General features: G+C 44.8%; 1 protein-coding gene across 3 annotated transcripts; it reads left to right on the top strand.

Moving 5' to 3' along the window:
* The first annotated feature begins 26,298 nt into the window (after positions 1–26,298).
* Positions 26,299–136,388, top strand: LLGL1 (LLGL scribble cell polarity complex component 1). Of its 3 annotated transcripts, none has more exons than XM_033914126.1 (23): positions 26,299–26,563; positions 46,625–46,722; positions 78,795–78,876; positions 78,982–79,112; positions 90,445–90,603; positions 100,068–100,230; positions 102,740–102,875; positions 104,655–104,709; positions 105,126–105,280; positions 105,380–105,597; positions 107,418–107,503; positions 111,723–111,873; positions 112,499–112,603; positions 113,333–113,625; positions 116,165–116,318; positions 117,130–117,283; positions 117,699–117,979; positions 119,564–119,828; positions 121,419–121,530; positions 122,454–122,545; positions 125,591–125,705; positions 126,062–126,135; positions 134,934–136,388. In XM_033914126.1, the coding sequence occupies exons 1-22, from the start codon at positions 26,483–26,485 to the stop codon at positions 126,132–126,134; spliced, it is 3,159 nt and encodes a 1,052-aa protein (XP_033770017.1). In that variant the 5' UTR covers positions 26,299–26,482; the 3' UTR covers position 126,135; positions 134,934–136,388. The 3 variants fall into 3 exon arrangements, with proteins under 3 accessions (XP_033770017.1, XP_033770018.1, XP_033770016.1); XM_033914127.1 differs by having other exon boundaries at positions 26,301–26,563; positions 78,982–79,097; positions 117,696–117,979; XM_033914125.1 differs by having other exon boundaries at positions 26,304–26,563; positions 117,696–117,979.
* The last annotated feature ends 7,791 nt before the right edge of the window (positions 136,389–144,179 follow it).

Genomic DNA, 144,179 nt, shown 5'->3' with positions numbered 1-144,179 from the left:
CGCCGGCGCCTCTCCCCAGTGTACCACGGCACACCTGAAATCTCAGGAGGCACATTAGTGTAGAGAATGACACGGTGACAAAATTCATCACCGTTCCCGTCCCCGCAGATAACCGCGGGAAATAATCTCATGTCATTTTCTAGTGTCTATTTCAACCTCAGTCCTTCTACACCAGCATTCTTCAGAGCAAAGCTTGCGGGTCAGTGGTTGTGGCCATTTATACTCTGATTCTTATGGGAGCCAAGGATAATGAAGCCATTGTGACATCACTGATGTGATTGGCTCTTAGGCACTGGTGGAATGAGGCATTATGACATCACAATATCTGCTCTGAATACCAGAGACTGTCATTCTGTAGTGTCTGTTTCAACCTCAGTCCTTCTACACCAGCATTCTTCAAAGCAAAGCTTGCGGGTCAGTGGCTGTGGCCATTCATACTCTGATTCCTCCCTCTCTCCTTAAAGAATGACATGAAGATGGTTTCCCGTGGGGACGGGAACGGTGATGAATTTTGTCACCGTGTCATTCTCTAATACACTGGTCTATACTGTTCTCCCAGGGGAGCTCAGAACAGTTTATATCAGGGGTGTCCAACCTGCGGCCCCGTGAAGTATTTTGTGCGGCCCCGGTCGAGGGTGATGCAGTGTTCTCCTCCGCTGCCCCCGGGTGTTTACCGTCTTGCCGGCTCCCTCCTGTGTCTTGCTGCAGCGTTTGCGCATTTGTGCGGCCCCAGAAACATTTTTTTTGGCCAATGCGGCCCAGGGAAGCCAAAAGGTTGGACACCCCTGGTTTACATTAATTTATTCAGGTACTCAAGCATTTTTTCCCTGTTTCAAGTTTATTTAAAATCTGATTGATCGCCTAATCATACATTCAAGGTGATGAATAATTCTAAAATAATTTAGAACGTAAAGGGGAACAGCGTTCAAATTCCAAAGACATGACTAACCGGACAGACAGAACCAATAAGAAAAGCAGAGGAAGAAATACAATAATTGAGAGAAAATGAGACCATTAAGGGAAACTACAAAAGAAAGTGTTTGAAAGAAATCATCAGCCGGGTTGAGAGAAATCAAAAGTCTGAACTAATGTGTGCGGTCCTGATATGAGATGTCTAGCAGTCAAAAGCATCTTTATAAAGAAAGCACTCTAGCTCTCCCTATAAGTATTTTCAACTGGGTCTATACAATTGTCTTCTCCCTTTATATGTATTACCTGCAGCATGCTTTTAGTTCATTTAATTGATAGTCTGGTTTCCTTATTTTTAATCATATCTATATTTTATATTATATTTCTATTACATACTTTTTGTTATACTTAAGTTCAATTACTACTCTTTTTCCTGTTATGTATGTTTCCTTAATGTCTCGCCTCCCCTTGCTTCCCCCAGGCTCTCCTGCTCTCAATGAAGACCGATGCTGACGACCACACCCACAACTCTGCTCCGGTAGCCTCCTCCTTAAAACTGCCACTCTTGCGGCTCACAGTCTATCTAATGTACCTGGGACAACGGGGGGATTAAGTGAGTTGCACAGAGTCTCAAGGAGCAGCGTGGGTTTGAACCCCTCAGGGTGCTGAGGCTGTAGCTTTAACCACTGTGCCACATTCTTATTTGCTGTAGCTGAAACTGCCCGCTGCTACCCTAAGCAGCTGCCTAATGGCTGGACTGGCCCTGACCATGAATTTTTATTTTTAACCATCTGGGGGACTTTCCAAGTTCAAATTTATTTTATAAACTTCACTAATAGGTTTCCAATAAAATTGTAAAAAAAATAATAATAATTTTTTTTTGGGGGGGGGGACAGACGAACTAAATATAACACAACTATAAACAAAGAAACAAGAATAATGAACATGCTTATACAATAGGTACGGTAGGGAAGGTTACAATCGCAACACATGGAAAAAAGGAAGGAGAATGAGACAGGGAGGGGAGGGTTAACAGTGAATCGTCAGCAGGAGAAACAGCTGGATCATTACTCATAAAGATGCTAGTCAGAGCAAGTATTAGAAAACCCAAGAGAATAAGAATGCGTCTTAAGAAGAGACTTATATAGTTCCAAAGACTTATGTAATCTAAGGTGAGAGGGAAGATTTATTCTGGGATGGGGGTGGTGGGCCACCCAGTAACAACCTGAAGTTCTGATGAAATGAAGGATCTGTAAGAGCTGAGCAAAGTTTCCTGGCAGAGACGCAGGGAATAAGAGCGTCAGCTAGGAATGAGGGGAGACCAGAGGCCTTGATTTGGTGACAAAGGAAATTAAGTTCATATGAGATTCTGTAAGATATTGTGAGCCAAGCTCACATTCCAACCCAAGTCTAGTCACTGCAGTGAAGATCTTTGGTTGATCTTTTGGAGCCCCGACATCTTGGTCTCTAAATTCAGCCACTGCTATTGGCCAATGATTGTGACGCCTTCTCAAGAGGATGTGAGTGAACGTTCCCTCCGCGGCACCTCCAACTCCGCTGACTCGGGGAGTAAAAGACCTGAGCTGGGAATTGATCGGGACCATCTGTATGGTAGCGGGCAGTGCTGACACCAAGCTACCATTGTAGAGATAGATTTGAAATCAGTTACCGAAACTCTCCCCTGGTTCTCTCTGACGATTCTGTTGGGTAAATATTTCACATGCAGAGAAATAAAGAGTTTTGCCCCACGATCTTCATTCCAAATAGTCAGGATCTCAGTATCCTTTGCCATTATGTATACTTACTGAACAGGCCTTTGCATTTTATTTACTACCATTTAGAAAAAATTCCTCCAAGGCTGTGCACAGCAAGAATAAGCCAAACATCAGCAATGGACAATTACAACAGAAGAAAATGTTCAACTCTACCTACACAACTAAAACCTAGCTATATATACCGGGTCTTCAGCCAAAAAGGAGCTCGACTCGGTTAACAGTAAGTAAACAAATACTGAAAAAAGTAAATCAGAAAATATTAATATGACTGGTTTGGCAAATAAAATAGTTTTTAATGATAAATGAAAAAGTTGAAAAGGACCAAGACCCCTTAAAATGAGAGGAAGTTCGTTCCATAGTTGAGAAAATGTGAAAACCAAGGATTGACTGAAATTCTTGACTCCTTTGATTCCTTTCACTGAAGGAAGGGAGAGTTTGACTTGTTGGGTGCCTCTGGCATAGGAGAATCTATAAGCATTTCATAATAAAGGGACAAGAGGGATGAGGGTCAATTTTCATGTGACATCCAAATCTGAGTTTGGACATTTTGTGGAACTCGTGCAAAAATCCAGTAGCGAAAGTGACCATTATTGAAATAGAAAAACATCTCTCTGTTTGTTTTGAAAACAGTAATTTCTCTGATGTGCTTGTCAGTACAAAGAAAACAAAACAAAACAAAAACTCTGTGGAATGACGATGTTCCAGAGAAAACCCCAAAAAAAACTCTGTGGAGTGATGATGTTCCAGAGAAAACCCCCAAAAAAACTCTGTGGAGTGATGATGTTCCAGAGAAAACCCAAAAAAAAACTCTGTGGAGTGACGATGTTCCAGAGAAAACCCAAAAAAAAACTCTGTGGAGTGACGATGTTCCAGAGAAAACCCAAAAAAAACCTCTGTGGAGTGACGATGTTCCAGAGAAAACCCCAAAAAAACTCTGTGGAGTGACGATGTTCCAGAGAAAACCCCAAAAAAACTCTGTGGAGTGACGATGTTCCAGAGAAAACCCAAAAAAAAACTCTGTGGAGTGACGATGTTCCAGAGAAAACCCAAAAAAAAACTCTGTGGAGTGACGATGTTCCAGAGAAAACCCAAAAAAAACTCTGTGGAGTGACGATGTTCCAGAGAAAACCCAAAAAAAACTCTGTGGAGTGACGATGTTCCAGAGAAAACCCAAAAAAAACTCTGTGGAGTGACGATGTTCCAGAGAAAACCCAAAAAAAACTCTGTGGAGTGACGATGTTCCAGAGAAAACCCAAAAAAAACTCTGTGGAGTGACGATGTTCCAGAGAAAACCCCAAAAAACTCTGTGGAGTGACGATGTTCCAGAGAAAACCCCAAAAAACTCTGTGGAGTGACGATGTTCCAGAGAAAACCCAAAAAAAACTCTGTGGAGTGACGATGTTCCAGAGAAAACCCCAAAAAACTCTGTGGAGTGACGATGTTCCAGAGAAAACCCAAAAAAAACTCTGTGGAGTGACGATGTTCCAGAGAAAACCCCAAAAAACTCTGTGGAGTGACGATGTGCTTGTCAGTACGTCCATCTCAACCATTTTCAGATTTTAAAAAAAAGTCTGAAAGAAAAATGCACAAAACAAGCCATTTGAGATGTAGCATTTTTAGTAGACTGGCCATACAGACCTTCCCACAGTGCAGTGGGGCTTCTTAGGGGGCACTGCAGTGAACCTCGCATAAAAGCTCCCAGGTACGCACCATAACTAGGGTTACCAGATTTTCCCCGAAGGAAAATCCAAACCCATGGCCATGCCTCCCAGGCCTTCCCAGTTCTGCCCCAGACATGACGCAATGACATCGCACGCACACATGATGTCATCGCGTTATGTCTACACATGCACGGATGCCCCTTCCTGATGTAATTTTGACGGACAAAGGGCTGGGTTTTGAAAAGCCGTCTGGACCCCCGGACATGTCCTCGGAAAGGAGGACTTGTCCAGGGAAATCCAGACATTTGGTAACCCTAACCATAACCCCCTTACAGTGTATTGGGAACCCTCCAAAACCTACTGGACCCAACTTTACATACTAATAACCCTTATACCTGTAGGTACATAGGGATTTGGGTAGGTTTTGGAAGACTCGCATAGTCCACCATAAATGGAGTCGTTAAAGTGGGATATGGGCCCGAGCCCCCATCTCTATGGTTGACTACACCACCCACTAGGCTACTCCAGGAATGAATGGCCATAACATTTGAAGCGATTGTACAGGCAGGTATGTCATTTTATTTATTTTTAAAATTTTTATACCGTTTAAAACTAAACGGTTTACAAGATTTACATACACAATATATAAAAATAAACACATTGGGCTCTTTTTACTAAAGTGCGTTAGCATTTTTAGCACGCACACAAAATTACTGCGCGCTGAACCGCACGGTACACTTCTAGAATAACGCTAACTCAATGCTGGCATTAAGGTCTAGCGCGCTATTCCAGGCGTTAAGGGCCTAACGCACCTTTGTAAAAGGAGCCCATAGTAAAACAAACGAATAGTCGAAAACATATGGTAAAATATACATAAACACAATCTTCAAAAGATACCACAATGTGGGTGAAAAGATCATGGTCAATTCATCAACTTTGACAGAAATAACTGTGTCTTTAGTAATTTTCTAAAGCTCCCCTTTTCACAGCAATTTCGTATCTGTCCCACTAAAGAGCTCCATAACTTAACTCCTGTGCAGTAGAAGGTCATTTTGGTCGTCTCAACAAGTCTTGAGTTCAAAGACGTCTTCAGTAATGCTAAGTTCTCAGAACATAAAGATCTTTTTGGTGTATAACTAAGAAAATTGGGGAGACCCAATGATCCACAGTGAAAACAATCCACCGATGAAAACAAAAACTGTGGATACAGATGTTCTGGAGATAATTTATTAACCACTGACATATAAAACCATGAAAATTCAATTCAAAAAGTACAATGATAAAAAATACAGTGATAAAAATCCAATCGGAACCTACACGGTTCGTGTTTCGGCAAACACGCCTTCCTCAGGGGTCCAAAGGTTTGCAAACTTAGCATTTTATTGCTACTTCAGCTTGTCTGCGGTGTTTTTTGCTCACATATTTAAACACAATAGACTGTTTTCAGTCCAATTCTTTATATGTGAGGTTGCAAACCATTGGACCCCTGAGGAAGGCGTGTTCGCCGAAACACGGACCGTGTAGGTTCCGGTTGGATTTTTATCACTGTATTTTTTATCATTGTACTTTTTTTAAATTGAATTTTCATGTTTTTATATGTCAGTGGTTAATAAATTATCTCCAGAACATCTGTGTCCACAGTTTTTGTTTTCATCTAAGTATATTACTTTTGAGCAATTCTGGAATGTTACCATACATTAGTTGATGGCAAATCATCACAACTGCAGTCAAATTGCAAAAACAAAACCAAAAAAGAGCTGCAGGAAATGTACAAGGTACAGGAATTTTATTCACATCAATAAAAAGTTTTGTATCCAAAATTAGTCCTTGATGTTACATAGTACGGACCCAAATGTATATAATGTTCCATTCTCATCTTGGGGGGGGGGGGGGGTCATGCCTTCATCTCTCCAGTGGTCATCTGATGAGTTTGGCCTCCTTTTTCATACTTATTTGTAGTTAAAACAGTTTTAGTCCCAAATGTCCAAATTTGTGCCCTGATGTTTTCGAAAATCTCCGATGATTGCAGAAAACTGTCCAAATCATAAGCCTGCCCTAGAGCAACCCAAAACCGTGCCTCTGACACATCCTCTTCAGGCTTAGGTGCACTGCAGAGAACCACCATAGAAATCCGTCTAGAAAATGGGTTTTGAAAATAGCAAATTGGAAAGATTGGGCAAGAAAAATGTCCCCCTGCCCCTTTATGTCACTTTATGGACGTTTTTTTCTTTTTCAAAAATGAGCCCCTAAATCATCAGGGTGGAAAATATAGACAGATAAAGCAGAGTAACAGGAGTTAGATAGAAAATAAGGGTGACTAAGAAGGAAAAATTGCACATGAAGTCTGAAAATGACTTAATCGAGGGAACGAGGAGATAAGCAAGTCCTGCGACAGCCAGTATTCGTCCTTGGGTGTGTGACAAACCAATTAGTTGTTCCTTCCATTTTCAGATTTGCAGTTCTTTTTTTTTTTTCTAAACAAAAAAGCAGATTTGCAAAATGAAAGAGTTGCGGAATGAGAATGATTAAATATAGAGGTGTTTTGAATTGCTGTTTGGAACTGGTTTTGCAAGCCTTATATCAGGGGTGTCCAATGTCGGTCCTCGAGGGCCGCAATCCAGTCAGGTTTTCAGGATTTCCCCAATGAATATGCATGAGATCTATTAGCATACAATGAAAGCAGTGCATGCAAATAGACCTCATGAATATTCATTGGGGAAATCCTGAAAATCCGACTGGACTGCGGCCCTCGAAGACCGACATTGGACACCCCTGCCTTATATGCTATTCTAAAGGCACATCACACATCAAATTATATAATAAATACTCTAATTCATACTGTGTCTTGGACTCATGTCCCCCAGAGATTATGAAAGCAGCTCCATTAGGCTTTAAATTAATCCCTATTGAATTATCTAAACAATAACCTATACAATGGAAATTTCCTCACCAGCAATGGTCATATTATAATAACCCCAATCCCAAAAAATTGTAAAGAACCAGCAACATCAATAACCAACTATAGACCTGTAGCATCTATTCCATTTATGGTAAAAATCATGGAAGGACTGGTACACACCCAACTAATGGAATTCCTTGACCAATTCTCCCTCCTGCACGAAATTCAATCTGGTTTTAGGCCTCTATTTAGCACTGAAATAATAATTACGGCCATTCTGGACAATTTGCGCTACTTGTTCAGTAAGGGCCTCAACGCCCTAATCATGCAATTTGACATGAGTTCCGCCTTTGACTTGGTGGACCATGGAAAACTGTTACAATGCCTAGACGCAATCGGAATCAGAGGAGAAGTACTGAACTGGTTTCGAGGTTTCCTTATTATACGCACATACCAAGTCCGTTTTAATCATGATCTCTCAGATACATGGAGCAATCCATCTGGCGTGCCACAAGGATCACCGCTATCCCCTTTGCTCTTCAATGTTTACATGTCCTCATTGGGTGCACAACTATCCCAGCTGGGGATAAAACTATTTAGCTACGCTGACGACTTCACGATAATCATCCCATTCGCCAACTCTGTCTTAGAAGTCACCCCCAAAGCAACAAGTTTTAAATCGGATGGAGCAATGGATGACCGAATTCAGACTAAAACTAAACTCAGAAAAAAAAAAATTTTTCATAGCAGCGCCATACCCACTCGACACTAAAGCACCAATGTGCATCAACAACCTTAGTTATCCAATTCAACCCACTATGAAGATATTGGGTGTAACACTGGACCAAAACCTGACCATGAAAGACCAGGTAGACTCCTTGATTAGAAAAATCTTTCACACCCTCTGGAAACTTCGGTCCATCAGAGCTTACTTCGATGCCTCATCATTTCGAATTCTAGTACAATCCCTTATTCTGAGTCAACTTGATTATTGTAACATCGTCTACTTGGCACTCCCCCAGAAGTACATGCGGCGATTGCAACTAGTTCAAAATACAGCGGTTAGACTACTATGTGGATTGAAGAAGTTTGATCATGTGACACCTTCCTATCGACTTTTACACTGGCTACCGATGGAGGCACGTGTGAAATTCAAGTTTGGTTGTTTTTGCGTCAAGGTACTCTATGGCTTAGCCCCTAAATACATAACAGACCTTTTCTCTTTCTCAACCAACAGACACAAGCGAAGCTCACACCTGAACTTCGTTTCTCCACCAGTTAAAGGTTGTAAATCTAAAAGTCATCATCGACATCTTCTCGCACATCAAGCAGCATTATGGGGTAAAGACCTTGAACAATTGCTTGTATCTACTACCTATGGAGAATTCAGGAAACGCCTGAAAACACATCTATTCCTGAAATACTTAGGAAACCAACCTATTCAATCTTAGTCCTTAACAACCGAGCGCAAGAACCACCTGTCGCTAAATCTATACTTTGTTTATTCATTCAATCTGTAACTTTGCTTAGTCACTCAACCTGTAACATTTCTAATCATTGCAAACCGCATAGAACTTCACGGTCCTGCGGTATATAAACTGTTATTATTATTATTATAGCTTCATTTCCTCTCTTCTCCCCACCTCAGATCATTGTCAATTCTTATTTAAGTGTTATTATACACATAAAGCAACTGGGAGAATTAATTGTCACCTGATGATGTGTGTTCTTAAATAAGCTCTTAACCATATGGGCCACCAGATTGCTTCAGTTGTTTAGCTGTGAATCTGTACTTCAAAAAATGCCTTTGCCCCGTATGCCCCATGAACGTCTACTTCAGAAGCTGAAGAACCATGGGGTGGAAGGAGATGTACATAGATGGATCAGAAACTGGTTGGAAGGTAGAAAGCAAAGGGTAGGAGTGAAAGGCCACTACTCTGACTGGAGGAGGGTCACGAGTGGTGTACCGCAGGGCTCGGTGCTCGGGCCACTGCTATTTAATATATTCATAAATGATCTAGAAACAGGGACAAAGTGTGAGATAATAAAATTTGCAGACGACACCAAACTTTTTAGTGGTGCTCGGACTATAGAAGACTGCGAAGAATTGCAAAGGGACTTGAACAAGCTAGGGGAATGGGCGACGAGGTGGCAGATGAAGTTCAACGTTGAGAAATGTAAAGTATTACATATGGGAAGCAGAAACTTGAGGTACAACTATACGATGGGAGGGATATTATTGAAGGAGAGTATACAGGAAAGGGACTTGGGGGTAATGGTGGACACAACAATGAAGCCGATGGCACAGTGCGCAGCGGCCGCTAAGAGAGCGAATAGAATGCTTGGTATAATCAAGAAGGGCATTGCGACCAGAACGAAAGAAGTTATTCTGCCGTTGTATCGGGCAATGGTGCGCCCGCATCTGGAGTACTGCGTCCAATTTTGGTCACCATACCTTAAGAAGGATATGGCGTTACTCGAGAGGGTCCAGAGGAGAGCGACACGTCTGATAAAAGGTATGGAAAACCTTTCATACGCTGAGAGATTGGAGAAATTGGGTCTCTTTTCTCTGGAGAAGAGGAGACTTAGAGGGGATTTGATAGAAACTTACAAGATCATAAAGGGCATAGAGAAAGTAGAGAGAGTCAGATTCTTCAAACTTTCAAAAAATAAAAGAACAAGAGGGCACTCGGAAAAGATAGAAGGGGACAGATTCAAAACGAATGCTAGGAAGTTCTTCTTTACCCAACGTGTGGTGGACACCTGGAATGCGCTTCCAGAGGACGTGATAGGGCAGAGTACAGTAATGGGGTTTAAGAAAGGATTAGACAATTACCTACTGGAAAAGGGGATAGAGGGGTATAGATAGAGGATTACTGCACAGGTCCTGGACCTGTTGGGCCGCCGCGAGAGCGGACTTCTGGGCACGATGGACCTCTGGTCTGACCCAGCAGAGGCACTGCTTATGTTCTTATGTTCTTATGCTTTATGACGAAGACCACTAACCATTTTAGTATCTACCCCCTGGACCATCTCTGTCCTGGTAATATTTTTTATTTGAAGGTGAGTGAAGTGCAATAGATAAATTGTGATGTTTCACTTGACGGGAGAATCCACCGCTAATCAGGGTGTCAGGTCAAAAGCGTGCTGGGACAAAGGCGCGAGCAGACAATTGAGCGCAGCGCGGAGGCATGCGCCAAAGAAAATTACTGTTTTTGGGGCTCCGACGGGGTGTGTGTGTGGGGGGAACCCCCCCACTTTACTTAATACAGATCGTGCCGCGTTGTGGGGGTGTTGTGGGGGGTTGGGGGGTTGTAACCCCCCACATTTTACTGAAAACTTAACTTTTTCCCTGTTTTTAGGGAAAAAGTTAAGTTTACAGTAAAATGTGGGGGGATACAACCCCCCAAATCCCCCACAACGCCGGCGCGATTTGTATTAAGTAAACTGGGGGTGCTCCCCAACAAAACCCCCCCGTCAGAGCCCCTAAAAACAGTAATTTTCTTCGGCACGCGCCTCCGTCTTGCGCTCAGGTGTCGGCGCGCGCCTTTGTCTTCCGCGTTGTCGTCTATGAACCCTAATCAGTGTCCCGTAAACTTCCTGAAGCCGCAGCACACTATACTCAGGGCTGTGGCTGGAGAGCATCTGGAAATGCATGGACATCGATGCGATGCTGTCATGCGCATGTGTGACATCATCACGTCAACGTCCACACTTGCTATTAGTAGCCAAGGTGGTGCTGTAGGAGGAAAGGTACGTAGAGACGTCAGTTGACTGCCTACAGGACATGCCTCTCACCGCAAGAGGCGTGTCCCGTACGCAGTCAGCCAGTGCCTCTACTCCTCAACAGCATCTCGCGGCACACAGTTTGCCATACACTGCATTAGAGGTTCAAGAAGATACTGCCGTCGGGGAGGGTATAGGCAAACTTAGGGAGCTGATGTTCAAAGCTTACCAGGCCGGTAACGTTCCATTTTGACTGTTTTGCACGTATGTTATTGTGTACCTAATGCTCAGAGGGTTTTGGCACTGTTTTTACCGCTTGTGAAAGCAGCGGCCGAAAACTCGATGAAAACGTAATAAGACTCGTTTATCCTTTGTGGAATGAACGCACACACGTAGCCTCCATCATCAATTCCTTGTGTTAGGTCTTGGATAAGCTCATCAGTACAGAGTTTGTTAATAAAAAGGGAGGGACATTTTTCTAAACTTTTGTGCAGGTAAGCCCATGTTTACTGTTGACCATTTGAATAAAGGAGAATTAGGTCAGTTAAGGAACGTACACATGGTCATTGTTAAACCATCATGTATAGTTTGGAAATGCAGGGTTCAGAGGGAAACAAGCCAACAACAGCCAGGGCATGTGGATATTTTATTTGGCAAACATCTGAAAAAACCCCAAAAACCCCACACCTCTGAATCAACCACTATACAAGGGGGGTTAGAAAAGTTTGGTAAAAAAAAACCCAAAACCCCAAGTAATGCATTCACTCTGTAGCCCCTCACTATCTTTCCTCCCCCTATGCTCCCCTCTGTGAACTCGTTCATTGGGTAAGTCCCTCTTATCTGTACCCTTCTCCTCCACTGCCAGCTCCAGACTCCGTCCCTTCCTTTTTGCCGAGCCGTATGCCTGGAACAGACTGCCAGAGTCAATACGTCATGCTCCGTTTCTAGCAGTCTTTAAATACGTGCTAAAAGCCCACTTTCAACTCTTAACTTTCTCACCGTCAGATATCTTTACCCATCGTATCATTCCTTGCTAGAAACTCCCCAACCCTGAGATGTCCTGTCTGTCTAAATTAGATTGTAAGCTCATCTGAGCAGGGACCGTCGATTGAATGTACACCTTTCAGCGCTATAGAAATGATAAATAGTAGTAGTCTCCATCAAGGGCTTTACACTTAGTCCAGCATGTTTCCAGTGTTTTTATAAGCTATTTTTCCTATGATACAATAACACTGGAAACGCACTAGACTAAGTGTATAGCCCTCAATGGAGACTAAGTCAGTGGTTCCCAACCCTGTCCTGGAGGACCACAAGGCCAGTCGGGTTTTCAGGATAGCCCTAATGAATATTCATGAGAGAGATTTGCATATAATGGAAGTGAGAGGCATGCAAATCTGCTTCATGCATATTCATTAGGGCTACCCTGAAAACCCGATTGGCCTGGTGGTCCTCCAGGACAGGGTTGGGAACCACTGGTTTAACTTGTTTTTTTACCAAACTTTGTAGCTCTAATAATTTTTCTATAGGGCAACCTTTTTTTTTTTTTTTTTACAAATGTATTATTTTAAATAAATAAATATGGCAATATGGGAGTCACTTTGATCAGCTACACCTCATGGGGCTCATAGTTGGGTCCTTAATATGAGTATATCTAATTGACATAGAGTTTAGTTGCTGGTACGGCTTTACCTGTGGTGTGTTCCTGGTTATGGTTTAAGAAACCTTACTGAACTGGCAGGTAGCCGTTGTCAGTTTCTTTATTCTAACATGCTAAAATCTAGCATACGTTTTGCTCTTCTCCCAGGAACCAATGCTCAAAACTCATCACGGTGCCAACATGAGGTTAACGCTGACTTTGCATAGGGTTACCAGACATCTGGATTTCCTCGGATATGTCCGGACAGCTTTTCAAAACCCGGCCCTTTGTCCGACACGTAGAGAGAAACAAACCTGTGCAGGTGTCTGATCAAAACTGAAAGAGATTTGTCTGCACCACTTCCATTCCATGCAAATGCATATTCATTGTGGGTGTCCTGGAAACCTGACTGGCTAGGTGTGTCCTGAGTAGGGATACCAGATGTCTGGGCACACCTGGACAAGCTCTCTTTTTAGAGAACTTTCGAAACTTGGCAGTTTATCTGGGTTTTGGAAGGCCTCAAGCTCAGGGCCACATCTGAAGGACCTCCGAGCAGGCACAGATGCAAAACGATGATGTCACATGCATGTGACATCATCGTGTCCCATCCGCGCATGCATGGAGGCCCTCCAGATGCGGCCTGGACTCAGGGAAGGAGAAGAGATGAGGTTTGTGCAGGGCGGGGCTGGGACAGGGCAGGGCCACATGTCCTCTTTTGTTTCTTGACCATCAAACCAACGCTATATCAAACATCAAATATGTTTTTACGCACACTTAAGACCTTGGCAGTGGCTCATTTCACATGAAGTATTTCACTCCAGGACTCACTGATCTCAACATGAGCCCCCAAAACATGTATTCATCCCACCATGCAGTTCATGAGACTCATCCCTCTGTTGCTGTTCTTCCCTTCAATCTGTTGTTCTGTACATTTTATATGTGAATTTGCCTCCTTGTTGCCCATCGTTTTCCATGCTACCATGCCCAGTACCCCAAACATGTACATAGGAATTTCTACTCCTTAAATTTGTCGTTCCGTATATCTGCTGTATGTAAACTTGTAACCCGTTCTGGGTCTTCTGGGAGGATGGGCTAGAAATTCGACTAAATAAATAAATGTGTAAACCATTGAAAAATACTTTACTATTTTTTTTAACTTTATTCAGTTTAAAACTAACAATAAGTGCAACATAATATAGAAACATTTTACATTTTAACAGCACTTAATATTCTTTCAAATTATATTTCATACCTGATATGTATATCAAACCCCCCACCCCCCCCTAAATATACCCAACAGTACATTACATTACATTACTGATTTCTATTCCGCTTGTACCTTGCGGTTCAAAGCGGATTACACAGGAAGAGAACTGGACATTTCCAGGAGGGTACATGACTTTGGAGAATACAGGTTGAGGGTATAGACTTAATAACAGAATGAGTGTATAGACATAATAACATTGGAAGGTAAATCTGGTTACATTACATTACATAGCAGATTGTCTGTTTCCATATGTTGGTAGGTAATCGGTTTCGGAAGATGATTTAGGTTCCATTTTTTTTTTTTTTAATTTTAATTTTTTTTATTGGTCGATTGAGGGTATGGTGTCAGGGAGTGCGTAGAACCTTGTCGGTGTAAGTGGAGGAGGAGAGGGAGAATAGGAAGATTGTAATGGTATTGAACAGTAGTGTTTTGATTTCTAGGGGGAGAGGAGAGGGAGGTTAGGTAGTTTGTATATACTTTTTGAATAGCAGCGTTTTGATTTCTTTACGGAATGCTTTGAAGTCGGATGTTGAGGTTAATAGCCTGGTAATGGAGGGTTCGAGTTTTGCTGCATGCGTTGCTATGAGGTTATCGTAAAGCTTTTTACGATGAGTGCCATTGAGTGGTGGGTATGAGAATGGTGTCAGTGTTCTTCTTGTTCTGGGTGGAAGGTTATAGTTTGGGCGATCGATTAGATAGGCAGGTGCAGTACCGTTGATTACTTTGAAGATTAGACAGTACAGTTTGAATTGAATTCTGGCTTTAATCGGTAGCCAATTTGAGTCTAGGTAGGCGTTGGTGATGTGGTCATATTTTCCGAGGGAGTAGATTAGTCTGAGAGCTGTGTTCTGAACGGTCTGTAGTTTTTGGATCATGTTTGTAGGGCATGGTAGATATAGGATATTGCAGTAGTCCACAAGACCTAGTACCAGGGATTGTACAATGATTCTGTAGTGTTCTTTGTCAAAGTATTTCCTTATTTTTCTTAAGTTGCGCATTGTGAAGAATGCTTTTTGGGTAGTTTTATTGATTTGAGTCTGCATAGTGCAGCATCTGTCTATCAGCACTCCCAGGATTTTGAGGGAGGTTTGGATTGGGAATTTGATTGCTTTAATTTCCAGGTCTGTTATGGATGGGTTTTTGTCCGTTTCAAGCATTAAGAATTTGGTTTTGTCCGAGTTTAGTTTTAATTTGTGGTTTGTCATCCATTTTTCTACTTCATCCAGTATTGTTTCCAGGTGTCCTGTTGTGGTGTGGTCTTGGGATTCGAAGGGGAGGAGAATAGTTATGTCATCTGCGTAGCTGAATGATGTTACATTTAGGTTGTCTAGGATGGTACCGAGGGAAGAGATGTAGAGATTGAATAGAATGGGTGAAAGTGGAGATCCCTGCGGGACTCCGCATGGATTTGACCATGGGTTAGATTTCGTATCATTTATCTTAACTCTGTACGTTCTTGTTTTAAGGAATCCTTGGAACCAGTTATAAACCACCTCTGAGATCCCTATTGCATCCAGTATCTGGAGTAGTATGGTATGATCAACTAGATCGAAGGCGGCGGAAAGATCTAGTTGGATGATTAGGATCCTGTGTCCTTTACTGAGGTATTGTTGGGCTATGTCCAGTAGTGTTGCTAGTAGTGTTTCCGTGCTGTGGTAAGATCTAAATCCTGATTGAGATGAGTGAAGTATATTGTGGTCAGCTAGGTAGTTGGTGAGGTATTGAGCCACCAGTCCTTCAATCAGCTTGACGTATAATGGGATCGAAGCGATAGGTCTATAGTTGGTAGGTGTGTCTATAGGGCCTTTTTGGTCTTTCAGTAGAGGTGTGATTATAATCTCTCCAAGATCTTACGGGAATTGGCCTTCTATGAGAGTGCTTTGTATCCATTGCGTGAGGCTGGTTTTGAATTTAGGGGAGGCATTTGTAAGTAGATACGATGGGCAGTAGGTCAAGTCGCATGAGGTGTGGCTGTATTTTTTGTATAGTCGGTTCAAATCAGGCCATTGTAGAGTTGGGAAGGTGGACCATGTTCTGTCTGCAGTTATGGCTTCTTCCGTTGCGGGGGTTGTTATTATCTCATCGTGTGTGGTAGTTGAGTTGTTGAAGGTAGTTCTGATTTTGATGATTTTGTGTTTGAAATGGTCTGCTAGTTGGGAAGCTGTTGGTGTTTTGTTACCTTGAGTGGCAAGGAATGGTTTTGTGTCCATAAGTAAATCACAGTATCCCACACCTCCACCCACCTTGGACGTGTATATTCAAAGGGAAAAAATATTAATCATTCCTTACAAAATTTTGTTAATGGCTCCCAAACATCCTTAAATTTCTTATAACGCCCCTGCTGTATGGCTATCACACGTTCCATTTTAAAAATGTGGGATAAAGAGTTCCACTAGAAACTATAATTTAAACAGTCCCAGTTTTTCCAGTTCTTCATAATAAGTTGTATGGCAACCCCTGTCATTATAAAGAGAAGTTTATTATTATGAGAAGATATTTGGCTTTTAGCCCTCATTGACATACCAAATAGTACAGTTTCGTACGTCAATGCCACTGGATTTTCCAATAAATTATTCACATTACTATTTTAATATAACAATTATTACTCCAAAGCCCATGAAATTGAAAATGTTTGCGCTTAGCTTTCAAATACTGCAAAAGTCACAAGGTCACTTTCATTCGGTCTCAGTGCCAGCAACGGCCGTGTTTCACGTCATGCCGATGCTACATCAGGACTAAGACCTTAAGGTCTCTGTTCATTGCAAATACAAAAAGATTGTGGAAACAACAATGTTCTTGATTTACTATATATACTCGAATATAAACCAGGATGTTTGGGCCAAAAAATTAGCCCATAAATGGGGGTCCCGGTTTATATTCGGGTCTTCCCCCAGTGACCACCCAAAACCCTCCTGGACTTCTTGCTGGCCTGCCTTAGGCCGGGACAGGAGGGATCCCTCCTGTCTCCTGCCCCGGCCAACACTAATAATTACCACCCTCCCTCGCAGACCTGTTCCCTCGTGGTCCAGCATGTATCCCGTGCTGAATTCCTTTGTAAAGGAAGTAGCCAGCGACACACCCGGGCCAGCACGCAGGAACAAGCTTTTCGTGCTCCCTTGCCAGCCCTGCACCGCTCCTTGATAGGCTGCCACGAGAACCGCGAATCCCGCGAGAACTTGCGGCAGTCTATCAAGGAGCGGTGCAGGAGCCATGAAAAGCTCGCTCCTGCTTGCCAGCCCGGGTGCACCGCTGGCCACTACCTTTACAATCTAAAGGATTTCAGCGCGGGATACACGCTGGACCACCAGGAAACAGGTACGCAAGGGAGGGAAGGAGGGAGGGTGGTAATTATTAGTGTTGGCCGGGGCAGAAGACAGGAGGGATCCCTCCTGTCCCGGCCTACCACTAGGTGGTTTAAGTTAAGGGGAAGGGTTAATCTTCTGGCTGGGTTAGAGGGCAGAGGGGAGTACGGGACAATCACAGATGAGGTTGGCTCTTTTTAGGGGGAAGAGGGAACAGGGAAGGAAGGTGGGACAGTGTTCAGAGCCTGGCAGGGAGGGGGGCTTGGTTCACAACCTGGTAGGAAATGGGACTGAGTGCAGGGAAGGGGGCTGGGTGCAGAACTTGGCAGGGCAGGACTCTTGACTATTAAGCCACCTGACTTACATTCGAGTCAACCATTTTTTCCCTCCTTTTGGGGGAGGGAAATGGGGGTCTCGACTTGTATTCGGATCGACTTATATTCGAATATATACGGTAACTTTATTTCTTGTATTTGGACTGCTCCATCTTCTGTGGAAAATTGGCTCTGTTTTTTCCCGTTTTTTTAGAACACTAACGGGTCCTTTTACTAAGGCGTGATAACTGTTTTAGCACACACCAATATGTAGCACCTTAGTAAAAGGACCCCTAAGTCTTTTTGTATTTGGATTGTAGTTGGTTTTTGTTTATTTTTTTTTTATAAAATAAAATTAAAAAAAAAAAAATTAAAAAAAACAAACAAAACAAAACAACAAAGCTACCTGGAACCTAAATCATCCTACCGAAACCGATTACCTACCAACATATGGAAACAGACAATCTGCTATGTAATGTAATGTAACCTGATTTATCTTCCAATGTTATTATGTCTATACACTCATTCTGTTATTAAGTCTATACCCTCAACCTATATTCTCCAATGTCATGTACCCTTCTGGAAATGTCCAGTTCTCTTCTTATGTAATCCACTTTGAACCGCAAGGTACAAGCGGAATAAAAATCACTAATGTAATGTAATTGCTCCGTCTTCTGTGGAAAATTGGGTCTGGTTGTTTTTTGGGTTTTTTTTCTGTTTTCCTAGAACACTAAGTTCCCTTCCTTAATGCGCTGTTCGCCATCTATGTCATTCTTTTTTTTTTTTTCTCTTTGTCCCTTCTATCTCCTGCTTCTTCTTTCTAAAGAAATACAGCAGCACAATATTTGTCTCCCCATTCCTTTTGTTCTCTCCAGTTCTGTTTTCTTGTCTCGACTTTATTCTAGTTCCTCTTTCTTCCCTCGTATAATCAGTCTGGTTTGTTCACAGTCTATGTAGTCAGTTTGTATATGTTTTTGTTTTTTTTTTAAATTTGTACCTCCTATTTTTTAATTATTTTATTCTCATCTAGAATTATAATAGGTGTGTAATCACATTTTAAATAAAGTATGAAAGTATGAAGTTCATTGACCCCTTCTATTCATAATTAGACTTTTTTTTACAAATCTGGTAACCCTAGTCTTGAGGAATGTTGAGAACGACCGCTCCTAAGGCTGTGGATATTCCCAGCCCTTCCATCCGTCCAAGTGAAAAAGTGAACTATCGGGAGACACGGCTGCGTACAGATGTGCAGTTCAGACACTGTCAATGGGTCATTAACTCAGAGACATGTCACAAGTTTTTCCAAAGAAGGATCTCTGCAAATGTTCTACCCACGGCTCTGGAACTCCCCCAGCGACAAGGCCTAAGACAGAAATTTTACAACATGTTCAAATCTTGCATCTCATAGAGGCAGCGAAACCATAAACTCCACTAATAACAACAATCTAAATACAGAGCACGAGGCACTTTCCTGCAAAGCTGACTTGGTTTTTTGGTCACATTTTCCCCATTCCAGCTCTCTCTCTCTCTCTCTGCACACACACAGTCTAAAGTTATTTTCTGGTTTAGGATCATAAGTTTTTTGTCTTTTTAACCTTCTCCTACAGTGCGTCATGGAGAAATGGGCCAGCAGGGTCCTAAGGACACACTGAGGGGACACTCGATGAAGATACAGGGAAATACTTTTAAAACCAATAGGAGGCAATATTTTTTCACTCAGAGAATAGGAACGCTTTGCCAGAGATTGTGGTAAGAGCAGCTAGCGTAGCCGATTTTAAGAAAGGTTTGGACAAGTTCCTGGAGGAAAAGTCCATAGTCTGCTTACCCTGGATTGGTAGCATGGAATGTTGCTACTCTGGGGATTCCGGAATCTTGCTACTCTTTGGGGATTCTGCATGGAATGTTGCTCCTATTTGGAGTTCCGGAATCTTGCTACTCTTTGGGGATTCTGCATGGAATGTTGCTACTCTTTGGGTTTTGGCCAGATACTAGTAACCTGGATTAGCCACCATGAGAACGGAAACCCCAGAGTAGCAACATTCCATGCTAACAATCCAGGGCAAGCAGACTATGGACTTTTCCTCCAGGAACTTGTCCAAACCTTTCTTAAAACCAGCTACACCGCACAGATCTGGTGACCTGGTGGCTTAGTGACAGTGCAGGGCATTGCCCTGCTGAAGGAAGTGGGTTCAATCTTCTGCTCCTTGGATTGGCTAGGGCTGGGTTGAGGACGGAGGAAGTCATAATTGCCATGGAACAGTGACACCTAGTGGCTGGATTTAGTGTCCACGACTGCAGCTTTTCAGACAGGGTGGTGGTACGAGCTGTAAAAGAATGGGAAAACATCTTAGAGTCGCTGAATAGCACTCCTAACTTTCTATTCCCTAACTGGCAAGGTTAGGGGGGACTTGGAGGGGGAGTTTGGATGGAGCTGAAGTTTAGCTGCTTAGTGGTAATATGCAGTCCCGGCCCTGGCCTAAATATCAGTCAGTTAACTTCCGGGTCAGTGCACATACCCAGATACTTAATTCCTGAAGTCACACATCCCCTAGCAGTGACTTTCTGGGGTTACCGTAGCTCAGCTGTGGCTGTGAGCAGCTTATAAGCCATTTCCCGCCGGGGGCTGAATATATTACCCCCTACGTTTTTTTGGCTCTCGATCCAGGGGTGAGTTTCTGCCAGGCCAACAGCCAGTAACCTCTATGAGCTTATTTCCTTGTTCCCTGTTGCAGCTGCACTGGAAAGTGACAAATTTCTTTTATTAACAATTATTGTTTGGATCCTGGCCCTCTTGTAATTGAGCTGCAAGACCAAAGGAGCAGGAGGGAAACTGCTGAGCCAAAAAAATGTCTTTGGCTTGCAGAGGATCAGCATTAGAATATTAGTATTCAGGTTGCATTCCTACATTAATCCTGACTATGACTATGCTGAAAGGTTGACATATGTTCTTGTCCTGTTCAGTAGAACAATTCCACGCCATAACTTATGTCCCCAGGTCAGCTCTGGTGCATTCAACCCTCCGATCTCTCCTAGGCACTGGCGCAGCTGGCGACATCTCTCTGAAATCAAAGCTAGCTAGAGGGCATCCCCTCCCTGGAATCACATATTGCAGTAGACCTGAGCCTCCCCCAGTGAAATGAGTTAAGCTGTCACAAAATAATGATGAGGTCCACGGGAGTGCCACTTATGGTGCCAGGGCAGACTTTCAGTGGCAGGGCAACAGCCTCTGGGCAGTCGCCTACTCTTAGGGCAATGCAATCAAGTGCGGAAGGCATAGTACAAAGCTCAGCGTGGATTTTACGCCTAGTTTTCTGAACTATTATAGCTATCAGCACGCCACACATTAAATTGAGTGTGGTAATGAAGGTATTAGCTAAAACAAACAAACAAGCAGCTGCCAAAAAGTATGCAAAAGATCTTCATTCCCAATGCATGGCTTTCTATCCCTGGGGCTTTAACCCTTTCAGGACCAAGGGACCTATTTGTCCCATAACTTAAAAATCCTATCAATTTTGATTGGGATAGTCTACAGTTCTAAATTTGATATGTACGGATTCCATATGATACTGCCTTTATGTAAACAAACTGGTTCCGACATTCATTCATTAGCGTCGTTGCCAGATTGACGAGAAGATTCACTTGCCACACTGTCCATAAGCCAGAAGTGTGATTTTTAAAAAAAAAAATAATGATATTTCACAAAAAAAATCAATTTTTTGGCATCTGCAAGCCCTTTTTACCATAAAAATGTCGTCAAAACCACAAAAATTGGCCTACGATCCTTATGGTCCTGAAAGGGTTAACATGGTGTGAGAGGAAGAATGAAAAGGTAGCTTGGGCCAAATTCACTAACCTGCCTGATCCGGGCAGGTCCGATGAATTCTCGAAGCCCCAATATGCAGATGGGGGTGATTGGAGGAACGCCCCCATCTGGCTGCACGGATCGCTGTTGTGTGATCTGCGTGCATGCGCAGACCATCTGTAGATGGTCTGTGCATGGCCGTCCGAGCCGGAGCCGTTTTTTTTTTTTTTACTAACTTTTTTTATTGGTTTTAGCCCTGCGAACCTGTGGTTTAAACCCGCGGGTTAAAACCACGGGCTTGCAGGCCGGGGAAGGGCAGGAGAGATTCAGGGAAGATCGGGGCAGAGCAGGGTGGCATTCAGGGGGAAGATCAAGCAGGGCGGCATTCAGGGGGAAGATTGGGGCAGAGCAGGGTGGCATTCAGGGGGAAGATTGGGGCAGAGCAGAGTGGCATTTAGGGGGAAGATCGAGCAGGGCGGCATTCAGGAGGAAGCAGGCAGGACAGATTGCAGGGCAGAGAGCAGGGCTTCCAGTCGGAAAGACGTTTTTGACTGGTCCCCAGCAGTCACACAGCTATCCCCAATTCCCAATTCTCTTGATTTTAGACAGATTCAAAGTACCATCATGGCTCTCTTCCATTTGCAATTTTGTATCCCTGAAAGTACTTTTCTGTTCCCCTTACATCTCATACACTCACTGTATGTATCTTGCTGTAAATATCTCTTACTTCTTGTTGTAAACATCTCCTACTTCTTGTTGTAAACACCTCTTACTCTCATTGTATGTATCTTGTTGTAAACCGCTTTGAACTTATGGTATAGCAGTATATAAGAAATAAAATTATTATTATTATTATTCTTCAGTTGATCAGCCAGCCTAGTCGGATCGGATTGTGTTGTGAATCGCTGCCTTCCCTACTTTTGAATGTCCCTCCCCTCATTTGCAAGCGCGGATTGGAGGATGGTCGGCAGAAAGGTAAACGAATTGGGCCAGAGGGGAATTTAGTTGGTACACGATCGGTTTGCTTATGAATCTAGCCCAATTGTTCTTTTGTTGCAGCTAACCATTGTGAGATTTTCATGCCTGTTTTTTTTCTGAGCACGAAATACCCAATACTTTTTCTTTCTTTGTTGAAGAGAATGGACAATGAGAAAAAAAACCCAAACAGTACAGGGATGAGAAGCTGAGGTAATGGACGCCTAGAGGTTGATTGACAACTGTACAGAGCGGTGTCTACAAGTTAGCACCATTTATAGAATTAGGGCCTTGGTGTGTAAGTGCTGGGCACAGTGGCATTGTAAGGGGGGGGGGGGTCAGACTGCCTCGGGCGCCTGCGCAGTGCCTCTCCTCCTCTCCCACGCACCTCTTGAAATTTTCGCTGGTGCGAACAGCATCTTCCACCTGCTGTTTATGTTGGCCTTGGCTCTCTTCTTACATCATTTCCGGGTCAGGGGACCAGGATGTGATGATAGAAGGGAGCTGGGACCAGTGCGAGCAGCAGGTGGAAGATGATGCTTATGCTGGCGAACATCTCAAGAGATACGTGGGGGTGGGGTGCTCAGATGATGAGGGAGTGCACGGCGCTGCAGGGAAGAGTAGGGAGCATACCACCCCGGGCACAAATCTCCCTCACTACGCCACTGGCTGGGCATTGGCAAATTAGGGAAGTCTCTACTTTTCAAAATTACTGATCTCTATCATATCTCCCTTCTCTTGCCTTTCCTCCAAAGTATATAGATTGAGATCTTTAAGTCTGTCCCTATATGACGAAGACCACTGACCATTTTAGTAGCCTGAACCAACTCCATCCTTTTTATATATTTTTGAAGATATGGCCTCCAGAATTGTACACAATATTCTAAATGAGGTCTCGCCAGAGTCTTATACAGGGATATCAATACCTCCTTTTTCCTACTAGCCATACCTCTTCCTATGGTAGGGGGAACAGATAACTTGACCCAACACAGCTGTGTTTCAGCAAAAAATTGCCTGCTTCAGGGGTCATATTTGCAAACTGAGAAAACAGCTACACAGAACCATGGATCTAACTTGTTAAAGGCTTATAAAATTTAATTGACTTTATAATTTCACCATTGCCTTTTCAGCCTATTTGGCCACTTTAAGATCATCCTGCACTATCACATCCTGCTCTTCTTTCATGCACAATGGTTCTTCACCTCCTAAACTGTACCGTTCCCTCAGGTTTTGATCTTGAGAACATAAGATCCATCCTGTTTCCAACAGTGTCCAACCCAGGTCCCAAGTACCTACCTAGATCCCAAGTAGCAAAATAGATCCCATGCTGCTTATCCTAGGAATAAGCAGTAGATTTCCCCAAGCCATCTCAATAATGGCCTATGGACTTCTCTTTTAGGGCATTTGGCTAGATGGGCCATTTGGCTTTTATCTGCCGTCATGTTTCTATGAAATAATGCAAACCTTTTTAAAACCCTGTTACGCTAACTGATTTCACCATGTTCTCTGGCAACAAATTCCAGAGTTCAATTACACATTGTGTGAAGAAATATTTTCTCCAGTTTGTTTTATATCTACTACTTAATAGCTTCATTGCATGTCCTCTAGTCTTAGTATTTTTAGAAAGAGTGAACAAGCGATTCACATCTATCCTTTCCACTCCACTCAGTATTTTATAGATCTCTATCATATCACCCTTGAGCTGTCTCTTCTCCAACATGAAGAGCCCTAGCCACTTTAGTCTCTCATAGGGAAGTTGATCCATCCATTTTATCAAGTTTGTCACCCTTCTCTGTACCTTTTCTAATTCCGCTATATCTTTTATGAGATACGGTGACTAGAATTGCACACAGTGCAGCCGTACCATAGAGCGATACAAGGGTATTATAACATTTTCATCTTTGTTTTCCATTCCTTTCCTGATCATTCCTAACATTCTATTTGCTTTCTTAGCAGCCAGTGCACATTGAGCTGAGGGTTTCAATGTATCCTCAACGATGACACCTAGATCCTTTTCTGGGCAGTGACTCCTATGGGTCTAGATGAGTGAATAAAAGAATTGAGCACCATAGGTCAACTCTTTTGGTTTTTCTTTGTTCTACCTTGAGGGGGTAGAATCTCCTGTTTTGGGTGTATTGTTATATGTACATACTGCCTTCTGTGAACTGTGGTTTCCAAACTGCTGTGTTCCATTAAACTAAAACAATGGTCTCAAACTCAAACCCTTTGAAAGGCCACATTTTGGATTTGTAGGAACTTGGGCTGCATAAAAAATAGTTAATGTCTTATTAAAGAAATGACAACTTTGCATGAGGTAAGTTCCTACAAATCCAAAATGTGGATGATCTGAAATTATCAGAAGCAATTAAGGAAAGATTTATAAACTATAGCAATAAAAGAAAAAACAGGTCTATTGACAATGAATATGACCAAAGAAAAATTGGCATGTAGGGGTATGAATCAGTACTAAACATCATACCCTCTGACGTGCACAGAATCCAGATTACAGATCAACACTGAAGTACAGTCCTACAGAGAAAAAAAACCCTAACATCTTTGAAGCAAAATTAAGACAGATATTCATATGAAAGAAGCATTTTCAGAACAGTGAAGGAAAAATCATTACCCTATATCAGGGATAGAAATATGAGTGTGTCAAGTAGAGTTGGAGTCAACCAAAACCATCAGCCAAAGGTAACCAAATCTTTTAAATTTTAGATTAATATGGCGAGGTAGAAGTCGCCAAGTATTCATATTTATGTGTTAACATAACATTGGCACACCAAAATGTAGTGTTAAGTAAATTAGCAGAGTTCCAATTAGATAAAATCATATGAATTGATAGGGCAATTACCGTAGTATATCTATTGTCAGTTCATCTGGAAGGACCAAAGATCTAAATATAATTATATCCATATAGAGTCCAAAAAGTCTGTATGATGGGACCATGAGAAGAACATATGTTTGAAGTCTGCAAGGTCTGAAAGACAATGCCAACATAAGTTAGAACCCAATAATCTAGCTCTATGCAATTTACTCGGGGTCCAGGAGGCCTTATGGATAAAAAAGAAAAAGAGATTGCATTAAATTAGTAGATAGGGTAGGTCTATAAGTTCTGGTAGAAAGATGAGACCAATGGGCATCTGTACCATTCCATAAGGATAACTCTGTCCAGATCAGTGTTAACTCTACCCATTCAGGGGTCCCCAAAGTCCCTCCTTGAGGGCCGAATCCAGTTGGGATTTCAGGATTTTCCCAATGACTATGCATTGAAAGCAGTGCATGCACATAGATCTCATGCATATTCATTGGGGAAATCCTGAAAACCCGACTGGATTGCGGCCCTCAAGGAGGGACTTTGGGACCCCTGGTCTAGATCAGGAGTGGGCAACTCCGGTCCTCGAGGGCCAGAAACCAGTCGGGTTTTCAGGATTTCCTCAATGAATATGCATTGAAAGCAGTGCATGCACATAGATCTCATGCATATTCATTGGCGAAATCCTGAAAACCCGACTGGATTGCGGCCCTCAAGGAGGGACTTTGAGACCCCTGGTCTAGATCAGGAGTGGGCAACTCCGGTCCTCGAGGGCCAGAAACCAGTCGGGTTTTCAGGATTTCCTCAATGAATATGCATTGAAAGCAGTGCATGCACATAGATCTCATGCATATTAATTGGCGAAATCCTGAAAACCCGACTGGATTGCGGCCCTCAAGGAGGGACTTTGAGACCCCTGGTCTAGATCAGGAGTGGGCAACTCCGGTCCTCGAGGGCCAGAAACCAGTCGGGTTTTCAGGATTTCCTCAATGAATATGCATTGAAAGCAGTGCATGCACATAGATCTCATGCATATTCATTGGCGAAATCCTGAAAACCCGACTGGATTGCGGCCCTCAAGGAGGGACTTTGGGGACCCCTGCATCAGATGATCCACCGCTGCTTAAACGCTCTTGACATCGCCGCACGTGCACAGCCAGCGAGCGCCCGGGACGCGACGCTTCACCTCCCCTCCTCGCGGTCAGTCAACGCCTGCGCAGACGCTCGAGACCCGTTCCTTCCCCCCTCCATTGTCCGGCCGAGTTGGAGGCGGCCGCCGATTGGCTGCCGCGGCCCGTCACTCAGCGCCGGAGCGCGTGAAGGGGGGGAGGCCCGCGGCGCCGTTGACGTCGTCGCTGCCGCGCTCCCCGCTCCCTCGGCCGACGCCGTTGTGCCGGCACCATGATGAAGTTTCGCTTCAGGCGGCAGGGCAACGACCCTCAGCGCGAGAAGGTGAAGCAGGAGCTGTTCGCCTTCAACAAGGTGAGTCTCGGGGGCGCCGCCTCGCGGCTCGCGCCCTTCCCGCCTCTTTGCCTTAGTTCGGGGCAGCGCGCGCCGCCCTCTCAACTTCTGCCTGCCGCGAGCCCGGCTGCCAGGGGCTCCCCTTCCCCCTGGTGAGGGGGGGTGGTGGAGGCAGCTGTTGCATTGTGACATGCACTCGTCCTTTTGTCTCTGGGACCCAGCAACAGTCGCAAGCGGCTGATGTGTGACGGTTTCCTCGGTTGTCCCTTCATTTGCAGAGGTTGCGCCGATTGGCAGAGCGAAAGTCTCGTTCACTCTTCATTTTGGGGGGGAGGGGGAGGGGTCCAAAGTGGGAAAGGCAGCATGGCATGACCCTTTCTGAAGCATGAGCTACGTCTGGTGGGGGGGGGGGGGTGGATGGAAAGGGATGCCTTAGCTCATACCCAACCCTAGCACAGATGAGACATTGAGCTGGATGTCTTGTCTTCCACATTCATTCTTCATTGGGGGAGGGGGGGGTCCAAAGTGGGAAAGGCAGCATGGCATGACCCTTTCTGAAGCATGAGCTACGTCTGGTGGGTGGGGGTGGTGGTGGAAAGAGATGCCTTAGTGCATCCCCAACCCTAGCACAGATGAGACATGGAGCTGGATGTCTTGTCTTCCACATTCATTCTTCATTGGGGGAGGGGGGGGAGTGGTCCAAAGTGGGAAAGGCAGCATGGCATGACCCTTTCTGAAGCATGAGCTGTGTCTAGTAGGCAACTGAACCCAAGCCAATGGCTTGGTTGGGGGGGGGGATGTGTGGAAAGGGAAGCCTTAGCTCATACCCAACCCTAGCACAGATGAGACATGGAACTGGATGTCTTGTCTTCCACATTCATTCTTCATTGGGGGAGGGGGGGAGTGGTCCAAAGTGGGAAAGGCAGCATGGCATGACCCTTTCTGAAGCATGAGCTGTGTCTAGTAGGCAACTGAACCCAAGCCAATGGCTTGGTTGGGGGGGGGGGATGTGTGGAAAGGGATGCCTTAGCTCATGCCCAACCCTAACACAGATGAGACATGGAGCTGGATGTCTTGTCTTCCACATTCATTCTTCATTGGGGGAGGGGGGGAGTGGTCCAAAGTGGGAAAGGCAGCATGGCATGACCCTTTCTGAAGCATGAGCTGTGTCTGGTAGGCAACTGAACCCAAGCCATTGGCTTGGTTGGGGGGGGGGGATGTGTGGAAAGGGATGCCTTAGCTCATGCCCAACCCTAACACAGATGAGACATGGAGCTGGATGTCTTGTCTTCCACGTTCATTCTTCATTTGAGGATGAGAGGGAGGGGGAGGATCCAAAGTGGGAAAGGCAGCATGGCATGACCCTTTCTGAAGCATTAGCTACGTCTGGTGGGGGGGGGGGGTGGATGGAAAGGGATGCCTTAGCTCATACCCAACCCTAGCACAGATTAGACATGGAACTGGATGTCTTGTCTTCAATGTTCACTCTTCATTGGGGGGGGGGCAGCTGACCCTTTCTGAAGCATGAGCTGCGTCTGGTAGGCAACTGAACCCAAGCCGTTGGCTTGGTTTGGGGGGGGGGGGGGGGGAAAGAGATGCCTTAGCGCATCCCCAACCGTAGCACAGATGAGACATGGAGCTGGATGTCTTGTTTTCCACTTTGGCCAACCTAGGAGTGAAATGGCTCTTAAAGGTCAGGGGGGAAGGGGGCAGCTAGGTGACTGGCTCGCCCCACGAGTAATGCTTTTAAAAAATGTGATGGTTCTTAATATATGGTTTACTGTAATCTCCTCTATGGTACAATTTTTCCATCTGTCCCGGGTAAGAATCTGTGTTGTATCTGGAAAATTCAGTGTTATGTTGGCAAAGGTTAATATTATAGAGATCAGTGGTAGATAGAAACTTGCATAAGTGGCTGGCATCTCGGTAGATTGTGGTGAGAATACAACTATTGCAAAACAGCCTTCATGCGCACGAGTTGAGTCTTTTTTTTTTTTCATTTGAAAGGAAGCTCTGCACTGAGAGGGCATAGGATGACGTTAAGAGGTGACAGGCTCAGGAGTAATCTAAGGAAATACTTTTTTACAGATACGGTGGTAGATGCGTGGAACAGTCTCCCAGAGGAAGTGGTGGAGATGGAGACTGTCTGGATTCAAGAAAGCCTGGGATAGGCTCGTGGGATCTCTCAGAGAGAGGAAGAGATAATGGTTACTGCGGATGGGCCATTTGGCCTTTATGTGCCATCATGGTAGACAAGGGGGTGGACATAAGACTATGTACACTGAAGGGAAATGGTACCTTGTGCATTATTTTATAGATGTATACTCCTGCTTTGGAAATTTAATTTGTTCTAGCGAATGATCACAACAGATCTCAACTAGGGGATTCATTTTAGGAGTCTCCTCTAATGTGGAGATCACATATTTTAAGCTGCTACTACTATTTATCACTTATAGAGTACTGACATTTATAGTTAGCTGGAAAACGGGCTATCCCTCTCATTTAGCAATAGTTTTCTATATAGGGCAGGGACCCTATACAAGCAGAGCAAAAGTAGAACCTGAAGTAGGCCGAGTGCCCAGTCTGATGTCCAGACAACTATCTTGGTGTACTGTTTGCTTCACCTGTCCGGTTAATAACATAACATAAAACACACTTGTATACCGCAAATACCATTAAGTTCTATGCGGTTCACAAAGACTAATAATACAAGTGAATAAACATCTAATATCTAACTTCCAAAAAATTCCCTAAAAAGATACATCTTTAAGGCACGTTGAAATTGTTGATACGAATATGGGAATGTGAATATGTGAGTTAAATCCCTAGTCCATGAGGCTGCCTGAAAAGATAACAATCGTTCCTGAAATTTCTTATATTTATAACCCTTTACAGAAGGGAATGAAAATTGAGATTTTCTAGAATGTTTAGAATTTGTACTGATAAAAGATTTCATGAGATACTCGGGAATTGAACCTGTTGGTGCCTTAAAACAAATACAGCCGAGCTTAAATTTAACCCAAGCCTCAACTGGAAGCCAGTGCAATCGGTGATAGAAATCAGTGACATCGTCATTCTTCTTTAAATTAAAAATCAATCTGACTGCTGCATTCTGAACATGCGCAGTCTTTGAAAATTCTTCCGAGTACCAGCAAGATGGACAATATTACAATAGCCCAACTGACTAAGGACCAATGATCTATCCAACAATCGAAAGGAGTTAATATCAAAATATGCTGTAATAGTTATTAGTTTCCCTTTTGAACCAACGAGTCATCCTGATTTTTCATAGTAAGGGTACGATCTAGAATTACACCAAGTATCTTTATGGTTGATACTGGATACAATGCAAAGAAATTTTTTTTTTTTCTGTATTAATTTTCAATTTAAATTCTGACATCCAAAATTCAATTATCTGTAGAATCTCAACCACAGTTTGATTGATTTGAGAGAAAGAGGCATGTACAGGAATTAAAATAGTGATGTCATCTGCATAGCTAAACAATTTAATTTTAAACATATTTTGAAGTTTATCCGCAATGGTATGGGTAACCAGGTAATGGTGCTGATCACTGCTGAAGCTCAATATTCATCACTGACCACCATCTGGTAACCAGTGCTCAATATTCTGGGGTTTTATTTATTTATTTTTTTTTATCATGGTGGCTGGCATTTAAAAAAATGAAGAAAACCCTTAACCTGGTATGGTTGACTGCTTGCTTGCTGGATTTTAGAGCGTGTTTGAATATGGCCCATATGAACACAGAGTATTTGATTGCAGTTCATAAGAGGTTTTTACATAAATTGATTTTCTTTTCAGGCTGCTAGTTGTTAACTCTGTCTTCTTCGTATTTGCAATTTTAGAAAATTAGTGAAAAGTCCTTTTTGTTAAATTTATGGGTAACTGAAGGTCTGGTAATTTTCTATTACTAGAATTTTGTCCTTCACAAATTTTGTAAATCACTTATTGTGCAGCCTCTTTACTCTCCTGGGCACTACAATGAACTGAAATGTATTTGCAGTTTATGGAAACACTTAAGATGGTGCTGGGGATACCCCTGGTCAAGATTTTAGTTGCTACAATGAATGCACATGAGTTATATACAGTGTTCACAACACTATATGCAGGTTTCTTGCTTACTGGGTCCATTGAAGGATCTAGTTGAATCTCTTTAAAATGGGATTGAATCGGTCCTTGCATTTATAGCACGTTGGTCTAAATCAGGCTGTTAGCTTTCTCTACTACGCTACACAAAACCTTTCCTGATTTGTTCAGCTCAAAAGACTAGTGTTCTTGGTGACTGTAAAAATTGTTGGTTACTATATATTTGTAGCTGTCCCTATAAGCTGCCCTGATTCAGAAAGGTGCCAAAGCAACATTCCCATTTGTCATTTGCAACTTTTCCAGTCTGGGTATGATTGTTTGTGTATGTGGTGGTGGGAGTGGGGGGGGGGTGACTACTTGTAGGAGAACCACACACTAAGGGAAGCAAATATCAATCCCATTTCTAATGCAATGGCTTCTCAGGAAAAACAAAAAAGTGACTATATCCCCCTTACTTAAAACTATATTACATGCAGCAATGAATTCCTGTTGAACAGTGCTCAGAAAATCTTCAATGTCGGACCAAATGCCGGGACCAAGCCCAAAGGTGTAAACCGTCTCTATCTCGGGTCTTAATCATCGCACTGAGCAATTCTTTTAATGAATGAATCAGGACTTGAAAAGAGCATGGAAACGTCAATAAACCTTATCTGAAGTAACTGGCGATTGTTGGAAAAAAGTGTGGGTCCTACTTGTAGTAGACATTTATTCCTGCTGACCATGAGGCAGTATAGGTAAGGATGCAAATAAGGATGTGGAAAATGCATCACCTAACTTGGAAAATCTGAGTTTTAACACTTTTCACTGATAAAACAACTACATAGGATCCAAGCTAACCCTGTACACCTCCACCTGCCTCCTCTGCTCTGAAACGGAGAAACGCTTATGCATCCCTCCAGGAAGGTCTCTCCTGTCAAACTGCCCACAAATGCTCCTACAGCCACTTTATCCTCCAACTCTGGAACTAGCTCCCCCCGCAAATCAGATTACAGAACTCATTGATGACTTTCTGGAAAATGGTGGAGACCCTTCTCTTCAATTAAAATTCAAACTGCAATTAACCCCCTATCCCCCCTTCCTTTCTGCACTCTCTTTCTTCTCCATTCGTCTTAACTTGTACTTAAGTTGCTGTATAGTCATAGTACTGTCCAAATGTATTCCACTGTGAATGTTGGCTTGTAACCCGTTCTGAGCTACTCGGAGGATGGGATAGAAATCAAATTAAATAAATAAATAAACATGAAACTTATTTACATTTAAGCCCGTTACATTAAAGGGTGCTAGAGTAATGTGTGTATCTGTCTTTCTTTCTCTCTCTCTCCTTGGCTGCTGTCTGTCTTTTCTTTTTGTCTCTCTCTTTCCTCAGCTGTCCACCACCACCCCTTCCCTGCTCCCCCTGTCCAGCAATAGCCCATCTCCCTTCCTTTTACCTCCCCCGTGTCCAGCAGCACCCCTTCCCTGTCCAGCAGTAGGCCTTCTCCCTTTTACCCCCCCCCCCCCGTCTAGCAGCACCTCTTACCTGATCACCCTGTCCAGCAGTAGGCCTTCTCCTTTCGTTGGTCCCCCTGTCCAGCATTCACTAGCCCAGGCAGCCTCTGGGCTTTTGCTAGGCCTGCTCACCTCGCATTATCAAAGTGGGCCGGCCTAGCAAATGCCCTGCGGCTGCTGCATTTGCTGGTCTGGGGGTGAGAAGAGGCGTCCCGGCAGTGCAGGAGTCAAACCGCCACCACCACTGAAGCTGCCCCATGCGCTGGAAATTGAAATCGGCATGGAGACAGATCTCACGGACGCACAGGGAACAGAAATCTCAGGGAACACACATTTTCTACTGCGCATGTGCAATAAGGGTTTTATTATAGAGGATAGCAAATGATTTTACAAGAGTGAAATATTGGCAAAAGGTAGAAATAGAATAACAGTCACTTATTTGGGTATGGTGGTGGTGGGGATTGAAAAAAGAAAAGGCACTTGAAATGCAAGAATAAGCACTCATCAAATATTGGGACGCAATATCTACCCTGAGACGCACAAAAAATAAGTGTTACCTGTCTGTACCCCAGTGGGAGTGATTAGAGCTTGGCGAGGCAAATCTCTTCTCCCAGAGATGAGTAGAACTGCAAACTGGTGTGTTCCAAGAATCGGGTGTGATGAATCGGATAAAGAAAGCTGAGTCTAATCTTTCGTTCTAACAGGTTCTTATCATTTCTGATAAGACCATATCCAAAGATAGGTTGATTAGCCAGAGTACCTTGATATTCTGATTAAAAAGATCACAGTAATAGCTCTGGTTGTTCTGGGAACTATTTCCAGAATCCTGGAGGAGGGGGTTGCAATTGACATGACCAGGAGTCTTTATCAGCTGGCCCTCATCTTGCAAGGATGCAAGCATGGAAAAAGTCTTTGTTTACACAGCTTTGTAGAGTTGGGGGTTTTTTTTTTTTTAATTTTTTTAAAATTGTAGCAAAGGTCTCTGTATTGTGAAGTACTGGGCACTGCTGGCATCATGACACACATGCTTTGACGGTCTCTGTAAGGCATTTGCTATTTGTGATGAGGAACTTGAACACCTTACAGTCCCTCCTTATAAATGTTACTTAAGGCTTATATTCCACAACTAGCATGACAGTTCTGCACGGATTATAAATTCTAACAGAAGCTGGCACAACAAAAATACCAGTAGTTATAGTATTATTAGATTGTTTACTTCCAAATATTGACAATTTATTTTCAGTAGCACATATTTACAAAATGGCCTTAAAGGCCTGGCAAAACAATTAGTAGCTTTAATTGTTCTTATAGTTAAGGGGTAACCAAGTTCCAAGCCAAAACAGCTTGATATGAGAAAGGAGTTCAGTGTCTTAGATATGATTGTTTCCAAATATAAAAAAATCAAGAATTGATTGCATTTATTATTCGAGTCGCCTTTACAAAGTGGCAATATCAGTTTGATCATATATGAAGGCGACGGTGAAAGCTCGAAGGATGCTAGGGTGCCTAGGGAGTGGTATGGCCAGTAGGAAAAAGGAGGTATTGATGCCCCTGCATAAGACTCTGCTGAGACCTCATTTAGAATATTGTGCACAATTCTGTAGACCACAACTTCAAAAAGGTATAAAAACAGGATAGAGTTTTTCCAGTGGATGGCTACTAAAACGGTCCTGGTGGTCTTCGTCATAAGGCGTATAGGGACAGACACAAACATCTCAATATATTACTCTTGATGGAATTCTGCACAAAAATTCAGAATTTAAACAATATTTTTGTTAATTATCCATATTCCATTTAAAATGCTTTTCTTCTACCTTCGTCTGGATGTCTTATTTTTACATCATGTTGGTTCCAGTTTCTTTTTTTGCTTTCCTGTCTGCTAATTCTCCTTCAAGTGGCTGCTGACCATTTGTCTTTTCTACTCTTTCCTGCCTAAATGTCAGGGATAATCTTGTTAAGCAGCAGGAAAGGACTGTGGTACCTCACTCCACCTGCCTCAAGACATATTGATCATTCCTTTTTAGTGCTTTACTTCGTTTTTTTTGTACTCCTCCTCCTTTTTCACTTTTCAGCTACTATCAATTTTCCATCTTTTCGCCATTCCCCCATTTCATTCCATTTTCGGCCCTTTCATCTTTAATATACCCCGATTTACCATATTTCTACCCTCTTGTTATATCTATCATCTCATCTGTTTCCTTGCCACCCTCATAGCCTGACATCTCCCCTCTTTCCTCCTGCACTCTCCCCCATAGTCCAGCATTTCTCCCACTCTTCCCTTACTCCCATTGCCAGACATCTCTCCATCACTCCATTCTGCTCCTGGATCCAACATTTCCCTCCTTCTCCCCCTTCACTTCCTGTGTCTCTCCCTCTCATCCACCCCCATGTCCAACACCTCTTTCCCTTCCTTGTGCCCTGGGTCAGACAACTATCCCCCCTCCATGCACTATTTCTCCCTTCCTCCCCTCACCATGCTAGCCTTCCTCTTCTCCCTCTGTGCCACCAACTTTCTTCCCTTTTAATCCCTTCCCTCCCTCTATGCCACCAACTTTCCACACTTTCTTGAATTCAGACAGTGTCTGCACCACCTCTTTTGGGAGACTATTCCATGCATATACCACCCTTTCTATAAAAAAAGTATTTCCTTAGATTACCCCTGAACCTATCACCTCTCAACTTCATCCTATGCCCTCTCATTCTGGAGCTTCATTTCAAATGAAAGGCTCGCCTCATGAGCATTTATGCCACATAGGTATTTAAATGTACCATATCTTCCCCTCCAACAGATGGTGCAGGTGGCTTGGTGCAGAAGTTTTTCTTGGCCTCGGTGTTGCTGGACTAATGATCTAGGTCTACAGCCTTACTATTTGAGGATTCAAGAAGCTTGTTAAAACCAGGGAGAGAGTTGCTGAAGGCCACCAAATACAAAATCAAAAAGAATGATTGCAAGGTCATGTGCTGTCAGCTGGCTTCCTCGTATCTATGCTGATGACATTCAACTTGTTGAGCCAGAGTAGCAAAAGGGGAAAAAGATATTAAGATGAGGAGCAAGGACTATGAGGGGGGAGGGAGGAGGGGGAGAGACGAAACCTTGAAAATAAGACAAAGTAATCCAGAACCTCACAAGATTGGTAACTGGCACACTCTGTTCTGTTGGCTATGTCAGTTTCAGTTTCATTTGCCTATGTTTTGTTTACTTATCAAAATCCTATAAATTTTAAGACGGGGAGCAAAAACTGAGCCCTGTGGTATGCCAAATTAAGATGAGAGGATATTAGACCACTTTTATTCAGAACAGTAAAAACAAAACCGATTTAAACAGTGTCTTGTAATTCACAAAGCTGGGACACAGTGATCAATGGTTGATCACATGCTGATTCAAGGTCTACACTACACCGTATTGGAACAACTTTTGATGGCAACAGTGCTGTAGCACGCTCAAGTCTCTGCTCTTACCTTTTTTTACCTTGTCGCTCCTTATGACTCCTAAATGATGTGGCAGGATTTGGGTTTATCCTTCTGACGATTCTGGGCAGCAGAGCTCTCCCCTCAATCAAGTGTTTTTGCTTGGAGGGGGAGGTTTCTCCAACCTGCCTGCTCATTCCTCCCCCATAAGTTCTCCTTGGGTTTCTGCCAGTAATGACCTGCAGAATCAGGAAGCAGTTTATAAATCTCTCCCCTGCCCCCTGACTTGCTTGTCTGCTGATGAGTCAAGAGGAAACTCGCAAGTTGATTTGGATAGGGATTATACTGTAGGAATGGTCCAGCTTGCACTGTTGGGAGGTGAGAGATGCCTGCAGGAATAGGGAAGACCTCATGGGCCTTTAGGTCGTTCTCTGTCCTTGTCTAGCACACTGGAGATGCTTACTTAGACCAGACATCCTGTTTGTCTTGTGTGTTTTTAGATTATAAACTCTTTTGAGCAGGGACTGTCATTCGTGACTCTGTACAGCGCTGTGTATGTCTGGTAGCGCTTTAGAAATAATAGTAGTAACAATAGGCATTTCAGAAGCAGTTGCATAAAGGGAGGTCTCGTACAAAAACTGGAAGATATAGCAAAAAATGATTTGTGCTTATCTCTGGGTGGCATTTTCTATAAGCACTTGAGTACTAAAACCAGGCTTGGTTCTTGATTTAAACTAAAGTGTTTTTGTAGGAGGTGATGCTTTGTACAGAAGTGGCTTTGATGTGGAATGTGTGGGGTGCCTTCCTGCCTGTACTTGTGTATACTTTTTTTTTTTCTTTTCCATTTTCTCCTCCTGTCCTCTGATACTCTAAAACTTTTGTACATCACAAAAGGCAGTACATTAAATTCAATAAGCACTTTATTTGAACATTCAGGAAATGTAATGCATGGGCAGTTGTGGTCTTGGATAAACTGTTCAAATACCTTAATTTGTTTCCAGTTTGGTTCTGTACGGTAATGTTAAATAGTTTTTATCAGATTAGTTGAGGGAAGAAGAGGGCAGAGGCAAGAGGCAAACACTCCTCACATGTCATACCTACATTAAGGCACATCATCCCCCCATCATTTAGAACACTAGATGGACTGGGGAGCTTCAGGAAGGCCATGAAAACCTTCCTCTTTACAAACCCAGCGCTTTAATGACCTGTGCTCAGAAACTTAGCAACCTCCACTACCTGACCTACTAAACACAAATGCCATTCCTAGTATAACATTACTGCCCTACTGTCACTCGGATGCTGCATAGTGAATTATATTATATTTTGTCATGTCTATATTGTCAACTATGTCTTGGCCCATATTGTGAATGTGCTCTTGTATCCCGTTCTGGGATCCTTTGGGAGGATGGGCTAAATGAATGCCACTAAAGCTGAGCCAAATGGAGGATGACAGGCCAGGTAACTGCTGAACAGAACACCAGTATGGTAAAGATAGACACACAGAAACATGATGGCAGATACGAGCACTGGCCGCCGTACATGAAGAAAGACATGGTACTACTCGAAAAGGTCCAGAGAAGAGCGACTAAAATGATAAAAGGGCTGGAGGAGTTGCCATACAGTGAGAGATTGGAGAAACTGGGCCTGTTCTTCCTTGAAAAGAGGGGACATGTTTGAAACGTCCAAGATACTGAAGGGAATAGACTTGGTAGGTAAAGATTGTTCACCCTCTCCAAGGTAGGGAGAACGAGAGGGCACTCCCTAAAGCTGAAAGGGGATAGATTCCATACAAACGTAAGGAAGTTCTTTACCCAGAGAGTGGTAGAATACTGGAACGCTCTTCTGGAGTCTGTTATAGGGGAAAACACCCTCCAGGGATTCAAGACAAAGTTCCAGCTAAATTGGAACGTACGCAAGTGAGGCTGGACTCATTTAGAGCACTGGTCTTTGACCTGGGGGCCGCTGCGTGAGCGGACTGCTGGGCAAGATGAACCACTGGTCTGACCCAGCAGTGGCAATTCTTATGGCCCATCCACAGAATCCACTATCTCCTCTTCCTATAGGCTAAGGCTCTTTGCACCTGCATTGTGAGGACACAAAGCTGTATGATTATAGAAACATGATGGCAGATAAAGGCCAAATGGCCCATCTAGTCTGCCCATCCGCAGTAACCAGCTTTATTGGAAAATTTAGATTCATGAGATGTGGTGGGGGGGGGGTTGTTGGTTTTTTTTGGTTTTTTTTTGTAAATCTTTGTGAAAACCTGACTTTGCTCTGTGTTGGCAAACGCTTGCATCAGGGAATTTCAAGGTTGAAAATTGTTTGTTGTGAGCTTCTATACAGCTACTAATGACTGGGGAATCAATTCAGTGCGGTTTGCACGACCTTCTGTAAAGGTGTTACAATACATGTGCTCTATATAGAGTTACAGGGGTTTCTGTAAAGGTGTTACAATACAGAGTTATTGATTATGACATAATTATGCCAGTATTAATCATCCTACTTATGTTACCAGCACATTGATCATCCTAGTTGTATGCATATGTTTATACCAAATCAATCTTCCTACTTATATTCACATATAATACTAAGTTTAGTATTGCAGCTAAGTACACAATATTCACACACCTAAGGAAGTTGGCCAATTCAGCTAAATATAATCTATATACACGTTTCTGTATCGTGTTTTTTTTTGGGATGATACATTTTGTATGAATGTTGGAATGTATAAATGTGATTAAATCCTGTGGTTTTTAGATACTAAGATAAAAGCTCCAGGTGCAAATAAAGGCGACCAGTATTTACCATACTGGCTTTTTGTTTGACTTTATTATCTAGACCTGCCACCCTCCCATCTTGTGATTAGGTTAGTTTCTTGGACAGGCAGCTGAGTAATGAGCAACACGCTGGCTTAATGCTATAACGTTAAGGCAGGGGCTCCTAACCAATAAAGTGCAGAGAAGGGTCACGGCAACTTATCAAATGCTTTCTAGATGCTGAAAGCAGTTATTAGATAATTGGTATAACCATGTACTACTTACTGTAAGTTTTAGCAACATAGTGATATTAGAGCTGTCGGTCACTGAACAGACATGTGAACGTAGGGTTTCATTAGTGGTTATAGGAGTAGAGGAACCAGAAGAGGCCAAGAACTGCTCCTGTGCTGTAGTGTTTCAAATTCAATTTCTGCTGCTGTTGTAACTGTGCCCTAGATTTGGAGTGAAGTTTTAGTCATGGTTACTTTTTTGCACAACTCATTTGGAGAAACGAAGGTGGGAGTACACAACGCCAAGGTGCAAGTGCATCGTGGCAGATGCTTAAAACTCAGATATTACAACACAGTTGAGTGCACATCTGTACTGTGGTACCGACATCCTTTGTGATGGACAAGGGTGTAAATATTTTCTATAAGGCTCTCTTCCATTAGCAAGAAACCACCAAATATTCCCATTAATTGGATATATAAGCTTGTTTGCATGCATCTTGCATTTTTGTCCCTAACTTTATTGCTGGAAAGCTTTTGCATTTTTAGGTTCTTTCCCTCCTCCTCCCCCCCCCCCTGAAAAAAAAACCCAAATGGTACTGGCCTGGCAGTATTGCAGTACCACGTTTGAGCCAAGTCAGATTCTCTGGTCAAGTCGTCATCGTCTGTTAATGGACAACTGGTGCTGGAGATTGTGCATGGAAGAGGGTGAACTTGAAGGCTCATGGCACTGGATTCCAGCCCCGATGCTAAATGAGGTGTGGGCTCAAAAAAAAACCAACAAAAAACTAGAGCTTGCTTTATTTAAATTTTATTTAAAATATTTCTAGCCCACATCATCCACAGATCTGAACAGATTAAAAAAATATGTACACAATATGAAATTACAAACATTTAAATAAAATCATCAAATATAACATTCTAAAAATCAAAACTCAAACATCAAATCGGCAAAACAATAAAAATCAGGCCATTAATAAGTTTTCTAAAAATCAAAAATAATCTTTCAAATATTAACTCGAAAGCAAAATCAAACACAGCCGTAAGTTTCCCTCCCTATTTTTTCCCAAAACTTCCCTTACTAATACAACCTCCTTTTCTAAAACTGTAGCGTGTGTTTTAGCTCCGGCTGTGGCAGTAACAGCTCTGATGCTCATAGGAATTCTATGAACGACTGAGCTGTTACTGCTGCAGCCAGCGCTAAAAACCATGTTCCAGTTTTGGAAAAAGGGGGGGTGGTGGTGACAGGTAGGTAGCTATTGTGAGCACTTAATGTCTTCCCTCACCCTGCTTCAGAGCAGTTGGCATTGCTGCTTCTCTATAGTTTTTTACCCACCCCCCCTTTGGTAAATGTAGTGACCAGAAAACATTTTGTCATAGTAATCAGCCAGCAGCGGTCAGCGTTTTCTTTTAAACACTGATTGGCTAAATTAGCATCAAATTTTTCATATTATAAAACGCATTTTTTCCACCCCAAAAATGGGGTGTCTCTTATGGACTGAATACACTGTGTGCCCCACCCATCCCCACCCCCGCCCGGTTCCTTTTTTAGTGGCCGTGGTCCAGTGCAGTCTTCTGGATGGCTGCCTTTGTCTTAGAGTGATGCACAATACAGGAGCGCAACCTTTTGCGCTTCCTGCCTGGTCCCGTACCACTCTGTGATTAGCTGCAGTCAGTAACTGTCTGCTGCTCACTGACTGCAGCCAATCACAGAGCAGTGTGGGACCAGGCAGGAAGAGCAAAGGTCACGCTCCTGCTTGTGCGTCGCTCTTCTAAAACAAAGGCAGCTCTCCAGGAGACTGCGCTGGATCACCGCCACTAAAAAAGGTACCGGGTGGCTTTGGGCTGCGGGCTCTGAGCTGTGGGTTTCCCAGCACCAGACCACCAGATACACCTATGTAGAGGAGGAAAAACCAAGAAGAAAATTCTGAACCAAACTTTTTTTTTTTCCCTCCTCTACACGTAGGTGCGTCTTATGGTCTGAAAAATATGGTAGTTGGTGCTGGGCCATGTGTGAGCACCAGCCCCCAAATCTGGTGCTATTTTTTTTTTTTTTTTTTTTTAATGGGGCAGATCTAGAGCTTGTGGGTCCCAGTTGATGTTCATTTGTGACCAACAACTGAAAAGCCTTTGAGGTCCTGCAATATTTCCCACCCCCTACAACATGCAAGATAGCCCCCCCTCCCTCCCAAACTTCCTGGGCCTACCTGCAATCTCCAGTGGTCTACATGGCAGTGGGAGCATGATCAAATCCTACTTATTCCTGCCCCTAAGCAGTTTTCTTCTTCTCCCTCCCCACCCCCCAAGGTCATAACCCTAAGACGGTTGAGTTTCATGAATTCCCTTGCAGATGGGGGGTGTTAAGTGAGTTGCTAGCAGAATTCTTCCCTGCTGATTCTGATTCTTTAGTAAAGGAAAGATGCTATTTGCCTGAGGGTTTGGATAGATACTAAGGCTATTATGTGCATTTGGGACTTAACTGAATATGAATATTCTACAGTAAAACCTTGGTTTACGAGCATAATTCATTCCGAAAACATGCTTGTAATCCAAAACACTGGTATATCAAAGCAAATTTCCCCATAAGAAATAATGGAAATTCAAGACTATTCATTTCACAACCCAAAAACTTTAATACAAAATACTATACGTACTTGTATTGCAAGACCTCAATCGTTTAGAACAGTCATTACACTCCCGCAGCGTCAGAGAGAGAGAAGAACCGTCGGCTCAGTTGTGATGATGTGACACGTGTATACTGTATGTACACTTCTCCCTCCGTATCCACGGGGGTTAGGGGCAGAGCTGGGCCGCGAATAATATTCGGGCCGGTTCTGCCCCTAACCCTCTCTTCCCCCTGGCTATTTTAAGCCCTATAAGCCTCCCCCTTAAGCCTTACTTGGTGGTCTAGTGGGTGTTCGGGGCAGGAGTGATCTTCCCACACTCCTGCCCCGTGCAGAGCCTTGAGCTCCCGTAGTCTCTTGAGCCATTTCCTGTGAGTGATCTGCACGGGGCAGGAGTGTGGGAAGATCGCTCCTGCCCTGAAAACCTGCTAGACCACCAGGTAAGGCTTGAGGGAGGGCTTACAGGGCTTAAAATAGGCCGAAAAATTAAAATTGGTTTTTGGGTTTAAAACTGTGAATAACCGAATCCACGGATGCTGAAACTGGATTCGGAGGGGGTAGTGTACTCATATTGCAAGACTTTGCTTGTTTAGAACAGCACTTTACTCTTGCTGTGTCATAGAGAGAAGAACCATCGGCTCAGTTGTGGTGATGTGACGCATGTATACTGTAACATAGAAACATAGAAATAGACGGCAGATAAGGGCCCACGGCCCATCTAGTCTGCCCACCTTAATGTCCCTCCCCTACCTTTGCCCTGTGAATAGATCCCTTGTGCCCTGTATGTACTTGTATTGCAAGACCTCAAATTAAAATTTAATAAAATGTTTTGCTTGTCTTGCAAAACACTTGTATACCAAGTTACTTGCAATCCAAGGTTTTACTGTATGTGTATTCCTCCAAACAATGACTTAAAATTCAAATGCAAATATGTGGCTTTACTGTGCTAAATCCTATCAAATTGAAATTTAAAAAAAAAAAAAATGAAGCAATGTAAAGTAGGATCAATTTTTTTTTTTTAGCTCAATGCCCACTATTTGTATTCAGACACATGGTAAAATGCTATTTGGTACAACTCCAATACATGAACCTTGAGCATCTTTCAACAGAACGTAAAGCAGATATCAAGTTGGTGCACTCGTGCTTGGGGGAGGGGGGGGGCACAATTTTGCAGGGTTAGGGACATACCATCATATGATTAATGGTAGTGATAGAATTTAATGACTAGATAACATTTATTTACATACGTCTCCTTTTACAAAGTTGCACAGCCAAGTGCCACAGGGCAAATGCTCTGATGCCCATTCAGTTTCTATGAGCGTCGGAGCATTTACCATGCCAACCCGTGCTGCTGACTTTATTTTTTCCTTCTTGGTAAAAAATCCCATGGTAGGAAAGAGATAGAAGCATTCCTGGGTGTAACAGCTGAGGAGGTTCTGTTGGTAATTTAGAGTATCCCCTGTGTGGTCCCAGAATAAACAATAGTGTGTTAAGGTACTTAAAAACATAAGACTAGCCATCCTGGGTCAGACCAATGGTCCATCTAGCCCAGTATTCTGTTGCCACAGTGGCCAATCTAGGTCACAAGTACCTGGCAGAAACGCTGATAGTAGCAACATTCCAGAATCCCTAAGAGTAACAAGATTCCGGAACCCCAAAGAGTAGCTAGATTCCATGCTACTGATCCCAGGACAAGCAGTATCTTCCCCACCCCCCAAGGTCTCAGTCTGTCTCAGTAACAGACTGTAGACTTTTCCTCCAGGAATTTGTCCAAACTTTTTTTTTCCCCTACCCATCTACATTAACTGTTACCACATCTCTGACAATGTGTTCCAAAGCTTACCCATTCTGAGTGAAAATATTTTTTCTATTTAGTTTGAAAGTATTTTCCTGTAACTTCTGTGTGTCCTCCTAGCCTTTTGTAATTTTTGGTACAACTAACTTGATGGTGCACCTAGCTAACAAGAATCGGATCCTTGTTAGCAAAGCCCCTGGCATGTAGAAGTCTTCCTCATGGATTTTCTGGTCACTTCAACCCCTCCTGTTTCTTTTTTTGCCAGCTCATGCAAGCAATTGACTTGCAGAACACGTTCTTCCTCCCCTGAGCCCTTGAATAAAGTGACGCAAAACTTTGGGTAGCTTAGTGTGAGAATGAACTTCGTCTTCTGTGCTGCCAGTACTTTGGCTTAGGGTAGGTGGTACTAGTTGCTTGGAGGGGGACCCTGCTGTATACTTCCAAGATAATCCAACTTGGGCTATAAGTGTGTTATGCATATTTAAATAAATAAATCCAACATGGTTGCTATGGCGAAGGTTGTGTTTCAGCCACCTGAAAGGAATACAAATCTAAGACTGTCATCGCTCTGCTTACAACACTGACCACTACAGCCCTGGAATATTATGCATTCATGGTCTCATTAATCTCTTGTTTCAGCACAATATCAAACTACTTGCATTTAGTTCTGCAGAATTGGCATTCATGTGACATGCTGCTTTTTTTTTCTCCCTCTCTATTGCAAAGAGCCGGCTGTAGTGTTATCCTGCTGCCTTGTGGGATTTGGCAGCTTTCAATCTAAATCGGAACCAGCATATGGATTATGTTGCCAGAAACCTTCACAACTATCTGCCGTTCCCCCCTGCTTTTATATCCCCGCCCAACTCGGTCTAGTCTTTGGGAGGGGGGGGGGAAGACTGGAGTCACAATGTCATGGCTGTAGACATATTGTCCGCAAGTGTTTTTTATGCTGTGGAAACTGCATTCGCTTACATCCTACTTTGACGCCCTTGCATTCAGAACTTTGGGTCAGTCTCTGGTGCTGAGCCAGCTTGACGACTGTAATATAGTCTACCTTGCGGGATTCATAAAGAACATCCTAAGACTGCGTATTATTCAGAATACTGCAATTAAACTTATATACAACCGAAGAAAATACGATCATGTTACTCCATTGTACCGCGAGTTATATTGGCTCCCTGTGCCTGTGGAAACACACATTGTTTTCAAACTAGGTTGTTTGTACTATAAAGTTGTCACTGGTCAGGCCGCACAAGACCTGACCAATTCATTTGGTTTTTCATCTCGGAAACACTTGAGAAGAACTCATGCATGCATTGCCTTTCCACCAGTTAATGGCTATAAATATAAAAAATTTTCATGAGCGACAACTCTTTTTCAAGCTGTCGTGCACGATAATGATTTCAGGCATTTGTGCTCCATGTCTTGCTCTTACCTTCAGTTTAGAAGGCAATTGAAGACCCATCTCTTTACCAAATTCATAGACAATTAGATCTCTTCATTCATATTTCTGTATCCTTATTACTCTTTTGTGAACTGCATAGAACTATTTGGTTATGCAGTCTAGAAACTGATGTATTGTATTGTGGCACTGACCAAGCTGCAGAACAGAACTCCTATCCAGGAACTAACCGTTCTGTGTAACAGTGGTGGCCAGTGACATAGTGTGGTGAGAAGTGCCCCTCCCCCACCCTCTTTCCTTCCCCCCGCTACCTTTTTTTTATCTTTGGCGTGAGCAGCCAAGGCACTCTGACGTCACTTCTAGGTGCGGGTCCTGGAAGTGATGTCAGGGTGCCGAAGCTGACGCAAGCAGCAACTTTGTGGCTGCTCACGCCAAAGATAAAAAGGGAAATGGCGCGTGACGGGGGGCAGAGAGCAAGAGGGGTGCAGAGCAAGAGGGGTGAGAGTGCCTCAAGGAAGACTGCGCTTGGGGCAGACCACCCCCCACTCTACCCTTACTGCGCTACTGGTAATGACACTTGGCCATCAGGCTATCCTTGCACATGTAACTATTGGCCCATTGGTTTGTCCAAAAATTGGCAATTAACCTCCCCTCTTTCAAAGCCGTGAAAGCGGTTTATAGCACAGGCCGGCACGCTGAATACTCTGCACTGCTCCCAACGCTCATGGAAACTCAGTGTCGGGAGCAGTGTAGAGCATTCAGCGTGCCAGTTGATGCTAAACGCATTTGCAGTTTTGTTCCTGTGGGCCCTGCAGCATGCGAACTATCCAACGGGACTGCATACTGAATTCCAGTCTTGATTATATGTATGTAGAAACCTGTGGATTTTTTGCATGGGCTTTATGGATGAATCTCTTGGACTTCTCCAGTGTTATGCTCACTGACGTTCACAGCACTGGTAACCGAGGAAGTGTATGTTCTGTTGAACAGAACCTGCCCATAACGGAGGAAATGGGGATGTCCTAAATTCTATTTGTGAGGATTTAAATTGTTGGAGAGGAATCCTGAAATTATAAAAGGGAGAACCCAATTTTAAAATTAAGTTCTGCTGGCTTTAGCCTCCTAAGCCCGGAGTCTAGGAGAGCACTCTGGCCTCAGACCCAGGCGAAAAAATTACTACATCTGAAAAAAGGGATAAAGATACCACCAATCTGAGGAAAAGGTCAAACACGTTCATTTCCCCCCCCCCCCTATTCTTAAATGCAAACATCAAGAAACACAATAGTTTTTTGGCAACAAAGAGCCTTTGTCAGGGGTCTAAAAATATATTAAACATCTTTAAGAATGGTAAAATTCATGCTTTGTTTTTCTAATATTTTTTAATGTATAAAAAGAAACCTCTCGCCAATAATTACTGCATAGCCATCTAGCTTGCCAGGAGTTGTACAGCAAGGCACATGAATCCAGTGAAGTGGAATTGGGGGAACCCACTTCACGCTAAGCTCCAAACCAAGGGAGAAGGCACTGCCACTCTCAATTTCTTTTGCCATAGAGCTATGTTGGGGGTGCTGTATTGGACACTGCTTCTGCTTGGCCAAAAACGTATCTATTGCTGTATCGTTGCATGGTGTCATGTACCAGGCGCCTCCATTCCCAACTGCCTGGATCTTAGACTGAAAAGAGAGCAATTGCTCTGTTATATGAAGTCTTCCTGGCTAATAAAACGATCTGTAGTTTTTGTCAGTACCTGGCTGGAGCAGGTGGGGCCTTTGGTGTTGAGTTGCTGTTCTAGAAGGCTAAACGTTGTCTATGGTCTCTTTTTTTTTTGCCCAAGGAGTGCATTCTTAGCTTTATCAAATCAGTGTGGGCAGAACTAAATTTCCTGTTTTCTCCCCTACCATATTGTTCATCCCTTTTCCTAACCTTTTTTATTTTTATTGTAACCGCTGATTCCCTCTCTCCTCATGTTCTTAATTATATTTTGTTTTGTTTTCTACCGTATTTAATTTTTACATTTATTTAAAATATTTTTTTTTTTTTTGTAAACCACTTTAGATTTACCTTTGGTTTTTATCGTTGCGGTATATTAAATAAATTGAACTTGAGAGTAATTGAACCCGTTTCTTAAATTTTGCCATGTAATCCTTATGGGAGGATAATTGACACCTTCTGGTGGTTTAGCTTGTGTGTTTGAAAGGCAGAATATGAAATGAATAGAATTGTAGGCTTTTTAAGTATGATCTTGATGTCACTCTTCCATTGTTTTCCTCTTTCCAGACGGTAGAACATGGATTTCCCAACCAGCCAAGCTCTCTTGCCTTCGACCCTAAATTACGAATCATGGCAATTGGCACAAAATCAGGAGCTGTCAAAATGTATCCTTTGTATTGCCTTAGCTATCACTAGGCTCCTCCATAGAGAGAGAGGTAAGTCATGTTTTGTGCATAGCCATAGATTTCATCACTGTGACATGATTTGTGGTACATGGATCCATACTTTGGGTGGGGTTTTTTAAAGTTTAAAATCATATTTTTGCAAAATTTTATTTGATATTGTATTTTATATAAAGGGCAACTTAAGGCAAGGCAAATTTACTCAAGTTGAACAAATCAAGGCCATGTTGAGGACAGGCTAATTTTGCTTAAATGTGGCAACTGATGTAAAAGTTGCTGAGAGGAACAGTGAGCAGGAAGGAAAATACTTGGTCAATTTCTTTTGATAGAGGAACAAGCATGCCTTATGAACCATAAGAACATAAAGAATTGCCATACCGGGACAGATTGTAGGTCCATCAAGCCCAGTATTCTGTTTCCAACAGTGGCCAACCCAGGTCCCAAGTACCTGGCAGAAACCCAAAGAGTAGCAACATTCCAGATCTGAGATTGTGATGTCATAATGCCTCATTCCACCAATGCCTAAGAGCCAACCTCACCAGTGATGTCACAATGGCTTGATTGTCACATATACTTGGCTCATATAAGAATTGCCATAGTGGGACAGACTGAAGGTCCATCAAGCCCAGTTTCCGACAGTGGCCAATCCAGGTCCCAAGTCCCTAGCTAGATCCCAAGTAATAAAACAGACTTTATGCTGCTTATCCTTGGAATAAGCAGTAGATTTCCCCAAGTCCATCTCAAGAATGGCCGATGGACTTTTCTTTTAGGAAATTATCTAAATCTTTTTTTCTTTTTTTTTTTTAAACCCCACTAAAACAGTGTATTTACATTTTTGACAATTTCAAATCAAGCTCAGTCTGCTAAAGAATCTTGTGGTGTGGGGGAAGGAAAACAGTATCTATAAGGAAAGAAATGCAAGAATAATCAATTTAGACACTGCTATGGCAAGAGCTTTCTTTCCAGAAGACACTGCAATCTGACGCAAACAAAATTTTTCCTATGCTCCAGTTAAGCTCACACTCGCACTTCTAGATCATAGTGCGACAACTGGGGCTTCAGGGTCCAGAGAAGAGCGACTAAGATGGTTAAGGGGCTGGAGGAGTTGTCGTACAGCAAGAGATTTGAGAAACTGGGCTCCTTCTCCCTCGAAAAGAGGAGACTGAGAGGGGGACATGATCAAAACATTCAAGGTACTGAAGGGAATAGACTTAGTAGATAGACAGATTATTCACCCTCTCCAAGGTAGGGAGAACTAGCGGGCACTCTCTAAAGTTGAAAGGGGATAGATTCTGTACAAACGTAAGGAAGTTCTTCTTCACTCAGAAAGTGGTGGAAAACTGGAATGCTCTTAAGGAGGCTGTCGTAGGGGAAAACCCCCTCCAGGGATTCAAGACAAAGTTGGACAAGTTCCTTCTGAACTGGAACATACACAGGTAGGGCTGGTTTCAGGGCACTGGTCTTTGACCTAGGGGTCACCGCGGGAGCGGACATCTGGGCACGATGGACCACTGGTCTGATCCAGCAGCGGCAATTCTTATGTCTGCTCAGTATGTTGGTTACTACTTTTGGCTTTGTGATTAACTCCTTGTATGGCCTCTAGCTGTTCATCTTTCTTTGCCTTTTTAGGAAATGGTGTTCAGCTTCATCTAGTAGCCATGTCGGGCTACCATTGTTCAGGGAAAAATCACTCATCACTTGCCAGTTGTCTCCCATGTCATCAGAGGCCTCATGAGCATAACTAATGGCTGTTGACCTCTTTGCCAGCATGGAACCTTAACATTATATAATCTAATGCAGGGGTGTCCAACCTTTTGGCTTCCCTGGTCCGCATTGGTCAAAAATTTTTTTCTGGGGCCACACAAATGTGCAAACGCTGCAGCAAGACAGAAGAGAGAGCCGGCAAGATGGTAAACACCCGGGGGCAGCAGAGGAAAACACTGCATCGCCCTTGACCGGGGCTGCACAAAATACTTCACAGGGCCGCATATGGTCCTCGGGCTGCAGGTTGGACACCCCTGATCTAATGTAAAGGGGTGTTAATGTAATTTAAGTTGCTCATCTTTGCTGAGGGGTGTTGAAGCCCTGTTGCTGGAGCCGAGCTTGCTAGGAGAGGTAGATGAAGAAAAGTACCCCCCCCCCCTTGAATCCAGAAGTTTGTGAAGGTTTGGCTGTTTGCCTGAGCGTTGCATGTGTTAATTTGTCATCTGCAAGTTTTGGGATTATATAGTTTAAAATATGGTTTTATTACATTTCTTGGCTGCTTGAGATTTATTCAGGAAGCTCACTGTGACACATTATACTTTAAGAAAAATGTTAGGTTAACTTGCCCTGCCACCAGGGGTATACACTAAGCTCAAGGATCAGCCATTCAGACTTCTAGGAAAAGCTGTTGTGAAATTGTCTTGGAAATATTTTTCTTTTTGCTAGAACTAAAATGAGAATGAAGTGAACACAAAGCTCTGTTTCACTATCCTTTATACTTTTCTTTTCTTTCACTTGGTTTATTTCTCTCCCTCATGCCACACCAGCTAAAATGGCTCTCTGTACTCTTGACTGTAGACAAATCCTGCCGTGCTACTTCTACTGAGCTAACGACATGCAACAAATAGCTGTGTAGATTTTTAATCTATTATTCTGGGCTATTCTAATTCCAAAAGAATCCTAGCAAACCAGGTTCCTTTTTGTTGTAGACACACAGGGCCAATAACATCAGTTCCATACAAAAGCCACATTGGTAGCTAATCTTGGGCCTCAATTAGACTCTTGCAAAGCTGCTACATGAGCTTCAGTTCATACTTTCACCAAGATCATTTTGGCTTAGGATGTGATATTTGGACAGGCTGTTCTCTTTGGGTTTTATAAGATAAATCTTGCACAAGAAATTTTTTTTTTTTTTCCAAACAAAATCGAGGAAAAAGGACTAAGAAGCCTATTATCCCAGGACAAGCAGGCAGCATATTCTTGACTGATGGGTGACGGCACCGACGGAGCCCCGGTACGGACAATTTTAGAGTGATTGCACTCTAAGAACTTGGAAAGTTCTAGCAGGCCATAACTGTGCTTTTACTGTAGTTTCCAAAAAAATAGGGAGGCATGGAGGTGGAAAAGGGAATGGTAGGGAGTCCAAAGACAGATAAGTAAAGGTCAGCAGAAGCCTAGATTCTCATAACAGCCAAGTATTTCTGAATTCTAAGATTCAGATAGTTATCTAATATCTTTGCTTCATGATGCATCATCTCCATCACCCCCCACCTTCCTCTTCTGTCCTTTTACCTCCAGATCACTGCAACCACAAATTTGTTTTGTGAGCTTTTAGCTTGGGACTGCCTGGAGAGGAGGATAAGGGATGCAGGGCAAAATCTGTAGAGAAAACAAGTTTCTTACCTGCTTCCAGGATTCTTGGTAGACAGAAGGGGAATGTAGCCACATTCACCCAACATTACCTCAGAAGATATTTAATTAAAAAAAAAAAAAGCAAAGGGGAAAGGGATGGGATTTAATCTACTGACTTTCTGTAGTTAACAGTCAAGGAATGATTAAGAAGGGGATTACAAACAGATCTGAAAAGGTTATTATGCCGTTGTACAGGGCCATGGTATGCCCCCAACTGGAATACTCAATGGTTGCGGTACATGAAAAAGGACATAGTACTACTTGAAAGGGTCCAGAGAATAGTAACAAAAATGGTTAAGGGGCTGGAGGAGTTGCCGTACAATGAGAGGCTAGAGAAACAGGGTCTCGTCTCCCTTGTAAAGAGAAGACTGAGAGGGGCTTGATCGAAACATTCAAGATATTGAAGGGAATTGGCTTAGTAGAGAGAGAGAGAGATTGTTCACTCTCTCCAAGGTGAAGAGAACGAGAGGGCACTCGCTAAAGTTAAAAGGGAATAGATTCCGTACAAACATAAGGAAGTTCTTCACCCAGAGTGGTAGAAATCTGGAACGCTCTTCCGGAGTCTGTTATAGGAGAAAGCACCCTTCAGGAATTCAAGAAAAGGTTGTATAAGTTCCTGCTAGAACAGAACACACGCAGGTAAGGCTAGACTCAAACAGGGCACTGGTCTTTGATCTATGGACTGCCGCGTGAGCGGACTGCTGGGCACGATGGACCACTGGTCTGACCAGCAGATGCAAATCTTATGTTCTTATATATTTATATGCTAGGTGCCTTCGACTTGTGTTTTGAGTCCTAGCAACTTGATGAATTACAGATCTAAAAAGAAATAGGTTTTGTGCTAATCCAGAAAGGTCCTCCAGCGTCGTCACCATGGCTGTTTTCAATGTGTCAAGCCATCTGATTGCAGGTCATCCTCTTCGTCTGATTTCTTTGATCTTCCCAAACATGAAGTTCTCCTCCAGTGATCTTTCTCTTCTGCTGGTGTGACCAATATAAGACAGTTTTAACTTCCATCATTTGGTCTTTGAGTGACATAGCCAACTTGATCTCTTCCAGAATCGATTTGTTCTGGCGGTCCACAGCAGGCAATGAGGGGGGGGGGGTTGCATCTCCCTGTAACTCTGGGCTGCAGGAGTCAAACCCAATGTCCCTGGTTCTTGGGCCACTGCACTAACAACTTTTTTTCTCTGATATAGACTAAGGGGGAGAAGTGAGACTGAGGCAGTGCGGGAACCCCGCACATGGTCTCACCAAGTCTGTACAGGTTTGAGTTCCTGCAGATCTCTAGCTATCATCCGACAGAACCTTATGTGCTAGAGTATACTTGCATTCCTGTCTGCAAGAACCTCTACTCTACTAAAGGAGGTTCATTCAAAACGGTGGTCTCAAACTGAAACCCTTTGCAGGGCCACATTTTGGATTTGTAGGTACTTGGAGGTCCTCAGAAAAAATAGTTAATGTCTTATTAAAGAAATGACAATTTTGCATGAGGTAAAAAGTCTTTATAGTTTATAAATCTTTCCTTTTGGCTAAGTCTTAATAATAATAATTGTCATTTATAGCTAAAGAGACATATGATCAAGAAACCTGTTTTATTTTACTTTTGTGATTATGATAAACATACCGAGGGCCTCATGTGGTCCCTGGGCTGCGAGTTTGAGACCACTGATTTAAAATGACTCGGGCATTATATGAAAAGACCATATAATAGCAGCATAGAAAGAAACAAAACCTTGTGATCAAAACGGGGGTAATTTTCCCCTCCTAAAGTAAAGCTACCATACTTTCTACAAAAATTAAAGAAAACATTAACATAACATAAAAATTGTTGCTGCTGGGTCAGACCAGTGGTCCATTGTGTCCAGCAGTCCGCTCACGTGGCGGCTCCCAGGTCAAAGACCAGTGCTCTAAATGAGTCAAGCCTCACCTGCGTACGTTCCAGTTTAGCAGGAACTTGTCCAATTTTGTCTTGAATCCCTGGAGGCTGTTTTCCCCTGTAACAGCCTCCGGAAGAGCATTCCAGTTTTTCACCACTCTGTTTCACCACTCTCATGTTTGTACGGAATCTATCCCCTTTCAACTTTAGGGAGTGCGCCCTCAATCTCCCTACCTTGGAGAGGGTGAACAACCTGTCTTTATCTACCAAGTCTATTCCCTTCATTATCTTGAATGTTTTGATCATGTCCCCTCTGTCTCTCTTCTTTTCAAGGGAGAAGAGGCCCAGTTTCTCTAATCTCTCACTGTATGGCAACTCCTCCAGCCCCTTAACTATTTTAGTCGCTCTTCTCTGGACCCTTTCGAGTAGTACCGTGTCCTTCTTCATGTACTCTCTTTCTATAATGAACCCTAAGGATCTGAACAGTTTTACCTAAGGGATAGGCACCTGATCTATCTTGATCAACACAATCTTGATCAATACGTGACCAATATGCCAGATCAGTGATGTTGTATCTGGATTACTATAAAAACATGCATTAGTCATCTTTCAATAACAAATGACTAATTGGCCCAAGTCGACCTCAACAACCAGTAGAAAGTCTTAGCAAAAACCAGCCTAATCCTGTGTAGAAGGCTCAAGCACCAGCCAGAAATTCCTTATCCAACTGGACAAGTCATTCAATGCCAACTGAAAAAGCAGCTCCCCACCTTGCCTGATTAAACTTCTAATTTTAGAATATTAAGCTGCAATTCATGACCTACTAACCATTTGTGAAATATGTTGGAAACAGCTCTTGGGTATGTAATCTTGAATTAATTTTGGTACTGATGGATACATGAGACTTGGAGTTCTTGACATATCAGTAGCATGAAACTGCTATGCTGGGTTCTTAGATACTCTGGCTTTACATCTACTGTATATCTCGGGCCATTCGATTTTAATCCTAGCTTGTGTTACAGCTTCTAGTGCCTCTTTTAAAACTCTAGTGTGGCTTTCCTGTGCATGCTAGGTCCAATTGAACTTATGGATCTGTGTAGATCTGATCACTATCTCCTAACCATCAAACATTTTGCAGCAACTCCATTTTTGGATAGATATGTCTGCAGCAGGTAAAAACCAGAATAGGACAAGACTGAGAAGCGCTTCTCCCATTAAATGTACTTTTCCAGTCTCCTAAATTGTCCCATATGTCTGCATAGCTGCTGAGCTACTTAACTTTTTCCAGAAAATTTAGCTTTATCTGAGATATGCAAGAGTACTCAAAGTAGTTTCCAAGAAAACTTTTGTCAAAAATTGAAAGATGTTTTTCCATTAACTGAGGGAGAGGTGGGCACTCAGGATTTCAGAATTATTGCTTAAGCTTTAACCCTTTCAGGACCAAGGGACCTATTTGTCCCATAACTTTAAAATCCTATAAATTTTGATTGGGATAGTCTACAGTTCTAAATTTGATATGTACAGATTCCATATGATACTGCCTTTATGTAAACAAACTGGTTCCGACATTCATTCATTAGCGTCGTTGCCAGATTGACGAGAAGATTCACTTGCCACACTGTCCATAAGCCAGAAGTGTGATTTTTTTTAAAAAAAATAATGATATTTCACAAAAAAAAATCAATTTTTTGGCATCTGCAAGCCCTTTTTACCATAAAAATGTCGTCAAAACCACAAAAATTGGCCTACAATCCTTATGGTCCTGAAAGGGTTAAAAAGCAAGTTTAATGGTACTGCCCTTTCAACTAAGTGGAACCTCCTTCTGTCTGCAACAAGAAAGATTAACTGTCTGCTTCCAATTGGTGCATCTGTATGATTCACCAAAAGTTCAGACTTCCACAAGGATTACAATAAAACTTGCATTTTGGCCCCCTTACATTCCAGATAAATTTACAATTGGCCTGGTGTCTTAGTTGTGTGTGTTTGTGGTTGGGTTTTTTTTTTTTTTTGTTTTTTTAAACCCTCTCTTGGAGGGAACTCTGAATCATCCTGACCAGATTCTTTTGATGGCCCTTTGGCTTTAAGTTGCTTTCCTAACCTAACATCTGCTTTCTGTATTGTTAAGAGACATGGCATCCAGGATAGGAAGGGTTAACATGCTATGGTAGCCCCTTGACACAAAGAGGAGATTGTCAGTCTGTATCTGGCTGTGACAGACTGCTATTGTGGGAGAGGTGACTCCCTTGTGTGGAAGGCATGAATGAATGTAGGTTACACAGGCAAATAGCACAATGTGCACATTAAGGACCCCCATCTCCCCTCCCAAACTGATGCCATCTACAGTGTTCTAAAGAATTGGGAGGGTTCGAAGGGAATCTGGTGCTTGTAAGTTTGTCTTCTTTTTCTTGGATACTCAAGCAAATTGTAACATAATACAGGTAGGTTTCAGGTTTATTTAAAAATTTGATAGTATCGCCTATAAAACCTAATAGGCGACATACATAGTAAAATTATAATCATGTTACAGCTTAAAATTTAAACCACAAAGAAAAGAGGGGGGGGGGAAGAACTACATTAGATATAGGAAAGTAATATGTAAGGGGAAGTACAAATTGGGATTATGGGGAAAATAAACCTGGCCTCTTCACTTCAGAATTTAGGCACTTATCCTTTAAGATAAAGATAAAGGAAAAAGAATCAGTTTTTTCCACTTCAAACATCTTTGTATACGAGTTTTTAAGGAACTCTTTAATTTGTCCAAAGAGGGCAAAGAGCTCCAAAATTGAGGATCGTACACTGAATATTTTGTTACGTCTTGTATTAATTATTTTTAAGAGAAGGCACTCTGAGTAAATTTTGATCCATGGATTGTAGAGTTCTAAGGGGAATATATGGAGTTAGTAGCTTGCTCACATATTTTAAGCCTTTATCTCAATCTCATGTCTTTTTTCCCCCCCCTTTGTGGATCCCACATTTTGGCTTTTTTTCCCCCTCCCTAGACTTACACCCACCCTACCATTCCTCTACTAAATCCTTTGACATACTATAATATTTTGGTCAGTTTTGGTTTTTTTAAAATTTATTTTTAAGTTTCCAAGCTTTAACATCTTGTACTGAAAGTATAATTAAGACATAAATTAAACAAAGAATCATCCAACATAAGATGAAATAAAGCTTGCTTAATTTACACTCAAGTCCTCATAAATGATCCAAGAAGTAACGAAAAGAGTAATTTTCTAAAACATAATATTAGTAAACAAATAAGTATATCTGCTGCTGAAATAAAGAGCTTAATCTATTTATATAGGAGCTATTACACTTTCATTCTCCAAATGTTTTAGGGAAAGAAAACTAACTAAATGTGAAGGATCAACAAAGACATATTTTAAAGAACGGTATCTTATAAGACACTTGCAGGGATAGCGTAAAAAGAAAATACCCTCTATCGGGTCACCCCTGGTTTCAAAATTAAGACTTCTCGTCTCCTCTTCTGCGTTTCTCTCGTAACGTCAGGGAATAGCTGTATATTAAACCCCCAGGAAGTCCTTGGATCTATTCTTAAAGAATAATTTGAGAATCCAGTCCTTATCAGGGGATAATGCAACAGTCGGCAAGAGAGTAGCTGGGATAGCTACTTCTCTATTAGATTCTTCTAAGATTGCTGTGACGTCCAAAGGACCTTCCCGATGGTCTCGATCCTGGTTCTGAATTTCTTGAGACTTCATAGGTAAATAAGCCCTCGTAAGGGGAGGTAGGGAATTTTTGGTGGTCACTTTTCAAGGTAACTTATTTAATTCATTTTCTATCCTGTTGTCCCCAAAGAGCTCAGAATGGGTTACAGGTCAAACATATCGGAACAAGTTTACGATACAAGTTTTTATCCTAACCTGACACATACAGGGATCTAATACTAATATACATAATATATAATTTATCCCAGGACAAGCAGGCAGCATATTCTTAACGTATGGGTGACGTCACCGACGGAGCCCCGGTACGGACCTTTTTAACTAGAAAGTTCTAGTTGGCCGCACCGCGCATGCGCGAGTGCCTTCCCGCCCGACGGAGGAGTGCGTGGTCTCCAGTTTCTTCGTTTCCGCGGAGCGAAGAAGACGCATGTGGTATTCAACGGCTGTTGAACACTCCTTTTTTGCCTTCCCGCTCGCGTTATTTTGATTTTTTCTGCTTTTTTCCTTCGGGTTTTTCCTTTCTGTCTAATTTACAAAAAAAAAACACTTTATTTTTTCCTTTATTTTTCAACAGGCCCCGGCGGGGCCTGTTGCCATCATACAAGCCTCCGGCTTTGATTTCGCTGAGGCCGTATTCCCCTTCATGCCCCCTCAGCCGGGTTTTAAGAAGTGCCAGCGGTGTGCACGCCCGATTTCCCTTTCGGACCCACACAACTGGTGCCTACAGTGCTTGGGTCCGGAACATCGGGCTGACACCTGCACCCGCTGCGCGACTCTTCAAAAACGCACACTTAAAAATAGACAAATTCAGCAGAATCTCCTCTTCGGCACCGGTTCTGCTATGGATCCGACCCCGACGGCACCGCCGAAATCGGCACCGTCAACATCGACACCACCTGATCCTTCTGCGGGGTCGATGGCGCCAGGTAAGCCAGCTAAGAAGCCTTCCACTTCCCTTGAGCGCCCTCCAGCCACGGCGGTGACACCGGTCCTTCCGACGTCCCGCAAGTCCCGTAAGCGCTCCGCTCCGATAACGGTGAGTGCCTCTTCATCGGCCTCCTCATCACCGGAGCGTAGAGCGGCACCTATGGTACCGAAGAAAAGTAAAACGGTACCGGTGCCCCCATTGGAGGACCGTATCTCGGCCATCCTCCAAACTAAATTACAGGAGCAACTCGAGCACCAGCTTCAGGAACTGCTCCCAACCCTGCTGGCACCGCTCCTTCCGGTACCGGTCCGGCCCGAGCCTCGCACCACTACGCCAGTGGCCACCCCCTCGGTACCGATGAATACTTCGATGCCGGTCTTATCGGCACAGCCTACATTACAGACCTGCACGGCGGAGGACCCATCCTGAACCCAAGATCGACATCGATCGTCTCGGGACCGGGATCGACACCACTCCTCCCGGGACAGAGATCGGCACCGGTCTTCATCCCCCGGCACCGTATCCATGAGATCTGGCAAGTCCCTTTCTAAAACCCGCCATGCTGAGCCGGCCATCAGGGACCCTGACTTATGGGAGCAATCCCCCCTCGGTACCGAGGAGGATGCCTCTTCCACTGATGAGGAACCCTCCATGGCTGAATCCACCTCCAAGCCCGAGCAGTCCTCATTTACAAAATTCCTTCGGGAGATGTCTGGGGCTCTTTCCATCCCACTCGAGTCCGACTCCAAGAAGTCCCAGGCCTTTTTAGAAGCCTTGGACTTCGACCAACCCCCCAAGGAATTTCTCAAACTCCCCGTCCATGATATTCTGCGGGAGACGTTTTATAAAAACTTGGAGAACCCCCTTACTGTTCCAGGTGCCCCTAAGAAACTGGACAGTTTATACAGGGTCATCCCTATCCCGGGATTTGATAAACCCCAGTTGCCACATGAGAGCCTCCTAGTAGAATCCACTCTCAAGAAATCTCATGGTTCCAGTGTCTATGCCTCCACCCCTCCTGGCAGAGAGGGTAAAACAATGGATAAATTTGGAAAGCGCCTATACCAGAATGCCATGCTGGCTAGCAGAGCCAACAATTATTCATTTCATTTTTCTTTTTATATGAAATATCTGGTACAACAACTTTCTGCTCTGCAAAAGTACATCCCTGAACGCAAGGTCCCTTTGTTTCAACAACAAATTTCCACCCTCCTTCAGCTCAGGAAGTTCATGGTACGCTCAATCTATGACTCCTTCGAGCTCTCCTCCCGTGCCTCTGCTCTGGCAATTGCTATGCGACGCCTTGCCTGGCTGAGAGTATCTGACCTGGATGTCAACCACCAAGACCGCCTTGCCAACGCGCCCTGTCTTGGTGATGAACTTTTTGGGGAGTCTCTAGATACCACCACACAAAAACTTTCGGCTCATGAGACCAGATGGGACACCCTCATTAAGCCTAAAAAGAAGACTCCGCCGACACGACCATACAGACCTCAGTCTTCTTACCAACGTCGCTTTTCTGCTAGGCCGCTGAATCCTCCTCAACAGCAATCTCGTCGGCCTCGCCAACAACAGCAACAACACTCTCAGGCTTGCTCGCAATCTCACCAGACAGCTAAGCCTCTCCCTCAAACTAAGCCTCCTCAGCCCTTTTGACTCCTTTCTCCAGGGCATAGCCAGTCTCCAACCCTCGCTGCCTCTGCCTCAACCTATCGGGGGCCGCCTCTCCATCTTTCTACGACGCTGGGAGGCCATCACATCAGACCTGTGGGTTCTAAACATCATCCGTCACGGATACTCACTAAGGTTTCAGACTCTTCCTCCAGACCATCCTCCCGTAGAGTCTGCTTCTCACTCCTCCCAAACTCCTCTCCTCCTCAGGGAGGTCCAATCCCTCCTCCTTCTCAATGCCATCGAAGAAGTTCCACCAGACCAAAGAGGTCAGGGATTTTACTCCCGCTACTTCTTGGTACCCAAGAAAACAGGAGATCTTCGTCCTATCCTCGACCTCAGGAACCTCAACAAGTGTTTGGTCAAGGAAAAGTTCAGAATGCTCTCACTTGCCACACTTTATCCTCTTCTGTCTCAACACGACTGGCTATATTCCCTGGACCTCAAGGAGGCCTACACTCACATCCCAATCCATCAGGCTTCACGTCGCTACCTCCGATTCCAGATACTCAATCACCACTATCAGTACAAAGTGCTTCCCTTTGGTCTCGCATCTTCGCCCAGGGTGTTCACCAAGTGCCTGATTGTGGTAGCAGCCTGTCTCAGGTCCCACAACCTACAAGTGTTCCCCTACTTGGACGATTGGTTGGTGAAAGCAACGACCGCTCCACTTGTGCTGCAATCCACTCACCACACCATCTCTTTCCTCCATCTCTTGGGGTTCGAGATCAATTATCCCAAGTCGCATCTGCTTCCCACGCAGCGCCTTCAGTTCATCGGAGCACTTCTCGATACCAACTCCATGAGAGCGTTCCTTCCTGCCGACCGGCACCGGACACTGCTTCACCTCTGTCGACAGGTGCTCATCCAACCATCCATCCCTGCTCGCCAGATGATGATTCTTCTGGGTCACATGGCCTCGACAGTCCATGTGGTTCCTCTGGCGCGACTCCATTTGAGGATACCACAATGGACCCTCGCCAACCAATGGTCGCAGACCAGGGATCCTCTTTCTCATCCCATCTCTGTGACATCATCTCTTCAGCACTCTCTTCAATGGTGGTTGAACTCCTCAAATCTTTCCAGGGGCCTCCTTCTTCATCCGCCCCCTCATTCCATGATCATCACCACAGATGCCTCCCCCTATGCATGGGGAGCTCACATAGGGGATCTACGCACCCAGGGACTCTGGACCCCTCAGGAGCGTCAACATCACATCAATTTCCTGGAACTCAGAGCCATGTTTTATGCTCTCAAGGCCTTCCAGCACCTTCTCTATCCTCAGGTTCTTCTCCTGTGCACGGACAACCAAGTCGCCATGTACTACATCAACAAGCAAGGCGGCACCGGATCTCGTCTCCTTTGTCAGGAGGCCCTCCGAATTTGGACCTGGGCCACAGCCCACAATCTTTTTCTCAAAGCGGTCTATATCCAGGGCGAACAGAACTCCCTGGCCGACCAGCTCAGCCGCATCCTTCAACCTCACGAGTGGACCCTGGATCCTCCCACTCTCCACTCCATCTTTGCTCGATGGGGCACTCCACAGGTGGACCTCTTTGCAGCTCCTCACAACCATCAGCTGCCCCAGTTCTGCTCCAGACTCTACTCTCCACATCGTCTGGCCCCGGATGCATTCCTACTCGACTGGACGGATCGGTTCCTCTATGCCTTCCCTCCACTTCCTCTGATGTTGCGGACCCTGTTCAAGCTCCGCAAGGACAGGGCCACCATGATTCTCATCGCCCCTCGGTGGCCCAGACAACATTGGTTCTCCCTCCTGCTTCAGCTCAGTTCCAGGGATCCCATTCCTCTACCTGTGTTTCCTACTCTTCTTACACAGCAACATCAGTCTCTACTACATCCCAATCTGTCTTCGCTCCACCTGACAGCTTGGTTTCTCTCGGGCTGACCTCTCCAGAAAACCTGTCTCAGCCAGTCCGTCGCATTTTGGATGCCTCCAGGAAACCCTCCACACTCCAATGTTACCATCAGAAGTGGACCCGGTTCTCCGCTTGGTGTCTTCTTCATCATCACAATCCCACCTCTCTGGCGGTGGAAACTGTACTGGACTATTTGCTCTCTCTCTCCGACGCTGGCCTCAAGTCGACCTCAATCAGAGTCCACCTCAGTGCCATCACTGCGTTTCATGAGCCTATCCTTGGAAAACCCCTCACGGCTCATCCTCTGGTTTCCCGGTTCATGAGAGGCCTCTTCAATATCAAACCACCTCTTCAGCCTCCCCCAGTCGTCTGGGACCTCAATGTGGTTTTGTCAGCCCTCATGAAACCTCCTTTTGAGCCTCTGGCTACTACCTCGCTCAAACTTCTCACATGGAAGGTGCTTTTCCTCATTGCCATCACCTCTGCCAGGAGGGTTAGTGAGCTACATGCACTGGTCGCCGATCCACCGTTCACTGTTTTTCACCATGACAAGGTGGTTCTGCGTACCCATCCTAAATTCCTTCCTAAGGTGGTTTCAGCCTTTCACCTCAACCAGTCCATCGTGCTGCCTGTTTTCTTCCCTAAACCCCATTCTCATCCTGGGGAACAGGCTCTTCACACGCTGGATTGTAAGCGTGCCCTGGCGTACTACCTCGACCGTACCAGGGCTCACCGTTCCTCTCCTCAACTTTTTCTGACCTTCGATCCTAATCGTCTGGGTCACCCTGTATCTAAACGAACGCTGTCCAATTGGCTTGCTGCCTGTATTGCGTTCTGTTATGCTCGGGCCGGCCTGTCACTGGAAGGACCTGTCACGGCCCACAGGGTCAGAGCTATGGCTGCTTCTGTGGCTTTCCTCCGTTCCACTCCTATTGAGGAAATCTGCAAGGCGGCCACTTGGTCTTCAGTTCACACATTCACTACTCACTACTGTCTGGATGCCTTCTCCAGACGGGATGGACACTTTGGTCAATCTGTGTTACAAAATTTATTTTCCTAATGGCCAACCATCCCTCCTCCCTCTCTGTTAGCTTAGAGGTCACCCATACGTTAAGAATATGCTGCCTGCTTGTCCTGGGATAAAGCACAGTTACTTACCGTAACAGGTGTTATCCAGGGACAGCAGGCAGATATTCTTACGACCCACCCACCTCCCCGGGTTGGCTTCTTAGCTGGCTTATCCTAACTGGAGACCACGCACTCCTCCGTCGGGCGGGAAGGCACTCGCGCATGCGCGGTGCGGCCAACTAGAACTTTCTAGTTAAAAAGGTCCGTACCGGGGCTCCGTCGGTGACGTCACCCATACGTTAAGAATATCTGCCTGCTGTCCCTGGATAACACCTGTTACGGTAAGTAACTGTGCTTTACCGGTTACAATTTGCCATAGTTACAGTGCAAGATTGTACAATACAAGTTTTCCTTATGTGACATACTGGTTCTGGTACCAATATACATTTCTTTGTAGTGCATCGGTCAAGGGCAGGGGTTTAAGTGAAGAGGTATGTGTTTTTGTTTTTTTTTTAATTGCTTTTCTAAAGTTAAGGGCAGTTGTCTCCAATGGCTTGGTTGGAAGTAGAACCATCGTTTGGCGGTTTGCATGGTCATTGCTGGTTTAATGTTCTCTATGCAGTCTGTATTGTCCTAGCTTTGCTAGCTGTCTTCTGTCAGCTTTGCTAGCTGTCTTCTGTCAGCTTTGCTAGCTATGTCTAGGACAATTCAGAGCGGCTGTTTCATCACTGGTGAGTGCTTACCTTACTTTGCTGAAGCTGCTGTTCCATAGATAAATATTGTGGTGAAAGAGGAGGGCATATCAAAGGTTTCCACCCCTCCCCCAACTGGTGCTTCATGCCCAATTAGACTGGTGAAAGGAGGGAAGCATAGTCCCCTTCCCCCCCCTTACTGGTGCTTCAGCCCCAATTGCGCCAAGGTTCGAAGGGGGGTGGGGGTTAATGCCCCCTCAACCCCCACTGGTGCTTCAATAGTTGAGACGGCATCTATCAGATGACGCAGCTTTCCAAGTGACACCAACTCAGTGTGATGAAATGACCTACTCTTAAAAGGGCATGATGAAACTGTTGCAACTTAAATGTCCCAGTCCCATGACAGTGAGCAAGTCATTTTACTCTCTATTGCCTGAGATATTAACTTGAATAATAAAAGATGGGGAGATGGGGGATACCATCATACTGTAAACATAACTCAACTTTGAGCTGCCACTGAAAGAGGTAAGTGGTTTTATTTTATATTATGATTTAGCTTGTAAATTTGTTAAACCAAAGTGTTTTGCAGCCCCTTAGCAGATCACGGTAACATTTTCAGGTCTGGAATAAATAAACTATATTCATTGTGTGCCTTAATTTGGTTTTGGTTTTTTTTTTTTTTTTTTATCTTCCCAGGTACTTGGGACCTGGATTGGCCATTGTTGGAAACAGGATACTGGGCTTGATGGATTTTTGGTTGCCAAGTTTTTGTTGGTTTCTCTCCTTCCTCTGTGCAATGTAAGAGAACCCCCAAACAGGGTTTAGTTTTGTCCCATAGGCAGGAACAGCATGGAGTTAAACCAGGTGGGGCTTCACAGGGAGGTGGATGCTGCTGTTCAAAAAGGCCTTTTGCCTTTGTTCTACCTTGCACATTGTCCCTTGTCTTTTGTCTTCAGACTGCTGTCCTTTAAGGGATATTTTGTTGCTGTCTTGATTTTCCCTGTGCACTAGCAGGAAAATTGTATAAAAGGCGCCTAAGTTAGGCACTTAATTTACTGTAATTAGTATATTGGCTTCAATTAGGGGCTTTAATAAGCTCATTGAAAAAAATAATTAATTGGGCAATAGGCGCCTATCTTAGGCATGATTCTACACATCAGAAGTTCTCACGGCTTCTTTACTTTTCCATCAATAAAGGATTGTCGCTATAAAAAAAATTCCACTAATGCCTTCTTTCCTATCGGGCAGCTCTCTGGAATAGAGACTTGAAGCACCTATTACTGAATTCTGAACAGATCTTAATCACAACATATTAACGGAAGAAAGTGAAAACTCATCTGTTTGATACTTAATCACATGTATCCTCTCCTTCCCTCTTCACCCCTCTCCCTACCCCCTCCTACCTACCTCTTCTTCTCCCTCCTCCTCCCCTTCTTCATCCTCGCCCCTCTCTAAGTCACCTTGAGCCTGCCTAGCTATGAGCGACGCAGAAATAGAAGATTAGATTAGATAAATATCACTTCAGGAAGCAACTGAAGGTGCATCTGTTCCCTAATTAATGATTATGACCATTTCTAATATTGTCTTTTTTTGTTAATTTTGCAAACCACAAAACTTAACGGTTATGTGGTATAGAAATTGAATATTATGTTTTATGCATGTCTTGACTCCAAAGTAGGCGTGTTTATAGGGGGGCAGAGAAGGACTTGGATGCCATTAGGCATGATTCTCTAAAGTACTTAAGTCCTGGCCTACATTGTTGACGGATAATAGGTGCGCAAGTTTGTTAGGCTCGAAATAGGCTATCTTTTTAGGCACCCAATTACAGAATCTGTCTTTGGGTGTCTTAACATTTCTTCAGGCCCTAACATTATGCCATGGCCTTGCCATACCTGGGTATTCCCAAATTATTTCTACATCTACTTGCTACTGATCATGTTCTCAACCTCTTATCTTCTGTCGCAGGCTTTTTTGGTTGTTTGTTTTTTTTAAATTCTTGCATGCCCTCTGTGGTGCAGTTATCATAGAATAATAGCGGCATCCATTTTTTTAAACTACCATCTGGTTCAGCTTTAAAGATCAGCGCTAGGAAGATGTCACACTTCTTGATCTTGTGCATCGCCATGCTGTTTGGCTCCCACTGTCATCTGGCATCTCGCTGGAAGTCACTGATGCCGTCTTGTACTTGGTCTGATGCCCTATTTCATACCCATGATTTGCACTGCACATTTTGTTCAGTGTATGGGCTTCAAAGTCGACTCAAAATTACACAATGTAAAGAACAGAAGGTAGCAGAGCACAGATGGACGAAATAGATTGATCTGTCTACTTTTGAGAGGTTTTTGTTTGGGGTTGGTGGATTTTTTTTTTTTTTTTGGCAAAAACTGAGGAATTTTTATGTTGCCTCAGTCCTGCAGGAATGTTTTAAAAGGCACATGTTAAGGAAGCATTAAATCATTCTATGGAACTTTACAGTTAAGCATTCAACACAGGACACGCCACATCATTTTCAGTAGAACAGTTTTTTTTCTATTTTTAAGTGAAAATTCTTAATAATAAAAACTCTGCTGCTTGCTGGGTTGAGTCGGTGGTCCGCTTAAATCCATGCGTACTCTAGCTGGTATTTCATTGAGGGAATATCTGGCCTGGAATCTTGCCCATAGTTAATCTAAGGTCTTTTTTTTATTTTTTTTTTTTGGTTTTGCAGCCTCTTTGGGACAAATATCTCCCACCTTATCACACTAACTCTTCATATACAGGATTTCTACCTGCTTTGCTCAAGCATTGTGTGTCTAATGTTGAAAAAGCCAAACCTAGACTCATCTTTGCAAATTTACTTACCATCATCCATCTTCGCTCCCTTTTCTTCTGAAAGTTTTGGGAAGCTGTTTTACCCCAAGCTTTAGTGCATTTTGCTTTGTAGGCCAAATTTTAAGAGGACTCATCTGGGTTTGGTTTCCAGACCTTTGATAACACTAAAACCTTTGTTTTCATCTATGGTTATGTCGCAAGAGCTGGATAAGTGCAGTAGGTTTTGCTTGTTTTAATGTTTTGGCCACTCTTGACGACATACACTGATTATCCCAGGGCAAGCAGGCAGGTATTTTCACAAGTGGGTGACGTCATCCGATGGAGCCTCGATGCGGACGCCTCACAAGCAGACTTGCTTGAAGAAACTCGAAGTTTCGAGTTGCCCGCACTGCGCATGCGCGAGTGCCTTCCCGCCCAGTGCAGGGCGCGTCTCCTCAGTTCTTACTTTTCCGTGGAGCCGAGAAGTCCGTCTTCGACTCTCTGCGTGAAGTGTTTTCACTTGTGCCTTCAGTCCGCAGTTTTGTGTTCTTTTTCTACAGAATCGCTGTTTTATTCTTTTCTTTAAAAAAAAAAAAATTCTTCCGTTTGTTTGACCGGGCAGGTCTCGTGGCCGCAGCCCTGCGGCTTCGCTCTTGTGGCGGCGCTTTTTCGGCCTATGTCCTGGCCTGCAACCGGTTTTAAAAAGTGTTCCAAGTGCCAGCGCGCGATTTCCCTCACGGACCCTCATCGACACTGTCTTCGGTGTCTTGGGCCTCAACATCTCCCGAAATCGTGCCGGCTTTGCTCAACACTTAAGTCTCGTGCTTTCAAGCGTCGTTGCATCCTGTGGGAGCAGCTCTTCAGCATGGAGTCTTCGATGGAGCTTTCGACCTTGAAGGATGCTTCGCTCTCGACCTCATCTGAAGCTCTTCCAGTTTCCACTCTGAGCCTCATCAAACCTGCCTCGTTTGTCCCAGCTCTGTCTTTGACGCCTGCTGCGATGCCTTCCTCTGTCTCTTCAGGTCAGATAGGGCAGCAGCCCATTCCCCCGGTGGTGCTTAGTGTCTAAGACTTCTAAGTCCAAGCACTCTCACACTGCCTCGAGGGAACACGAAGCCCATGCAGGTGGTCCCGTTGGAGACGCGGATCCATCCTTGCCGGCTTCGTTCCAGACCTTGTTAGAGAAGCAGTTCATTCAGCTCTTTACTACCATGGGGCTGAAGCTTCTCTCACAAATCCAGCCTGGGCATACCGAGGTCGAGCCGTCTCCTGTGCCTCAGTCATATGTACACTCTTTGCAGGGAGCAGAGTCTCTGCGAGTGTCTGGTCTGGCATCTAGGCATGGACAGCAAGGAGCAGATTCTTTGCCAATGCCTCCGTTGGAGCCCTCACACTCGAAGCAAGGAGCAGAGTCTTTGCGAGTGCATCGAGGTTCTTCCACTCAGCCTCCATTGCTTCGTTCCACAGCCTCCAGCCCTATCCATTCTCTGGGGGCTTCGACTGGGACACGCTCTCCTCAATTATCGAGGCCTGCTTCGAGGCACAGCTCGCATCATAGATCGAGGCATTCTTCGAAGCATTCATCCAGGCATGCCTTGCCTCATCGCAAGCAGCCTTTTCTTCAATATTCTCCACCGCCTACATTGAACCTTCCGATTCCGGACCTCGAGGATCCGGTGGAAACTTTTTCTCCATCCAGATCTCCTTCGCTGGATCAAGCTGCCTCGACATCCTTGAGTCCCTCTCGAGGCCAGGCTTTGGCAGATCAGCTGTCTTTTTCATCTTTTCTGCATCAGATACTTTGACTCAACATCCTTCAGGTTGCTGGTGCAATCGCTGATCCTATCCATCCTTGACTACTGTAACATCATCTACCTGGGTATCCCACAAAAAAAACAGTAAAAAAATTGAGATTAGTACAAAACACCGCTGTTCGCTTAATCTTCGGACTGAGAAAAAAAGACCACATCAGCCCCTACTATAAAAAACTGCACTGGTTACCAATAGAAGCACGAATACTATTCAGATTTGCATGTATCTGTTTCAAACAAGTCTGGGGACTAGCACCTTCCTACCTGCAAACTCACTTCATTCTGCACAACCCCACACGAACAACCAGAAACAAAAACATCTTTGCCTACCCAAAGATCTCAGGCTGCAGATACAAATCCTTCCTAAATAGAACCTTCATGTTCCAAGCGAATAGACAACAAGTCTGGTTGCGAAACTGCATAAATGAAAAGCTATAAAAACCGCCCTATTTGACAAATTCATTGACTAAAACAGACCACCCTTAAACTAAAACATACCCCTCGTAAACGCTATTCAAGCTCTGGAAGCTCCAATTTTCATGTATTCTTTACCCATGGAACTTAAATTAGTATGTAACTTTTTCTTTTTTAGGCTCCTTATTCGCTGACTGTCCAGCCTTTTTTCAATGTGAACCGCCTAGAAGTCGCCTGACTATGGCGGTATAGAAAAATAAAGTTATTATTATTATTCAACTTGATACTGGATCTAAGTTCTCCAAGGAGTATCTCGAGACCATGCATCTGCCTCGACCTCCGGCTGAATCCCTCAAGCTTCCTCTTCACAAGCTTTTGGATCAAACCTTTGTCCGCTGTTTGGAAACTCCTTATTCCATTCCAGCTGTTCCAGGCAAATTGGACTCCAGATACAGGACAGTACATCATAAGGGATTTGACAACACTCAATTGTCTCACCAATCCCTTCTGGTTGAATCTTCTTTAAAACGTTCTCACCCTTCTCAGGTGTATGCCATTGTTCCTCCGGGAAGGGAAGGTAAAACGATGGACAGATTTGGTCGTCACATCTACCAGAATTCCATGATGACCTCCAGAATCCTCAACTATAATTTTAATTTCATCACCTATTTTGAGTTCTTTCTCTCCATTCTTCCAAAGTTCATGCCTTATCTGGATTCTCGTATGCACTTTGAATTCCAAGAAGTCCTTGCATCCTTGTCACAACTTCGGCTGCATCTTCTTCAGTCCTCCTATGATGCTTTTGAGCTGTCTGCTCGAGCTACTGCTTGCTCTGTGGCCATGCGACGTCTGGCTTGGATCCTAACCTACAGGCAGGCTGGCTAATGTTCCATGTGCTGGCATTGACCTCTTTGATCTATAGAGGCAGCCACCAAGAAGCTCTCGGATTATGAGAAGTCTTTTGCATCCATTCTCAGGCCAAAGCTGAAGCCAGCTCCTCCTCGTCCTACACGCCCTCCTCAAATATATCAGAGGCGTTTCCTCCAAAACAGGCTCCTTCTACTCGTCAGCCTGTTAAGAGGCAGCATCCCCAGAAGCAGCAAAAGCCTCAGCCACCTGCTGTACCTAAGGCTCCTCAGCCTTTTTGACTGTCTAGAATGGAACATAACCTCAGTCGTTCTGCCTATTTCCAGTTTTTCCCCCTATCTGAGGTAGTCTCCATCATTTTTACCACCGATGGACGACTGTTACTACCGACCTCTGGGTCCTTTCCATCATCAGGGAGGGATACTCTCTTCAATTCCATCAAGTGCCTCCGGAACATCCTCCAAGAGAGTATCCTTCCAATCCCTCCCAGACAGCCCTTCTTCTTCAGGAAGCTCAAGCTCTTCTTCAGCTTCGAGCTATCGAGCCCGTTCCTCTGGCTCAGCAGAACAAGGGTTTTTACTCCCGGTATTTCCTTGTTCCGAAAAAGACAGGCAATCTGCGGCCTATTTTGGATCTCAGGGTGCTCAACAAATTCCTAGTCAGAGAAAAATTTTGCATGTTGACCCTGGCATCTCTTTATCCCCTCCTCGAGCAGAACGACTGGTTATGTTCTTTGGATCTCAAGGAGGCCTAAACACACATTCCCAGAAGTAGATTTCTTTGCTTGCTCCAACAATCACAAGGTTTTTTTTTTTTTTTTTTTACTGTACCAAACTAAACACACCCAACCATCTGGAATCGAATGCTCTTTAGATATTTCCAACTCTACTAATGCAAACAAAGGTTCTCTCCTGTACCCCAGCCTCTGTTCATTAGCATTCACAGCCTGGTAGCTGTCTTCCCAAATGTAGATACCTCTTTACTCTCTCTTACAAATAATTGAGGCATCAAGGAAACCACCTACTAGATAACTTGTTATATCTTTAAATGGACTCATTTCACTCTCTGGTGTAATCTTCATTCACCTGTCCTTTACCATCTGTGCTGGAATATCTACTTATTCTCCAATACAGAACTTCAAACTTCTTCAGTCCATGTACATCTCTGCCATTAGTGCTTACCATACCCATCTCGGTTCATCCATTGGTATCCAAATTCATGAAAGGACTTTTTATCACACCAAGCCACCAATCATATCTTCACCTTTGGTTTGCGACTTGAATGTTTTCTCAACTCAGGAAGCCTCATTTGAACCAGTATCATCTGCTTCACTCACTCAAAACACCTCACTTGGAAAGTTATTTTCCTGATTGCACTTACCTCAGCACCTTAAGTCAGTGAACTGTAAGCGCTAATCTCGGGTCCACCCTATTGCATATTCTATGTACTCATCCAAAATTTCTACTAAAGGTGGTTATGGAATTTCACCTCCATTGTTTTATCCCTGTTCTTTCCAAGACCACATGCTCATCCTGGAGAATCCTTGTTGCATGCCCTGGACTATAAATGAGCTATTGTGATGGGATATATGCAAAGCATCCACCTGGTCCTCTGTCTACACATTTACTACTTATTACTGCTTAGATCAACACCATTCCAGAAGATTCAGTTTGGTCAGGCAGTTCTCAAAAATTTATTCTCTATAGAAGTCATCTTCTCTCATCCTCGGGAATTTCACCAGCCTCTTGACAGTTATATTTAACACTTTTCTTAGAGATATGATCCTGGCAGTTTGAAGTCCCACCTGTGAGAACATATTGCCTGATTGGCCTCAGAGAAAGCATGGTTACTCACCTGTAGCAGGTGTTCGCAGGCAGATATTCTCATAACTGTCCCACCTCCCCTAGCTGACTTAGCTTTTGGACAAAACTGAGGGTCTTGCTGGACTGTGCTTAAGTTTTAGAGACTGTACACTTTGGTACCTCTCTGTACCAGGCTTCGTGGATGTCACCCACATGTAAGAATATTTGCCTGCAGAGAACACCTTTTATAGGCGAATAACTATGCTTTCTCTTAAGGGGAATGTCTTAAAGCCCATCACTCACTCTAATAAAGTTCCTGTTGGGATCCTCTATGAACTACAAGTTCTTGGTGTGATGGTAATTTCATTCTTGGAATCACATGTTAGCACTGTTGTGTGCAGTTGACCTTTTTTAAGCTTCATGCACGCATGTGGGAAACTTACTTCCCCAGCTGTTGATCGGCTCTTCAATCTCTGATCAACTTGATTTCTGTAGTGCATCTTATCTTGGCCTCTCAGCTTCTACTTTAAAACCTCTTCAAATGGCACAGAGTTCGTTAGCAGGGCTCATGATGGGGATAAGGTGCTAGGAGTGCACTTAACCAGTTTGATAAGACTTACACACAGACTATACTCCATTTTGTTTTAAACTAGGCTTTCTACTGCAACTCTGCACAAGACTTATTTCTTAGACAACTTGTTTTTCTGTTTCTCTATTTCAAGCCCAAGAGAGTGGTGTGCTGTTATTTCTTAATGACCAGTGGAAAGACTATTCCACAATGTAAAGACAGTTGAAGGTGCAATCATTTACACAAGTGTTTGACTCTAGATTTTAAGTCAAGGGGTGATCAGATGTAGCCTTTCTTAGGCCAGTAGTCTCAGTTACTGAAGACAGCTGGCAGCATTCTTTTGGGTGCTTTCTGTTTGCATATTTTTTTTTTTTAGGTCTGTCTTTTTGAATTAGACCAAGTTTTGTGGAATATTTGAGTCATTTGGTCCAAAATTGTTCTCAATTTCTTTCAGTAAAAAAGTAACTGTCTTAGATGGTGTCTTCCCCCCCCCCCACTCTAATGTTGATATCTGGATGGAGGTTGCTCATTGATGGACCATTTGTTTGCCCTCACTACCTACTGAAGAAAGATGATATCTGTACTTGATCAACATGGTGCCATAGATTCACAAAAGTTTGTTCTGTTTTTTTGTGTTTGTTTTTTTGCAATTATGGTGCCTCTTTGATCAGTTCACTGTTCAAAGATTTTTGTACTCCTGGTCTTCAGCATCTTAGTTGGTTTCATTGAAGGATTTAAAACCCAAAATCTGTACAGAGGATATAGCAGAGTAGAGTTTTCCTACTAAAGCAAGGTATCCCATTTATCCAGTACATGGCAAGTAAACCTATCAAGTTTTGAATCAAATTTGGTTTTCAGCAGATACCAAAGCCAAGTACCTTTTGAAAAGCGTCACATACTTCATGACTGCTAAAACCAGCAGAAATATCAAAGCTGAGGTGAACCTTGCTCAGTAACTCAATACTTCTCATTTGTACTTTCCTCCACTAGTTTTTCATTCTTCCTCTGTCTTGGAAGGGTTTATTCTTTTTTCTGATCACTGTCCTGTGGAGTATTTTTAATCTTTCTGGACTCTAGTACTATCCTAGTACCGGGCCATGGTGTTGCTTGATGTTATGCTGAGGTTGCAGTGGTGACTCCTTGGTCTTCATTGGTACAACCAGTGTTTTGATGCAGTGTTTTTAATGTTAGATGGATTTAACTTTAGCTATGAAAGTCCAAAGCCAAGCAATATAGTTTGCAGGTGGTTCCAAGTAATAAGTTTGGCATATCTTGGTACCCCCTGCTTACACTAAAGGATGTGATTAAACATATACATGGTTTTAATTCTAGCAAATTGATTTTAAAACTGCACATTCCAACTAGTAGGACACGCTGTCCTGCGAGAACTGACGCAGCCATTCAGAAAGTGGGGCGGGCCCAGGCAGCAGTTCAGACAGTGCGCTCCTGCCAGCCCATACAGCGCTGGACCACCAGACTTCAGGGGGTGTTTAAAAATGTACTGCGGGCCTGGGGTGTTTTAAAAGGAAGGGCCAGTGGGCGGCCATTTTATTAAAGGGTACTGGAAGGGGGGGTTGTCTTCACTCCATATGATGCACCCACTTTTCCACCTCCTTTTGGGGGGTGGAAAAAGTCTGTCTTATGGACTGAAAAATACGATAATTTGCCTTTGAAACGTTCTGTAATCAGGAGACACTAGAAGTTTCCCAACTACTGGAATTGCTGTTGAAGTACTTCTAGGTGCTGGTTTTTTTTAAAAATTATTTTGTAAACTTCATCCCTTTCTTTAGAGATCCTTTATTGAAACAAAAACGAAGAACAGGCAGTGAAGCTCCAAAAATCAATTGACTGAACTTTAAATCTTTCTGAACTCTTTAGATAACCCTAATACCAGGCCATCCATACACCCTCACAGGAGCGAGATCAGGAAGTACTTTTTTTTTTTTTTTAATGAAGTTGACTACCCTGAAACCTTAACTTTTCTACTAGTCATTGAGCAGTTTAAACACTCGCCTGTGCTCCTGAGGGACTGAAAAGAAGTGATATTGATGGGTTGAGAAGTTAAACACTGTAAATCGGGGTTGTTGGGTTAGCGCTGGCTGATCAGTATTTACACTGTTCTAGGAAACGGTTTTTTAAAGCACGGTGGAAAGAGGTAGGATTAGCTGTGAAATCATTTTGATGCCCATTTAACCAGGATGATGAACTGTATGGCGTGACTTGTTTCTTCTGAATAGCAAGAAGACAGCATGGCTAGAGTTAACTCCTCTTGTTCATCAGTGAACATGAAGCAGCCTGATGTTTGGACAGCAGCTTTGCTTATGTTAACTGTGGGGATTATTACAGAACTTGAACATCTGGGTATTTTGGATTTAAGTGTTAGTTTTTCAAAAGTATCATTGAGGAAGAGACAGCCTGACATGTCATGCTCCAGGAAGGTCGATTAGGCCTCCCTTGTGGCAGATGTTTTACATACTTGAGACGGATGTGGATTAAGTCAGGTTAAATACAAGGTGGGGAACCTAGTGTATGGGAAGTGTGTTTGTCTAGGGATGATACAGAACCAGAGAGAGAATTCCAACAGAATGAGCCAAAACTGGTCTACCAGCATCTGCATTGCTAAAAGGATGCTATGTAGAATGGATAGAGGGGGGCAAACTCCTATGCTTATCTATTACCACCTGATGGTGATAGATTCAGGAAATAAGACTAGAAATATTATACATAAGAGTGCAAGAATAGACATACTGGGTCAGACCAATTCAGTATTCCATTTCCACAGTGGTCAATTCTGGAGCTTCCTTATGTCCTGGCATCTCGCTGTTCTTTGGCCCAACTAGGAGATCCTGAGAGAAGGTTAGGGTTAAGAGAGCACCTTGGTCTCCTAGGAGTGGAGGTGGACCACTTAATGTAACTCTGGACAGCATGGATAAGATGTGGACTGTTTTGTATATTATTGGTTGAGTTGAGTTGACTGGACCTATCTCAAAAGGAGCACTTAATACACATTCACTGGGATTTTGATATTTGGTTTGCATTAAATCTCAAGAGATATGATATACAGAGTGGACTCATTTAGGTACAAGCTTCATCAGTGCCACATTTGAGATACTGTCTTGGGTTAAACTGCCTTCGTTACCTAGAACAGTCTCTCTCTAATCAATTTTATACCCTGGAGCTTTTCATGTATGTGCCTCTATTTGAGATTGGCCCATAGGGATCATTTCCTTAAGTATACTTGAAAATATATTTTTCTGCCTGTTCTTATTTTGCTTTGTCTACTTGCAGTTTATTGGTGTTTGGTTTTTTTGGGTTTGTTTATTGAGTGTTTTTTATTTTTTTAATAAATATTTACAGATTTCCATATAAACATACATAATTAGGGTTACCTGATGTCTTCATTAAGACATTACCGCCCTGTTCTGCCCCAAGCCTTGCCTCCACACAAACTTAAGTCTCTCTTATTACCTGAGCTTGGGGCCACATCTGGAGGGCCTTCAAGCAAGCGCAGATACGACACGATGTTTCTCGCATGCATGTGATGTCATTGTGTCGCATACACGCATGATTGGAGGCCCCCAGATGCAGCTTCAAGCTCGGGTCTTTCCAAAACCCAGACAAACTGCTGTGTTTTGGAAGTCTGGGCACCTGGACATCTAGTAACCCTACACATAATCAACCACAATAAAACAAGCTGCATCATGTTTCATCCCCCCCCCCCCCAGTTAAAACCTGTAAATTGAGCAAAGTGGAAATTTCCTTACAAAATCGCAGATACAAAGAGTTGCATTTTCAATAATTTTGTTAAACTTAGCTGTATTGGCGCACAATCGCAGTTGATGAAACAAAGCATTCCACAGTAATGCGGTTGTTTTAGTATCGGTATATCACGTCTTGGCTACCATATTGAGTAGCATCACATTTTCTGATCTCGGTGGTCTTCCAGGACGATGTAACGCAAACGCTTTCAACCTTTCCATTTATGGATCACAAACAGAGCAGAGGTCAAAATGTCTCTCCAGATATTGTGGTCTATTCTAGCTGCAGTTATGTAAAGTTCCTTGCTCATTGCTGCTTTTGTGCTATTCTCCAACTCCCCTTCATTTTTTGACAGTTCTAGACTTGATCATGTGATCCACATATCTTTTCTGTCCCTTGAAGTTTGGAAATCTCCTTTATGGTAGTTAAGAACCTGTTCTTCTAGGTTCCTAACTACCATAGTAAACATTGATCTTCCAGAAACTGGAAGCTTAAAGCCTAGGCCAGTGGTTCCCAAGCCTGTCCTGGAGGCTTCCCATGCCTCTAGGACAGGATTGGGAGCCACTGGCATAAGCAAAGGGGAGTAGAAGCCAAGTACTTAAAGTTCAAATAGTAGCAAATACTGTAATTGTAAGGAAATTGTAAGAGGGGTGGGAGGAAGGTCGGTCCTGATTTTCTGTCTTTTTTTTGTTGTTGTTCTTAGGCCTAGATCATGTTACAGGCTAGTTCCATATAAAATAGAGAATAAATCCTTTTGTTTAAACTGCTCGGAGTAGTCAATTACCGTAAGCAGCAACAGAGACTAAAAGGGACTCTCTGGTACTTTAGAGAATCAAGGAAGCAAAGCTGTGTGAACAGAACTCTGCTTGAAGCTCAGTTCATAGGAAGAGTCTGTATATAATACCCCTGATGGCTTCCTGGGCTGGAGTTCATGGGCACTCCGGAAAGCTGTCCTGCTTGGTGGTTGTGTAAGAATCGTGATACTGCCTCAGTGGGTAAGAAACCTGCATGGTAAAGTATAAAGTGACTTCTCTTTTTTAATCAAAATGCTGGATTCTTGCTAAGCCCTTAAATACAGGTACTGACAGTCTTGAGGAAATGCTTCATGGCAGCCGAACACAGCCTTAGCAGTATAAAACCTCCCAGCTCCAGGGAATATGTATTATAGCTATGACGCTAACATAGAGCTCTCAAGAGTATCTTATCTTGGAGTTTATGAACTTCCTTCTTAGTGCCAGATTGTGCATTAGACCCTGCAGGAGGAAGTCCTGGCAGTCTCTGCTTCTGCCAGGACTTGTGGATTAGTGGCAGAGCCATTATATCAGGCTGAACCTTTGTTAAATCTTGGTCATAGGCATGTTTGGGCTATTGTTTAGGTTTCAGCATTTCTCTGTGGTGAATGTGCATGCAGATAGGAAAAAAGGCCCTGCTTTTCTGGTCATGACCATATTTTTAAAAACTGTGCAGTACTGTTTGCTAGGAATATCTCAAAAGCCAACAAACAGCAGAGGTCCAAAATTTTGTTGGTGTGCAATTTTATTCATCAAATCATAAAATTGTTTGTGTGATATTAATGGGTCACAACATAACCATAAAGACAACTTGTATGCACTGCCCACACCAAACAATGTTTCGTGTTGTGACCCATTAACATCACACAAACAATCACGATTTGGTTAACAAAGGCTCCTGAGGCAGGCCACAGAGGCCGAAACATGTGCGTGTCGAGCCATCGCACAAGATGTTGTGATTTGATGAATAAAATTGCACACCAGCTCCGCTGTTTGTTGGTTCTTGACTTGGTTATGGAGGGCTCCTGGTTTTTGTCTCGCTGTAATTTCTCAAAAGCAACAAGTGATCCTGGTGCTTTATATCCTAAAGAGTTATTAAATAACTTTTTTTTGTTTTGGGGTGGGTTTTTTTTGGCAGTAAGAATGATCTCAAGGCTGCCTGTATATAGTGCATTAGGCTTGCAAAGGTTGATCTCATTCTGCAACTTGCAGACACATGCTTAGTATTATACCAGGTGATGTAGGCTGGGGATGCTCTGAGCAAGGGGATCAGGCACAGTTAATTGCCTTTTTTTGGCTCCTCTCAGGCCCACCCTCTCATATGGGTCCTCTGCGGTTACTAAACAAAACAGAGCAGTGGTTTCAGAGCCCATCAGACAACCGATGTGAACTGTGCTGTGGCAGGACAAGCTGATTAAAAACAGCTGTGCAGAAGTCTGATCCCATCTTAACTATGGCTGTGTGCATGCCTTATCGCGTTCAGGGCGTCAGACTTTGCATGGAAAGTCCTGTTTTAAGATCTGTTTTCAAAGATGCCAAACTTGAAACGTCATTTTCTTTTTAAAGCTTTTTTTTTTTTTTTGGTTAACTAAGTAGGGCTTAAGTATACCCTTGGCATTCTGTTGAAGCTCTTTTTTTCCCAAGATTCTTTACCTATTTTATATCACAATTAAAACATTTGATCCTAGTTGGCAAGTGTTGGATTTACAATCAAGCTGAATCCAAAGAAGTCCTAAATGCATTAAGATTAAAACCTAACTAGCTCCAGAAATGGGTCATATAGTGTAGTGCAGTAGTTAGAGCTACAGCCTCAGCACCCTGAGGTTGTGGGTGTGAATCCAGCACTGCTCTGTGACCCTGGGCAAGCCACTTAATCCCCATTGCCCCATGTACATTAGATATAGAGTGGGAGCCTGCCAGGACAGTTAGGGAAAGATGCTTGAGTACCTGAATAATTTGTAATCCGCATAGAATTATAGGATATTTGGGAATATAAATTATTAGATAGATAAGCATACAGGTTTCAGCTTGCTGTTCTAGGCCATTGAATGGCATAAATGCCCCCCCTCCCCCAGCATGTTAGTATATATTAAATGCAGGTTCTGTACAAAGGACAGCTTTTTTGGTGGAGGTGAGAGGATGGCTGCAGAAAATTGAGGCATTTTATAGCCTTGGGGGTAGGAATGCTAGTTTTCGCCTGTGCTTGGAACTGGGAGCCACTTGTTTATATGCTAGTTCAGTGTCTCTGAAACTGTGCCACGAGATATTCCAGAATTTTACTTTATTTAAAAAATTCCCTTTATACGTATACACTAGAATAGATGACATGTACATCGCATGCGCAAGAGTTTGTCAATGTTATGAGTGTCTACTCTGTTTGCATAAGGATACAACTGCCCAGACGAGCATCATTCTTTGACCCAATTGGTTCTTGAAAACTAACGGCAAATTTTATTTTTTATGCAGTAGTTATCCTAACTTGAGCGAAAGAGCAATCAAGGCTTTGTTACTGTTTGGATCTTCTTATCTTGAACTTGGATTTTCATCTCTGACAGAAATTAAATTGAAAAAAGAGTACAGATGGTAGATGATGAAATGCGTGTATTTGTTGACTTTCTTTTCTCTTATCAAGCAGCATTATGGGGAAAAGATCTAGAACAATTACTTATGCATGCTAATAACTATGGGGAATTTAGGAAACACCTAAAAACATCTGTTCCTGAAGTACTTGGGCAACTGATCTGCACAATCTCTCCCACAACAACTGATCTCTAGAACTGTTAGTCACTAATTTCAAACTCCACCTCTCACTAAAGCCAACTATCCCAAACAAATAACCTTACCCATTTCTTACTCTTTTTGAAAATGACCAATTTTTATTTTATTTTTTTTTAAATTTGGTAAGTTCTTGTTGTAATACGTCTTGGATAATTCTTTTGTAATCTGCCTTGAACTGCAAGGTAATGGCGGAATAGAAATCCCTAATGTAATGTAATGTAATGTAATCTCCAACTTTGTTAGTTCTACTCAGTTTGTAGCATTTTTAATCATTGTAAACCGCATAGAACTTCACGGTTCTGCAGTATATAAACTGTTATTATTGAGCCGTGTTTTGAGTTAATTTGCACTCAAACAAGCACATCCATCGCATTGATTAGCAATTCTAATCTATCTACTTTAGTTTCACCGTTGTTACAATTACCCATACATAGCTTAAAGAACTATAAACTCTCAAACTTAATTTTGTTGGTTTTGTAATTTTACTATTTCAATTATAATGTGCCGCAAAAAATATTCGCTCCATTTAGTGTGCCAAAGCTAAAGTTTGAGTCACTGATGCTAGAAGTTGCGACTGTGGCAACTTGCTCCAAGGGAGAGAGATGTGGCAGATCCACAGCATCCTGAATAGAAACAGTCGCCCCTCTGGTACAGGGTTTTACAGCACAAATTACTAGCTTGAACATACTGCAAGTTTCTTCATTGTAAAGGCAAGATTTTATGTATGGGATACAACACAGGGATACTTGAATAGAAATAAGATCGAAATGCACCATGGCTGAGTTGTTACCTTGGCCAAGATTAGTGGGAGCAAAAGCCAATGGGGGACAGACTTGTACGGTCTGTATAAGAAGCGGCTTCCTACAATAAGCTAACGCAAGCCAGCATGCTTAGCAGTCGGCTGCGGCAACTCTTACCGAGAGAACCACCCATTGGGGAACCTGTGAGACTCAAGGATTAGAAGAGAGGGTAGGTAAGGGGTGGGGGATGGAATAAGTATAGGATGAGAGAGTATGAAGAGGGGATACTAAAAGAAAATTATGACCAGGGACGCCATGTTTGTAAGTTGTTGCCTGAGTCGCAAATAACTGGATAAGGTATGCGATGAACTGGACTTTGTTCTTGTTCACATATGCATATTTTGAATCTTGTTTCATTACTTTATAATTGATACTCTGTTCTCCTCTTTTCCCCCCCCCAAAAAAATACGTCACCACCTTGGGACAAAATCACACTTGCTAGATTTTTCCCTTGACATCCATACTGTGCAGCTATGGTGCCCCAGGAGTGGAGTTTACAGGACTTCATAAAGAGACTGCAACTGTTACTCAGATTCACTTCTTACCCGGACAGGTATTTCTCCCCCTCTTCTTGAGTGAGTGCTGTGCATGCTTTGACTGCAAGGGACAAACTTGGTTAATTTTCTGTTGTTCTTGGGTTTTCCTCTCCCTCTACCAGGGTCGACTTCTGTCTTTGCTCGATGACAACACCATTCACTTGTGGGAGATCTTCCAGAAGGATGGCTGCTCTCACTTGGAAGAGACTCATAGCTTCACGCTCCCAGGACGGCCAGGGTTCGAGAGTACTAAGTAATTAAGCTGCTTCTCTTTTCTCTCATGCCTGTCAAGACGATGCTTGTAGGGAATGATGCTGGCTTTTGAACTGTCGACATTTTTAAAAGTGAAATTTTCTTCCCTCAAATCAAGTTCAATCTTATAAATTGCCAATTTCTGATCGGACGAATTGAGCACCTACTTTTTTTTTTTTTTTGTTTTTTTTTTGTTTACAGGGAGAGTTTACAGCAGGGGTATGTCATCATTCTGATATAGGTCCATAGTGGTTAAAAAAAAATCTGAACTGGGAAGGGAGTAGGGAGAGAAGATGCCAAGGACCTGCATAATGAAGACACTTTGTCAATAAGAAGTTTTGAACATGCATGTAGAAATTGAAACAATGAACCAACTTAAGTAATGCCAGTACAGAGTGGGCCAAAAATAGGACAGTATTCATTTCTTTTCATTATTTCACAAATAATCGTGTGAAGTTTTTGTATCTGTTACAACATTTTGCTTTTTACTTGAGTTATTGTTCAGTAGTATATGTATTCAATACCTGTGCAATAAAAGAAATAATGAAATAAATATTATATACCCTACTTTTGGCTCACCCTGTATAGTTCCAAAAAGTGTGAGTTCATATAATAGTGTGTGCATTTCAAAAAGAAGGCAAAGAACCTCAAATGCCCAAACTTCACCCTGCCTAATGAATGTCTCTACTGGGGTATGATTTTTTATCATTGGTCCAAAAACCTAGTGTTTGTTCCAAATATTAAGTGAATGTTTTTACCCTAAAACTTAAAGCCATTGCCACATTCATGAAAAAAGACAAAAAAAAAAGTACTTATTGTGGTCTAGTGTCTAATAGCCTGCTAGAATCTCTTAGGAGTCCGCAATTTGTCCTTTTGAAGTCTTGACTGTTGCTCAAACTGTTTCATTGCTTCATCAGGGACTAATTGTTGGAATGGTTGAATATGCAGATTTTCCAATTGATATTAACATCCTCATCCTAAGTGCTTCGTGCAACACTGCAGTGACTAATCATTCAAACTGAGATTAGTATCCACTTGAATTTGCATAGCTGGACCTCCTGCCTTTGAGCAAGTGAGGCTGTAACTGACTCCACTCTCTGAGCTCAGGGTGTCATCTCACTATCCATTTGAGATGATCCATGCAGTTAATTTTAAGCCAAGCAAAATGTCTACAAGATGCAAGCATGAGAGGAAAAGTGGCTGGTAAAAGATTTGTTCACAGGGGCTGTCAGGTGAGCACCAGTTGTCTTAATGGGCTTTAGGCAAAGTTATAGTGGTGATGGGCACTGGTGATTCTATTTTGTTTTTTTGTGACTTTGCTTACATATTATACCAGGACAAGCAGGCAGCATATTCTTAACGCATGGGTGACGTCACCGACGGAGCCTCGGTACGGACCTTTTTAACTAGAAAGTTCTAGTTGGCCGCACCGCGCATGCGCGAGTGCCTTCCCGCCCGACGGAGGAGAGCGTGGTCCCCAGTTTCTTCGTTTCCGCGGAGCGAAGAAGACGCATGTGTTTTCAACGGCCGTTTGAAAAACTACTTTTTGCCCTTCCCGCTCGCGTATTTTCTCACTTTTTTCCTTTTTTTCTTATCGGATTCCCTTTATTTTTGTTTAAAAAAAAAAAAAAAAACTTGTCGTAGGTTTTCTTTATTTTTTTCAGGCCAGCCCCGGCGGGGCCTGTTGCCACCATACAGGCCTCTGGATTCAATTTTGCAGAGGCCGTGTTTCCCTTCATGCCCCCTCAACCGGGTTTTAAGAAGTGCCAGCGGTGTGCACGCCCGATCTCCCTCACCAACCCACACAATTGGTGCCTCCAGTGCTTGGGTCCAGAGCATCGGGCTGACACCTGCACCCGCTGTGCTACGCTTAAAAAGCGTACTTTGAAAAATTGGCAGATCCAGCAAAATATTTTGTTTGGTACTGGATCTGCCATGGAACCGGCTGCGACGTCGACGGCACCACAAAAGTCGCCACCGACGACATCGACACCACCGGACCCTTCCTCGGGGTCGTTGGGCCCAAGTAAGCCGGCTAAGAAGCCTCTCTCTTCCCTTGAGCGCCCTCCGGCCATGGTTGCGACACCGGCCCTCCCGGCGCCGCACCGGCCCCGCAACGCTCCGCTCCGATCTCGGTGAGTGCCTCATCATCGGCCTCCTCATCGCCGGAGCGTAGAGCGGCACCTATGGTACCGAAGAAGAAAAAAGCGGTACCGGTGCCTCCCCTGGATGACCGCATCGCGGCCATACTCCAAACACAGTTACAGGAGCAGCTGCAACAACAGCTCCAACAACTGTTGCCGGCGTTGCTGGCACCGCACCTTCCGGTACAGGACCAGTCCGAGCCTCACACTGTCCCATCGGTGTCGACCCCCTCGGTACCGATTAATACTTCCATGCCGGTGCTCTTGGCAGAAACACCTACAGTACGTACCCGTGATGCTGCCGATCCTGTCCGGTCCCAGGAACGACATCGGTCTTCCTCACCCGGTACCGCCTCGGTGCGCTCAGGCAAATCTCTTTCAAAGACCCGCCATGCCGAGCCCTCCACACCGATGTCCAAACGTACGCACCCCGACGTTAGGGAACCAGATTTGTGGGAAGACTCCCCTCATGGTACCGAGGAGGACGCTTCATCAACCGATGAAGAACCCTCCATGACCGACACCGTCTCCAAACCAGAGCAATCCTCTTTCTCCAAATTCCTTAGGGAGATGTCAGCAGCTCTTTCCATTCCCTTGGAGTCCGACTCTAAAAAGTCTCAGGCTTTCCTCGATGCCCTAGACTTTGAGCAACCTCCCAAAGAATTTCTGAAGTTGCCCGTCCACGACATCTTACGGGAAACTTTCTATAAAAACTGGGAAGCTCCCCTCACGGTTCCTGGAGCCCCTCGTAAATTGGATAGCTTGTACCGGGTTATTCCAATCCCAGGGTTTGATAAACCTCAATTGCCTCATGAGTCCCTCCTGGTGGAATCTACTTTGAAAAAATCTCAGGGTTCCAGTGTATATGCCTCTACCCCTCCTGGCAGAGAGGGAAAAACCATGGATAAATTTGGTAAGCGCCTTTTCCAAAATGCCTTGTTAGCCAATAGAGCCAACAACTACACCTTCCACTTCTCCTTCTACATGAAGCATCTGGTGCAACAGCTCTCCTCCTTACAGAAATACCTTCCTGAACGTAAGGTCCCTCTTTTCCAGCAACATATTTCCAGCCTCCTCCAACTCAGGAAATTCATGGTTCGCTCCATCTACGACTTATTTGAGCTCACCTCTTGCGCATCTGCCCTGTCGGTGGCCATGCGACGTTTGGCATGGCTGAGAGTCTCTGACCTGGACATTAACCACCAGGACCGCCTGGCTAACGCACCTTGTCTGGGTGATGAACTCTTCGGAGAGTCCCTGGACTCAACAAACCAGAAACTCTCAGCACATGAGACCAGGTGGGACACTCTGATTAAACCTAAAAAGAAGACTCCACCTGCTCGCACCTACAGACAGCAGTCTTCATACCAGCGCAGGTTCTCGGCCAGACCTCTCAACCCGCCTCAACAGCAGCCTCGCCGACCTCGTCAACAGCATCAATCTCAGGCTCGCTCACAGTCTCACCAACCTGCCAAGCCTCTCCCTCCGTCAAAACCATCTCAGCCCTTTTGACTTTTTCCTCCAGGGCATAGCCAGTCTCCCATCATCATTGCCTCTTCCTCAGCCTATCGGAGGTCGCCTCCAAATCTTCCTCAGCCGTTGGGAGGTCATCACATCAGACCAATGGGTCCTCAACATCATTCGCCACGGCTACTCTCTCAACTTCCAGACTCTTCCACCAGACAATCCTCCCATAGAGTCTGCTTCTCACTCTTCCCAAACCCCCCTCCTCCTGAGGGAGGTCCAATCCTTCCTTCTCAATGCCATCGAAGAGGTGCCTCCGGACCAAAGGGGTCAGGGATTCTACTCCTGCTACTTCCTGATTCCCAAGAAGACAGGAGACCTTCATTCCATCCTCGATCTCAGGGACCTCAACAAGTGTCTGGTCAAGGAGAAGTTCAGAATGCTCTCCCTTGCCACGCTTTACCCTCTTCTCTCTCAACACGACTGGCTATGTTCCCTGGACCTCAAAGAGGCCTACACTCACATCCCAATCAATCCGACTTCACGTCGCTACCTACGGTTTCAGATACAGCACCGTCACTATCAGTACAAAGTACTACCTTTTGGCCTCGCTTCATCGCCCAGGGTGTTCACCAAGTGCCTTATTGTGGTGGCGACCTTCCTCAGGTCTCACAACCTCCAAGTGTTCCCCTACTTGGACGATTGGTTGGTGAAAGCACCTACGTCTCCACTGGTGCTACAAGCCACTCATCACACCATCTCTTTCCTCCATCTCCTGGGGTTCGAGATCAACTACCCCAAGTCACATCTGCTTCCCACACAGTGACTTCAGTTCATTGGAGCAGTTCTCAACACCACTCTGATGAGGGCGTTTCTACCCTCCGACCGACACCGGACCCTGCTCCACCTCTGTCGTCAGGTGCTCCTTCATCACTCCATTCCTGCCCGACAGATGATGGTCCTCCTGGCCCACATGGCCTTGACGGTCCATGTGCTTCCTCTGGCGCGACTCCACCTCAGGACACCTCAATGGACTCTTGCCAACCAATGGTCACAGACCACGGATCTTCTTTCTCATCCCATCTCTGTGACATCGTCTCTTCAGCAATCTCTTCAATGGTGGTTGAACTCCTCAAATCTTTCCAGGGGTCTACTCTTTCATCTACCCCCTCACTCCATGATCATAACCACGGATGCCTCCCCCTATGCGTGGGGAGCTCACCTGGGAGATCTACGCACCCAGGGACTCTGGACCCCTCAGGAGCGTCAACATCACATCAATTTCCTGGAACTCGGAGCCATATTCTATGCTCTCAAGGCCTTCCAGCACCTCCTCTGCCCTCGGGTCCTTCTCCTGTGCACAGACAATCAAGTCGCCATGTACTACATAAACAAGCAAGGCGGCACCGGATCTCGCCTCCTTTGTCAGGAGGCTCTCAGCATCTGGACCTGGGCCACGGCCCGCAATCTCTTCCTCAAGGCTGTCTATATCCAGGGCGAACAGAACTCCCTGGCCGATAATCTCAGCCGCATCCTTCAACCTCACGAGTAGACTCTGGACCCTTCAACACTCCACTCCATCTTTGCTCGTTGGGGCACTCCGCAGGTGGACCTCCTTGCAGCGCCTCACAACCATCAGCTACCCCAGTTCTGTTCCAGACTCTTCTCTCCTTACCGTCTGGCCCCGGATGCATTCCTGCTCGACTGGACGGATCGGTTCCTCTATGCCTTTCCTCCACTACCTCTGATGTTGCGGACGTTTTCCAAACTCCGCAGGGACAAGGCCACCATGATTCTCATCGCCCCTCGCCAACACTGGTTCTCCCTCCTGCTCCAGCTCAGCTCCAGGGAGCCCATTCCTCTTCCTGTATTTCCTACTCTACTTACACAGCAGCATCAGTCTCTACTACATTCCAATCTGTCCTCGCTCCACCTGACAGCTTGGTTTCTCTCGGGCTGACCTCTCCAGAGAATCTGTCTCAGCCTGTCCGTCGTATTTTGGATGCCTCCAGGAAACCGGCCACCCTCCAATGTTACCATCAGAAGTGGACCAGGTTCTCCTCTTGGTGTCTACTTCATCATCACGATCCCACCTCATTGGCGGTGGAAACTGTACTGGACTATTTGCTTTCTCTCTCAGACGCTGGCCTCAAGTCTACCTCAATCAGAGTCCACCTCAGTGCCATCACTGCGTTTCATGAGCCTATCCTCGGAAAACCTCTCATGGCTCATCCCCTGCTTTCCAGGTTCATGAGAGGCCTCTTCAATGTCAAACCACCTCTGAAGCCTCCTCCAGTCGTCTGGGACCTGAATGTGGTTCTCTCAGCCCTCATGAAACCTCCATTTGAGCCTCTTGCCACGACTTCACTCAAATTTCTTACATGGAAGGTGCTTTTTCTCATTGCCATCACCTCTGCCAGGAGGGTTAGTGAGCTGCATGCACTGGTTGCTGACCCACCTTTCACGGTTTTTCACCATGACAAGGTGGTTCTGCGTACCCATCCTAAATTTCTTCCCAAGGTGGTCTCGGACTTCCACCTCAACCAGTCCATTGTATTGCCTGTCTTTTTCCCTAAACCCCACTCTCATCCTGGGGAACAGGCGTTACACACGCTGGACTGTAAGCGTGCCCTGGCATACTACCTTGACCGTACCAGAACTCACCGCACGTCCCCTCAGCTCTTTCTGTCCTTCGACCCTAACCGTTTAGGTCGTCCTGTCTCTAAACGAACGCTTTCCAACTGGTTTGCTGCCTGCATTGCGTTCTGTTATACTCGGGCCGGTCTCTCACTGGAAGGTGCTGTCACGGCCCACAGGATCAGAGCTATGGCTGCTTCTGTGGCTTTCCTCCGCTCCACGCCCATTGAGGAGATCTGCAAAGCTTCCACTTGGTCCTCAGTTCACACGTTCACTACTCACTACTGTCTGGATGCCTTCTCCAGACGGGATGGGCACTTCGGCCAATCTGTGTTACAAAATTTATTTTCCTAATGGCCAACCATCCCTCCTCCCTCTCTTTTAGCTTGGAGGTCACCCATACGTTAAGAATATGCTGCCTGCTTGTCCTGGGATAAAGCACAGTTACTTACCGTAACAGGTGTTATCCAGGGACAGCAGGCAGATATTCTTACGACCCACCCACCTCCCCGGGTTGGCTTCTTAGCTGGCTTATCTTAACTGGGGACCACGCTCTCCTCCGTCGAGCGGGAAGGCACCCGCGCATGCGCGGTGCGGCCAACTAGAACTTTCTAGTTAAAGGTGTCCGTACCGGGGCTCCGTTGGTGACGTCACCCATACGTTAAGAATTTCTGCCTGCTGTCCCTGGATAACACCTGTTACGGTAAGTAACTGTGCTTTTTTGTACTTCTGACTCTGACTCCAGGTACACGAAATTTCCTCCGACTCCTCGACTTTGACTCAGACTCCACAGCCCTGGTTACTCCTAGGAGTTTAAGGGTGGGTTGTATAGGGTATTTGGAGGTCTTTATTTCTAGTTCTGTGATGGAGGGGTTTTTGTCCTTTTTGAGCAGTAGAAATTTTGTTTTGTCTGTGTTCAGCTTCAATTTGTGGTCTGCCATCCATTTTTCCACTGCTTGTAGAGTTTTTTTTAAAATTTTTCTGTAGAAGTGGGGTCAGGAGAATCGAAGGGTAGAAGTATGGTGATGTCGTCAGCATAGCTAAATGAAGTTACATTTAGGTTATCTAGGGTAGAACCAAGGGAAGATTAAAAAGAGGTTGAAGAGAGTGGTGAGCCTTGAGGGACTCCACAGGGGTTGGACTAGGGTTCTGATTTAACATCATTTGACTTTACTCTATGTTCTGGATTTAAGGAATCCTTGGAACCAGTTATGTACCCTGCCTGAAATCCCTATGGCTTCTTGTATCTGTAGTAGAATGGTGTGGTCAACCAGATCGAATGCTGCAGATAGATTAAGTTGAATTATCAGCATCCTTCTTCCTTTGCTGAAGTGCTGTCGGGCTGCCTAGGAGGGTTACTAGTAGAGTCTCCATTCTGTGGTTGGATCTGAACCCTGATTGAGAGAGGTGGAGAAGATTGTGGTCTTCAGGTAATTAGTGAGGTATTGTGCAACTAGTCCTTCTATTAGTTTGACATATATTGGTATTGAAGCAATGGGTCTATAGTTAGCGGGGTTATCTATTAGGCCTTTGTGATCTTTCACAATTGGAGTGATTATGATTTCTCCTAGGTGCTGCGGGAATTGACCTTCAGTGAGTGTAATTTGGATCCATTGCATGAGGCTGGCTCTAAATTTGGGGGTGGCATTGGTTATCAGATAAGTGGGACAGTTGTTCAGGTCGTATGAGGCTTGGCTGTATTTTTTTTGTAGAGTCGATTCATGTCTGTCCATTGTACTGCTGGAAATTAGGTCCAGATCCTGTCTGCTGCAATGGCTTCTCCTATTGGGGGGTTTGTTATTATCTCATCGAGGTGGGGGCATGTGTTATTGGAAGATAGTCCTGATCGTTGTAATCTTGTTTTTTGAAGTAGTCTGCGAGTTGAGTGGCTGTTGGTGGGTTTGATGTCGGTGAGGTTTTTTACTAGCTTGAATAATTTTTTTGAGTCGATTGAATCCAGGCCTACCAGGTTGGAGTAGTAATCTTTTCTTTTTTCCTTGAGTTTGGTCTTGTATTGTTTGATTAGACTTCTCCATGCTATTTTGGATTGATCTTGATTGATTTTTTTTTTCCAGTTTCTTTCCAGTTGTCTGCAGTGCCTTTTGAGTTGGAGAAGTTCGGAGTCGAACCATTTGTCAGAATGTCTGCAGATTTTGTGTTTTGTTTTTATTGGTGCTAGCTCATTTAGGATTGTTTCGCTTAATGTTTGCCATTGTGGTATGAATTCTTTGTGGTCTATGGATTCTATTGCGGGGTCTGCTTTGTCCCAAAATGTGGTTGGTTCGATTTTTGGACGGGTTTTGATGGGGGATTTATGGGGTTTATGTTTATAATTGCATTGGGCCCAGTTGATATTGAAGGTGTATTTATAATGATCTGACAAGAGGGAGGGGGTTCCAGGATCCGTTTGAGATGTGGATTTCAGGAGAGTGAGGATGTTGGGTCATGTATGCTGCAATATCTAGTTGGTGGCCTTTTTCGTGTGTGGTTTGGGGTTGAGTATTTAGTAGGTTAGTGCTTTGAGTAGGCGAGCATGCTTTCAACTTGATTTGGAGGTATGGTCTTCAAGGTGGAGATTTATATTTCCTAGTAGCAGGTTGTAGGTTGATGTTAGAGAATTCTGGAAGATGGAAGTCTTCAAGTGAATGTTTTGTTGCGCTCCATTTTCCTGGGGCTATATAGCAGAGAATGCAGGTTATGGTGTCTTTGAGTGTGTCGCCAGATAGTTGGCAGGCTAGAAGATCCAGATCGGGAGTAGTGTGTTTGTCTAGGACTTTTATGTTGAGATTGTTTTTGGCAAGGATTGCTAATCCTTACCCTTGCTTTTTTTTCTCGGCAGACTAGCTCTACTTTATATCCCTTGGGGCAGAATTCTGTTATGCAAGGGTCAGAGTCAGAGGTTAACCAGGTTTCAGCTCCACGGGGCGGTGAATGGCCTTGTCCCCGTCCCCGCAGAGATGACTTATTTTTCTTTCCCCATTTCAACGAGTTACCCACGGTTACTCGCGGCTAGCCACGGGTAACAACCACCATGTCATTCTCTAGTTCTAAACTTACTGTTGAAATCTGTTGGCGTTTATAATGCCAGTAATTTTTACGATCTCAGACAATCAATGTTGCCACGCTTTTGCTTGCAAATGAGCTCCGTAGGTCCACAAATTCTATCAGATCAGTTGGAGAAAGCGACTGACGTGCAAAATAGTCCACGGAAAGAGGCATAAATTATATTACATTAGTAATATTAGCGCCAATACCTTATGGTTTTAGGCAGATTACAAAAGGAAGAGATTCTGGTTATTCCAGAAGATTCCAGGGAAGCTATTAGTATAAATGTGCGCTTACACCAGGAAATGTTACATCATAGGCATGCCTTATAGCGCACCATAGGCACACGTCATAAGCATTCATCAATGTCATGAGGGGAAGGGTGGAGAACTACCACTAAACTTTTTTTTTTTTTTTTTACACTGCTTCTGTGGCAGGCATATTGTATACACTGCCTTCGTAAATATATTAATTTTTTTTTTTTTTTTTTAAATTCTACCTCTCGTGCAATCGGCAGTCCCAGACCTGCCGGCATATTCCTTTTAAGACATGTGCATGACACGCCTTTAAGACACACGCATGAAACGTGCCCCCTCCCCCATTAAGTATGATAAATATATCTTCATCTCTTGCAATCGGCAGCCCAGACCTGCCTTGGTGCACTTCTAGACACGTATGCCTGAGGCATTTTTAACGTACGCAGTTCAAAGCTACCAGGTTCTCCAGACCTGCTGGTAACTTTGGAGCATTGAAGGTCGGTGCTTCATTTCATGCATCAGCAGGAAATGTCTGGGCATTGTCAGAGTGCTCATTTTTAATATTAATTACCTCATTGTACTATATTTACATACTATAGTCAGAGGATGCTACGAAGCATGGAAAAGGCCACACACAGCCATTATAAGAACATAAGAATAGCTTTACTGGGTCAGGCCAATGGTCCATCAAGCCCAGTAGCCTGTTCTCATGGTGGCCAATCCAAGTCACTAGTACTTGGCCAAAACCAAAGGTGTAGCAATATTCCATGCTACCAATATAGGGCAAGCAGTGGCTTCCCCCATGTCTTTCTCAGTAATAGACTATGGACTTTTTTTCCTCCAGGAACTTGTCCAAACCTTTCTTAAAACCAGCTATGCTATCCTCTGGCAACACATTGGAAGCTAAAATACTAGACATTAACCAGTTAGAACTGGTTCAGAGTAGACTGTTAAAGGCACGGTAAGTTTTGAACATTGGAGCCCCTAGTGTGTTGCACCAGGTTGCCAGAGTGTGCATCCGGCTCTGAATTAGGCTGCTATTACTCCTCCTCCTTCCTTGCAGTGCCCTACTTTTTCTATACTATCTTCCTCCCCCACAGTGCATTTTAATGTATCTACCACCTGAGGAAGTAGAATCTGGACACCAAAAGTAGAGAATGACACGGGGACAAATTTTTTCCTGTCCCGTCCCTGTGAGTTTTGTTGCTGTCCCTGTCTCTGCCCCGTTCTGTAAACACTGCTTTAATTGTACAAGTCTTGAACACTTATGATTTTAAAATGTTTGAAGCTTGTGCAGATGAGGACAGAGCTTGCAGGAATGGGGCAGGGACAGGAAAAGAACTTGCCAGGACAGTACAGGAAAATGAGTTCCCATGGGGACGGGGAAAAATTTGTCCCCTTGTCATTCTCTTAACCCAAAGGTTCATGCTTAGTTAAATTGATTAGATTATACATTGCTATTTGCTTCTCACTTTATTCCTGCATATGGTAAAACTTGCAATTCCTTTTCTCAAAATTAAGTAATTGATGTCCCATTCTCTTACATCTCCTTCAGACTGTATAATGTGGTGGTTATTCCGTCCATTCAAGTGGAATTATTAGCAAACAAGTGATGTAATTTTTTTTTTTTTTTAATGTGGGGGACCAAGCTCAGAATAATCTAGGATGCAGTCTTCTGCAGGTGTGCATGTTACTGGGCTTTGTCTTGCAGGACTGCATGGCACAACTGGTTTCCTGATCACTTATTTGCAGACCTTCTCACCCTTCTCTCCATCTACTTTGGCAGCTCCCCTCCCAGCGTAACGCGTGTGACTGTGATCCTACTGCTGTCTTCATGTGCGGTTGTTTGTCTGGGCACTGAAGGAGGAAGCACATACTTTGTGGAACTTCCTAGCTTAAAGCTGATGGAGGCCAAAACTCTTCTGCAGGATGAGATCATGCGAAGGTGAGTTGGACTGGCAACTTTGGGGTCATTTGTATCAGAGTGGGGGCTTGAGGCCAGCGCTGGAGATGTAGGACCAACTTGGAAGTCAAATGGATCTCTGAAATTTTCCTTGGAAGTGAGTTGTTGTCTAGATATCCATCTTAGTCTGATTTATCTTAATAAAGATGGTTATTTAAATCCTAACGAAATCACACATACCTTCTAACTCTGGGTAAACAAGTCCTTAATTCCCAAATCAAGTGGAGTTTTACTTCCTGGGAGTCCCAAGTCCTGACTGCGATGGTACAGTTTAGCAGGTTTGAGTTCATAAGAACATAAGAACATAAGAAGCGCCATCTCCGGATCAGACCTTCGGTCCATCAAGTCCGGCGATCCGCACACGCGGAGGCCCTGCTAGGTATTCGCCTGGCTTATTTTATAGCCAACCATATCTTTATATGCCTATCTCAAGGAGATATGCATCTAGTTTGCTTTTGAAACCTAGGACTGTCGATTCCGCAATAATCTCCCCTGGGAGAGTATTCCAGATGTCAACCACTCTCTGTGTGAAGCAGAACTTCACTGCTTTTCAATTCACTGGTTTTGCTAAGATGCACTTTAAGTGACTTGCATTCAGGTATAGTATATTATTTCTTAAGAGGGTTATGATTAGAGAATGACATGAGGACAAATTTTTTCCCCGACTCTGGGAACTCATTTTCTCGTCCCTGTGAGTTCTTTTCCTGTCCCTGCCCCATTCCTGCAAGCTCTGTCCTCATCTGCACAAGCCTCAAACACTTTAAAATCCTAAGTAGCAGTGTTCTAGAGCTCAGATTGTGATGTCATAATGCCTCATTCCACCAATGCCTAAACTTCGTCCTCATCTGCACAAGCCTCAGACACTTTAAGTTCCTAAGTAGCAACGTTCTAGAGCTCAGATTGTGATGTCATAATGCCTCATTCCACCAATGCCTAAACTTCGTCCTCATCTGCACAAGCCTCAGACACTTTAAGTTCCTAAGTAGCAACATTCTAGAGCTGGGGTGTCAAAGTCGATCCTCAAGGGCCGCAATCCAGTTGGGTTTTCAAGATTTCCCCAATGAATATGCATGAGATCTATGTGCATGCACTGCTCTCAATGCATATTCATTGGGGAAATTCTGAAAACCCGACTGGATTGCGGCCCTCGAGGACCGACTTGGACACCTGTGTTCTAGAACTCAGATTGTGATGTCATAATGCCTCATTCCACCAATGCCTCATCTGCCCAAACCTCAAACACTTTAAAATCATGTGTTCAAGGCTTGTACAGTTAAAGCAGTGTTTACAGAATGGGGCAGAGACAGGGACAGCAACAAAATTCACAGGGACGGGAGGGCTTACAGGAATAAGGGCGGGGACGAGGAAATTGAGTTCCTGCGGGGAAAAATTCAAGGGAAACTTAAAAGCCTTCCTGTTTAAGGATGCTTACGACCTCTGAGATCCTTATTCCCATCCTAACTACAAAGGAGGAGCATAGCCACCCCTCCCTAATGTTTTATTTGCTGTTCTTCTATCCCAGGGGTAGGCAATTCCGGTCCTCGAGAGCCGGAGCTAGGTCAGGTTTTCAAGATATCCACAATGAATATGTATGATATGGATTTGCATGCACTGCCTCCTTGAGATGCAAATCTATCTCATGCATATTTATTGTGGATATTCTGAAAACCTGACCTGGTTCTGGCTCTTGAGGATCAGAATTGCCTATCCCGGTCTATCCTATTTTCAGTTGTAGTTCAGCCCTCCCTACCATTTGTTCCTGTACGTCGTTCTATGTCCTATGTCTTCATTTTATTCCCCAAAATTTTATTTTAAATTTTTTTATATTGTAACCCCGTACACCGCTTAGACAGCTATTATAAGCAGTAAATCAAATTTTAATAAACTTGGAAACGTCATTCTTTAGTTAAGAACTTACTCTTGAAGATGTGGGAAGGGGTTAAGCGACTTGGAGAAGTAAGGTTTTGAATCTTAGCTGTGGTTGTTCACTGCTTTTTTTTTTTTTTGGCAGGGCTGTGGAGTTGATACACAAAACCTTCCAACTTCATTATTTATGGTATCTCCACTTAGACTCCATACAGATAAGGGTAAAGAAAGGATACAGAAAGGGTATCAAGGCAATTTTTAAGGGATCACATACAGGTCATGGACCTGATGGGCCGCGGTGGATGCAGACTGCTGGGCGCGATGGACCACCGGTCTGATCCTGCAGAGGCGACTTCTTATGTTCTTATATAGGAGTTCACAGGGTGGGGGACAGAGACAGACCTTGCAGGGAAAAATAAATTTGATCATGTCACCCCATTGGTTACCAGTCAAACACTGTTTAACATACAAGATCTTACTTTTAGTCTTTGAAACGCGAGTTAATGGATCTCCATCTTAGAAAATTACTTAATACCTCACATACAACCTTGTATCTTCGTTCCCTTCAGCAGAATTTACTTATTGTACCATCATACAGATGCATTACATATTCATCTATTCAAGACGGTATCTTCCTAGTTGTTGCTCCACAATTATGGAATGCACTTCCCAACTATATCTGAATGGAACCTAAAGCACATTGGCTCCCAGTCGATCATCGAATTAGTTATAAAATTATACTTTTAACATTCAAAACAAAACTAAGTAATCAACCTGACTATATCAATAGACTTTTAATTCCTTATAACTCATTAAAATCTCTCCGGTCCATATCGCAGAACCTTATTATCATACTATCTTTGAAATCAATAAATACACTGCGCTCCAATAACTTTGCCGTAACTGCTCCTACTTTATGGAATTCATTACCTAATTATCTGCGTAGCTCGATCAAAAACAATTTAAAGCTTTGTTAAACATTCTTGTTTAAAGATGCTTTTGAATAATAAATGTCCTTTTAAGGACAAAGCCAAGCTAAAGCCTAGCTAAATTAAAACACATTGTTACCTCCCCCTATGTTTCTTTCCTTAAATGTAACACTTTTTCTATAACAAATGTAGTTCTTCCCTACTACCCTATTGTGTGAAGTAAGTCCATACTTTTATTAAAGATTTTAAGTAGATTGTGTAGTTATTCTGTATCCCTTGTTTTTATGTATTTTTATAAAATTTTATTGTAAGCCGCTTAGAAATCTGATTAGGCGGTTGAAAAAAATATTTTTAAGAAACTTGAAACTTGATTTAAAAATCTCCTAAAAAATTCTTTTTCATGGATGCCTATGGTGATAGGATAAAAAAAAAAATTAACCATAGTGGACATGTAGGGAACAGTCCTAGGACTAAGCAAAAGCAACAAACTTTTCCATTAATTTTTTCTTAAATTGTATTTCTAATTTTTATTGCATTTTTATAATTCAATTTGAATATGTAAACCGCATAGAATAGATGTTACCAATGTGGTATATCGCACTTAAATAAAACTTGGGACGGAGATGAGGAGAAACTTTGTCCCTATGTCATTCTGGAGGTATCGCTTTCACTAATATAAATATCATAAAATAACTTGTAACCTCTGAGCTCTTCTGGGAGGACGGAATATAAAACCAAATAAATTTAATTTTGTAATGAAGATAATAAAGGGAATAGACTTAGTGGATAAAGACAGGTTGTTTACCCTCTCCAAGGTAGAGAGAACAAGAGGGCACTCTCTGAAGTTAAAAGGGGATAGATTCCGTACTAACGTAAGGAAGTTCTTCTTCACCCAGAGAGTGGTGGAGAACTGGAATGCTCTCCCGGAGTCTGTTATAAGGGAAAACACGCTCCAGGGATTCAAGACTAGGTTGGACAAGTTCCTGCTGAACCGGAACGAATGCAGGTAGGGCTGGTCTCAGTTAGGGCACAGGTCTTCGACCTGGGGGCCGCCGCGTGAGCAGACTGCTGGGCGCGATGGACCACTGGTCTGACCCAGTAGCGGCAATTCTTATGTTCTCATGTTCTTAAACATCAGGGTACTTTCGACAAGTTTTGGCACTCTATAAGCCTAATTGATCTTTACGATCCAAAAATCAAAAGCTATTAATTCAAATAGCGCAGGGAAATTATGCAGAAACTAGAGCGATGACTTTCTGTATTGCTGGTGTCAAAATATGGAATGCCCTGGTGGGCCAATTGCGACTGTGTGTAAACTGGTTTCAATTTAAGAAGCAGTTGAAAACTCAGCTGTTAACTGCATTTTTGTGGATTTTGGCTTTTGAAGAAAAGAATCTGTTTAGCCATGTTTGCTCTATTGCACTCTTGTGATTGATTAGTTGACAATTGAAGGGAAGAAATTGTTTAATTATGTAGATGTTTGAACATAAGAAGTTGCCTCCGCTGGGGCAGACCAGAGGTCCATCTCGCCCAGCGGTACGCTCCCGCGGCGGCCCATCAGGCCCACTGCCTGAGCGGTGGTCTCTGACTAATTTTATAATTTACCTCTAATCTTATCCCTATAACCTTACCTCTACTCTTATCTATATCCCTCTATTCCTTTGTCCTCCAGGTACCTGTCCAGACCTTCTTTGAAGCCCTGTAGCGTGCTTCTGCTTATCACATCCTCCGGTAGAGCGTTCCATGTATCCACCACCCTCTTCCATGTATCCACCACCCTCCCATCAATATACTGAATAACCTAGACTCATATTTATTTAAAAATGTTAAGAGTTACAGATCGTAAGATGTTTTAGCCTAGTGGTTAGTGCAGTAGCCTGAGAACCCGAGGAACTGGGTTCAATTTTTCAGTGCAGTCACTTCACCCTCCATTACTCCAAGTACAAAATAAGCACCTATATATAGTTTATTTTTAAAAAACTTTTAAATTTTATATGTGAATGCATATGATATGGGAGAGATAGGAGGGAGGGGGTTATATGGTTTGTTTTTATCTTATGTTTTAATTGATATAAACTGTTTAGTTTCTTGTAAATGGTATAAAGTTTTTTTTGTTTTTTTTTAATCTTTATTCATTTTTTCATCTTACAAGTGTATCAAGAAAACATTTGAACTTAAACATCACTTGATATTCTATTACAATCAATTTAAATTAATAAAATTATAACCCCCTCCCTCCTATCTCTCCCATATCATATGCATTCACATATAAAATTTAAAAGTTTTTATAAAAATAAACTATATATAGGTACTTATTTTGTACTTGGAGTAATGGAGGGTGAAGTGACTGCACTGAAAAATTGAACCCAGTTCCTCGGGTTCTCAGGCTACTGCACTAACCACTAGGCTAAAACATCTTACGATCTGTAACTCTTAACATTTTTAAATAAATATGAATCTAGGTTATTCAGTATATTGATGGGAATAGAAATCCAACATATCTTAGGCAACTGGAAGAATCCTTCTGAACTCTCGCTGTGTGTTTGGTGTGGAAATATGAGAAGACTGCAGCAGTGAAACATGGTTGAATGAAACATTTTCAGAAAGTTTGGCACCTATTAGATTCTTGTTTAGAGAACATATAGGGCTCCTTTTACAAAGATGCGTTAGGGCCTTAATGCGCGGAATAGCGCACGCTAGCCGCTACCTCCTCCTCTTGAGCAGGCGGTAGTTTTTCGGGTAGCGTACGCTAATAATGCGCACATTTGTAAAAGGAGCCCTTAATTTATGTATATATTGTAATGTAATGTTCATATGGGAATCTGGATTTTATGAAGTTAGTAATGTTGTTCATGGAAATCATTCAATAAAAATTATTTAACTAACCCCTCCCCCCCAAAAACCCCCTCTGTTCTTAGGTTTGGGAAGGAAGTGCCCCATGTAGCAAAGAATGCTCTACCTGATGCCTTGGCTGTATAATCTTTGTAACATATAAGGTACAGACCATAGAGGAAAGGGTCTCCTGTTGTTCAGGGCAAGACATTTGTTGGATTGTGTTAAACCTTCAGAAAGTGGCTGCTGGGGGTTGCATTTCATATCACATCTTGTTTAAAGTTGACTTTCTGCCCAAGTTTGTAAAGCAGAAAGCAGATAAGTTAGAGACGAACTCTAGAAGTAAACCTCAAATATGGACAGAAAATGCAGGTTATAAAAAGTCCTGCTCATTAAGGTGACTGTGCTGTTTTTGTCGGGGAAAAATGAGCTGAAATGGAGAATAAGTATATGGTTTCTAAAGGACTGCGAGATGTGCAGTCGGAGCTAAACTGCAAACATTTTGTTGCTTTTTGGTTACTGTCAGAACTGCAACTGCTTTCTGTCACTGTAGTCTGAGGACCGCCACACCATGGGCGTAGAAGTAAGAGGCTACTAGAATTTGGCTCTTCAGAGAATTAATTGCTAACCTTTTTTTTTTTTCCCCCCCCTCACTCTTTAGTTAACAAGTACTTAGGGGTGGGTTAGCATACACATTTGTGAATGCTCTAATGGTTTTAGAACAGACCACCATTAAATGCAGTTAATAAGTACCTTGCAGAAATGCCAAAAAAATTTTCTTGGGTACATTTAGCACTAGAAACTTCTTCTAGGTCCAGGAAAGATTGGGTTGCAGTGCCACTAGGTTGAGCAGAGTTATCACCCTGCCCCAGACAGATTTCCCCATTGGCCTGGTGGTTTAATGGACAGATAGCTTGACCCTCCCCCTCCTAACCTTATTGTCTCCCACCAGATCCCCTTCCCCCAAGTCACTACTCTGGTGCTCTAGTAGAGATCTGACCCACCCACACAAACCCTTTTGTTGGAAGCAGAAACGATGTCCACTCATTCTTGCTGCTTCTGGTCACCTTCTACAAAATGGCATTGCCTCGTTCGGTGCAGTGCATCCTGGGATGCACTGGAAAGGCCTAAGTGCCATATAAGGGAGAAATGCAAGCTGGAGGGTCTTACGCATGCTGTGCCTGTTAACCTGCTCAGTTCTGGTGATTGCTTCTAGCGCTGGTGTTCAGTTTTGAACATCTGGGCTTAGGTATGGGAGCACACAATTCTCCTTTATAAAGATGTACTTCAACTGCTGCTAAATGCTTTTTGAAAATTCTAGGTGCTGAAGAGGCCAAAATGCAGTACTTTTTTTTTTTTTGTTTTGTTTTGTTGATGCTGTATAAGACTCTGAGACTTCACTTAGGAATATTGTGTACAATTCTGGAGGCTGCACTTTCAAAAAGATATAAGAAGGATGGAGTCAGTCCAGAGTAAGGCTACTAAAATGGTGTGTGGTCTTCGTCATAAGGCGTATGGGGACAGACTTAAAGATATCAGTCTGTATACTTAAGTAAAGGAGGGAGAGGAGATACCTTAGATGTTTAAATACCTATGTGATCTAAATTCACATGAATCGAGCCTTTCATTTGAAAGGAAGCTCTTGAATGAGAGGGCATAGGATGAAGTTAAGAGGTAATAAGCTGAGGAGTAATCTAAGGAAATACTTTTTTTACAGAACGGGTGGTAGATGCGTGGAACAGTCTCCCAGAAGAGGTGGTGGAGACAGAGACTGTCTGACTTCAAGAGGGCCTGGGATAGGCATGTGGGATCTCTCGGGGAGAGAGAGAAAGAGATAATGGTTACTGTGGATGGGCAGATTAGATGGGTCATTTGGCCTTTATCTGCCATGTTTTTTTAACATGAAATAAAAAATTCCATTTTGGATAAAGATGTGCTGAGAGTAGAGTCGGTGCAATGGATGGCCACCAGGATGGTCTCGGGGCTCAAGAATCTATCGTACGAGAAAAGGCTGAAAAATTTGCGGCTGTACTCACTCGAGGAACGTAGGGAGAGAGGAGACATGATCGAGACGTTTAAGTATATTACCGGCCGTATTGAGATGGAAGAAGAGATTCTCTTTCTCAAAGGACCCTCAGCCACAAGAGGGCATCCGCTCAAACTCAGGGGCGGGAAATTTCATGGTGACACCAGGAAATATTTCTTCACTGAGAGAGTGGTTGATCCTTGGAACGAGCTCACAGTGCAGGTGATCAAGGCAAACAGCGTGCAAGAATTTAAGAGCAAATGGGATGCCCATGTGGGATCCCTTAGAGGGTTAAGCCAAGGGAACCTGTTACCAGGAGTGGGATCCCTAGGATAGTAGACTTGGGGGTGGGTCATTAGAGTGGGCAGACCTGATGGGCTATGGCCCTTATCTGCTGTCATCTTCTATGTTTCTATGTTTTTAAACCAGCGAGCTCTTTCTACGGTAAAATGGGCCAAATAAATAATTCTGAATCCTCAAAGTTATAAAATTGACTTTACCTCTTCCCAACTTTAGGATTAGGAAGTTTTTGGGTTTTTTTTTTTTTTTTTTTTAAATAAAACACCAGATTTTTTTCAAGCTCTGGAATTTCCTGTTTGCTAACAGGAACGAAGTGCGAGATAATAAAATTTGCGGACGACACCAAACTAATGGAGCTCGGACTACAGAGGACTGCGAAAAGTTGCAAAGGGACTTGAACAAATTAGAAGAATGGGCGGCGAAATGGCAGATGAAGTTCAACATTGAAAAATGTGAAGTATTACATGTGGGGAGCAGAAACTCGAGGTACAACTATACAATGGGAGGGATGTTATTGAATAAGAGTACCCAGGAAAGGGACTTGGGGGTAATGGTGGACATGACAATGAAGCCGTCGGCACAGTGTGCAGCGACCGCTAAGAGAGCGAATAGAATGCTTGGTATAATCAAAAAGGGTATTACAGCCAGAATGAAAGAAGTTATCCTGCCGTTGTATCGGGCGATGGTGCGCCCGCATTTGGAGTACTGCGTCCAATATTGGTCGCCGTATCTTAAGAAGGATATGGCATTAGTCGAGAGGGTTCAAAGGAGAGCAACACGTCTGATAATAGGTATGGAAAACCTGTCATATTCTGAGAGATTGGAGAAGCTGGGTCTCTTTTCCCTGGAGAAGAGGAGACTTAGAGGGGATATGATAGAGACTTACAAGATCATGAAGGGCATAGAGAGAGTAGAGAGGGACAGATTCTTTGAACTTTCGAAAAATAAGAGAACAAGAGGGCATTCGGAAAAGTTGAAAGGGGACAGATTCATAACAAATGCTAGGAAGTTCTTCTTTACCCAACGTGTGGTGGACACCTGGAATGCGCTTCCAGAGGACGTTATAAGGCAGAGTACGGTACTGGGGTTCAAGAAAGGATTGGACAAATTCCTACTGGAAATGGGGATAGAGGGGTATAGATAGAAGATTACTGCACAGGTCCTGGACCTGTTGGACCGCCGCGTGAGCAGACTGCTGGGCACGATGGACCTCGGGTCTGACCCAGCAGAGGCATTTCTTATGTTCTTATGTTCTAAGAGAAGGGTATTTTAGCAGTATGCACTAGTTTAAAGATGGATACAAAAAAAGCTAGTCTGTTTCAAATCAAGTTGACAATAGGCATAAGCTGTAGCCATTTTCTTCATGCTTTAAAATCCCCATTTGCTTTACAATCTACACTGCTAGTTTTTGGCATATAAAGAAACATTGTGCACTGAGCTGCCAGGCCAGTAAACTACCTCAAGGTAACATGCTTGTCTTGCCTCTTCAACAGTGTCCCAGATGATTACAGATGTGGGAAGGCTCTTGGTCCAGTAGAGTCTTTGCAGGAACATCCACAGGCTGAATCCAAGATTCTAATTGGTTACAGCCGGGGCCTCCTGGTTCTATGGAACCAAAGCACAAGATGTGTGGAACACCTTTTCCTTGGCAAACAAGTAAGCTGAATTTCCTACAGGGTAACACATACAAAAGCTTTTTATAGTTTGGGCTGGTTAAGTGGGATAGGGGTTAAGTAGCCTTTTAGACTGCTAGATTGGGACATCTGTTTTTCCAAAGACAAGCAGGGGACATGCAGGAAGACTTGTTGAAGTCCTCTGACTGAGCCTGTATGCTGGGGCTTTCCCCTAGCTAGGTAAGCTTTTTGCTTTATGGGCATGTGCAGGAGTCCCTACATCTAGAGCCCTTCCCCTCTCCTTTCAGTATGTCTCTAGGTATGAATAGGAATGAGACGAGAGGATGGAGGGTGGGCAAGAGTGGCTGCATTTCCCTGCTGTCTATGGAGAACATCTGTTACAGGTAAGAAACTTTGCTATAATAGCGTATTTAATTAGGACATGCTGCTCTTGGGTATTCTAAAGAACCAACAGAAGCTATAGCAAGTCCCAAATGTGGTTGTGTGGTGGGGGTTTTTTTTTTTTTGGTCTTCATCCTGGGCATCAGAATGCCTTTGTATTGGGGGTGAGAGGTGTTGGATGTCAGGACTAAGGTCCACCTCAACCTCTGCCTCTTTCCTATTCCCTACCCTACCATTCCATAGTCCTTTATATTCCTAGCCCCTACCACGCTAGATGCCACTCTCTTCACTTCCTCCCATCCCGCGAGGTGTTCAGCACTTTACCTTCCCTAGGGCTGCAGCCCTACAATCAGCTTTACAGAACATTGAGCATTCTTCTCTGAAGTCTCTGCCCTGGCTGCCTCTGTTAGGAAACATTAAGAGTTATCATTTTTTTGTGATCTGTTGGCTCTTTATACGTTTCAGCCATCAGAGATTAATTGTGGATACTTGGTGAAGGGTTTTTCTCCTGGCTGGCCATGACTGGAACAATTTACCAAGAGATAATTGAACATAAACATCTTTGAATTTAAAAGAAAATTAAAGGTTTTGGGACTGGTTCTATTGATGCTGTTATACTTGTCATGAGATTAGTGTTTTATTATGATTTTGTTTAGCTCTCATGTAAAAATTGATTTGTTTTATTTTTACTTGTTTTAACATTCTTAATGGACTTCATTAAAGTACAACATACTTTTCAGATTCTTTCCAATGGTCTTCCCTCATTTCTATTTGGTTACTTAGTTCAGTATTCTCCCTAGAGAACCCTTCGCTCCTCAATCTTAATTGTTTCTTACATTCAGGCAGTTATTGTTGGATGTTCAGAAATTTCTTCTTTTCAGTTAGGGCCCCACTCTTTGGAATTCCCTTCCCTTATACCTTTCTACAGAGAGGTCTTTGTCAACATTTTAAAGTTCAACTGAAAGCATACTATTTTTCAAAGGTCTTCAGTACACAGTAATCTTCTTATATTGATTATGAATATTTGGGCTGATTATTGTTATCACTTAGTTAAAGCACAGAAGATGTATGTGGGATTCTTTAGGAACAATCCTCAAATACACAGTAAATCCCACCAAAGGTGTTCAGGAGAGATTGTGGAGGGAAAAGTCTCAGAAACTTACTTGAATACGGATATTATATACCAAGGATATCGTCATCCAATGCCAAGTTGTTAAAGGTTTAAATCTTCCCTCACTGACCAGATTACCTCCACCTTCCTATTTGTGTAAATCAAACAGTACTGTATCATACATTTTTTTTTTCTTACAAACAGCAAAACATCACTTATCTTCAAAGTGCGCAGAGTACCAATAAGCCCGACAGGGACCAGTTTTGCTGCTAAATGTGGCTTTTCAAGGGCAGGAGACTAGAATAAAGTGTCCTGAGAACACTGTGAAAAAGCTGCGTTTAGCAGCAAAATGGGTCCCTGTCGGACTTATCAGTACTCTGCACACTTTGAAAGATAAGTAATGTTTCCGCTGTTTGTTAAGAAAAAAAACAAAAAATGAATGTATTGATAACAGTTACTGTTTGATTTACACAAATAAGTGGAGGGTAATCTGGTCAGTGATGGGAGTCCTAAAACTTTACAACTTGGCATTGGATGAAGATATCCTTGGATATAATATCCGTATCAGGTAGGTTTCTGAGACTATTTCTCTCCACGATCTCTCCTGAATACCCTTTGGTGGGATTACTGTGTATTTTATCCCTCGCCCTCTTTACGGTCTTTGCTTTTCCCTTTTTCCTCAATGATTATAACTCTTTCCTTTTTCCCTGTTCCTTAGATTTTCAGTATTGTTGATTTGTAATATTTTTAGTTTGTTTTTATTTCCCTACCCTCATTTTTTATTGTAAACTGCTTAGATTTTAACCTTGGTTTTATATTGGTGGTATATCAAATAAATTGAACTTGAACTTACTCATCTTACCCCCCCCTTTTTTTTTTATAAAACTGCGTTAGTGACTTTTAGCAGAGGCTGGCTGGCGCACTAAATACTCTGCACTGCACCCGATGCTCATAGGAACTCTTGAGTGTCGGGAGCAGCGCAGAGCACGCAGCACACTTTGCATGACTACTCAACCAGGCTTTTTTTGTATTTTTGCAGCAGTTGGAAAGCCTCAGCTGGGAACGGCGTGGCCAGAGCATTGTGAGTTCACACAGTGATGGCGGGTACATGGTGTGGTCTGTTAGTGAGAGTTGTCCAACATCGTCTCAGCCAGTCATGTCCACAATCCCATATGGTGAGTCCACGTGCAGGATAAAGGAAGCCACTATCCAACGTGCACCATCTCTGGCCTCATTTTGTAGACATCAAGTAGAAACAATTATACAGAGATGTATAGTGCATTGGTAACACTGACCATAGGACTTGGGTTTCTCCTATTTAAATATCATTAAAGGCATACACCACTTCTTCATAAAGGAGGGGGTGAGGTGTGCTTCTTTTTCTTAATTGCTGAAATATTGCCTTTGCCCTTGAATTTGTTATTTGCAATATGATCCACATTTAAGGGGGACATAGTTGTGTTTTCAAGCATTTTGCTGATTAGACTACAATTTGGAAGCTATTAAGAGACCTGCATAACTGATGCAACATCTGGATTAGGAAGCCTCTGATCACAAATTGTATGAGTATCTTCCAAGTCCTCTAGCATAAGGGCCTTTGGGATCATTCATCTTATGAGGGGGTGGTGGGTTGAGCTTAATTTGACAGAGGAATTTTGTTGACCTAAAAACTAACCTTTTCTTTCTTTTTTTTGCATCTGGTACTAAACTTGTCTCATTCTAGCTTTTTTTTTTTAATGCTGAGGGCTGCTGTGAGCAACAGGACCCTGAATGGGACGCACAGGGCTTGGTTGCATTTGTATCTTGCTCCCAGCCCCCTCTCCTTGGAAGGGCTTTGCCAAGTTTTGCTTCTTATGATGATAGTGTGGGGCGTTGTGGAGCTATATTTCAGCCAAATACTAGAAAGATAACTTTAAAGTGGCGGAAGAACTGTTCAGCCTCTTGCAACATGATAGCTGAGTAGTTGGTTGTGTGTTCTGAAGGTCATGATATGGGTCAGAGGGTGTTTTTTTTTTTTTTTTTTTTACTTTTGATTCTCAGATATTTCAGAAACTAGTTTTTAGATGTACAGCAGGTGTTGGCGATAACTAAAATCCCAGTTAGTTGGGTGCATACATGTGCAGGAATGTGGAGACTGAATCAGTTGAAACAGCTGTTTTGGGCTGGTATCCCTGCTAAGCTACAGAACTATTTGACCTAGAACTATTATTTAGGTTGGTTCTTAAACCTGTCCTGGGGGACCCCCCAGTCAGTTGGGTTTTCAAGATATCCCTAATGAATATGCAGGAGACAGATTTGCATATCTTGAAAACCCAACTGACTGGGGGTCCCACAGGACAGGTTTAAGCAGTGGTGTAATAAAGAGGGGGGTGAAGGGGTGGTTTTCATTAGGGCACCGGCAACTTAGTGGCTTGGACGATCAGATCTGCAGGACGTATAGTTAGACGATTTTAGGAAAACAGAAAAAAAAATTGGACTTATTTTTTTGAAAATGTGTCTTAAGCTGTTTTTTTTACTTTGGACGACTTGTGAGATGGACGTAAACGGACTTAGATGTCCCTTTCGATTATGCCCTTCTAATGGTTTAACACAGGCTTCTGTAAGGGCTGCACCCTAGTCTGCTTTTCAGATATTCCACAGTGAATCCATTTTAAGCAAACAGATTCTCGTGCATATTCATTGTGGAAAACCTGAAAGAAGGGTGGCCTTGGATGCAGGTTGAGACGATTCTGGCATTTATCATGTCCCTAGATGTGTTTGCAGAGCAGGGCATTATCTTGTAGCATTTCAGCTTGGCTGTAGAACTGTTAGAAGGCAGTCGCATGAGAGTGGAACGGGAGAAGGGAATGTCCAAGGTGCTACTATGGTGTTGCTTTTTAATTTGGTGTAAGCTAATTGGTACTGAAACCATATTAAAGTGGTGGTGTACTGTAGTAACTGTTATGTCTTTTCAGGCCCATTCCCTTGCAAAGCTATCAACAAAATCCAGTGGAGAACATGTAGCTCTGGGTACGTATGCTCAGCGTGGTAGTTCATTTTCTTAGTGTGAATATGTGAAGCGTCAAGTTTGCTATGTAGTACATAATTCCATTCACTTAAACACCCACTTGCTTTTTAATGCCAAATTGTCCTCTGTCTTGCATTCTGCGGCCATTCTGGGTGTATCTTGTAGATAATGCGTTTGAATTAAGTTGTAAAATGCTGTTCCTCCTGGGGATGCATCTGTCTTGGCACTGTGCACTTGAGGCAGGCAGCACTACCCTTGATTCTGCCACATTAAACTTTTTGCATGGAACTCTGAATCCATTACCAAGTAGTAGGCGAGTGGTGAAATGCCCCAACTTCCCCCCCAGCTGCTTAAGTATAAGTAGCAAAAGTTATGCAAGATAGGTTTCCTGAAATGATTTTTCATTTTCTGTGCCCAGGAACCACTTCATTGTGTTTAGTGGAGGAATGCCACGGGCCAGCTATGGTGACCGACACTGTGTGACGGTGCTGCAGGGAAAAACTCTAGTGACCCTGGACTTCACCTCGCGTGTCATTGATTTCTTTACTGTGTACAGCACTGAAGCAGAGGAGGGTAAGCGGCCTTCTGTTGCCTTTAAGAATAAACCACTGCTGTCTTCGCTTTGGTTCTGCCCTGTGGTTTGGTAACGCTTCATTTTGGTTGCTTTTCTAGAGTTTGATAACCCAAGTGCCTTGGTGGTGTTGGTGGAGGAGGAGCTGGTGGTAATTGACCTGCAGACCCCTGGGTGGCCCACAATCCCTGCCCCATACTTGGCTCCCCTCCATTCCTCCGCAATAACCTGCGCCTATCACATCTCCAATGTGCCTCTCAAGTTATGGGAGAGGATAATCAATGCTGGGGAACAGCAGAATCCACAGCTCTCCTCTGTGGTAAGGAAGGTGTTCATTTTAAATTAGCATACTAAAGAATACAGAAAAAGCTCACAAACATGTGCCATGATGCCTATGTCTGGATTCTTCTCTTGTTGGTCCTATGAATTTTTGGCTACTTGATCTTGCATTATTTGGATGGCTTTTGGATATAGTCCAATGCACAAGTGGACTAAGCTAATGGCCAATGAATTGCTTTTTTTGTGTTTGTTTTTGCAAGTGGCCAAATGCAGAACTGAGCTAAGTACCTCCCTAGGTGTGAAAGATGATTAACCCACTAGTCTCTAAGACCATCCAGTTAACTCTTGTATTACAAAACTCTGTCTGTGATGCTATCAGTATGTACACCACTTTTGTGTGTGTGTGTGTTTTTTTTTTTTTTTAAAACATTGATATACAAGGGGGTGCTGAAAAGTTCTCAGCCTAACCAAGAAGGGAATAAAGTGGAACCATGAAACTTACAAGTCATTCCACATTCACCCCTAACTTGAACATACTTGGCATATCGTGTCTGAAGATTCTGCACCCTTCCAAAAAAATACTTTGGTCACTGAAATACTGATCCGCTGCTGCAGTCACCTCCAAATTACTCCAAATTGTTGCCCTTTCAAACTTGAGGTTTGGAAGCAGAAAATAGTCATGTGGAGCAAGATCTGGTGAATAGGGTGTATGGTCTATGCCCTGAATCCCTAGCTGCATAAAAATATCCATTGTTTTTTCATCCTTGTGAGCAGGTGCATTGCATTGTCTTACAAAAAATTCCTTTCCGCAGCTTCCCTCTCCTTCTGGGTTTGTTTTTTTTGTTGTTGTTTGTTTTGTTTTTTTTCCTTTCAGTGCCTCCTTTAATTGGCCCCTTGGAAGATTCATTACAACCTTCCTGATCAGAAAACACTGTGAGCAAGACCTTTCCTGCTGGCTTTTGGGTCAATTTCCGTGGCGTTGGAGAACCTGAGTACCGCCATTGCATGGACTGTTTTGTCTCAGGATTATAGTGGTGTAACCATATTTCATCAACAGTAACTAGTCATTCCAAAAAGTTGGCACCAGTTTGCTGAAAACACTAAAATTAACTTAGAAGTGTTCACTCGTCATTTCTCATCAGCATGCAAACATTTGGGCACTCACTTGACTGACAGCTTCTGCATACTCATCTACACATGGATTATACACCCAGCATGTTCCCTAGATATCTGTAGTGTCTCAGCAATTGCTTTAGCTGATATTCACTGATGTGCCAAAATCAGGTCATGGATGTGGTCAACAATTTCAGGAGTTTGAAACCGTTTGAGACCTCCCAGACCTTACTGCATCTTCAGTCTCAATGTCCATGCTGAAAGTTTACACACTACTTTACCGTGGAGTATGATGGACATTTATCACTCAATGTTTGCATCATACATTCATAGATTTCCTTTGGAGTTTTCTTCTGCAGGATTAGGAATGGCTGAGTCCCACAGTTCGAAAAAATTCCACACCTTTTGTTGATATGGTTCAATCAGTGATCTGAAATGATGTCAAAACACAGCATTACGATTATGCAAATTGGCACTTTATAAAATAAAATAACATTCCTTTTCAGCTACAGAATTTAGGGAAGTTGGTTGGGCAACTTTTCACTACCCCCTCGTATATTAAGCTTAATGAATCCCTTTGAGTGGTATCGGTGGATAGAGAGAACTGACCCTATACATCCACCTGGTCTATGCATCGTGTACAGTTTAAGTGACCAGAGGGGAAGAGCCCCTGTGCTGTTCCTGTGTAGTCCACATATGGCAGATTAATTTTTGCTCATGGTTGGCTGTTTTGTGTCCACTCTTTAGGGTGAAGTCTTATTTCAGACGTGGCCAATTAATGGAGGAAGAAATGCTGCTCATGAGCCCACACAGCGAGGGTTGCTTTTGACAGGGTGAGTAAAGTAACTTCTTTTTTGGGGGGTTTGGACACAGTGATCCTGATGCAGAAGGTTTTTTTTTCCTTCTCTTTGTGCTCCTAGATGTTGACCTGCAGGTGAAAGAGAACTTCTCTTCCCTGGCCCCAAAATCTGGATTTTGAATGTCTCTTTTTTTTGTAGATTTGGTGGTGTGAGCCTTTCTTCTCTGTTGCTGAGGACTTAAACTTTCCTGCTGCTATGGTGATGCTCTAAAGATCACCATCTGGGGTGGGGAGTGGGGGGGAGGCTTAGAGAAGGAAATGCATATGAACTGTAACGAGGACAGGAAGGACTTGGTTCCTCGGATGTGATTCTAGGATTTTTTTTTTTCCCCAACTCATATCCCTTGTAGTTCATTTGAAGGATTGTGGAACCAGCTCTGGGAAGAATTTCATGCGTATTTTGATTTAGGGAATTCTATCATGGTATCATTTTGGTTTTGTATCAGGTTATTACAATACTGCAAAACAAGTCAGTACAAATATAATTACTGCAAGCAGCGCAGCCCACCTACCCTCTCCCTCTCTTTGTTCTCTTTCCAATTTAAGTTGGCATCCTTTTGAATACAAGGCATGAACAAATCCAATTGCTTTTAACATTCTGAGCCATACAGCAATCAAACGTTCATCAGCACCAGTACTTAAGTTCTCCTGCCACAAATATAAAGATGTATTTTAAGGGAGTCTTCCAGCAGCATGCAATCGGCTGCTTGGCTGTAGTAAAGCAAGGATGCCCCCCCTGCCCCTCCCACAACTCCCAGCAGGCAGGTCCCTAGTGTCCAATCAAAAGGCAAGCCAAATATTTCTCCCTTCACTTCATGCCAGAACTGTCAGATCACCAGATGCTTCCACCACAAGTGGAGTGCCCGCTGTTCACAACTGATGCCAACAGATGTCTGGGAACCTAGAGTTCAATCTATGGAGGTAGAGGTGTTAAAGGTTTACTATTAGTTTCCCAAATAGTAGCCCCAATTGAATTTGAGCGTAAAGAAATCCTTCCATTGTACTCGACACCCAAATCTTTCCCACTCAACCGCTTAAGGAAGCTTAGGAAAACTTAAGAGCATAAAGTGAATAAATCAAACCGTTGGCCTCAAAAGTGTTGGCCATATTTTTCCACCTCAACAATAGTCTTCTCCACACTCCCATCCAGGCCAGTTGCTGCATAAAATACTTGCAGAAATCACCCCTTGGGCACCCACACTTGCAATGGTAAACATTTCAGCATGCCTTGCTCTTAAACGTTGGAAGCAATGTTCGAGGCTATTTCTCCCACTCGGTACCATCACCACTGCCCCTTCCCCATTGCAGCTCCCAAGCAAAAAAGGGCCAAAAGCATTTTCCCACCCATATCCCTTTCTGGTATCCTCTACTGTAAATTGAGAAGTGTCACATGTGGGGTGAAGATCTCACACCCCTGTCAGATTCTAATCTAGTTTTTTTTTTTTTTTGGGGGGGGGGCGGGGGAAGGGGGGAAGTCCCCTGAAGCAGCTCTGCTGTATCAGGACATAACAGTTATTCTTATCTACTTGTCAATCCCACAATGAATTTGCGCAGCATCCTACTACTACTATTAATTATTTCTATAGCGCTACCAGATGCACGCAGTACTGCAGAGTCATAAAGAATAAGAAACCAGTCCCTGCTCCAAACAGCTTACATTCTAAATGGCAAGACAGACAAACAGGATGTCATGGATGCAGTTAAGGGGAAGGGTTAATCTGCTGGCTGGGTTGGAAGGCAGAGGGGAGTCCAGGACAATCGAGCCATTGTGACATCACTGATGAGGTTGGCTCTTATTGGTGGAATAAGGCATTATGACATCACAATCTCAGCTCTGCTGCCCAAAGACTGAAACTCTTCACACTACTACTATGAATTATTTCTAGATTGCTACCAGACGCCTGCAGCGCTATACAGAGTCACAAAGAGTAAGAAAACAGTCCCTGCTCAAAAGAGCTTACAATCTAAACAGCCAAGACAGACAAACAGGATGTCATGGATACAGTTAAGGAGAACAGTTAATCTGCTGGCTGGGTTGGAGGGCAGAGGAGTAGGGTTAAGGATTGAAGGCTATACCAAAAAGGTGGGTTTTCAGTCTGCTTTTAAACAAGGGAAGGGGCTTGGCGGACAAACTGGGTAATTTATTCCAGGCGTAGGGGACAGCTAGATGAAAGGAATGAAGTGTGGAATTGGCAGTTAAGGAGAAGAGTAACGCTGAGAGTGATTTATCTGAGGAACAGAGTTCTCTGGGAGGTGTAAAAGGAGAGAGAAGCAAGGAGAGATATTGAGGGGCAGCAGAATGAACACACTTGTAGGGTCAGCAATAAGATCTTGAACTGTATGCGATGGCAGATAGGGAGCCAGTGAAGTGACCTTAAGGAGAGGGATGACATGAGTGATGAATTGTGCAGCAGAGTTTTGCACAGATTGCGAGGGGAGAGGCGACACTGAGGGATACCAGTTAGGAGTAGATTGCAGTAATCTAAGTGTGAGGTTACGAGAGCTTGGACAAGGGTCCGGGTAGTGTGCTCAGAGGAAGGGGCGAATTCTGGTGATATTGAAAAGATAGAAGGGATGGGTCTTAGCAGTTGTTGGATAGGCGTAGAAAATAAGAGGTTGGCATCGAAGACCACTCCAAGGTTGCGAGCAACTGGAACAATCCTTTAATATTTTGAACACCCAAGTCCTCTCTCTGAGCGTTTACACAGCAATCTTAATGTAGTCCTAGGGGCCTCGCCATTCTGGATAAATCTAGTAAGGTCCTACTGCCATTGTTTAAGTATTTTTCATATAGAGAAATGGGCAGGGATTGAAATATAAGATTTAGATTAGGAGTCTTTGTGGCAGGAGCGCGACCCTCTCACTCCTGCTTCCATGCGGCTGCCTTCTAAAATAGCTGCCACGACCTCTATCGCTCATGATACTACAGGTAATGCCGCAAGCAGCCACAAAAGGTTATGGCAGCCATTTTAGAAGACAAGCCACATTGGAGGCAGGAGTGAGTGGGCCATGCTTCTGCCACAAAGACCCTGCTGGACCACTAGATAGCACGGTAGGCCGGGGGGGGGGGGGGGGATTGTGGGGTTTGGGCACAGAGATGGGAGATAGCCTTGACTATGGGTTGGGGGAACGACAGGAGGGAAGAGAGGTACAGAGACCTGTGAGGAAGAGAAGTTACTGGCAGTGACAGTGATTCACAGCGGTTGCCAGCACCCTCTCTCCACTGTGGCCTGCCCCAGCAGGAATAGGAAGTTGTTAGAGGGTGGGCTGTAGTGGAGAGAAGACACTGGGATCATCAGCAGGGCAGCGCTGTGAATCCCTGTCGCTGCCTGGCAAATTTTACAATAAATTTAAGGTAGACACGCCGGGGGGAGGGATAAAAGGAGTAGATGCTGAGAAAAGGATGCGGCAGAGCTGACCAATAGGTACGCTGGCTGGCAGCATGTGGCTGCTGGGTTGGAAGGGCCTGAGTTCAAACTGGGTGGACAAGACCCACACATGGCTATACCTCTGGTCTGACCCAGTATGGCTGCTATGTTATGTACTTCAGATCAGGATCTGATTAGAACTGGGTGATGTGAGCTGATCTTCTGTCATATCTTTAACAAAAGGCTGAGGAATTCCTCCCCTTCCACCCCAGGTGTGTGCTGATGTGGGATTAACTTTAATTTAGAAGGCCCATCAATTTTACCATCAGCGATGGGGAATACAATACAGGCATCTGATGCTGTGACAATGCCACTTCCTTCCCATTATATCTGATCCTTGGGAAAGCTCTTCCTCCTTGGCAGATGGAGGGATGGTTAGAAAAACATTACAACTAAGGAGGCTAGGATGAAAGCACTAGACTTTGCAGGGGGCTCTCAGTTATAAACTACTTCCTGCCTTGATAAATCGTTTGATCTTTTCCTTTCCCAGTACAATTTGTTTGTTGATTCTGAGTACTCATCTTCACTTGTAACTATCATTTTTTTATTCAACTATTTCAATATCAAACAAAGGCCAAATAACATTCAAACAAGTTGAAATTGTTAGTCCAGCGTGCACTTTCTTCAGCGAACACTTACTCTAATGAAAATGCAGTTGTATCCCCCTACCTGCTCAAGCCTTTAACATCCCTTTTGCTGACCTCCTGCCGCTTGCCTTCAGTGATATTAATGATCATGACTCAAACTTTTTCCCCTTCCCTCTAGGCATGAGGATGGCACTGTGCGCTTTTGGGATGCTTCTGGAGTCTCCCTAAAGCCACTCTACAAATTGGGGACAGCCAACATCTTCCAGACAGATTGTGAGCATGACAGCATGACCCAGGGCAGTGAGGAGGAATGGCCGCCCTTCCAGAAGGTACAGGACACCCTTACACTCCCACAGCTGGTGCACATGCCTCATCCTTGTTCACATCTCAGCAAGGGTAGGCCAGTGACATAGACTAAAGGGTTTTTTTTGCCTACAGATAGCACATGGGGATGGACTAACCAAATCCAATTGGGGTTATTTATTGCAATTGTCTGAGCAGTTCTTTCCCAACCCCATATTTTTCCAGACCAGTCCATATTAAGGCAGAAAGTTTAGCATGGTTCCCTTTGGGCCATGCCCCGTTGCATTCATAGTTGGGTTTGCTTTGCTACTTGGGATCTAGGTGGGACCTGGGTTGGAAACAGGATACTGGGCGTGATGGACCTTCAGTCTGTCCCAGTATAGCAATTCTTATGATATGAGTCAACTTAGGGAAACTGGTTGAACCCAGTGAAGTCTGTTCTTACAGATGTGCTTGATTGGTTCTGGATGGTATAATATGGCATGTGACTGTGTAGGAGGAACATTTCCCTCTGGAAACAAGATCATCCTCATGCCTATCCTCCTCACCACCCCCATATTCAACATGCCTGCAATATTAAGACCCAGATGGATAAACTGGGTTTTTGACTTTTCTAGGGCTTCTGATTAAATGTGTTGGTTTTTTGGCTAGGTTGGCTGCTTTGACCCTTACAGTGATGACCCAAGACTGGGAATCCAGAAGATTGCTCTCTGTAAATACAGTGGCAGAATGGCTGTTGCAGGAACAGCTGGACAGGTAACGTGCTGGAAGCAGACCTGCAGGATGTGTTCAGCAGTAGAGGACAGAGGGCAGTAGTTCTTAAATCTGTCCTGCCCCCCCCCCCCTCAGCCAGTTGGGTTTTCGAGATATCCCTATTGAATATACATGAGGCAAACTGCATGCCTGTCGCCTCTTATATGCAAATCTGCTGCATGCATATTCATTCCCCCAGGACAGGTTTAAGCACTACTGGTTTAGAGTGATTGAGGATGTGTGCTGCTGTCTGTCTTGCTTTTTGCACATGTGGGTTTTGACAGGGCAAAGCTTTGTCTTGTTTGCTTTCAATATCTCCTTGTGCTGAAAGAGTCAAGTCCCTCTTTGGAGTGTGGTGAATTGATATTTGACCATTGGGGGCGGGAGGGGGTTACTTAATGAAATGAGGGCACACAGTATGATACATGCTTCTGTCTCAGATTCCACAGATCTATATAATGTAGTATGGGGAAACCAAACCTTCACATATAGGAACCAGGTTTCCTAACACTTTCCTAAGACTTTGTTCTTTATTCAATTGTTAAATATCTGAATGCAAAGTTAGAAAATGCTGTTTTCTTTTTTTTTCCTTTGGCTATTTAAGGTCTTAACACTGGGAGAACTTTTTTTTTTTTTTAAATTTCAAATTCCGTACTGGGATTAATTCTGGCTTACGTAGCCTCCTCATAGCTTGAATCTTGTACATACGGTGCCTTCTCTTCCCTGCTTTAGGTGCTGCTTATGGAGCTGAGTGATGAGAAGTCGGATCACTTGATCAGCATTGCTACTATGGATCTTCTGCAGGACCGGGAAGGCTTCACTTGGAAAGGGCATGATCGGCTAACTCCTAGGAATGGCCCCCTCCACTTCCCCCCGGGTTTCCAGCTAAGCATTCTGGTGCAATGCATGCCACCAGCAGCAGTTACGGCAGTCACACTACACTCGGAGTGGAACCTCGTGGCTTTCGGTACCAGCCATGGCTTTGGACTCTTTGATTACCACCGGCGGAATCCTGTGCTGGCAAGGTGACTAGTAATGCTTATTGGTGTATTCATAGCATCCCACTAAAGGTGCGGCGTAGTGATTAGAGCCAAAGCCTCGGCACTCTGAGGTTGTGGGTTCAAACCCCACACTGCTCCTAGTGACCCTGGGCAAGTCACTTAATCCCCTCCATTGCCCCAGGTACATTAGATTGTGAGCCCACCAGGACAGACGGGGAAAATGCTTGACGTGCCTGTATGCAAACAGCTTTGTGTAAAACTACAAAAAAAGGTAGTGTACAAGTCCCAATCCCTTTCCCCTGTTAAATGTGTGTATTTTGGAACTTATCTAGGTTTAGTTGGGCTTAAATATTTAAATTTTAAACTGTAGAGGCTGGCTGAACTTCAGGTGTTGGTTTCAGCCACATATGCAAGTGCACTTTTGGCTAAAATTGAATCTGAAACTCCCCATTCCTATGATCATGTTTTGCTCCCTCCCTAGGCCTAACTTTTAGAGCTGGTAGTCTGGTGACCTCTGTGGGGCAGGAGTGATTCCCCAGGAGGTCACAGCAGTAATTTTGAGATTGGAAATGGTATGGACAGGAGTGACTGAGACTTGCTTCTGTCAGACACCACTAGTGTTTCAAAGCTAGGCCCAGCAAGGGAGTCTGAGTGGCCTGGAGGGACAGGCTTTCTGCTGGGGGTTGGGTGGGGGACAGATTGTCCAGCTGTGATGCCATAATAGTGGCCAAATAACTCTGTGACACCCTCCCTCATTGAGGTACAGAATAAGAATTCACCCATGGAGAGCCCACCCAAGTCATAACCCCAAACTCGGGTTTTGTGATCGTTAGGGAAGCTCTGGTTTAAATATTGACACAAAAAGTGAAGGATGACAATGAGGTGAACAAAAAATTAAGAAAGTTTTGAAATGATTTTCTGTTGCATTTCTGCTGTTACAGCTGAACAGGTGGGAGGGGAAGAGGTGAAAGCATGTTATTGTATTTTCATGGATTACAGCAGTCTCCCACCCACCCCCAACCCAAAAACAAAGCAGGCATAGAGGGAGTAATTCTATAACTGGACACCTGGTAGGAATCTATTCTGTAAAGCAGGGATCCTTAAATCCAGTCCAGGGGCTAGATGCACAAAACATGGTCATTAAGACTATGTGAATTGCTGTTGGCCAAATTTTGTTTGTTTATTTTTTGCCGACTCGAACAGCGATTGATACACCAATAAACCTCCATACAAATTATTTGCACGAGGTTTGTGGTAATCCCCATCTGATCAGTTGCTCTGATTGCGACTGACACATGTGCAGAGCCGGTTTGGGGAAGCCCTAACAGCTGAGTGGCAGGGAAGCCCCTCAGCTGTTGGGGCTTTTGTATTTTCTTTTCTTTTTAGAAAAAAAAAAAAAAAGCTCATGACAGCCTTCCTCAAAGACCCCACCATGAACTGGCACTGGGAGACCCTCTGCAGCAGGAGGGATGCTTCCCCGGGAACACCCCCCCTCCCGGTACATTTATGAGAAGTTGAGAGCAAGAGGGAGGTTCAGTGGAGCATCTGGTGGCAGGAGGGGAGTGGGCATCTCTCCTACTATTTCACGATCGCGAGGGGGGGTGTTCATCATGGCAGTTGGGAGTGGAAATCCCTCCTGCTGATTTTCTCTGGTATGGGGGTAGAGGTGCCGGTTATAAATATTAATTTCAGGGCTGAACTATTGGTAAGACACATAAGCGACTAGTCGCTTTTTTTTTTTTTTTCAGATCGCTAAAAAAAGCATTTGCTCTTTTTGTGCATTGCGAAGCGATGTTAGGGCATCAATCGCTCGGCTAGTTAGTTACATGGCATTTCAATATTAATGATCTTATTTACATGGCCAAATCGAAGAATGAGTGATTGTGCAGAAAACCACGCAGTGAGCTGTTTCTGCATCGGGTCGACAAATGCAATTTTCACTAAACCAGTCAAAACTGGTTTAGCGACTATCATTAGATGATCGCTGACTTTAGTGCATCTAGGCCAAGGTCCACAGACAAGCCTGGCTTTTAGGACATCCACATTGAATGTGCATGTATAAGATCTGTCTGCACGTAATGGAAGCAGTAAATGCAAATAGATCCCAAACATGTTGATTCTGGAAATCTTGAAAACCAGGCTAGGTTGAGGACCCCTGTTGTATAAGAACTGAGATTAGCTTAATAGTGAAAATATGCACCCCAGTTAGGCCCAAGCACTTAACTGTGTGCACCTAAGAGCAGGCCATATGCATGTAGCAAACTAATCCCACCCAGAGTATACCTACCTGTAATATTTGCACCTTTTTATAGCATATCACCAAAGGCAGAATTGGCATTAATCTATGTGCCCTTTGTATTTTTCATTTGAAATAGCCAATCAGTTGCACATACCCTATAGAATTGCTCACTATGCCTGTGTCTGCCCTTTTCCAGTGTCTTTTCAAAACTGCAGCTTCATCTGTTGCTTTTAGGATTGCTCTGGGGGCTGGTGGTCCTCGAGGAGCTGTTGCTTATGTTCCTTGGAGATAGTTTAGAAATGATCCCCTGGCATTGTGATTCAGATGCACGCTACATCCCAACGACTCGCTGGCTATGGAGGGCCCTCTTTCCCGGGTGAAGTCTTTGAAGAAATCTCTCAGGCAGTCCTTTCGTAGGATCCGTAAGAGCAGAGTGTCTGAGAAGAAGCGTGTGACCACCAGTAGCCCATCCAGCAAGGTAACAACCTGGGCATGAAGACTACATGGATTAAGAGAGCCTGAAATGATCTTGCCAAAGCATCAGTAGCTGGGGGAGGGCAATGACGCAAGATGAGCTCTGAGAAAAGATGGTCAGTTGTCTTGGCTCCTTTCTTTAGCCATTGGGAAGTGGGAGGACAGAGCAGGAGGGGATTGTTGCATCATCTATTTTTGGCAGTAAGGGCTAAGTGGTGGGTAGCAGAAGAGCAGGGGATGGGGGGGGAGAGGTTATTTCAGGCTTATTTAAAATTTGATACTATCGCTAATAAAATATTTCTAAATGGTGTACATAATAAAATCGGGGACATAGTAATACAAATTAAAACATAGACAAGATCGGACAAGGGTAGAACTACAATAATTTAAGAAAAGAAACAAATAAGGGAAATCCAATTGGGAAGGCAAAGAATATGTCTGCATCCTGTAAATTAGAAAAGAAAAAATACTGGACAGTATTAGGACAGTAGAGGTTTAGTCTTCAAAAGTGTCCCCTTAAATGGCTGGTGGGAATGCCCAAATGCCACTAGCTGAAGACATCTGGGCTGACCATCACCAATCCACTGAAGCCACACTTGGTGGGGGGTCAGTCAGCTGATCCTTTTGGCTGGCAGAGCCCTGCCACCATACGTAAGATCTTTAACATGGGAGGGGGGAGGCAGAGAAATGTGTGAGGCTCCCAACACTCCTGGAGAAAAGGCAGATGGTGGTAGGCTGCAGTGCTCACTCCCCCCTCTCCTGAAGTGGCCCAACTTCTCCTGTGGATGAGGTGAATTTCACATCTGCTCGTTCAGTTGCAGGAAGCGAATGCACAGCTGGCAGAGCAAGTTGGACCCCATGATTTGGAGATGACCCCTGTGCAAAGGCGAATTGAGCCCCGTTCAGCTGATGACTCCCTCTCGGGAGTGGTGCGCTGTCTGTATTTCGCTGACACATTCCTCCGAGATGGTAAGAGCATAGAGTGGATTGATCATATTTTTTTTCCCCTCCATTGAAAGTTCTTGTATCTAGGCAGTTATTTTCTGGAGTTACCCTTTTGAAATTGTGTGCTTGAAGAATTGGGCCATCAATTGTTAAACATTCACCTACATCGATGCACCCCCATCTCTCACCTTAGCAAGCAAGACCAAATCGCTAGTGTTGTAGTGTAGGTGCACCAAAGAACAAACAATTTATCATGACCTCATTTCTATTTTGTTAAATTAATTTTTAGTTTGTTTTAAATCAGGTGGAAAGATCTCTTAAATATCCAATTTCTGTATCGAGTCAGTCTAATCTTGTTCAAAATCTATCCATTAATGCTTGCTGCAAGCTTAATTTTTGCGTTCTAGCACAGAGCTTTTTTCTTTTCTTTCCTTAGCAGCACATCATGGCCCCAGCATGTGGGCAGGGACAAATTCTGGCTCTGTATTTGCCTATGCCTTGGAGGTGCCATCTCGGGAGAAGTTTTCAGAGCATGCGGTGGAAGCAGTTCTAGGTAAAGAAATTCAGCTGATGCACCGAGCACCTGTCGTGTCAATTGGTGTCCTGGATGGGCAGGGCAACCCTCTCCCAGAGCCCTATGAAGTGTCGCAGGACCTGGCCAAGGCTCCTGACATGCAGGGGAGCCATTCTGTACTGATTGCCTCTGAGGAACAGTTCAAGGTAATGCTATGTTCAGAAGGCAAAAGATGAAGGAGCCGCTGCTGCTGGCATAGATTAGACTGGCAGGTCGTATGGCCTTGCTGCGGTTCGGCCACACATTATCTCCTGTCACGTTTTACACTTTGGTTGTGTGGCAGGATCTCTAGTGGGAACAGCTGGAGTCATCTCTAGCAGCACCCTGTATTCCTAAATATAACATTGCCTACACATATTATATCTTAAGTCCTAATGCTTCCAACTTGTAATAAACATTTTGTTTCTCATTCCCTCTCTACCTCTTTGACCTTCTACATTTCCCTTCATGAGCAGCAAATATTGATTCACTCTTTGTCCTGTGTGTCTAATTTAGATTGTAATGCTTTCAAATAAGGACTGGATCTTGTGTGTTTAATGTATGGCGCTGTGCATCTGGTAGCTCTGTAGTAGTAGTGGTATCTTATGAGCTCCAGGAGGAAGCTGAATGGTGAGTGATAGCCAGCTGCATACGGCATCCGGAAGTTTCACCCCCACACATTTCGGCCCCAACATTCACTGCTATACTAAATTGCAATATCGTGATCATTACTGACCTCTCATTTTGCAAATGTTCATCTGAAAATGCCATGGTTTGCTGTTTGCTTTTGTGTGTTATGTGCTTGGTAGCATGATTGCATGCTTTGTATGTTTTATTTCTATTTTATGTATGTATATGTTACCCAGTTAGAATTGTTGGATTTGTGGGTATAAATATATAAATAAAAACAAATAAATAAAAAATCTTTGTGCACTTTACCTATAATTTTTGACCCATTCATAATAAGGCCACAATGACATTTTATTTTTCATATCTTGGGGTGGGGGGGAGCATTGTCCCTTCCCCCACAGGACAGGGAGGGGTGCACTGGTAATGATGCAATAGGGAAGTCAGGGAGGAGAATTGGTTTCATTGCACTGAAATGGCTGTGATGAAACTGTCCTAGACGCTCTACTGTGTATTTACTTTTATAATTGTTTGATTTTAGACTTTCTGATGAAAAATGAAATTTTCGTTGTGGGCCAAATACTGCAAGAGTTTTGAAATGTGCACAATTAAAGTTGTGTAGCCATAAAAATGTACTTGAGTGGCATATTCAAAAGAGCAAGGCTAACAAAAATGGTCATGATATTTAGTACTGCGGTGAATGTTGGGGCAAAAGATCTTGGGAGCGAAATGTGTATGGGTGAAAATTCCAGGGGTGAAATGTACCGGGTGGGGGTGGGCAAAACTTCCTACAACTGCTGCACATACCCTAGCTTAAGAGTGAGGACCCTTACCATCATTCTGTGCACAGAAACAAACTGTTTGGAGATAGCTGCCCCCTCCTTAAAAGACTCTAGTTAGTCACGGTGATCCTCTGTACTGGGACAGAGTCATTTGGGGGGAAGGAGCGTGGGAGTGGTAAATTACAAAGAAGCGAATGCAAGTCTTGAGTGGGACTGGGAGGGAGAGGTTGTGACTGCTGGGATAAAGCTCTTAAAACACCAGTAGAATATCGCATGAAGTAATGTCCTGACTTAGATTCCTTAGGGGCTAGCTGCTGATGTTGATATCAATAACGTTTTCAGGTTTTCACACTTCCCAAAGTTAGTGCCAAAACCAAGTTCAAGCTGACGGCACATGAAGGCTGCAGAGTACGCCGTGTGGCACTGGTGAACTTTGTAAGCACTGTGTCGGAAGATTACATGGAGACCTGCCTAGTGTGTCTTACCAACCTGGGGGACATTCACATCTTCAGCATACCAGGACTTCGGCCGCAGGTGCGCTTTGACTGTATCCGTAAAGAGGATATTAGTGGTATCGCATCTTGCGTTTTCACCAAATATGGACAAGGTGAGAAGCCAGGGGAAGCTGGGGCTCGGACCATGTTTTCAGAGCTTAGTACCTTGCAGCAGAAGGTGCTTCCTGTCATGAGCAGAAATTGTCTGCATGTGTTTTAATGTCTGAATGGTGAAAGTCGATCACTTTTAGTCAGTCATAAAGATGACATTGGCAGCCTGTTAAGAATAGTTTGGTATTTAATTTTTTTTTTTTTTTTAATTTATATTCAGGAGATATCAGTCTCCTCCTTTTTATTTTTATTTATTTATTTTTAAGCAGCCACATTTGGTTTTGTCACCAGAACCAACCTCAACTTTGGGTTTTGGCAGAAAAATGCCAAGTGTATTCTTGGCTGAAACTGAAACTTCTCCTGCCTGACTCCCTAGATCTACCCGAAGAAGCCCTGATGGTCTAATGTAGTGTTTCCCAGCCCCATCCCCACACAGACCTCATTTGCTCTCCTTCCCTGAGCTCAGAACTGCATCTGGAGGGCCTTGGAACATGCATGACATTAGTTCTGCCAGAGCTCAGGGCTTCATCTTTAGGGCCTCAGAAAATGTGTGAATGCAACGCAATAGTCTTCCAAAACCCAGACAAACTACCAGGTTTCTAAAATCCTTCTGGACACCTGGACAGTCCTTTAAAAAGAGGACATATCTGGGTAAATCCAACATCTTGTAACTCTGGTCCTGGAGTAACCCCCCTTGCCAGTCAGGTTTTCAGGATAACCAAAATGAATATGAAAGAGTGTCTTTGTTTTATGGCAGTGTATACAAATCATTTTTGTATATTCATTGTGGCTGTCCTGAAAACCTGTCCATCCAGGGGGTACTCCAGGACAAACTTAGGAAACACTGATCTAGTGGCCTCTTTGTGGGCAGGAACAAACCCTGCTTGTTCTACCTGGTGCCATTGTTTGGTAGAAGTTACTATTGAGACCTGCAGATCCTGTAATTGTGTAGCTTTAATATGATCTTTAACATACAACACTACTCCCCTTCCTTTTCTTCCTACCCTGTCTTTCCTGAACAGATTATAGCCCGGTATAACTACATCCCAGTCATGGTTCTCCATGATCACTACTATATCCAACTCCTCTGCTTCCATCACAGCTTCTAGATCCAGAATCTTGTTTTCCATACTTCAAGCATTAGTATCTACTGCCCCCTTTCCCAGTTATTCAGTGATTTACCTGCATGAGGGCTTATACTCACCTGGGGGCTTTGATCACTTAGCACCCATTTTTGATATTTGAAGCAGAAAAGGCAGAAAAAGAGAGGGGGGAGGCAGCTTCAAGAGTAGCGGGGGTTGCAACTCTGTTCTTTCATATTAGGTGCTTATACAGGTGAGAGTTCATGTCTTACTACACCTTACCAGCCTTTTATAGATTTTTTTTTTTTTTTTTTTTTGGGGGGGGGGCTGCAAATGGCAGGTGATCTCTGGGAATGGACAGGCTGGCTGTTAACACAGACACTGAGTGAGCCATGTGCAGTTCTTCTCGTTCCCCTCCCAAAAACACATGGCCGACATTTCTGGGATGACTGTGATCACATGACTTTATTAAAAACACACTAGCTTCTGTGTGTTTTTTCTTCCTTGCAGGCTTCTATTTGATCTCGCCGTCAGAGTTTGAGCGGTTTTCTCTTAGTGCCAGGAATATTACTGAGCCTCTATGCCTGCTGGAGTTCAAGAGGCCACAGGACACCGGTTTCAGGTGAGTCAACAGCAAATGAGCGCTAGCAGCACCTGTGGGGTTAAATCGGAAGAATGAAGTATGAGACTGGGGGCCTCTTTCTTCATTCCTTTCTATTGATCCCCACCCCAGGGAGGTCCCATTCAGTGAGGGCATGCCCCTGATCTATTAACTGATGTGGTCTGGGCCACACCCAACTATTGTTTATTATGGGAGGGAGAGGAGAATTTCCTTTTGTCAACACCTGACTTTGTGGTCAGGTAGAGCCAGCAGGCACAAAATTCCAGCTGCAATATGAAACCGAGAGCTTTTTGACTGGGAAACCTTTCTGACAGCCCTGGAATGCCTGGTCTGAGTAACTTCCTCTACCCTTCTCATGACCTGCCGGAGAGGGTGGGAAGCCTACCCCAGGAGTATTTAGGAGAGAGGTGGTGATCTCGATCATGATGGAGACCTGACTTGGAAGGGAAAGCTACAGCTGTCATTGTCTGAGGCCTGGAGAGGAATCAAGAGTGTGGGTGGGTGGGTGGGTTTTGTTTTCCTGACTGAGCCATACTGGAGTCAGCAGAGGGAGCGTTACAGACAGACCTGGCTTCTTTTTAGTGGCTGCACAGATGGAGTAAGCAGTAATTGCCTTGTAGCAATTAGAACTAATCCTCAATGCTGTTTTAAATAGGCTGTTTCTTAGCATTGCCAGTTGAGTATAATTGGTTAACTGATTCTTGTTATCATAGCACCTGCTTCATGACACGCAACTTTGGTTGCTTATTACTACATGGGGTTGAGTATAATTGGTTAACTGATTCTTGTTATCATAGCACCTGCTTCATGACACGCAACTTTGGTTGCTTATTACTACATGGGGTTAAGTACAACTCATTGCACCTTCCCTTCTCTCAGCAGCTCTTGTGTAATGTATCCTTTTTTTCTCCCCCCCTTTCTAGTAACAATGTTACAGGGTCTCCAAAATCAAACCAGGCCAATGGCACACATACGATGCAGAATTCAGACGCACATTACTTGCTTACAGATGAAGGTAAGAGATGCTGAACTGACCTGCAAGAGATTTTTCAGTGCCAGGTCAACCCTTTTGGCAGTTGTTTGTAACAATTAACCACAATGGCTCCTAAGCAACAGCATTACTGACAATCTGAGGATTTTAGGTAGCGGCTCCCATCCTTCAACCCAGGTAGCCATTAACTTGGCAAAATTGCTCTGGGCTTCTTTAAATTAGAAAAACCTGCTGTTTTTCAGAGGAGTCCCTTTTTATGTAAGAATCCTACAGAAATGTACATAGCCCCCAATTTCTTCTCCCCGTCCCCAGAAGTTTCTGTGCAGATCAGTTAAATAGTAAAGAAGTAAGGGCTTGACTCAATCAAGCTCATTTTGTCAAATCCAGTTCCAGTGCAATGGAAATGAGAATCAAACTCATCCCACCCCCCAAAAAAAAAAACCCCCAAACCCTATAAAAACAAAAGTGAAGAATCGAAGGACAGTTGACATGGGTTCAGCCAAGGGAAGTCTTACCTTACCAGCTTGTTTCATTTCCTTGAAGGTGTGTTTAAACGTGGCTGAAGGTGAGCTGGTTGATGTAGTATAACTAGATTTTCAGAAAGCTTTTGACAAAGTTCCTCATAAGAGACTCCTGAGAAAATTAATCTTGGGGTAGGAGAAGACAATATTCTGTTTGTAGATTAAGAATTGTGTTGTTGGACGAAGGATTAAATGGCAATTTTTCTCAGTGGAGGAAAGTGAATAATGGAGGACCTCAGGGGCTGGCTGAAATGTCAGATGGTTTGAAGAATAAAGCTAGCCAACGGTGATGCCACATACATAGTCAAGGGCCAGTGGACCTAAATTTAGGTTTCCCATCTTAAATTTTTGGTATGAGGGATCTGGATGCAAATCAAATGGAAGGGTATTCCATAATGTGGGACTTTACTCAAACAAAACAAACCTGATGAATAGAAGGAACCCATGAGATGAGATGAATGCAATGTTTAATAATAATAATAATAATAATAACAGTTTATATACCGCAGGACCGTGAAGTTCTGTGCGGTTTACAATGATTAAAAAGTTAAGATTGAGTAGTACTAACAGACTTTATGTACTACTTCCTCACCGGATCTTCCATACTTTGCTATTATAATTTTAATAGCAAAATATGGAAGATCCGGTGAGGAAGTAATACATAAAGCCTGACACAATGAATTTGTATGAGTGCTAGGTGGTACTTCTGAAGATCTATAAACGTATTCCCTGTGAAGAGAATTAGGAGGGATAAGAGAATATATACCCTTCCAATCTGAAGTAAGGGTAGGGAATGAGCATCTTTCTATAAAATATTTGATTTATCAAACAAGAGAAGCTTGCAATCAATGTGGCATGTCTTGAATATATAGAAACATAGAAATAGACGGCAGATAAGGGCCACGGCCCATCTAGTCTGCCCACCCCAAAGACCCTCCCATACCTTTCTCTGTGAATAGATCCCACGTGTCTGTCCCATTTGGCCTTAAAATCAGGTACGCTGCTGGCCTCAATAACCTGAAGTGGAAGACTATTCCAGTGATCAACCACCCTTTCAGTGAAAAAGAATTTCCTGGTGTCCCCATGCAGTTTTCCGCCCCTAATTTTCCACAGATGCCCCCTTGTTGCTGCTGGACCCTTGAAGAAGAAGATATCTTCTTCCACCTCGATGCGGCCCTTGAGATACTTGAATGTCTCGATCATGTCGCCCCTCTCTCTGCGCTCCTCGAGCGAGTATAGCTGTAATATATCCAGCCTTTCTTCATACGGAGATCCTTGAGTCCCGAGACCATCCGGGTGGTCATTCTCTGGACCGACTCCAGTCTCAGCACATCCTTGCGATAATGCGGCCTCCAGAATTGCACACAGTATTCCAGGTGGGGCTTAGCAATGGATCTATACTTCAATTCATCCCCTTCAAAATATTTTGGGGTAGCCCCTTTAAATGACAGTCGTGTTTTTGAGACTGTTTTTACTAATCTGATATGCTATTGACAAGCTGAAAATATTTTAAGCTTTCTGAATCTCCAGACTAAAATCCCGTCCAGAGCATAACACAAGACTCTGTGCTCCTACCTCTCATTTTGTCTACTTGTTTTGCTTTTTAAATCTGGTACTGACCTGGAATAGCTGGTGCGTTGGGGGAAATTTGAGCTAGAGAATGATATGAGGACACATTTTTCCCCATCCTCGCAGGAACTCAATTTCTCCGTCCTGTCCCCCCGAGTTTTGTCCCTGACCCATTCCTGTAAGCTCTACCTTAACTGCACAAGCCTTGAATACTTAAGATTTTAAAGTGTTTGAGGCTTGTGTAGATGAGGACAGAACTTGCAGGAATGGGGCAGGGACAGGAAAAGAACTCGCTGGGATGGGAAAATGAGTTCCCCGCGAGACATGATAGAAACCTTCAAGATCCTGAAGGGCATAGAAAAAGTAGACAGGGACAGATTTTTCAAATTATGGGGAACCACAAGTACAAGGGGGCACTCAGAGAAATTGAAAGGGGATAGGTTTAGAACAAACGCTAGGAAGTTTTTTTTCACCCAGAGGGTGGTGGATACATGGAACGTGCTTCCGGAGGCTGTGATAGGCAGGAGCACGTTACAGGGCTTCAAATAAGGTTTGGATAGGTTCCTAGAGGACAAAGGGATTGAGGGGTACAGATAGGAGTAGAGGTAAGTTATAGGGATAGGAAGTAAGTTATAGAAATAGGCAGGGACCACTGCTCAGGCAATAGGCCTGATGGGCCGCCGCGGGAGCGGACTGCTGGGCGAGATGGCCCTCTGGTCTGCCTCAGCGGAGGCAACTTCTTATGTTCTTATGACAGGAAAAATTTGTCCCCATGTCATTCTCTGATTTAAGCCTTGCAGTATGTAGGTCCCGTACATCTGAGCCCAGCCTAGGAGTAGTGTGTGTGTGGCTAAAACCTGCTGATCTATGGTGTCGGAAGGTATCGGCTGTTCAGGGTCGTGGTAGAGCACAGTGAGGATTCTGTGCTGACCGGAGAGCTGGATGTTCCTCTAACATTGTTGCTTGGGCCACTTTTCAGGTTCACCCATGGAAGCTCTGTCCCCGGTATCTCTGGATTCACCAAATAACAGCATTGAAACAATTCTGGACTCTACGGCAGACATCACTGTAGAGGAAGTTCGGGATTTCCTAACGTGAGTAGATTTCAGCTTTACTATAGTATACATACTGCTCTCTTTCTAGCATGGTCGGCACACACATCTGTATTGGATCCTTCTCCTCCCCCATTCCAAGTTTTTTTTTTGTTTTGTTTTTAAACTGCTGGTTTTGAACCCAAAGGTTAAAATAACCCAAGTAAAGCAGTTATTGGAGGAAACGGAAGCAGAGGAGTGATACAGCTTTTAAAGCTTGGTGGCCCCACTTTTTTTTTTTTTTTGTTCTGGTGGTTGGTGCTTTTAGACCTAAGATTTTCCTTCCCCCAAATCATTGATGCTGGAGGTAGTGCACTTGGTCCCAAGCCTCTTATAGTCTCTACTTCCTGTTTGCACAGATCCTCTGACGAGGCAGAGAAGAACCTGAAGAATACAGCCGAGGCGTCATCTCCAGGGATTCTCATTAAATGAGGTAAAGGGGTTATCTGTGCACAGAGGCCTGGCCTCTTGCTGCTCATGATGGTGGAGTTTGGTTTATAATGCCCAGAGAAAGGGTTACTGCCCACAGTAAACAGGTGGTGACTGCAGCTGGACTTACCAAGAGTCCCAGTTAACTACCATCACAGGTTTGGCATGGAATGAAAGCAAGTCGGTGTTGGCTGTTGAGCCTTGCATGAGCTCCGGCGTCTTGGACAGTATTGCCATTCCGTAGCAGCATTTTAAGCAAACCGCCCTGTTACTAATATCCTGTAAAACACAAAGCTGCACGAGCTTGTCCTGGATAGACTATTAAAGAGATGAAGTAGCAAAAAGTGACATTTTTGTGAGCAATAGTGATTGAGGTTTTAACAGTAGCTATTGTTCAGACAATTAGTCATTTATAACGCAATTCATTTTTTATAATCTTTACTGTACCATCAAACACCCAACAATTTTTACCAAACTTTTTCAAGCATTCCAAAACAAGACTATAGATACCAAATTACATACATTAAGATGGTATGTTTTCTGATTTAGTAGTTTTCCTCTCCCTTTCCCAAATTCAACAACTCAAATAGCTCATAAGAATTATAGCTGCAGGTTTTCTACTTAGCTGGTGATTAAAACCAAGATCATGCCCTACAGTCTATCACTGCCCCTCCCACATCCTCTTTCCTGTGGAATTGTATGTCTATTTCAATAAAGTGCTATGTACCCTGTGAGGTCACAGGTCCCAATTAGGTGATCAGGCCTCTTGAAAAAAAGACAGTCTAGGTCAGCGGTCTCAAACTCGTGGGCAGGGAAAATTATTTTATTTTCAATATAGTGATTGAAATGTGTCAGTTTTGAGAGAGGAAAGATGTTAAACTTTAACTGAAGGCTGCAGAAAAAATAGTTAATGTCTTAAAGGCATAACAATTTTGCTTGAGGTAAAACTCTTTTTCTTTAGCACTCTCCAGACCAGTAGAGGTTAACTTTACGATTGGGTATATATCTAATCATGACCAGCAGGTGGAGACTGAAAACAAAACTTTGGGACAGTATATCCTAGCCCCTCCTCTCTATTTCCCTCAGTCTTCTTTCAGTCTCCAGCAGGTGTTGAGTGATCTGTACCCATCTCCCTTGGTAGGGCTGTTGGAATTTGTTTAGAGGTTTATTGTCCCTGTTTTTAGCCGGACGGAGCTTGGACGGACTCTGTTTGGGGGTTCGTCCGACCTCGGGGGTGTCAAACCCGGCGGGTCACGAGCGGGGTCCCTCCCCCCACTTCCTCCACCTCCCCATATTTTTTTAGAGGAGCCTCAGCAGTAAGCCTTGCCCCCTAAATCAAGCAAGGCATATTGCTTCGAGAGCCTGTGGAGTCTGTTCTGTAAAAAAAAAAAAAAAAAAAAAAAAAATCCTGAGGTAGTGCTGGTCTGGAGGGTTGTATCCCTTTAAGAAAACTGTATTTTACTGTATTTTTTCAACTAACCGGCACTTTTTTACAGCTAGGTCGCGTATGGAGCAATGAGCACTTCTAAAGGGAAAAAGTGCTCATTGTGCTCCAGACGCGAGGCACTCGCGGCCGGCCTGTGCAAGCGGTGTTCAGGCCGGTGCGGTGGAGGAGCTCCGTCGGCAGCGGCTGCAGGCGCCCAGAGCTCCCCGCCGATGGTGCCTCGCGAGTCGGCAGGGAACGGTGGAGAAGCCCGGTCTTCTCCGTCCGCCCACGGAGGGATTCCCCGAGCCGCCGACGGTCGGGTTTTAGAGGATTCCCTCTCAGCTGATATTTTGACAGCTGATGCCGGCTTGCCTGTTTTAGCGGCTGAGACTATTCAGGTCTCTCAGCCGCTTCAGGCTGTGGAGGGAGCTGTTTTGGCGGGAAAGACGCCATCTTCTCTGTCTGGCCCCTCCATTTTGTCTTCCACCTCAGGTGACCTTCCCCTGTTTTGTCTAAGCAGGGGCAGGTTTCTGCTGGGTCCCCTGCTGTGGCAGGGAGTCCCTTGGGACCCTCGGGGGGTTTTTCCCCTGATTTTTTCTTTTCATTATGCAAAGCCTATTTTCAGGCGGCTGGGGGTCCCGGTTGCGCCCAGGGGGTCTCGGGGGGTGGGGTTTCCTCCGCGCTCCCTGCGGCTTTGCCTCTCTCGTCTGACGTGACGTCCCCTCCGCCGCCTCTCTTGTCCAAGCGTCCGCGGGTGTCGTGGGACGAGGATTTGTGGTCGGAGGAACGTGTCGGTATGGAGGAGGACCTGGACCCTTCTGAGGAATTCCAGGACCCTCTGGAGGGGACGGAAGCTGGCGGCGGGTTGTCGGGTTTCCCGTTCTCCAGTGACGAGGCGTCCGTGGTGCGCCTTTTTCAGAGAGATGAGCTGCCTGACCTTATTCAACAGGTTTCTTCGGCTTTGCGTTTTGAGGACGCGCCGCCGGAGACTCCGCGTGTGGGGGACCCTCTGTTACGAGGGATCCGTTCCGTTTCCCGCTCTTTTCCTATGCATCAGGATATTCGGGATATTATTCTTGAGCAGTGGAAAACGCCGGAGACGCCGTTTCGGCTGGCGCGCAGCATGGCTCGCCTGTATCCCATTCCTGAAGGGGATCGGGCTACGTTAGCTTCGCCAGTCGTGGATGCGGTGGTCTCGGCTATTTCCAAGCGGCATACCGTGCCTGTTGAGGGCGGTTCTGCCTTGCGGGACTCTGAGGAGCGCAAATTGGAGACCATCCTTAAGCAAAATTTTCAAGTCTCTGCCTTTGGGGTCCAGGCGGCTATTTGTGGGGGACTGGTCGCTCGCGCCGTGTTTCGGTGGGCGGAGCGGGTCTTGGATCGAGAGTCTGACGACTGGTCTCTGGTGGATCAGGAGGTAGCAAAGATTGAGATGGCTGCCTCATTCCTCTCGGATGCTCTGTATGACTTGGTGCGGATCTCGGCTAAGTCCATGGCTTTTGGCGTGGCCGCAAGGCGTGTGTTGTGGCTGCGCGCTTGGGCGGCGGATGCTGCGTCCAAAGCTAAGCTTACTAAATTTCCCTTTCGGGGGTCGTTTTTATTTGGAGAGGACTTGGATAAGTTAATTCAGACTCTGTCGGACTCGAAAGTTCCCCGTTTGCCGGAGGACCGTGCCCGCCCGGCGTCTCGGGGGGGTGCGGCCCGGGGGCGTTTGCGGGAATTTCGCAAGTATCGCCCTGGGCGTGGGGCTGCTTCTTTCCAGTCTCCGGGGTTTTCCCGGGGTCGGTTCTTCCAGCGCATGCAGCCCTTTCGGGGGGCCCGTCGGGGGGCAGGGAACCCCTCCGCCGGTTCCCCCGCTTCCCGTCCTGCACAATGACGCCTTGCCGGCGCCCCCCTTGGTTCCGGTGGGGGCCCGGCTGCGCGACTTTTTTCCCAAATGGGCCGAGATCACGTCCGATCAGTGGGTCCTGGAGGTGGTGCGGGACGGTTATGCCCTGGAGTTCGCCCGCTCTCTGCCGGATTTTTTCCTCGCTTCTCCGTGTCAGACTCCGGGGAAGAAGCAGGCTTTTCGCCAGACCCTTCAGCGCTTGCTAGATCTCAGGGCAGTAGTTCCGGTGCCCCCCCCGGAGTGGGGCACGGGCAGGTACTCCATTTACTTTGTGGTGCCCAAGAAGGAGGGGACTTTTCGGCCCATCCTCGATTTGAAAGGGGTCAACAGGGCTCTCAAGGTTCCCTCTTTCCGTATGGAAACGCTGCGGTCGGTCATTCTGGCGGTTCAGCCGGGGGAGTTTCTCACTTCTCTCGATCTGACGGAGGCCTACTTGCATGTTCCTATTCGGACCTCTCATCAGCGTTTCCTGCGCTTTGCGATCTTGGGTCGGCACTATCAGTTCTGTGCGCTTCCCTTTGGGCTGGCCACGGCTCCCCGGACGTTCACCAAGGTGATGGTGGTCGTCGCGGCAGCCTTGCGGTCGGAGGGCATTCTGGTACACCCCTACCTGGACGACTGGTTAATTCGGGCCAAGTCGTTGCAGGAAAGCTACCGGGTTACGGCTCGGGTGGTGGAGTTTCTCCGGTCGCTGGGCTGGGTGGTCAACCTTTCCAAGAGTCGGTTGGTTCCGGCTCAGCGTCTGGAGTACCTCGGGGTGCTGTTCGACACCTCCTTGGGGAAGGTCTTCCTCCCAGAGGCCCGGGTGAGCAAATTGCAGTCTCAGATTCGCCTGCTTTTGGCGTCCCGGTGTCCTCGGGCGCGAGATTTCCTCCAGGTCCTGGGGTCGATGGCGGCGTCCCTGGACGGGGTGAGGTGGGCGCGGGCCCACATGCGTCCTCTTCAGTATGCTCTGCTCCGGAGGTGGTCTCCCCAGAGGCACGGGATGGATGTTCCGGTTCCCCTGCGAGGCTTGGCGCGCTGCAGTCTGCGTTGGTGGCTCCGGACCCCTCACCTAGTTCAGGGGGTGGGTCTGGATCTTCCGCAGTGGACGGTGCTCCTTACGGATGCGAGTCTCCTGGGTTGGGGGGCCCAGTGTCTGGGTCACTCTGCTCAGGGAACCTGGTCCACGGAGGAGGCCTCCTGGTCGATCAACGTGTTGGAGACCAGGGCGGTCCGGCTGGCGCTGTTGGCTTTCCACTCCCTTTTGTTGGGCAAGTCGGTCAGAGTCCTGTCGGACAATGCCACGGCGGTGGCTTATGTCAATCGTCAGGGGGGCACCAAGAGCACTCTGGTGGCGCAGGAGGCGGCTCGGCTCATGGTTTGGGCGGAGTCGCATCTTCTGGACCTCTCGGCCTCTCACATTGCCGGGGTAGAAAACGTTCAGGCGGACTTCCTCAGTCGTCACTTCTTGGATCCGGGAGAGTGGTGTCTCGGCGCCGAGGCGTTTCAGTTGCTAGTGCGTGCTTGGGGGCAGCCCCTGATGGATCTGATGGCTACAAGTGGCAACGCCAAAGTACCCCGCTTCTTCAGTCGTCGCAGGGACGGTCTGGCCGAGGGTCTGGATGCTCTGGTCCAACCGTGGCCAACGGAGGGGCTGTTGTATGTGTTCCCTCCTTGGCCATTAGTAGGCAGAGTACTGCTTCGCATTGTTCGCCATCCGGGGCTGGTGGTCTTGGTGGCTCCGGATTGGCCTCGTCGTCCGTGGTATGCGGATCTGGTGAGGCATCTGGTGGCGGATCCTCTTCCTCTGCCTCTCGAGTGCGATCTTCTGACGCAGGGTCCCATTCCCATGTTCGACCCGTCTCCCTTTTGTCTTACGGCTTGGCTCTTGAAAGGGGCCGCCTGAGTAAGAAGGGATATTCCGACAAGGTGATCTCTTCACTTTTGGGGTCCCGGAGGCTTTCTACCTCTCGGGCTTATGTACGGGTTTGGCGTCTTTTTGAGGAATGGTGCCGAGCGCGGGGAGTGGTCTCCTTTCGCGCTTCTCTGCCTAACATTCTAGAGTTTTTGCAGGATGGCCTGGATAGGGGCCTGGCCTGGTCTTCTCTTCGGGTTCATCTGGCGGCCCTGTCGGCTTTTCGGGGGCTGGTGACAGGTCAGCGTTTGTCAGCCATTCCTGATGTGATTCGCTTTCTTAGGGCGGCCAAGTTGCTCAGGCCTCCCATAAGGCCCTCGATTCCCTCTTGGGATCTCAATCTGGTTCTCTCTGTTCTAGTGCGCCCTCCTTTCGAGCCGTTGGATGGCTGTTCGTTGAAGGACCTTACGCTGAAGTCGGTCTTTTTGGTGGCCATTACTTCCGCTAGACGGGTGTCGGAGCTACAGGCTTTCTCTTGTAGGGCTCCCTTCCTGGAGTTTTCAAAGGAGCGGGTTGTTTTGCGGCCTGTTCCTTCCTTTCTGCCGAAGGTAGTTTCTCCTTTTCATGTCAATCAATCGGTGGTCCTCCCGGTCTTGGGTAGTCGGGAGGGTTCTTCTGAGCAACGACAGCTGCGCAAGTTGGATGTCGGTCGGGTCCTCCATGCTTATGTGCAGCGGACCCGGGATTTTCGGAGCTCCGATCATCTCTTTGTGCTTCTGGCGGGTCCTCGTCGGGGGGCTGGCGCTTCTAAGGCTACTATTGCGCGCTGGATCAAGGAGACGATCGCTTCCGCTTATCTTCTGAGTCAGAAGCCGGTTCCGGAGTTTCTCAAGGCTCATTCCACTAGGGGTCAGGCGGCTTCTTGGGCTGAGTCGTCGCTCGTGCCTCCGGTGGATATTTGTAAGGCTGCGGTTTGGTCCTCCTTGCATTCATTTGTTCGGCATTATCGGGTAGATGTTCAGGCGCGTCGGGACGCGGTGTTCGGTGAGCGTGTTCTGGTATCGGCCCTTCGGGGGTCCCGCCCGTGAGAGGGACTGCTTTGGTACGTCCCAATCGTAAAGTTAACCTCTACTGGTCTGGAGAGTGCTAAAGAAGGAGAAATTAGGTTCTTACCTGCTAATTTACTTTCTTTTAGCTTCTCCAGACCAGTAGAGGTCCCCACCCTGTCTGTTGTTGTTGTTGTTGGGGCTGTTGCGCGGGCAGTTTTTGGTTTTTGCTGCGGGTTCTAGTATTTTTCTAGGGCCGGGGAGAATTGAAGAACAGCGGCTGTGGCTCGGCTGGCTTAGCTGGCGAGCTGTGGGGACCTTCTTCCTTCGGGAATTTCTCCTCTGCATTTTCCAACAGCATTTTTTGGGTATGTTATTTGTTACTCCTTTCGGAGTATTGTTTTTTCTCTCTGTTGTTTCCAGTTCTTGGTTCTGCTTGGCTATTCGGCAGACTGAGGGAAATAGAGAGGAGGGGCTAGGATATACTGTCCCAAAGTTTTGTTTTCAGTCTCCACCTGCTGGTCATGATTAGATATATACCCAATCGTAAAGTTAACCTCTACTGGTCTGGAGAAGCTAAAAGAAAGTAAATTAGCAGGTAAGAACCTAATTTCTCCATAGTTTCCTTTAGGAAAGATTTATAAACTAAAGAGTTTTTTTTACCTCAAGCAAAATTGTCATGTCTTTAATAAGACATTAACTATTTTTTTTTCTGCAGCCCTCCAAGTACTTACAAATCCAAAATGTGGCCCTCTCATACATAGTAGAAAGCAAACCTAAATACTGCTAATAACCAGCAATACACATCAGTGTTCTTAGCCCAACAAATTTGAAGGACTATGGCCTCAGAATCGGAGCCTACGTGCAGCAGTGACAATCACAAACTGAGGATAATCTGCGTAGTGAAATCGCTCCTGCTCCAATCATTGGCCAACACAACAAACTTTTTTAGGAAATTTTCAAAAGCATTTAAATGAAGCTATAAATACAACCCCTACAGGGTTACATTGTGTAGGTGCAAGCCAGGATATGAAAAACATAGACCAAAAAAAACAACTTAGCTTGTAGCTGACTTGTCTTTACAGAGAAATACAGTCACTAGTGTTTGTTTGCCGACGCGACAAGCGTTTCGCGGGAATTTTTAATAAAGACCATCCGCTGCGTCAGGGCCACCAGGACAAATGTGACAGAGTGCAGTAATTGAGCGTTGATTTTGAATGTCCTTGTGGCCCTGACGCAGCGGATGGTCTTTATTAAAAATTCCCGCGAAACGCTGGCCGCGTCGGCAAACAAACACTAGTGACTGTATTTCTCTGTAAAGACAAGTCAGCTACAAGCTAAGTTGTTTTTTTTGGTCTATGTTTTTCATATCCTGGCTTGCACCTACACAATGTAACCCTGTAGGGGTTGTATTTATAGCTTCATTTAAATGCTTTTGAAAATTTCCTAAAAAAGTTTGTTGTGTTGGCCAATGATTGGAGCAGGAGCGATTTCACTACGCAGATTATCCTCAGTTTGTGATTGTCACTGCGGCGCGTAGGCTCTGATTCTGAGGCTATAGTCCTTCAAATTTGTTGGGCTAAGAACACTGATGTGTATTGCTGGTTATTAGCAGTATTTAGGTTTGCTTTCTACTATATTTTTATATACTGCTGGGGTGATTAGTTTTAGGTTATACACTAGTGCCTCTCATACATAGTGGCATATATTTAAATTACTTTGGGTCTCGGTGAGCTTCCTGAGCAGTTTCTTTAACCCACAGATTACTGACAGCAAGGACAGCTTGATCAGTACAGTGTCTTGGTAGTGCAAAACTTTTTCCTGTATTTATAACTAGACCTGAAGTGTCCCATAGAAATTTTACTGGAGAAGCTAGTAAAAAAAAATTTTATACTAGCTTCTCCTGTATAATTTTTTAGTAACTTTTAAGCTCTGATCTGGAATTTTTTCCAGCTCTATTTGGCATGTTTAGACCTTTGCTTCAAATTCATTCCCTACAACTAAAGCAGCTTCATTTCTTCACCCAGTAAGAGTCAAATCAGTTGAGCTGCTGTGATTCATAGTAACTCTAGTCCAAAAGTTCTTTACAAGGCCCATTTGTTAGAGCCCTCCCCCCCCCAAAAAAAAAAAAAGACTGTGCAACAAAGACTGGTTTCTTCTTCAATTACTCTTTGAATATTCGTATAACTGTTCTTTCATGCTGGAAAAGTAGAGTAGGCCCCTGTAGTCTGGTTGGACAAACTACAGTAGCTTTAAACAGCATGATGAAAAAGATGACTAGGGCATGAAGACTTCTCTGAGCTATTTCATCTAAAGCTCACATGTGGGTAAGTTGGTATTGGTCTGAAATGTCTTAAAGATGGAAGGAGGACTAACTTATCTTCAGGATTCTGCTATCCATACACACTTCAGGAGTGTATAGTTTCTTTAAACTCTGAGCCATAGATTCATAAACTTCATTCAATTTTGGGTTTTGTCTTTCTTTAATTTTTAATTTTTTTTTATTTGTATACAACACTCTAGAAACCTTTGCATCCTTTAGCAATGCTAGAGGCTCTTTGTACCTGCAAGTAAGCACTTTACTGGTTGGGTTTTTTGTTTGCAGAGATCCCTACTAATGAAGAGGTCCAGTTGTCATTGGATTACGTAGACCTGAGAAGATGGACTAAACTGAGTGGGAGGGGGAGGGGAAACTACAGAACACTTCGAGGAGAGCCCCGAGTCAAACACTTTTTTAAAAAACTTCTTGCCAATCGTTTGAACATGGGATAGAAATCGGCATCTCTTGCTGAATTTTGGGAAGGATGATTTTGTAGCTGTATCAAATCCCTGCAGTGCTGCATTCTGCCGTCTCCATGGAACAAGGCAAGCCTCTTGCACAACACTAATGAAACCTCATTAGAAGGCATGCTGCCTGCTCACAGAACAAGTCTCTGCCATGTGTACAGCAGTTGTGATGCCATCCTGGCCATGTGGCATGCTCCACTTTCCTTGGACCTTTGAGCAGAGCAGGTGAGGTCTTCCTGTAATAATACTGGGAACTTTGTTTCCTCTTCTGCACATCTTAATTCTGGACGCGCTAGCTGCTTCTGCTTTTGTAAAAAAAATCATGTAAATTTTATCTTTTTGCTAGTTGAATGTTTACAGCTGAGGCTGGTGCGGAACTGTATTTCCTAGTTTTCTCTACTACGCTGACTTGGTGTTGCAAGCCCTTCTTGTTAGGCTGATAGATGCTCCCTACAATTCTGTAATGTAAGCAGCACCTGACAAGTTAGTACGAGAACAGCCTCTCCAGTTCATAGCCATACTTTGTGTTTAATCAGTATTAAAGGGCCATTACAGTGGGGAGGGAGGGGGAGGGAGGGATCTCCTAACACCTGTATTGATTTATAATTTTCACCCTGACTTCTGTAAGGCAGCAGATTCTGGACTCTGCTTAAGAAAGGCAGTAACGAAGCTACTGCTTGTCACTTGCAGGTTTCAAGGGACTATTGCTGTCCCCCTTCCAGACCATGTTTTTTGGTCACTTGTGAATAGTAACTTTTTCACCTGCCTAATCCTGGATGAGGAATTAACAAGCGTTTACTGTAGTATGAGCACAGGTCTGGATCACGCCTCACTTTGTCATGCACAGCACACCAGGAACCTGTGCCCATGCCTAGTAGGGAGGCAAAAAGGGCATCTAGCATCTCTGCTAAAGGTAGAAATTAGAAGCATTGGAAAAAAGCACATTTTGCTTCTAGACTCCCCAGTAGCCAATTTGGATACAGGGCATCCTTCCTAGGACTAAGGAGAAAGGTTTGGGGAGTGTCTTCTGCCATGGATCTCCTAGATGTAGGTGTATTTGGGGGGGGAGGGGGGGGGCGGGAAATCAAGTAGCATTTTTATCCTAGACATTCCCAGTTTCCTGTCAAAATAATTCCATTCCTTGGCTTTGTGTTCTTGCTAGAATACATTGTGGGTTGGCTTTTTTTAAATGAAATGTAGCTTTTTTTTTATTTTTATTTTTGTTAAAAGTACAGTTTTTTTTAATATGGAAGAATAAAGCATTTATCTTGTATGTCTTGTTTCATTTCTAGAGTAGAATGTACTAAAGTGATCTAAATTCAATAGTCTGCCTTCTTTTGCAATATTTCCTTAGCAGATACAGGGGAGAGTCACCATAGTTTTCCTAAAGCAAACTGAATCAATTGTTATCCCAGGACAAGCAGGCAGCATATTCTTAACGTATGAGTGACGTCACCGACGGAGCCCCGGTACGGACACTTTTAACTAGAAAGTTCTAGTTGGCCGCACCGCGCATGCGTGGGTGCCTTCCCGCTCGACGGAGGAGAGCGTGGTCCCCAGTTTCTTCGTTTCCGCGGAGCGAAGAAGACGCATGTGCTTTCAACGGCCGTTGAAAAGCTAGTTTCTGCCTTCCCGCTCGCGTAATTTTTCATTTTTCTTCTAATTTATTCCTTTCGGATTTCTTATTTTCACTTTCAAAAAAAAAAAAAAAAAAAACTCGTCCAGTTTTCTTTATTTTTTCAGGCCGGCCCCGGCGGGGCCTGTTGCCACCATACAGGCCTCCGGATTCGATTTTGCGGAGGCCGTGTTTCCCTTCATGCCCCCTCAACCGGGCTTTAAGAAGTGCCAGCGGTGTGCACGCCCGATCTCTCTCACCGACCCGCACAATTGGTGCCTGCAGTGCCTGGGTCCAGAGCATCGGGCTGACACTTGCACCCGCTGTGCTACGCTTAAAAAGCACACATTCTTTAGCACTCTCCAGACCAGTAGAGGTTAACTTTACGAATGGGTATATATCTAATCATGACCAGCAGGTGGAGACTGAAAACAAAACTTTGGGACAGTATATCCTAGCCCCTCCTCTCTATTTCCCTCAGTCTTCTTTCAGTCTCCAGCAGGTGTTGAGTGATCTGTACCCATCTCCCTTGGTAGGGCTGTTGGAATTTGTTTAAGGGGTTTATTGTCCCTGTTTTTAGCCGGACGGAGCTTGGACGGACTCTGTTTGGGGGTTCGTCCGACCTCGGGGGTGTCAAACCCGGCGGGTCACGAGCGGGGTCCCTCCCCCCACTTCCTCCACCTCCCCACATTTTTTTAGAGGAGCCTCAGCAATAAGCCTTGCCCCCTAAATCAAGCAAGACTATTGCTTTGAGAGCCTGTGGAGTCTGTTCTATAAAAAAAAAAAAAAAAAAAATCCTGAGGTAGTGCTGGTCTGGAGGGTTGTATCCCTTTAAGAAAACTGTATTTCTTTAGCACTCTCCAGACCAGTAGAGGTTAACTTTACGATTGGGTATATATCTAATCATGACCAGCAGGTGGAGACTGAAAACAAAACTTTGGGACAGTATATCCTAGCCCCTCCTCTCTATTTCCCTCAGTCTTCTTTCAGTCTCCAGCAGGTGTTGAGTGATCTGTACCCATCTCCCTTGGTAGGGCTGTTGGAATTTGTTTAGAGGTTTATTGTCCCTGTTTTTAGCCGGACGGAGCTTGGACGGACTCTGTTTGGGGGTTCGTCCGACCTCGGGGGTGTCAAACCCGGCGGGTCACGAGCGGGGTCCCTCCCCCCACTTCCTCCACCTCCCCATATTTTTTTAGAGGAGCCTCAGCAGTAAGCCTTGCCCCCTAAATCAAGCAAGGCATATTGCTTCGAGAGCCTGTGGAGTCTGTTCTGTAAAAAAAAAAAAAAAAAAAATCCTGAGGTAGTGCTGGTCTGGAGGGTTGTATCCCTTTAAGAAAACTGTATTTTACTGTATTTTTTCAACTAACCGGCACTTTTTTTACAGCTAGGTCGCGTATGGAGCAATGAGCACTTCTAAAGGGAAAAAGTGCTCATTGTGCTCCAGACGCGAGGCACTCGCGGCCGGCCTGTGCAAGCGGTGTTCAGGCCGGTGCGGTGGAGGAGCTCCGTCGGCAGCGGCTGCAGGCGCCCAGAGCTCCCCGCCGATGGTGCCTCGCGAGTCGGCAGGGAACGGTGGAGAAGCCCGGTCTTCTCCGTCCGCCCACGGAGGGATTCCCCGAGCCGCCGACGGTCGGGTTTTAGAGGATTCCCTCTCAGCTGATATTTTGACAGCTGATGCCGGCTTGCCTGTTTTAGCGGCTGAGACTATTCAGGTCTCTCAGCCGCTTCAGGCTGTGGAGGGAGCTGTTTTGGCGGGAAAGACGCCATCTTCTCTGTCTGGCCCCTCCATTTTGTCTTCCACCTCAGGTGACCTTCCCCCTGTTTTGTCTAAGCAGGGGCAGGTTTCTGCTGGGTCCCCTGCTGTGGCAGGGAGTCCCTTGGGACCCTCGGGGGGTTTTTCCCCTGATTTTTTCTTTTCATTATGCAAAGCCTATTTTCAGGCGGCTGGGGGTCCCGGTTGCGCCCAGGGGGTCTCGGGGGGTGGGGTTTCCTCCGCGCTCCCTGCGGCTTTGCCTCTCTCGTCTGACGTGACGTCCCCTCCGCCGCCTCTCTTGTCCAAGCGTCCGCGGGTGTCGTGGGACGAGGATTTGTGGTCGGAGGAACGTGTCGGTATGGAGGAGGACCTGGACCCTTCTGAGGAATTCCAGGACCCTCTGGAGGGGACGGAAGCTGGCGGCGGGTTGTCGGGTTTCCCGTTCTCCAGTGACGAGGCGTCCGTGGTGCGCCTTTTTCAGAGAGATGAGCTGCCTGACCTTATTCAACAGGTTTCTTCGGCTTTGCGTTTTGAGGACGCGCCGCCGGAGACTCCGCGTGTGGGGGACCCTCTGTTACGAGGGATCCGTTCCGTTTCCCGCTCTTTTCCTATGCATCAGGATATTCGGGATATTATTCTTGAGCAGTGGAAAACGCCGGAGACGCCGTTTCGGCTGGCGCGCAGCATGGCTCGCCTGTATCCCATTCCTGAAGGGGATCGGGCTACGTTAGCTTCGCCAGTCGTGGATGCGGTGGTCTCGGCTATTTCCAAGCGGCATACCGTGCCTGTTGAGGGCGGTTCTGCCTTGCGGGACTCTGAGGAGCGCAAATTGGAGAACATCCTTAAGCAAAATTTTCAAGTCTCTGCTTTTGGGGTCCAGGCGGCTATTTGTGGGGGACTGGTCGCTCGCGCCGTGTTTCGGTGGGCGGAGCGGGTCTTGGATCGAGAGTCTGACGACTGGTCTCTGGTGGATCAGGAGGTAGCAAAGATTGAGATGGCTGCCTCATTCCTCTCGGATGCTCTGTATGACTTGGTGCGGATCTCGGCTAAGTCCATGGCTTTTGGCGTGGCCGCAAGGCGTGTGTTGTGGCTGCGCGCTTGGGCGGCGGATGCTGCGTCCAAAGCTAAGCTTACTAAATTTCCCTTTCGGGGGTCGTTTTTATTTGGAGAGGACTTGGATAAGTTAATTCAGACTCTGTCGGACTCGAAAGTTCCCCGTTTGCCGGAGGACCGTGCCCGCCCGGCGTCTCGGGGGGGTGCGGCCCGGGGGCGTTTGCGGGAATTTCGCAAGTATCGCCCTGGGCGTGGGGCTGCTTCTTTCCAGTCTCCGGGGTTTTCCCGGGGTCGGTTCTTCCAGCGCATGCAGCCCTTTCGGGGGGCCCGTCGGGGGGCAGGGAACCCCTCCGCCGGTTCCCCCGCTTCCCGTCCTGCACAATGACGCCTTGCCGGCGCCCCCCTTGGTTCCGGTGGGGGCCCGGCTGCGCGACTTTTTTCCCAAATGGGCCGAGATCACGTCCGATCAGTGGGTCCTGGAGGTGGTGCGGGACGGTTATGCCCTGGAGTTCGCCCGCTCTCTGCCGGATTTTTTCCTCGCTTCTCCGTGTCAGACTCCGGGGAAGAAGCAGGCTTTTCGCCAGACCCTTCAGCGCTTGCTAGATCTCAGGGCAGTAGTTCCGGTGCCCCCCCCGGAGTGGGGCACGGGCAGGTACTCCATTTACTTTGTGGTGCCCAAGAAGGAGGGGACTTTTCGGCCCATCCTCGATTTGAAAGGGGTCATCAGGGCTCTCAAGGTTCCCTCTTTCCGTATGGAAACGCTGCGGTCGGTCATTCTGGCGGTTCAGCCGGGGGAGTTTCTCACTTCTCTCGATCTGACGGAGGCCTACTTGCATGTTCCTATTCGGACCTCTCATCAGCGTTTCCTGCGCTTTGCGATCTTGGGTCGGCACTATCAGTTCTGTGCGCTTCCCTTTGGGCTGGCCACGGCTCCCCGGACGTTCACCAAGGTGATGGTGGTCGTCGCGGCAGCCTTGCGGTCGGAGGGCATTCTGGTACACCCCTACCTGGACGACTGGTTAATTCGGGCCAAGTCGTTGCAGGAAAGCTACCGGGTTACGGCTCGGGTGGTGGAGTTTCTCCGGTCGCTGGGCTGGGTGGTCAACCTTTCCAAGAGTCGGTTGGTTCCGGCTCAGCGTCTGGAGTACCTCGGGGTGCTGTTCGACACCTCCTTGGGGAAGGTCTTCCTCCCAGAGGCCCGGGTGAGCAAATTGCAGTCTCAGATTCGCCTGCTTTTGGCGTCCCGGTGTCCTCGGGCGCGAGATTTCCTCCAGGTCCTGGGGTCGATGGCGGCGTCCCTGGACGTGGTGAGGTGGGCGCGGGCCCACATGCGTCCTCTTCAGTATGCTCTGCTCCGGAGGTGGTCTCCCCAGAGGCACGGGATGGATGTTCCGGTTCCCCTGCGAGGCTTGGCGCGCTGCAGTCTGCGTTGGTGGCTCCGGACCCCTCACCTAGTTCAGGGGGTGGGTCTGGATCTTCCGCAGTGGACGGTGCTCCTTACGGATGCGAGTCTCCTGGGTTGGGGGGCCCAGTGTCTGGGTCACTCTGCTCAGGGAACCTGGTCCCCGGAGGAGGCCTCCTGGTCGATCAACGTGTTGGAGACCAGGGCGGTCCGGCTGGCGCTGTTGGCTTTCCACTCCCTTTTGTTGGGCAAGTCGGTCAGAGTCCTGTCGGACAATGCCACGGCAGTGGCTTATGTCAATCGTCAGGGGGGCACCAAGAGCACTCTGGTGGCGCAGGAGGCGGCTCGGCTCATGGTTTGGGCGGAGTCGCATCTTCTGGACCTCTCGGCCTCTCACATTGCCGGGGTAGAAAACGTTCAGGCGGACTTCCTCAGTCGTCACTTCTTGGATCCGGGAGAGTGGTGTCTCGGCGCCGAGGCGTTTCAGTTGCTAGTGCGTGCTTGGGGGCAGCCCCTGATGGATCTGATGGCTACAAGTGGCAACGCCAAAGTACCCCGCTTCTTCAGTCGTCGCAGGGACGGTCTGGCCGAGGGTCTGGATGCTCTGGTCCAACCGTGGCCAACGGAGGGGCTGTTGTATGTGTTCCCTCCTTGGCCATTAGTAGGCAGAGTACTGCTTCGCATTGTTCGCCATCCGGGGCTGGTGGTCTTGGTGGCTCCGGATTGGCCTCGTCGTCCGTGGTATGCGGATCTGGTGAGGCATCTGGTGGCGGATCCTCTTCCTCTGCCTCTCGAGTGCGATCTTCTGACGCAGGGTCCCATTCCCATGTTCGACCCGTCTCCCTTTTGTCTTACGGCTTGGCTCTTGAAAGGGGCCGCCTGAGTAAGAAGGGATATTCCGACAAGGTGATCTCTACACTTTTGGGGTCCCGGAGGCTTTCTACCTCTCGGGCTTATGTACGGGTTTGGCGTCTGTTTGAGGAATGGTGCCGAGCGCGGGGAGTGGTCTCCTTTCGCGCTTCTCTGCCTAACATTCTGGAGTTTTTGCAGGATGGCCTGGATAGGGGCCTGGCCTGGTCTTCTCTTCGGGTTCATCTGGCGGCCCTGTCGGCTTTTCGGGGGCTGGTGACAGGTCAGCGTTTGTCAGCCATTCCTGATGTGATTCGCTTTCTTAGGGCGGCCAAGTTGCTCAGGCCTCCCATAAGGCCCTCGATTCCCTCTTGGGATCTCAATCTGGTTCTCTCTGTTCTAGTGCGCCCTCCTTTCGAGCCGTTGGATGGCTGTTCGTTGAAGGACCTTACGCTGAAGTCGGTCTTTTTGGTGGCCATTACTTCCGCTAGACGGGTGTCGGAGCTACAGGCTTTCTCTTGTAGGGCTCCCTTCCTGGAGTTTTCAAAGGAGCGGGTTGTTTTGCGGCCTGTTCCTTCCTTTCTGCCGAAGGTAGTTTCTCCTTTTCATGTCAATCAATCGGTGGTCCTCCCGGTCTTGGGTAGTCGGGAGGGTTCTTCTGAGCAACGACAGCTGCGCAAGTTGGATGTCGGTCGGGTCCTCCATGCTTATGTGCAGCGGACCCGGGATTTTCGGAGCTCCGATCATCTCTTTGTGCTTCTGGCGGGTCCTCGTCGGGGGGCTGGCGCTTCTAAGGCTACTATTGCGCGCTGGATCAAGGAGACGATCGCTTCCGCTTATCTTCTGAGTCAGAAGCCGGTTCCGGAGTTTCTCAAGGCTCATTCCACTAGGGGTCAGGCGGCTTCTTGGGCTGAGTCGTCGCTCGTGCCTCCGGTGGATATTTGTAAGGCTGCGGTTTGGTCCTCCTTGCATTCATTTGTTCGGCATTATCGGGTAGATGTTCAGGCGCGTCGGGACGCGGTGTTCGGTGAGCGTGTTCTGGTATCGGCCCTTCGGGGGTCCCGCCCGTGAGAGGGACTGCTTTGGTACGTCCCAATCGTAAAGTTAACCTCTACTGGTCTGGAGAGTGCTAAAGAAGGAGAAATTAGGTTCTTACCTGCTAATTTACTTTCTTTTAGCTTCTCCAGACCAGTAGAGGTCCCCACCCTGTCTGTTGTTGTTGTTGTTGGGGCTGTTGCGCGGGCAGTTTTTGGTTTTTGCTGCGGGTTCTAGTATTTTTCTAGGGCCGGGGAGAATTGAAGAACAGCGGCTGTGGCTCGGCTGGCTTAGCTGGCGAGCTGTGGGGACCTTCTTCCTTCGGGAATTTCTCCTCTGCATTTTCCAACAGCATTTTTTGGGTATGTTATTGGTTACTCCTTTCGGAGTATTGTTTTTTCTCTCTGTTGTTTCCAGTTCTTGGTTCTGCTTGGCTATTCGGCAGACTGAGGGAAATAGAGAGGAGGGGCTAGGATATACTGTCCCAAAGTTTTGTTTTCAGTCTCCACCTGCTGGTCATGATTAGATATATACCCAATCGTAAAGTTAACCTCTACTGGTCTGGAGAAGCTAAAAGAAAGTAAATTAGCAGGTAAGAACCTAATTTCTCCTTTACTGTATTTTTTCAACTAACCGGCACTTTTTTACAGCTAGGTCGCGTATGGAGCAATGAGCACTTCTAAAGGGAAAAAGTGCTCATTGTGCTCCAGACGCGAGGCACTCGCGGCCGGCCTGTGCAAGCGGTGTTCAGGCCGGTGCGGTGGAGGAGCTCCGTCGGCAGCGGCTGCAGGCGCCCAGAGCTCCCCGCCGATGGTGCCTCGCGAGTCGGCAGGGAACGGAGGAGAAGCCCGGTCTTCTCCGTCCGCCCACGGAGGGATTCCCCGAGCCGCCGACGGTCGGGTTTTTGAGGATTCCCTCTCAGCTGATATTTTGACAGCTGATGCCGGCTTGCCTGTTTTAGCGGCTGAGACTTTTCAGGTCTCTCAGCCGCTGCAGGCTGTGGAGGGAGCTGTTTTGGCGGGAAAGACGCCATCTTCTCTGTCTGGCCCCTCCATTTTGTCTTCCACCTCAGGTGACCTTCCCCCTGTTTTGACTATGCAGGGGCAAGGTTCTGCTGGGTCCCCTGCTGTGGCAGGGAGTCCCTTGGGACCCTCGGGGGGGTTTTCTCCTGAATTTTTCTTTTCTTTATGCAGAGCCTATTTTCAGGCGGCTGGGGGTCCCGGTTGCGCCCAGGGGGTCTCGGGGGGTGGTTTTTCCTCCGCGCTTCCTGCGGCTTTGCCTCTTTCGTCTGGCGTGACGTCCCCTCCGCCGCCTCCCTTGTCCAAGCGTCCGCGGGTGTCGTGGGACGAGAATTTGT

This window comes from Geotrypetes seraphini, chromosome 11 (genome assembly GCF_902459505.1).
Source record: "Geotrypetes seraphini chromosome 11, aGeoSer1.1, whole genome shotgun sequence".
Lineage (NCBI taxonomy): Eukaryota > Metazoa > Chordata > Amphibia > Gymnophiona > Dermophiidae > Geotrypetes > Geotrypetes seraphini.
The sequence above is the reverse complement of the archived record's forward strand: the minus strand, read 5'-3'. Positions and strand labels throughout refer to the sequence as shown.

Excerpts from the sequence above, each read along its gene's own strand:
- LLGL1 (XM_033914125.1), top strand. The coding sequence starts at position 26,483 with ATGATGAAGTTTCGCTTCAGGCGGCAGGGCAACGACCCTCAGCGCGAG. Across the intron at positions 26,564-46,624 it reads AGCTGTTCGCCTTCAACAAG|ACGGTAGAACATGGATTTCC; the intron begins GTGAGTCTCGGG and ends TCCTCTTTCCAG. Across the intron at positions 122,546-125,590 it reads TTACTTGCTTACAGATGAAG|GTTCACCCATGGAAGCTCTG; the intron begins GTAAGAGATGCT and ends GCCACTTTTCAG.